Source organism: Salvia hispanica, chromosome 1 (genome assembly GCF_023119035.1).
Source record: "Salvia hispanica cultivar TCC Black 2014 chromosome 1, UniMelb_Shisp_WGS_1.0, whole genome shotgun sequence".
NCBI lineage: Eukaryota > Viridiplantae > Streptophyta > Magnoliopsida > Lamiales > Lamiaceae > Salvia > Salvia hispanica.
In genome coordinates this window covers 9,082,270-9,223,956 of record NC_062965.1, presented here as the reverse complement: position 1 = coordinate 9,223,956, position 141,687 = coordinate 9,082,270, and the positions used below count along the sequence as shown (strand labels likewise).

At 35.4% G+C, this 141,687-nt stretch overlaps 13 protein-coding genes and 2 long non-coding RNA genes across 25 annotated transcripts in view; 8 read left to right on the top strand and 7 right to left on the bottom strand.

Moving 5' to 3' along the window:
- Positions 1–17,262: 17,262 nt before the first annotated feature.
- LOC125186676 lies at positions 17,263–19,562 on the bottom strand. The gene is made up of 3 exons (XM_048083094.1): positions 19,521–19,562; positions 17,746–19,416; positions 17,263–17,691 (listed from the first exon to the last, which is right to left on the bottom strand). The coding sequence occupies exons 1-3, from the start codon at positions 19,560–19,562 to the stop codon at positions 17,263–17,265; spliced, it is 2,142 nt and encodes a 713-aa protein (XP_047939051.1).
- A 1,482-nt stretch (positions 19,563–21,044) lies between these two features.
- On the top strand, positions 21,045–22,046 carry LOC125215955. The gene is made up of 2 exons (XR_007175328.1): positions 21,045–21,301; positions 21,369–22,046. It is a non-coding gene; the product is annotated as an uncharacterized LOC125215955 (long non-coding RNA).
- Positions 22,047–24,806: 2,760 nt separating this feature from the next.
- Positions 24,807–37,726, top strand: LOC125217873 (ubiquitin carboxyl-terminal hydrolase 26). Its single transcript, XM_048119447.1, has 14 exons — positions 24,807–25,140; positions 25,569–26,165; positions 26,678–26,933; positions 27,561–28,312; positions 28,702–28,810; positions 30,524–30,705; positions 31,108–31,392; positions 31,467–31,671; positions 31,985–32,056; positions 32,321–32,548; positions 33,886–34,149; positions 35,203–35,344; positions 35,771–35,953; positions 37,441–37,726. Exons 1-13 carry the CDS (start codon positions 25,055–25,057, stop codon positions 35,884–35,886), a joined length of 3,294 nt encoding a protein of 1,097 aa, XP_047975404.1. The 5' UTR covers positions 24,807–25,054; the 3' UTR covers positions 35,887–35,953; positions 37,441–37,726.
- Positions 37,727–42,995: 5,269 nt separating this feature from the next.
- LOC125205593 (protein AE7-like 1) lies at positions 42,996–45,203 on the bottom strand. Its single transcript, XM_048104635.1, has 5 exons — positions 45,013–45,203; positions 44,825–44,930; positions 44,636–44,735; positions 43,968–44,013; positions 42,996–43,367 (listed from the first exon to the last, which is right to left on the bottom strand). Exons 1-5 carry the CDS (start codon positions 45,122–45,124, stop codon positions 43,267–43,269), a joined length of 465 nt encoding a protein of 154 aa, XP_047960592.1. The 5' UTR covers positions 45,125–45,203; the 3' UTR covers positions 42,996–43,266.
- Positions 45,204–50,172: 4,969 nt separating this feature from the next.
- Positions 50,173–53,108, bottom strand: LOC125186665 (dTTP/UTP pyrophosphatase-like). Its single transcript, XM_048083084.1, is given in 9 exon segments — positions 50,173–50,360; positions 50,478–50,558; positions 50,628–50,669; positions 51,157–51,248; positions 51,330–51,399; positions 52,181–52,210; positions 52,212–52,265; positions 52,920–52,971; positions 53,086–53,108. Coding segments are annotated over 9 exon segments (531 nt in total). The 3' UTR covers positions 50,173–50,273.
- A 3,538-nt stretch (positions 53,109–56,646) lies between these two features.
- LOC125186655 (pyridine nucleotide-disulfide oxidoreductase domain-containing protein 2-like) lies at positions 56,647–63,978 on the bottom strand. Its single transcript, XM_048083073.1, has 12 exons — positions 63,620–63,978; positions 63,378–63,539; positions 62,444–62,623; positions 62,246–62,303; positions 61,482–61,532; positions 60,891–60,973; positions 60,527–60,614; positions 59,943–59,984; positions 59,782–59,856; positions 59,599–59,667; positions 58,730–58,845; positions 56,647–56,683 (listed from the first exon to the last, which is right to left on the bottom strand). The coding sequence occupies exons 1-12, from the start codon at positions 63,871–63,873 to the stop codon at positions 56,647–56,649; spliced, it is 1,215 nt and encodes a 404-aa protein (XP_047939030.1). The 5' UTR covers positions 63,874–63,978.
- Positions 63,979–65,876: 1,898 nt separating this feature from the next.
- Positions 65,877–68,108, top strand: LOC125219756. The gene is made up of 4 exons (XR_007176206.1): positions 65,877–66,159; positions 66,239–66,306; positions 66,670–66,792; positions 67,832–68,108. It is a non-coding gene; the product is annotated as an uncharacterized LOC125219756 (long non-coding RNA).
- A 12,292-nt stretch (positions 68,109–80,400) lies between these two features.
- Positions 80,401–91,701, bottom strand: LOC125222145 (lysine-specific demethylase JMJ25-like). 9 transcript variants are annotated; one of them, XM_048124632.1, is made up of 13 exons: positions 91,111–91,697; positions 90,915–91,030; positions 90,415–90,514; positions 90,171–90,312; positions 88,486–88,549; positions 87,636–88,404; positions 86,577–86,906; positions 85,858–86,424; positions 85,410–85,482; positions 85,241–85,326; positions 83,499–83,618; positions 82,950–83,025; positions 80,401–80,612 (listed from the first exon to the last, which is right to left on the bottom strand). In XM_048124632.1, exons 1-12 carry the CDS (start codon positions 91,612–91,614, stop codon positions 82,954–82,956), a joined length of 2,943 nt encoding a protein of 980 aa, XP_047980589.1. In that variant the 5' UTR covers positions 91,615–91,697; the 3' UTR covers positions 80,401–80,612; positions 82,950–82,953. The 9 variants fall into 9 exon arrangements, 7 of the variants coding, with proteins under 7 accessions (XP_047980589.1, XP_047980581.1, XP_047980620.1 ...); XM_048124624.1 differs by having other exon boundaries at positions 80,401–80,609; XM_048124663.1 differs by lacking the exon at positions 91,111–91,697 and having other exon boundaries at positions 80,401–80,609; positions 90,415–90,549.
- Positions 91,702–97,747: 6,046 nt separating this feature from the next.
- LOC125200801 (phospholipase SGR2-like) lies at positions 97,748–105,320 on the top strand. 3 transcript variants are annotated; one of them, XM_048098573.1, is made up of 22 exons: positions 97,750–98,032; positions 98,156–98,377; positions 99,117–99,217; positions 99,330–99,503; positions 99,942–100,097; positions 100,381–100,452; positions 100,533–100,685; positions 101,248–101,298; positions 101,672–101,842; positions 101,980–102,129; positions 102,269–102,334; positions 102,440–103,114; positions 103,189–103,243; positions 103,351–103,514; positions 103,592–103,664; positions 103,816–103,918; positions 104,031–104,124; positions 104,209–104,271; positions 104,365–104,413; positions 104,508–104,611; positions 104,739–104,785; positions 104,857–105,320. In XM_048098573.1, exons 2-22 carry the CDS (start codon positions 98,170–98,172, stop codon positions 105,059–105,061), a joined length of 2,934 nt encoding a protein of 977 aa, XP_047954530.1. In that variant the 5' UTR covers positions 97,750–98,032; positions 98,156–98,169; the 3' UTR covers positions 105,062–105,320. The 3 variants fall into 3 exon arrangements, 2 of the variants coding, with proteins under 2 accessions (XP_047954530.1, XP_047954529.1); XM_048098572.1 differs by having other exon boundaries at positions 98,152–98,377; XR_007172784.1 differs by lacking the exons at positions 104,365–104,413; positions 104,508–104,611; positions 104,739–104,785; positions 104,857–105,320 and having other exon boundaries at positions 97,748–98,032; positions 98,152–98,377; positions 103,592–103,648; positions 104,209–104,256.
- Positions 105,321–106,503: 1,183 nt separating this feature from the next.
- On the top strand, positions 106,504–109,966 carry LOC125215576 (transmembrane protein 53). Its single transcript, XM_048117067.1, has 4 exons — positions 106,504–107,145; positions 107,229–107,331; positions 109,254–109,426; positions 109,620–109,966. Exons 1-4 carry the CDS (start codon positions 106,565–106,567, stop codon positions 109,885–109,887), a joined length of 1,125 nt encoding a protein of 374 aa, XP_047973024.1. The 5' UTR covers positions 106,504–106,564; the 3' UTR covers positions 109,888–109,966.
- Positions 109,967–112,859: 2,893 nt separating this feature from the next.
- Positions 112,860–116,153, bottom strand: LOC125208333 (putative glucose-6-phosphate 1-epimerase). Its single transcript, XM_048107922.1, has 10 exons — positions 115,994–116,153; positions 115,773–115,880; positions 115,201–115,311; positions 114,889–114,940; positions 114,532–114,669; positions 114,313–114,411; positions 113,890–113,987; positions 113,367–113,474; positions 113,204–113,285; positions 112,860–113,129 (listed from the first exon to the last, which is right to left on the bottom strand). Exons 1-10 carry the CDS (start codon positions 116,050–116,052, stop codon positions 113,064–113,066), a joined length of 921 nt encoding a protein of 306 aa, XP_047963879.1. The 5' UTR covers positions 116,053–116,153; the 3' UTR covers positions 112,860–113,063.
- A 2,425-nt stretch (positions 116,154–118,578) lies between these two features.
- LOC125202860 (protein LPA3) lies at positions 118,579–120,533 on the bottom strand. Its single transcript, XM_048101336.1, has 9 exons — positions 120,395–120,533; positions 120,195–120,302; positions 119,837–119,884; positions 119,723–119,762; positions 119,543–119,643; positions 119,270–119,462; positions 119,081–119,179; positions 118,883–119,000; positions 118,579–118,800 (listed from the first exon to the last, which is right to left on the bottom strand). Exons 1-9 carry the CDS (start codon positions 120,482–120,484, stop codon positions 118,680–118,682), a joined length of 918 nt encoding a protein of 305 aa, XP_047957293.1. The 5' UTR covers positions 120,485–120,533; the 3' UTR covers positions 118,579–118,679.
- A 5,659-nt stretch (positions 120,534–126,192) lies between these two features.
- On the top strand, positions 126,193–128,162 carry LOC125200836 (late embryogenesis abundant protein D-29-like). The gene is made up of 3 exons (XM_048098634.1): positions 126,193–126,341; positions 126,467–126,570; positions 127,522–128,162. The coding sequence occupies exons 1-3, from the start codon at positions 126,205–126,207 to the stop codon at positions 127,986–127,988; spliced, it is 708 nt and encodes a 235-aa protein (XP_047954591.1). The 5' UTR covers positions 126,193–126,204; the 3' UTR covers positions 127,989–128,162.
- A 3,022-nt stretch (positions 128,163–131,184) lies between these two features.
- Positions 131,185–134,379, top strand: LOC125200831 (sugar transporter ERD6-like 6). Its single transcript, XM_048098622.1, has 18 exons — positions 131,185–131,413; positions 131,485–131,547; positions 131,631–131,720; positions 131,790–131,849; positions 131,926–131,991; positions 132,072–132,137; positions 132,220–132,295; positions 132,569–132,633; positions 132,715–132,807; positions 132,901–132,981; positions 133,077–133,161; positions 133,252–133,298; positions 133,375–133,437; positions 133,507–133,566; positions 133,642–133,701; positions 133,790–133,849; positions 133,958–134,072; positions 134,157–134,379. The coding sequence occupies exons 1-18, from the start codon at positions 131,225–131,227 to the stop codon at positions 134,267–134,269; spliced, it is 1,452 nt and encodes a 483-aa protein (XP_047954579.1). The 5' UTR covers positions 131,185–131,224; the 3' UTR covers positions 134,270–134,379.
- Positions 134,380–136,261: 1,882 nt separating this feature from the next.
- The window catches only part of LOC125202279 (kinesin-like protein KIN-4C), a 7,951-nt gene continuing 2,525 nt past the window's right edge, over positions 136,262–141,687 (top strand). The window contains exons 1-21 of the mRNA XM_048100650.1: positions 136,262–136,637; positions 137,072–137,218; positions 137,293–137,445; positions 137,543–137,754; positions 137,929–138,098; positions 138,207–138,331; positions 138,532–138,568; positions 138,699–138,790; positions 138,870–138,986; positions 139,169–139,282; positions 139,394–139,477; positions 139,582–139,765; positions 139,936–140,036; positions 140,154–140,252; positions 140,338–140,451; positions 140,557–140,673; positions 140,754–140,834; positions 141,043–141,114; positions 141,192–141,285; positions 141,378–141,409; positions 141,554–141,639. Coding sequence (XP_047956607.1) covers positions 136,518–136,637; positions 137,072–137,218; positions 137,293–137,445; positions 137,543–137,754; positions 137,929–138,098; positions 138,207–138,331; positions 138,532–138,568; positions 138,699–138,790; positions 138,870–138,986; positions 139,169–139,282; positions 139,394–139,477; positions 139,582–139,765; positions 139,936–140,036; positions 140,154–140,252; positions 140,338–140,451; positions 140,557–140,673; positions 140,754–140,834; positions 141,043–141,114; positions 141,192–141,285; positions 141,378–141,409; positions 141,554–141,639 — 2,351 coding nt within the window. The 5' untranslated portion in view covers positions 136,262–136,517. The remainder of the gene's footprint in view (positions 136,638–137,071; positions 137,219–137,292; positions 137,446–137,542; positions 137,755–137,928; positions 138,099–138,206; positions 138,332–138,531; positions 138,569–138,698; positions 138,791–138,869; positions 138,987–139,168; positions 139,283–139,393; positions 139,478–139,581; positions 139,766–139,935; positions 140,037–140,153; positions 140,253–140,337; positions 140,452–140,556; positions 140,674–140,753; positions 140,835–141,042; positions 141,115–141,191; positions 141,286–141,377; positions 141,410–141,553; positions 141,640–141,687) is intronic.

Sequence of the window (141,687 nt, the reverse complement as noted above, 5' to 3'; positions counted from 1 at the left end):
TTGTATTATCACATAAGCATTTTATGAGGTCGTGACAATCCAAAATCACATGAAATGGCAAACTATATTTGTATTAAAATGAGCCACATGGTTTTGTCTCCATGTACTAACAACCTTGATATAGTAAACTATAACATCTTTTGGAGATAACCACAAACATGAAAGTAGGGAGCCCTACCAAATCTTTGTATTTAAATGATGTTGCGATCTTTGCCTAATATTGAAAATAATATTTTGGGAAATAAAGTGCTTCATAAAGTAAATATAGATGCTGCTTCGAGTGACTAACTTGTTATTTATGGTCATGTTAGTTATGGCCTTTTTCTCTGTAATTTATTCCATTAAAGTCTCCAACGTTTAATTTTTGTGTATATCAAGTAATTTCATATTTTATGGTCATGTTTGTTTGGAGAGATTTTAATCTAAAAATGTAACTTGATTCTTGAAGTATAAATCGTGTCTTAGAAACGTAATTTGCCTATCAAATGAGTACATTATATATTTGAAAAATTGCAAATGATGGGTTAGGTCTGCAGAAGCATAAGAGAGATTCAAATCTACAACTTTTTAATATTAAGAAATTATGTTAAAAAGTGGGAGGGATAATGAGAGTAATGTATATGATGAAATAAAGTAAGAGTAATTGAATGTTTTGTTTTTTGTCAAAAAAGTAAATGACTCAACTTAGTTGAGACATCCCAAAAATGATTACGACTGAACTTAGTTGGGACGGAGGGTGTATGATACTCCCTCCGTCCCGCTTTAGCAGTCCCATTGACTTTCTGTCATCTTTTTGTAAAAATGATAAAAAATAGTTAAAGTGGAGAAATGGTAAAATAATAGAGACAATAATGTAGATAAGACTCTTCTCTATATTATTCTTTTTCTTAATTTACCATTTCTCATCTTTAACTATTTTTTATAATTTTTACAAAAATAGGGCAGAAAAGTCAATGAGACTGCTAGTGGCGAATTCACTGGTGGAACATAACCGTGACAAAGTACACGCCACTAAAGGCGGAAAAGTTTCCGCCACTGAAATTTTACTAGCAGATTACCCATGGAATATAGTACGCCAGTAGAAATTTAAAATAGTGGCTGATTTAGAGAGCCATTATTAGTGGTGGATTTGTTTCCGCCACTACATATAATGTTGTTTAGAGGCAGAATGAATCAGCCACTATATTTTATACTAATTTTGATTTTATTTATTTCATTATTTACCCACCCTGTTATGATAATTTTTTAAACAAATCAATACAATTTTCATAGTAAAACTAACAAAAGATATACAAATACTCGTTAATTACTCATGACACCAAAGTTTAATAATATTGAGCATTAGTGCAAGTTCTAAAACATAGTTAATAACAAAATAGCTATTCATGTTCCTTCTGAGTGATGTCTGCAAATTCTAAATCTTTGTTAATAACAAAATAGCAATTCATGTTCCTTCTGAGTCTCATGTTTGGCGAGACTATTGTTGGAAAATTTATCATCTACACATATCTTGTTCCTTCCTAAGGCTCATGAACCTCGTCTATTTCCTTTCGAAATCTTTGAGCCACCTCCTGAAGCCACACACATATACATTAGCATTAAAACTAGTGATAAAATAAACCTTTTACAAGTAAAAACAAGTAAAATTTTATTACCATGCATTTGAAAAAGAAAGAGAGAGAAAAAAAAAAGAAGTTGGGAATTACATGGAGCCCATATAAATGCTCTTTGTTAGTCCTAAATGCTACTGTTACTATACAACTAGTGAAGACAAGGGAAGCAAAATGTGTATGAAAAACAAGTCATAGGATGTGCATTTTTTTGTTACTCTATCTTCCAAATGATTGTTACTCTATCTTTCAAATGCTCTCTATTATGTTCTACTCTCTCCGTTCTATAGTAGTTCTATAGTAGTGGAGTAATTTTGTCATTTTGGTACGTTCCATAGTAGATGAGTCATTTTTCTTTTCGGTAAAAGTTAACTCATTTCTTCTCACTTACTTTATTCTCTCTTCATCTCTCTACTTTTTCCATTTCCTACTTTATTCTTCCTTTACTTAATCTCCGTGCCGAAAAGAAATGCCTCTACTGCTATGGTATGGAGGGAGTAATCATTCTCTTCCATTACAATCATAACTCTATCTTCCAAATGCTCTCTATTATGTTCTACCATTCTCTTCCAATACAATCTCCCTTCCTATTTCACATCATTTAACTGTTACTCAATGTACATAGAGATCAGCCTATAACCTGGTGCATTGGCTTTACCAATATTGAGCCAAATGAACATAATGAAATTAGTTTTCTCCAACTCATTTTACTTTGATGCTCCTCAAATACCACAACACTTAAATATATGTCATGTGAACATACAAACATATCAAATTCTAGGTATAAAATGGAGTATGTGTAAATCAAGTCTTATTCATTTTAATAGCCACTAAAAGCATTTTAATATTTGTAAGGAGTCTTCTTGATGTCCTTAGAATTCAAAAATTCTTTTATCGATTCCTGACTGATCCTAAATATAGCACCAGCAAACTCGAATTTGCAAAACAATAGCAATAAAAAAGATATTGTTCCACAAGTAGCAAAATCACAACTAACCTCCGCTTCTAGCATCAGGTAGAATAATCATCAATAGGTCGGGCAGCAGAGTAACTGTTGTTGGCTCACCAACAGATCCACCACCTTCTGCATCCTGTTCACATCCTTTTCCATCTTCATTCTACGCTCACGCTCTTTGTTGAGATTTTGTTGCATCTCACTTTTCCACTTGGCATCATGTTGTTGATTGGTAGTCGATGCAGTCGTAGACTTCCTCCCCAAGAGCATTGGTCCAAGTACTCCCATTCCAAGCATCCACTTCTTCTTGTCAAGGCGGCCTCCTATGACTTTCTTGACAAATATATCATTTAGATTGGCTCTATCACCTTGTGTAGCCGCAATCTCTTTTACCTTGGCCTATTAAGTGAAAATACCAAAAAATATTGTATGAATAATCATTTAAATGAGTATAAACTTGTAAATAAACTTATATCTATCTCTTCGGCCTCCTTAGTTGTATATTTTCCATTCTTGAAGTGTAGTGACAGGTAGGCGTCATACATACAATCTCCAATAAGGATTCCCTTTTCCTTCGCATGTTTGTCAAATTATGATAAAACAAATATTAATATGAATAATGAATTTGATATATCACATGCATATGTCTCTTACCATTTTCTAAGCTTTAACAGAAACACACGATGTGCCCCCATTGTCGGGTCCACCTTTCTCTTAAAATCTTGCCCTCTGTGCAATTTCAGACTTGGTTTTAGCATCATCTCTTTCCCAATACTCGAGTAGCCCATTCCACATTTCTTCTGACACATATGCCGACCTGTCTTTCAATTTCCTATTGGTTGATATAAGCTGGAGTATCTCTCTGATGCCCTCGTCATCCAAAGTGTGTGCACATCGTGTTCCCATGAATCTTATCTTTACCAAACAAAACTTCTATGTACTATATACAATACTTACTCTTAATTCTTCAAAGTATCAACCCTTGACGTCTTGTGGTGTCGCCTTCCGATTGAATCCCCAAACCCTTAAATCCAGTGTCATTTCGAATGCACTTGTATATTGTGGTTATCACTCGCGACATTTGAGGATGGATAAGCAATACTCTATAACATTCAAATAATATCGATTAGTTAAAATATCAAGGAGAAAATGGAGACACATTGGACCACCAACCCCAAATACTCTTGGTGAAGGTTGCTTCATGTACTATCTGGATCTCTTTCTAATAATATCCTATAATACAAAGGTTATTTAATAATCAGTAACCAATACAAAGGATGAAAAAGTAATATCCTAACATTCAAATAATATCGATTAGTTAATAAACAAAGGTTATTTAATAATCTGTATCCAATAATTAACCCAGTATATGGATCCCTTTCTAAATGATTCCTCACATCAACTAATAAGGTTCCATCATCATCGAGTTCATCCTCACCCGGGATCCACATGATCGGAAGATAGAGACTGCACATCTTCTGCTGGAATTGCTCCTACTGTGCGAGAGGACTCGCTAGCATGACTATGGCCACCATGCCGACAATGCTTATCTAAAATACGTACAAACAAGTGGTTCAATTAGAATCAATCTATGATATTTAATTAATATAAATACATAGCATAAGTATAGGATGAAGTATAATATTTTCATCATCTTCTACATCAATATTTTCATTATCAGAAAATATAATATCTTCATCTAAAGGAAAACCATCATCACCAACATTGATTAGCCCACCATTTGGATGAAACTATTGCCAAGTTCATATCCATCCGAGTTAGACACATTTCATCCACTTGAAATGGTGGTTCTATAGTTAATATAGACGTTGTCTAGATTGGGAGTTCAACCTTAAATCTTGCTTTAACCTTACACACTTCCCACCAATCCTTATTTGTTTGATTCATGCTAGGATAGGAGCAATTATACACTTAAATGACTTGATTCATTATACTTACGCTTATGATTTATAGATATCAATTTGAAGTTTTTATGAACCAATGTCCCAGAATTTGATGGATCAAACCACTCACATTTGAATAGTGTAATCTTCTTAATTGGCATAGCAGGATATTCAAGCACACATACTTCAACCAATCGCCCATAAAAGTCCATCTTATCAGTGGAAAATATTTCACCTTTAATACAAACTCCACTATTCATAGTGGCGCGACGTGACTGATGTGATACTATGTGAAATCTATATCCATTAACAACATATCTTTGATATGTTTTAACCTCTAATAGCCCTTCTGCAAGATCTCGGATATATTTGTTCACGTTTGGAACCAATCAACAAAATTGTGTGTCGACAAGATTTCCTAAGTTGGACTTTGATAGCCTTGGATTTGAACATCTCATTTGATTGTCAAACAATCTATCAAAATTAAAGGAATGCAATTTAGATGGATACAAATATGTATTTGAAGGTAAACATTTTAAGATATTATTACTTACTCAAGATAAGTGGTTGTGACCTCAGGACAATTAAGTAAGATGTATGTGTGCGCAGCATTTATACAATTAAGTAAGATGTATGTGTGCGCAGCATTGTATTCTTTAGTATCCATGTATGTCATAGACATTTTTGCCAACGGGCGTCCTATTTATTTGAAAATCAAAATAACATTCGGATCTTCGGGAAACTACTACTACTCTCTCCACCACAATTGTGAGGTTCATTCCCGATCTTTGTGCTCACGTGATCCTCAAAATAATACGAACAAAATGTAGAAATTTCTTCTACTAGATAAACATTGCATATGGATCCTTCAACTCAAGCTTTGTTCTTCACATTGTTTTTCAACCTTTTAAGATATCCTATATAAGTAAAAAAATAAAAATTAATTATATCATATTTATCTAAATAATACCAATATATATCTTTCAAATGGATACATCCATCGAAATTGAATAGGCCCAGCAAGGAGAGCTTTATCGGCCAAGTGAACTGGCAAGTGCTTCATTGAGTCAAAGAAACTAGGTAGGAAGATACGCTCAAGATTACTGATGTACTATTTTTTAGCACTATAAATACGTGCAAGTATACAGAGTAACAGATATCGAACACGGGGAATATAATTGCAACTAACTATTATGTACTAAGCGTCAAATACTATCTAGAGAAACAAGAGAATTTTGGATTTTTGAAAATATAAACAATTAAAAGCAAGTAAACAACTAAATAAAATTAAATCACAAAGATAAAGTATGAGAGATAAGAGAATTCTAGGGATGTGTGTTCACAATTATGGTTATACAAATTCCAACTACAATACCCTAGCACAGTTTATACTTTGAAAAGACGAGTCACCTAGCTTATGCTCATGCGATGCAAACGTTGATTACTAACATTAGGGTTGTCAATCCTAACACGTAACCTTAAAATGTCCTCACTCTCAATTAACAGTGTCGTTTTAAAGGAAGCTAATTGTAGTGTCTACTAAGTGGACCTAACTCGCTAGAACTCTCTCACAGTTATGAAGCAATGTATATTAGATCAGCACAGAATGTGTCACTCAAACGTGAAGCGTCAAGATTAACTTAGGGAAGAGAAACAAAGTAAAAACAAAACAGATATTAAATAGAAAATAGGAAATTGTATAAACCAATAAAAGTTACTAACACATCCAAAGAATCCTATGAATTTAGTTAGACATAATTGAATAAGCTAAAAACAAAGTTGAAGTGAAGACAAAATAAACATAAGTGCTAAAGCAAATAAAACCCAAAGGTTGAATCCTTATAGCTCTTTGATGATCTCATGTGTCTTGCTTCAACCCCTTGCACAATAAAGAACTCTTAAATTTATGCTATGGAAGTAATTGGCAAAAAGATGACGAAGAATTAGGGTTGAAGGAGGAGCTATGAAAGCTCACCTTTTGGGGGCTTTGGAAGGGTGAATTCTATGAATTAGATTATGGGGTATATATAGGCTTGAGAAGGATTTAATATCTTCTTTCCTTCTTTAAATTTCTGCCACCACTCTGCACTTGACAGTTTTGCATGACTTTGGTAGAATGGCTATAACATTCTCCACAGAACCTACCCCGATTGAGATGATCTTGGTACCAACGCGAAGCTCTTTCGAAGACAAAGAGAATGACATGTAGAACGTCCTCATTGGACTTCAGGATCGCCGGAAAATTGAGTTTAAACATAGCTGTCGTGCACCGCGTTTCTGTGGCGGACCGCCACACCTTGGCCGGCGGTCACTGCGCGTTAATCAGAAGCTTCTAACTCCTTGTGGCGGTGGCCGGGGCCGGAAGTGTTGCGGTGGTCGCTGGACGCTACTTGAAGCTCCAGATTTCCTACTTTCGCGTTTTGACACTCTTTTTAGGCTCAAATATGCACATTTCTCACAAAACATGTCAAAATACTAAAATAGATAAAATATGCAAATAATGGACATGTAATGAAACTTTGACATTAAAAACGGACCAAAGAATGGCCTTAAAACAGTGCAAAACCCGAGCGTATCAATTACACATAATTATCGGAATAGTATCACTTATTAGCCTGCACATATCTTCAATTCTTTTCCCCTGGGAGATCAAGTCCTTGAAAAATAGACTTAACTCTGTGATAAACTTCCAAACATGTTGAGAAAGAAGTTCACGAAATGCAACAGGTAGTATGCATTGTGTTAAAACATGACAATTGTGACTTTTCATTCCAAACACCTTGAGCTTCCTCAAATCAACACATCTACCCCTATTTGACACATATCCGTTTGGAAACTTAAGACCTTTGATCCATTCACATAAAACCCTTTTTTTCATAATTATCAAGGGTGTATGAAACTTTTGGAAACTTGCCAGTCATCTCGTTACGCTTTAATTCAGGTCTTGCACAATACTGATTCAACTCTTCTCTTGACTTTATTGTATCTTTTTGTCTTCCCTTGAATATTAAGAACGATATTGAATACATTATCATACACATTCTTTTCAATATGCATCATATCCAAAATTATGTCGAATCAGTAGTTCCTGTTCCTTCCAGTATTGGAGATCCCAAAAGATGTTTCTTTTCCTCCATCCAGATTTAGCATGATTTGCGACAATCTTATTCATGGCATTGTAGTCATCCATCACTCTTACCAGTCTCAATGTATCTATCTCATTCAAGATTTCTACACCTAACTTGGGTACTGGCGGGTCAACTAAGACCATCTTGTTTTTTCGAAATGCTTTTTTATTTTTTCAAAATGGATTATTAGTAGGTAGAAACTTTCGATGGTTGTCAAACCATGATTTTTGCCACTCTTCTCAAGTGTAAATGCATATGTGTTTTCCATGCAACGTGGACAATCCAATCTTCCAGCTGTACTCCATCCAGACAACATGTAATGTGCTGGAAAATCGCTTATGGTCCACATTAAGATTGCTCGCATTTGAAAATTCTGCTTTAACGAAATGTCACAGATAGGCACACCCACTATCCCACGAAAAATATCCAATTTATTTTTCGGATTATGTGGTCCAGGAACTAACACCGTGAGAAACATGAAATGTTCCTTCATACATAGCCAAGCCGGAAGATCGTAAGGTGTTATAATAACTGGCCATATGGAGATTAAGAAATTATGTTGAAAAGTGGGAGAGATAAAGAGAGTAATGTATTTGATGAAATGAAGTAAGAGTAATGGAATGTTTAGTTTTTGTCAAAAAAGTAAATGACTCAACTTAGTGGGTACATCCGAAAAAGGATTACGATTCAACTTAGTTTGGATGAAAGGAGTATGGTAAAGGATCCAATCAGTATAGAGTTGGTTTCCGATGAGCAACAAGTGCAGGGGAAGAGGACGACCTAAAATGGACGGTGGTTTGTAGGGTTTTGAAACAAAGAAGTGCGTGACATCATTTTGGAAGCACGAGTCTGGAATTTTAGATATTGTGAGCTTAAAATAAGGAAGAGATCAAAAATAGTTTCAAGAAGAAAATTGAGAATACTTGGAAGTTCAGAACACAAATTACTTTTAAACTTGAAATTAAAATGACACCTACATAGATAGCATAACACTAGAAAAGAAATAAAAGACTCCGTAAAACTTTTTCGAACCTGAGCTAGAATAACTAAATTAAAAACATAATAATCTAGTTCAAAATGGAAAACAACAAATGCCACAAGCCCACAAGCTACGACGACTTAAACAAACTAACTAAATAAACTGAAGCGCCTACCTTAATCAACTAACCCATAACTAATTTATGGAAGCAACAAAAAAAAACAAATATCAACATGGAACTAAACTTATTATGAAGATTAATTTGAAAATGAACTATCCTAACTCCAAAAGTTAAAGGCACAACACTAACTAGTTGTCAAGTATCAATAAAGAAATTAAACTCGAGTATTTGAGAAAATGAAACTTGCATTAAATTAACATCCATTCAACTACTTATTTGAATTGACTAGGTAATTTAACACTAACACCAATTGTAAGCTACTAATATACTTACATTTTGCAAGGTTTTAGACATGTAGTCTTGCATGATTTTGATCGTATTTTGTCCATTATTAGGCGTAATTGTGGCTACAACTATATTATATTGGTATTTGACCATATTGTGAATAATGTGTGAAAAAGGTTCAAAATAGGTACTAAAAGGTGAAAGGGAGGCTCTGGCGTCGAAAATGAGGTAAACATCGTACACAAGTTAGTGAGTCACCGAGTTCGCACCATAAGCAAACCCAATGATCAGCTTGAATTGTCTAGGAAAACACAAAACAAAGTTGGTGATTCTCTGACTTCGCATGAAAGACCGCCCCCGACAATTCGCCGGAAATGCAGGGAAATGTCAAACAAGACCGGCGAGTTGCCAAAATTGACTGCCTCTACGCACTAAATTTCATCCCTAAGTATAATAAGGCCCTGACACATTTCTCAACACACATTCTGAAGCCTACACCCCCCAAAATGCACTTTTTCACCTTGGAAAGAAATGACGAACGAACACAAAACAAGTATTCATCGCAAGATTGATGACATTTATTTAAAACAATGTCTTTGAATATGTCTATGGATTTTGTTATGAATATGATTAGCTAATTTCCTTTTGTGGAATTATTGGTGAAGATGCTCTAATTTCATAGTACCTCCGTCCACCAATACAAGGACAAATTTGACCGGACAAGAATTCTAAGAAATGTGATAGAAAGTGGGTGGAAAAGGTTTAGTGGAAGGTGGATCCTACTCTTATATACTCCCTCTGTCCCAATTAAGATGACCACTTTCCAATTTTGGAAATAACCTCCTCTCTCCTCATTTAAATATTCAACTACATTTTTCCTCTCTACTTTATTCCACTTAACAACACATCATAAAATCTCATGCCACTCAATAATGTGGTCATTTTGAGTGGGATGGAGGGAGTATTAGTTTTATAGTGAAATGTAACTATAATAAAGTTAGTGGAATGTGGAGTGAAAATGGTAAAATGGGACTATTATTGGTAGAGGAAGAGAGTAATTTTCTTGCAGTGAATTCTTTTGTGCTTTGCTCTTACATTTGTTTGAATTATTTCTTGTTCGTTCAACTGATTAATGATAAGGCTCGTTTCATGCATATGTTCTGTGATAAAACAACACTCAATTCTGTAATCTAACGTCTAATTGTGAGCCAGGTGTGTGTGAAAGTCTGCCATATTCAGAAATAGAGTGGATCAGTTGGGCGGACGAACGGATCAAGGAAAAGGAGTCAACTTGTTGCGCAACCGGTTCAAGTCAGACTACATTACACGGGGCAGGAGCACCCAATTAGAATGACTTTTTGAAAGGTAGTTTCCCTTGGGATCAAGACCTCATGTCTTCCTATAAATGAAAATATAGAAAGAGGAAGAAGGCAACTTCCGGCTCTTAACACTTAGTAGACTTCGTAGAACACATTGTCTCTGTAGGATCGATCCTTACTTCCCTATACTAGTTAACAGTATTGTGGGTTAAGGTTTTGAAACGCGCTGAGTTCCTCCATTTAGATCACTCAAGTCGGATTAAGTCAAGTTGATCAGTTTGAATTTCCATTGGATCTACTCACCGGCATTCCTAGGTAGAAGGCATACATTTGGCCAGCTAGATCAGTTTGACAATCCAACTTGAGCAGTCCACAACGACCAGAGAACATAAAGAGCAAAAGAGCACTTTCAAATAACTACCTCTAGAATGTGCTAGGATTAACTAAATTAATCAGGAGATGAAATAATTAATTTGAACTAAGAATAATTCTTTCTTTATTCAATAGCACTCTGGAGAGTTGAGATTTCATGAGACCTCTTTGATTTTAATGTTTTTAGGAATTAGATGTTAGGCATTTAAAGAAGAAGACTTTGTCCTAACTTCCTCGGTATGGTGTTTAATCTAATTTAGTGACCATTCTAACAACTCTAGTGACATGAAAAGGCAAGTGGAATTGGTTGGCTTGAAGTTGTTCATAGATCCTAAGATTCTACATTATTTTATATCATTTTTTTAAAGCATATATACTTGTTAATTGGCTACCCTTGATACGCTTGGATTCTTCACTATTTTAGGGCCCTTATTTGGTCTGTTTTTAATGTCTAAATCGCAATTCATGTCCGCATTTTACATGTTTTATCTATTTTGGTATTTTGACATGTTTTGTCAAAATTTTGCATATTTGAGCTAAAAAGATAGGAAAAAGTCGAAGATGGAATTCTGGAGCATTCAAGACGCCCAGCGGCCCGCTGCGTGTGTCGCAGCGACCGCTGGCCCATAGCAACCACTACGTCTGAAGCGGTCCGCTCCGGAGAAAGTTGTGCTAAAAATCTGAAGACGCCCAGCGACCACTCGAGAAGGTCCCGAAGCCACTGGACTAATTTGCAGCGACCGCTACAACTCATGCAGCGACCGCTACACAAATGGGCAGAAGCTACGGGCAACGCACAGCGACCGCCGGCCAAGGTGCAGCGGTTCGCTGCGAAAACGTGGCACATGTTTTTACCTAGATTTTCTCTAGATTTTACCAAAATTATCCAACCTTTTCCTTATATCCATAGGATTCGAATTTCTCCCTTTATATACCCCCTCAAACCTCTTCATTCAGACACACTTTTATACACTTTTTGCCTCACAATTCTAGAGCATAATATTTGAGAGATCTTCATTGTGCAAGAGGTTGAAGAAGGATTCAAGTGAAGATCAAGGCTACATGATTCTACCCTTGGGTTTTATCGCTTTAGTTCTTGTTTTACATTGTTTTCCATTCAAACTATGTTTTTAGATTATTCTATCATGTGTAACTAAATTCATAGGATTCTAACTCTTAATGGTTTATACAACTCCTTTTTATATTTAATATACGTTTTGTTTTTACTTTGTTTCTTCCTTAAATTGTTCTGTAATACTGCATGTTTGAGTGACACGTTCGATGCTGATTTAATATAACTTGCTACATAATCGTGAGAGGAGGTTGGCGAGTTAGATCCACTTAATAGGCACTGTTAATTGAGAGTGGGGACTTTTCAATGGTCTTAGGAGCTCTCAGGAGTTACGAATCTAGGATTGACAACCCTAGTGTTAGTAATCTACGCTTGTACCGCATGGGCATAACTAGTGTGACTCGTTCTATCGAAGTATAAACTGTGCTAGGGTATTGTAGTTGAAATTTGTATAACCATAATTGTGAACGCGCATCCCTGGAATTCTTTTATCTCATCTATTTTATCTCTAGGTTGTGTTGCAATTTGCTATTTACCACTTTTAGTAATCTTGTTTTTCAAAAAATTTTCAAAACCCATTGTTTCTCCAAATAGTAAAAGAAGCTTAGTAGAAGGTAGTCAATCGGTATTGATCTTTAGCTATACCAGATCTACTCTGTATACTTGCAGGTATTTTTAGTGCTAATAAATAGTGCATCAACCCTCTATTAGGCTTCTTCATATTATACTAGAACGAGTCGCATAAATATTGTCCATGCTGCACAAAGTAGATCACATACACTAGAGGCGTCAATCCTAGATTTGTACTCCCTCCGTCCCACTTTAGGAGTCCCGGTTGAGTTCGGCACGGGTTTTAAGAAATGTAAAAGAAAGTTGGTGAAAAAAAATAGTGGAATGTGGGTCCTACTTTTTTATACTCCCTCCGTCCCAAGGAAGATGACCACTTCCTTGGGCGGCACAGGATTTTATGCAGTTATATTTTGTGTGGTAAGAGGAGAGAGTAAAGTAAGAGAGAGGGAATAAAGTAGAGATAAAAGTATTTCCATTTTAAGTAATGGGTCATCTTGATTGGGACAAACTAAAAAGGAAAGTGGGTCATCTACAATGGGACGGAGGGAGTATTAGTTTTTTAATAAAATGTGAGTGAGAAAAGGTTAGTGTAATGTGGGTCCTACTTTTTTATATTAGTTTTATAATAAAATGCGAGTGAAAAAAAGTTAGTGGAATGTGGGACCTAATACCATTTATGGAATATTCCAACCGGGACTCCTAAAGTGGGACACCCAAAAATGGTAAACCGGGACTCCTAAAGTGGGACAGAGGGAATAACTCCTAAAAGCTCCTAAGACTCCTAATGTTCTCGCTCACAATTAACAGTACCATTTTAAGGAGAGCTAATTGTAATGTCAACTAAGCTCTTCTAACTCGCTCTCAATTACCGCATGCTAAGATCGTCGAAGGCACAATTAAATAGGCGATGTCGCGACTCATTCGGCAACTATCCTTTGGAGCTTGGCTATTTGTTGATGTTGTTGCACATCTTGAAGCCTTTGACTCTCCCAAAATTGTTGCTATGTCGTCCTCCAATCCCCTTGTGTCGTCCAACCTCGACGGTTGAATTCATTCTCTTGTTGTTCCACCCAATGAATGTCCCAAGTATGGGACATGTTTTTCATATAAGAGAACATTTCTCCTAAGCGGGTGGAAGTGTCGACTTGGAATTCATCATTGGGATTGAGCCTCCCGTGACGGTGCTTTGCTCTATTGCAGCGGCGGTGGCCCTCTACTTCCCTTCCTCTTCCCTTCTTCTTGATGGACCCCACCTCCTTGAGCATTGATTGCTCATCCCCCTAGTTAGAGATGTCAAATGGGCCGGGCCGACCCAGCCCAGGCCGGGCCGACCAATGAAATGGAGCGGGCTTGGGCTGGGTCGTTAGATTAATCGGGCTCCTATTGGGCCTTTTCACAAATCCAAGACCGGCCCGAGCCCGGCTTAGGCCCGACAGAATCTCAATTATGTACTTAGTATTACTATATTCTTAATTCTTTTAATAAATTAATTTTATGCATGTATATATATTATCAATATTCTTGTGGATAGGGATTTCAGTACAGCCCGCAATCCGTGGGCTGGCCCGAATAGTTCACCAAGTTTATAGGGTTAGGGTTGAAAATTTATAGCTCGATAAAATTATAATCCGATTAGCCCGTACATGATTAATCCGCAACCCGTTAGGGCTAGACCCGAAAATCCGATAAAATTTCTATTGTTCTATTTATTTGACTCATAATTCGTCACTTCATTGATTATTTTTATAATATATATAACTACAAAAATAAATTTCAATTTTATATTAAATATACAAATTACTCCCTCTGTCTGCAAATAGGAATCTTGTTTATCCATTTTGGTCCATCCGCGAATAGGAGTCCCGATTCATAAGTACCATAAATGGTAAAGAGACCCCACATTCCACTAACTCATTCCACTCATATATCATTTAAAACTAATATATTCAAGTGGGACCTCTATTCCACTAACTTTCTTCCACCCACTTTTCTTAACATTTCTTAAAACCCGTGTCGAAAATAAATGGGACTCCTATACGCAGACGGATGGACTATATATTAAATTTTATTAATATAATAATAGATAAATAAATGAGAGACTTCAAATTCACTAAAAAATATATAAATTTCTAAAACATGCTTTAAATTTTCTCGAAATATGTTTATACTTCCTTTTGAACAAATCTCAAATATTAATATTTATTCTTGTTTATGTTTGAATTTAGGCATATATCTCAAATTATCAAATTTATCATAATTTAATATTTTACATTTAATAAATATAACTAATTTTCATCATTATATATTGGATTGATCGCATGCTAATTTTATCGGTAACAACCCAATTAACCCGTTGGGCTAGCCTGAAACCTGAGCTTTTAGGGGTAGGATTGAACTATTATAACCCGAAAAAATCACAACCTGATTGACCCGCACCCGATTAACCCGAAACCCGATAGGGTTAGCCCGAAACTCGCTGGACTGGCCCGATTGATATCCCTACTTGTGGAATTATACTATGTGTGAATAATTTAATGATACACAAATTTGTAAATATTTGGATATGAAATTATATAAATGTCATTTGTTTTATTTGTACATATAGTACCATCTCCTATGATTTTTTTTTTAATTTGGGCCGGCCCAGCCTAATTAGCAACTGGGCTCGGGCTCGGGCTAGGCTCATTATATAAACCAAACCCCAGGCCCAGCCCGACCCGGCACCGACGTGGTCCTGGCCTGGCCTGGCCCAGCCCACTTGACACCTCTACCCCTAGTGATAATTCCCAATAGCATCTGCCCGCCCTTAGAAGATAGAAAGAACGGTTTATCGCGACTGGGAAGGGATATAAGAAGCGGGGAATAATGGAGAAGACAAAGGAATAATTGGACTTGGCTCAAAATAACGGAAATAACTTGAATAAAATCAGAGTATCATCTCGAAAAGTACATAACTCGATCAATAATACTTGGTTTCAATTAAAAAAATTTATTTTAGCAGAAGCTTTCAAGAGCGAATGATATCATGTATGGAGACACGATGCATCCACTCATCATTCTATCAAAGAACATTAGGTTATTTAGAGACCAAGATTTAGAACCAAGTTAGGGAAAATATTGATTTCTTTTCGGTCTACTCAATCAAGTAGGATAAAGCTTAACCCACTATTTAAGTGTGGCAGCAGTCATCCCAAGTCTCCACAACACATGTTGAAACACCTTCATCTATGTGGGATTCGACCCTTACTTCCATTTACTAGTTAATAGTACTGTGAGTTAAGGCTTTGAAGGTTCCTCGTTCTGCTTCGTGCGCCTAACGGCACGTAGATAGATTTTTAGGATCTGTCAGATTTCTGCCACTTGATCTGTCTGCGAGTCATTGCATTCAGTTTAAAGTGTGTCTCTGGATCAGTTGGTCGATGTCCTATTGATCAGTCTGCTTTAATTTTGATTATTAATGACGTTCAGAATTGCGAATGTAGGAGCAACTTCCTGTCCCCTCATTGGGTGATGATGGAGTCAACAGTCATTATGTGTGTCATGATGGCTTGACTGTAACCGTCGGAGGTTACAAGCCGTAACGGAAGCTGAAGAGACATCATGCATCATCTTGGACCTTTTGGCACGCGATTCGTCGGGGTCATTCGGGGACCTTTTGGCACACGACTATGAGTCAGGGTCCTAGACCGATTTTGACCCGATATGCGTCGGGGTCCGCCGTGGACCTTTTAGCACCCGTTGTGCATCTGGGTCTAATGTGGACCTTTTGGCACCTGCTACGCGTTAGGTCCTTCGTGGACCTTTTGATACATGGCATGTGGCACACGACACACGGGGTGCAGGTCACGGATCATGGGTCACGGAACTCGGTGAACTGAGCACGGGTCAAGGGACATGGTGCACAACGCGACTCGCGGCGAGGCAGCGTACGCATGTGCCCATCTTAGTCCACGATAATTATTACACGTAATAATCAATACATGTTTAATAAGGTTCTCCCCACGAATGTGGGATAGTTAATACTTTTAACTAATCCCTTAGTTTGATCTCATAGCTCCTTTATAACTCATAATTATGACAAACTTTAATTCATAAATTCTCACTCGCCGGAAATCGGTTTAGAGAAAATGAATATATCACGCTCATCTATTCCGAAAGTAGAATCACTATTGCATTTAATTTTTGCAAAATTAAATGTGTCATCACATTTTTAAAACATATACAGGGCTGAGTACTTGATTGGACTCATGCCGAAAATATTTTATAAAAAGTATTTATCATTCCACATTGAGTGCCCTCAGGGTTTCAACTTTGGAAATGCCTGAGACACTAAAATCATTTCCATCGTAAATTTGACTAATCGGTCATTTTCCCATAGATGTCTACCATATCTAAAGTCTGAACCATTGATGACAAGGAATGTGGCCACATTCCAATTCACTAGACCCGCCAACTCGAAAGATGGCGCACGATCTCCCATAGTTGTACACTAGCCTGATTAGGGATCTCACTCCCTAGTCATACCCGAATTCGATTAACCATAAATGACAAAAGCCACATCAGATAGGTTCCATAGAAAACAAAACACGACAAGACAAATATGCACAACATCATTTTTTACGCCAAAAAATACTTAGGACATAGTCCTTATTTAAAAAGAAAGCTCACGTTTGCTTAGTTCCTTAACTTGGAGTTTTCTTTTTCGATATTACTTCACTCGCGGAGATAACCCTTTCGCATTAAAATAAATAACATGCTAATTAGACTTTGAGATAAACATTAACTTAAAATAATGCACGCACCCTATATGCGTGTTTATTTTATCCTTCGTCTTTTCCTTGAAAAATTTCCATAGTCTTCGTATACTAAAAACTTGGCCGAGCATAATTTCACGAATTAATTAAATACACTGGCCCCAACAATTAAATCAGGGCCCGAAAACTTATTTCAATGAAACCCAAAACTAATATGAAGAGTGAGCAACGAAAAATCCCCCAATGTGGACTCAATTGCTTGTGTCTTTTGGACCTCTACAACATGCACCGCTTTGCACTCCATCTTCATAATATGTTCCTCATCTTCACGAGTCTTCATAGCATTATAGATAGACAAAATGTGTCGTTTGTTGCCCATATGAAGAGTGAGCTCTCCCTTTGCTATATCTATCAATGCTTTTCCCGTTGCTAGGAATGGGCGCCCTAGGATAAGCGGCACATTCATGTCTTCCTCCATATCTAACACTACAAAATCGACGGGAAATATGAATTCATGTACCTTCACCAGAACATCCTCAACAATTCCTTTAGGATAGGTGATTGATCTATCTGCCATCTGCAGTGTGATTGTAGTCGGCTTGAGAGTGCCGATCTTATCTTTCTGAAAAATGATAATGGCATCAAATTTATGCTCGCCCCCAGATCACAACAGTGCCTTTGTCTGTCTGTCATTTCCAATGACGCATGAGATATTGAAACTCCCAGGATCTTTAAGCTTGGCAGGTAGCTTCTTTTGAATTATCGCACTATAATTTTCAGATATGTTCACCGTCTCATAATCAATCCACTTCTTCTTCTTGGAGAGCACATCTTTTAGGAACTTTGCATACGTAGGCATCTCTTGCAGAGCTTCCACCAATGGTATATTAATGTGCACCTTCCTAAAAATATCGAGAAATTTGGAGAATTGCTCATCCAACTTCTTCTTCTTCACCGCAAATGGGAAGGGCACTCTAACTGTCGTAGGAATGGAGGGAGGGGGCAGCTTTTCTGGCATTGCGTCTTTCTTGGTCTGAATGTCCACCTTATTCTTTCCCTTGGAATTCTCTTCTGCTCTAACATCTTCCTCTGGAGTACTCTTCTTTTCCTCTACAGGCATGGAAGGTCCTTCATAGCTTTTACCACCTCTCAAGTGTATGGCCTTGCAGTCTTTGGGATTGTTTATGGTCTGTGCTGGAAATTGCCCTGGCTGATGTTGGACACCTACAGCTTGAGAAATTTGACTAATCTGAGTATCAATGCTCTTCATATGCACATTCAAGCTTTGCACGTCGTTTTCAACCTTCCCCAACCTTTGACTAGTGCTCTCCATGTACTTGTCAGTTTTCTCCATGTACTTGGTAGTCTGATTCATGAATGCTGCCAAGATATCTTCAGTAGTAGGCTTTTTCTGCTGTTCTACCAACCCATTAGACACTGTGAATCCTGGCGGTGGTTGCAGAGCATTGTTTGGATTCCCATAGGAGAGATTGGGATGCACCTTGTTACCATAGTGGTTATAGTTACCACCCCCTTGGTTGGGGCGATAGTTGTTGAAGTTCATGTTATTCCCTCCTTGGTGCACATAGTTGACACCTTCAACTCCTCCTTGGATCTCTGGCCCTGACTGTCTCATCTCCATAATTCCCAATTGTGTGGTCAAGAGATCAAGCTGCTTTGGCATTCTATCTATTCTATCATCTTCTGTAGCAGAGGACACCCTGTATGACTTGTTTCTTTCATTATTCCATCCTTCATCAGTGGAAGCTACTCTCTCAATCACTTGCATGGCATCATTCTCTCCTAATTGAAGGAGTGCTCCTCCTGCGCTCCAATTCAGTTCACGCATTGCATCTGGAGTACACCCCCTATAAAAAGTTATGACTTGGTGTCCCGGACTTAGACCATGTTTGGGGCATCTTTTCAGCAGTGTCTTGAATCTAGCCCATGCTTCTCGGATTGTCTCATGAGGCTTCATCTGGAACTGAATTATCTCTGCTTGCCTCTTTAGAACTTCACTGGGTGGGAAATACTTCTCCAAAAATAAGTCTACCATGGCATCCCACGTTTTAACAGATCCTGACCCCATGCTGTCGTACCAGTCTCTAGCATCATCTCTCAAGGAAAATGGGAATAGCCTTAGTCTGATTTGTTCATCTCTCACCCCATTAAGATTCACCGTGTTACTGATCTGAATAAACTTAGTAAGATGCTTGTTGGGATCTTCATTGGCCTTCCCCGCAAAAGCATTAGCCTCAGCCATATTTAGCAATCCTGGCTTGAGCTCAAAATGATTGGCATCAATCCCATCGTTTCCAATTGGTGGGTCCTCTACCTCTCTACCTCTCTGTAAGCGTACATGTTTTGCACTGGCACTATGGCTTGTTGTTCCTCTTTTTGTTTCAGCTGTTTCACCACATCTGCAAGTTGTAATTGGAGTTGTTGGACTACCGGATCTGGATGTGGTACATTGTTCTCTTCGTTGTCCGCCATTGTTACTGCAACAGGAGCAGGCGGTTCTCCCTTAAGAGGCGAAAGTGATCGCCTTTGGTTGAGCCTTCTCTGAGCGTTTCTCCTTCGGTTGGATGCTTCGATCTCAGGATCAATAACACTAATGGTTGCCCCTTAGAGCGAGTGAGCATACATCCTGAAAAGAAAAACACAAAAGTGAGAATAACTCAAAAAGAAAAAAAGAAAAATAAAGCAAGTAAAATCTAGATTAGTAATCTTAATTTTTATCACGATATTAGGCTATAGTAACACAAAATTGTCCCCGACAACGGCGCCAAAAACTTGACTCAACTTATTTTTAACACAAGTATACCCGCAAGTGTACGGGGCTAATGTAGCAAATAGTAAGCAAAGAGTATCGTATCCACAGAGACAATGAGTGTCAACCTAATTACCACGAACCAACCTCAACTACTATCTAAATGAATCGGAATTTTGGTTTTTCTAAATCTATTTAAAAGCAAGGTAAAAACAATTAAAAATAACTAGAGAACTAAAAGCAAATAAGAAAACGGATGTAGATCAAGGATGAGAAGGTAGAATCCTACGGGATCGATAACAACTATCCTATGCTCAACTAACTTCCTAACTATGCCAACAAAGGGTCTCAAGGGTTATTAAGCTATCACTAAGGTAAAACTATATCTTTTCTCAAAGCATATAATTTGTAGATTGCTACCTAGAACCGAAGTCTCCTTCCTAGAACTAAGGCAACAACTCCTAATAGCTCCTAAGATACTTAGCTTCATTCAAAGGCTCAAATCTCTCATTATATTGGCAAAGACGTCAATTTCTTCTCTTTCAAATTAAACTACTCACTTCTCAGTTCTTGTAGTAAAATCCACATGCATTTATAAGGTGATCAGTCAAATAAACGTATAAGCACATAAGAAATCAAAATAACCACATGAGCCAAGGCATAGAAAAAGGAAATCAATTAAACATAAGAATCATTGTATCTCCCCCGTAGAACTCTACGAAGGATTTAGCTACTCATGTTCAACACAAAAGACAAAGAAATATTCAAAGAAATATTCAAAAACATTGTTTAAACAAGAATAAAACTAAAAGTAGAAACTCCTAGAATTGGATTGGGCGGATTGGAGGCGTCGTCTTCAATCTTGCAATGAATACTCGTCCTCTGCTCGTTCTTCTCTTCTTTTTAGGTGAAAAAGTAGTATTTTTGGGGTAGGAGGCGTGTAAGTTGTGTTTGGAGGCGTTTCCTAGGCATATATATACCTAGGGTTGACTTTGGGCCCGAAATAAACTGTCGGACGAAGCTGGCGGGTCGCCAGTTGGGTATGCGTCGAAGCTGGCGAGTCGCCAGCCGCTTACGGCGTTTTTTTCGTGTTTTGCTGGTGGGTCGCCAGGTTCGTTTGCATGCGAACCTGGCGGGTCGCCAGCTATGTCACTGCTCTGCGCAGTCTTGGTAAAACGGTCATAACTTCTTCTACCGAACTTCGATTGAGTACTATTTATTTAAAAGGCCCAAATCCTAAAACTAAAAGTAGCACAAGACTTTCCAACAATTAAATCAAAAAAAGAGAAAACAAACCAACTAAAATAAAATACTCCTAGATCACTAATATGTCTTCTTCTTCCATCCCCAATTACAACTCCCTCTTGCTTGCAGCTCCACCGTGAGTCGTCGGCGTGCAGCGATTCCTCACCACCGCCGTTTCTGCCTCCGGTCGTCTAGCCATCGCGCTCCAACACAACAGGTACGTGCCCCACCCCTTTCTAATCTTTAATTCAAACTTGTATTCATCAATTTTATTCAAATTCAAGGCTGTTAGAAAGGATTGAGAGTCGATTTTGTTCAAAGGGGCTAAAGCACTTCAACAACAGGAATTAAAGATTGGGACTTTGCCACTCATGTGTTATCTAAAGGATTTCCAAACGTGTGAACTATTGAATGGTATGCTGTGAAATTTAGAAAATAGAGAGTTCAGAATTTGGGGAATTATACTTTCGGAGAAAAGGATTTGCCAACAAATAGGGAAATTGAAATCACGATCCTCTCGGTTTCAAACTTGTTGGAAGGAAGAAATTGCAGTGGCTTCTAATACGAGTATATCTATTCCTTTTTCGGATTTTCTAGAAGGATTTTGAAAGAATGATGTAAATTGTGAAGCTTGTGGAATATCTCTACGTAGGCCATCTCTAACCATTTACGCCAAACTCAAACTCATTTTTGAGTATGTGTCACACTAAAAAGTAGTTTTACTCCAACCATTATCTTTAAGTTTACACCATTTTTGAGTATTTCTCTCACAAAATTTTGGAGTAAACACCATATTTGGTGTTATTCCATTGAAAAACCCAAAAATGGGTTTGAGTTTGGTGTATGGTTGGAGAAATTATCTACACCAAAAATGAGTTTTGGTGTATGGTTGGAGATGATCGTAGAACAGATTTGGCTGATTATATTCCTCTTTTTCAAGGTGGTGGAGAGATTTGAGGTAACTACCATGGATTTGAAAAGTGAGAGATATATTTGGACTGAAAAAAATAAATAAGACTGATTTTTGGCTCAAAGTGGTTTCAACTAAATAAAAGAATTGGGCTTGCAAAAAGAATTACTCCCTCCGTCCTAGATTTATAGTCACATTTTGCCATAAAAATTTGTCTCATATTTATAGTCACATTTAGAATTTTTCATATTTGGACATAAAATTTTACCCCATTATTCACTAAAATTGCACTCAAATGTCATTATGTACATTAAAATAAATCAAAACAAAAATAAAAAAAAATAAAAAGTCATAAAGGGATGCACCTTCAACCAACTCACTTCATTTATTACACACTCCATCATCTCACTTCACCATCTCATTTCATTTATTACACACTCCACCTCTCACTTCATTAATTACACTTCACATCTCACTTCATTAATTACACACTCCACCAATTCCTTAAAACCTGTGTCATAACTAAATGTGACTATAAATTTGGGACGGGGGGAGTATTTCCTAGGCACATATGTAAATTCCTTTTCCATTGTCGACATCACATGTCTCGTTCTTTGGTTTTCCATTTGCATCTTTCTCATTGGTCGTAAGTCGGGCCCTTTAAACGTATAAAGAACTTGGGCTTTAAAAAAAATTGGTTGTACAAATGACGTCTTTGAGAACAAATAAAAAGGTAGAAAAAGTCGTGGTGCTACAATAATGATTTCATATATTCTACGAATAGGATTGCGAGTCTAGCTTCTTACATGAAAAATAAAGCACAACTTCTAAATAGAGAAGCTCACAAACTCTGCTAGACGATTTGGTTGAGCATATATGGGCAAAATTTGGCAATTGCAATTGAATGTGTAGTTTTCATCTTATGTAAGAGCACCAATTACATATTTTCTATTTCGTATTTCAATTATTGTAATTTATGTGTTTTATTTGTTCGTCTTTATAATTTTTAGTTTGTCATTTATTATTTTTTTTATTATATTTTATTATGCAATAATAAATACTCATGTAATAATATTATTATTAATATAAAAATAAATATAATAGTGTGATTGGGTGATCATTGATAAACCATGAAAATTGATACGAACATGGAAGCCGTGCAACTGCAGCTGGCTTCAATCAATATTCGTCCTATCGAGATGATATCTGAAAGCTATGAAACTGCCACCATTGTCTTCGTCTTGGAAACAGCTTAGCGTGGGTATCTTGCACACCCCAATCAGAGTCCGGATGAGGGAGTTATGGTTGTTTTACAGAAGTCGTGCAGAAAAAGGCGGGGAGCTCCAGAAGGAACACCCGGGTGGGTGTTTTGCACCATGCAATTCACCCGACCGGGTGAATCACCCGAACATAGATTTTGTGGGCCATTTTTCTAGAATTTTGGGCCTTTGCTATAAATAGTATTTTTCCTCTTTTTGCAAGGATGAAATTAGATGCTTGAGAGCTTTGTTTCCTCTTGGAGAGGGTTTCTATCCAATTCCTAGATTTAGGTTGCTTGAATCCATCAATTGCTAGTTCAAGCATGTGAGTTCCATCAATTACTAGTTCAAGCATGGATCAAGTAGAGGTATGCTTTGAGGTTTGTGGTTCCCTTGAAGATCTATCCATGGATGCATGTTAGTTATGTTGTAAGTGTCTTAGCTTGCTTCATCAATGACTATGTATCCCAATTTCCACCCTATCCAATATTATTTATTTTTTTGCTCATCTTAGTTGCCTTATTTCTTGTTGGATTGCCTTTTATTGATTAATAGAAAATCTACTTCACAAAAATATTAGATCAATCACCTACAATTTGGGTTTTCCTTGGGAAATGGATCTTGTAATACTTGGATCCATATCAAAAATAGTTATGGTTGGGTTGAATGAATATTTATAATGTGGAAGAGGAGATAGAAATGAATTAAATATTGAAAAAATGGATGGTTGGGTTGGATGGTTGTTGATAAACATGGTATTAGCTGCTTGTTCTTGATATTTATCTTGTGAAAAACTGTTACGACTTTACTACGTGACTTCCCAATCTTAGCTCGTAACACACAAACCACCAACAATTCAATGAATCACACGATAATATGCAACATGATAAATGATTAAAGTAAGAGGAATTATATTGATCGGTAATCCACGGAAACAACAACAACAATGCGTAGGAAAATATAGAGAACAATGCCCTAGATCCACGATCTAACACAACACAACACAACACACGCATAAGGAATGACCGTGATCTCTTTTATACTCTGCTCTTCACACGCTTTGCGCTCCTTTTCCACGTCACTTCTACCTCAGCTCTACTTCGCGCCTTTTCCAACTTCACTGCCACCTCAGCATGTTAGTTAAGATGTAGCATGCACCATTTATTGATCTATTATGGTTTATTGAATCGTCTACTACTTCTACGTTGCATGCATGTATGGTAAAGTATGGATATAAACATGCATGCAACAAAAACATATACTCCCTCCGTCCACGAGAATATGCATTCTTTCTTTTTTATTTTCAACGTAGTTCACATTAATTTCAAAGTCGAAATTATTGTTTCGATTCTGGACATGAGTCATAATCAATTTAAGACCAAGCATAATGAAATTGTGATTAAGATTAAAATTGTGGCTCCATTGAAAAAAAAAGGCAAATAAGAAGCAGAGAATTCCAAAAACGCATGGCACGTATGCTTAGACTAGCTGAGCTGGCGGCACCTGATCCAGTCTTTCTTTTTTCTCGAGTGAAAATGGAAAGCAAAATCGACAAAAGAGAATCAATTATAAAAAAAAAAAAAAGAAAAAGGAAAAAAAGAAAAAGGAGAAGTCTACTCCCAAAACCTCTCTCGCTTCAAACCGATTCTCCGTATCCCGATCGCTACGAATTGTTTCACCTCGTTCAATCGTGGCTGCATCTTTTCTGATCGGTTTCAATATCAAAAGTACTGTTATGTAAATTTTGGGGGGTTTTTTTGGCTTTCAATTTTGAGTGATTGTGGGAAAAAATAGGTCGAAGATGGGGAAACAACGACCAACGACTAGGAGTAAAAATAAGAGGAGTAGAGTAGACGACAATGCGGTCACCACCTCCGAAATTTTCAGGTTTTGTGTTGCATTTGTTTCGTAATTGTTATTCATTTCGTGTTTTGTGGTCTTTGATATTAACTTTCTCGTGCAATTAGTAATTTTGCTGTTCCTTTTAGTTGCAATGTAGGGTTTGTTTGAATGCTTACGCCTACTTGAAGGAATGTTATGATGGAAAAATTATCTAGCATCGATTTTGTTTTGTGTGATGTGGAAGATGGTCTTGTTTAGGTTTTAATTGAGCTTTTCTTGCTTCCTGTAGTTCTGGATAGCTGCTGTATTTGAAGTTAACTTATTGAAACTGTCGTATATAATGAATATAATTGAGAAATAATTTACTATATACTAATGCTATAAATGTGCTGATGCGGGTCAGTTGACACCACTGCTTAAATATTGTTAGTAACAAGTCTTCTGTTCTTGATCTTTTGATGTGGAATATATAGGAAGATACTTGCAAATGGGGAAGTCACAGAAGATGACATTAACCAGCTATACATGATATGGAAGCCAGTGTGTCATGGATGCCGAGTTAACTCCAAGGACAACCCTAATTGCTTCTGTGGCCTGATCCCACCTCCTAATGGAAGTCGAAAATCTGGATTGTGGCAGAAAACATCAGAAATTATATATTCCCTTGGCCCTAACCCATCCATTGACCTTCGTGCATCCCCTGGAACGCCAGCAGGACTCACAAATCTTGGTGCTACGTGCTATGCCAACAGCATCCTGCAATGCCTGTACATGAATAAATCATTCAGACAAGGTGTTTTATCTCTTGATCCTGAAGTTTTAGAAGGGGAGCCTGTCCTCAATAACCTTGCAAGGCTTTTTGCCCAGCTACATTCAAGTAAGATGGCCTTCGTGGATTCAGCACCATTTATTGAAACACTGGAACTAGATAACGGTGTTCAGCAAGATAGCCATGAGTTTTTGACGTTGCTGTTTTCTTTACTCGAGCGCTGTTTGAGCCGATCCAAAACCCCCAAGGCCATAACAATTGTACATAACCTTTTCCGTGGAGGTGTCTCACATGTGACCAGGTAAGAGGTTTTTCGGTATATGTGCGCACATTGTGTACTATCTCTCTTCTTCTCCTGATAGTTTCATGTGTCTTCGGCTTGAAGGCTGAAGTTCTTATAAAGAGTTTAAACCTGAAATGAAAAAGATAATTTGGTAGCCATAGTACTATAGGTTTTAAATAGTCTTAATTTTAAAAGGCACCATTGACTTAGATTTATTGGTTAGAATGATAATCTCTACAAGCATTTGTTGTTAACTGCCACAAACCACTCATCATCTTTACCCAAGGGCTGGTTTTTTATTCTCTTGATCACTATTCCTCAATTTTGTTGAGTATCTGTGTGCTATTATTAAGTGTTATTAATTTATTCTAATGAACTTTGAAATTTCCATTGAGTAATGGTTTGTTGGAACCTACTTAACCATCTACACTGTTAATCTGAAATTTTAGTCATGTTTATTATATCAGATTTCTAACTTTTCCTGTATATATGAAACAAATGATCTTGCTTTCTTTTTTACTTGGAGGTAGGTGCTCAAAATGTGGAAATGAGTCTGAAGCTTCGTCAAAAATTGAAGACTTCTATGAACTGGAGTTAAATGTCAAAGGTTTGAAAAGCCTGGATGAGAGTCTGGATGACTACCTTAGCATAGAGAAGCTTCAAGGAGACAATCAGTATTTCTGTCAAGCATGTGCCATGCGAGCTGATGCTACCCGTCGCATTAAGCTGCGGTCACTGCCTGCTGTTCTAAATTTTCAGCTCAAGCGTTGTGTTTTCCTTCCAAATGTAATTTACTTACTACTGTGTAATGATTTCATAAAACTGTCTTGCTAACATGATTCATTTCTACCTTTAGCCATTCATTCCTCATATTCAAATTGGTCTGCCTTCTGTTCATTTCTTCTCTACCTTTATACTGTTCATGGAGCACCCAGGAATTCTGAGAATGTTTCCTTGTTATTTTTAAGATGTGTTTTGCCATAAAAAACATTTCCTCGCAGTTATCTTGTTCACATCTCCAAGTTCATTCTTATCATCTTGCTGGAACAGCTTTTTGTCCTTCATTGTCCTTTTAACTGCTGAAGATTCCTTGCCGCAAGTCATTCGACTGTGTTAAATTTTACATTTCTCATTTCACACTCCTGAGTATTCCTTGTTTTAATATTCCTCAGAGTATTCCCTTCTTGATACTGCAGCTCGAGTCGTTGAGTTTTTCTTTAATTGAGTTGACTTGAGGTGCAGGTGCTGATACTCTTATGTGTATGTGGTTCATTAGTGTCTATCTTCTGTATAATATTGAAGTTGTCATACCTGGCAACCATTCAATTGTGAAGTTTCTCCAGCTAATAGCTTTACATTGACTTGGCTTCTTCAGTCAACTGTACTTACCGTTTATTGTGGTTCTATTTGCAGACAACCACAAAGAAAAAGATAACTTCAGCATTTTGCTTCCCTCAAGAGCTTAACATGGCACCAAGGTTATCAGGATGTCAACAAACAGATTTGATATATGATTTGGCTGCTGTCTTGATACACAAGGGCTCTGCTGTTAATAGTGGCCATTATACAGCCCATATAAAGGATGACAACACTGGTTTGTGGTGGGAATTTGATGATGAACATGTGTCCAACCTAGGAAGACAGCCATTTGGATCCTCTCCATCGACTTCAGGGGCTAAAGCTGGGCAAAATGAGCCAGCTGACTGCTCTGTATTATCAAAAGAGGTGGATGTCCCTGTGAACGGAAATCATGTATGCGCTAGTGAGACACATATATCAGAATTAAAAGGTGCTAATCACTTACAAACGTTTTCATCAAATGATGCATATATGCTGATGTACGTCCTTAGGCACTCAAGTTTTGGTGGAGAAAAGTCTAAGGATGATAAGTGCAAGATGGAAATAGAAAGTTCTACAATTTCGCAAACACTTGATAGTGCTCTTCCAACCCATCTTCTGAAGGAGGTAGAATTATCGAATGCAGTATATCTTACTTCTTGTGAAGAATACGAATCAAAGAAGGAGGCTGAGATGAGCTGTATTATGAAGCGGAGACAGGAGGTGCGCTCAGTCCTTTCTGAGGCTCCTGTCCTATCTATTGAGAAGCACTACTACTGGGTTTCGACCGAGTGGCTTCGCCAATGGGCAGACAATGTTACTTCATCGTAAGTGAAAATAATCCTGTCATGTGTCTCATTTTTGTAAAGCATCCTCTTGATTTAAAAACACTCTTTCTGGCTGGTACATCCTTCTCGACTCTATTATTTTCAATTGATTGTTACATCCTTATCTGTTAAGTTGGCCTGTCTCTTGAGATCTGCTTCTAATATCCTTGGTTGGTTGGTAATTTACTCTTGTTTCATTGTGGAGAGCTAATCCTTTAAGTCACAGTGAAAATGTAACTCAGATATTAAGAGTTTTTTTATTTGAAGGCTGGAATTGCTTGCTTTTTTGTTCTTTTTATACCGTAATACTAAAGCTTTACTCAGGAAGCATATAAAGAATTTTTAAATTACAGTTGGATATACATAGTAAAAGATAATATTTTTTGCAGGGCTATCGACAACACATCTATACAATGCTTGCACGGAAAGGTGCCAGTTTCAAGGATTAATAATATGAAGCGTTTGTCAACTGAAGCTTGGACTGATTTATTTTCTAAGGTATAATTTTATGCTCCTCCTTATGCATGAGCAAGATATCTGATCAAATGCAGGATGCCCTTTTTACAGCTAGCTAAAATGAATATCTGCAATGAATATCTATATGTTACCTGCACAGTTTTTTCATTCTTCCAAAGTATTGCCTATGGCACATTTATTCTTATGAAGTTTCATCTACTACAAAAATTCCATTTCAACGATTTGTATTGAAATTTAGGATTTCATTAAATTTGGGGATTGGAGGGAATACATTTTTTGTTTTAGTGAATCATGTATTTCTAGTGTAGAGGCACATCTACATGTCAAACCGACTTATTAATAAATATGTAAACTAGATACTGTTACTGGTAAAATCATTCGATATTTACTTTTCTTGGATCATGTATATTCATACAATGGTTTATTTTTGATATCATGTAAGATTCCAAATGAATATTTAGTGGTTGCTTAAGCTTCTTGTAACGTGATTAACATAATATTAAAGTCTGCTTAATGTTTTGGGGTATCTTATGTCTCAAAAGAAATTTTTATTTAAGTGTTTAATAATCACTGAACAAGTAAAGGTCTGATCTTGATTTTCAAGATCTAGTCAGTCTGTTATTTGTCCAGCAAATTAAAAGCCGTTTCTTTCTTTACTTTGTAAAAACTAAAAACATAACAAACAAGAAGATAGATTATTTTCAAACAATGGTTGGGAAGCTCATGGAACTTCATAAGATGCTGTGTCTAGCTCTTCCGAGTTCCGACAAACTTCCATAGTTATTCTACCATTTATCATAACTCAATTTTGAAGATACTTACAGAAGACATTTAGGCTGAATATGAATAACTTATGTGGACTCATGTACTTGATCTCTATTTTAAATTTTATGAATAAAGAATATGAAAATCTCATTGTAGATAACTTATTTGGTGGATGAATTAGCTAGTTGTACATCTTATGTAGAGTTATAAACATTAATAATCGGGAAAAACTGACTTATAGTATAATTATGTATTGTACAATAGTGTCGAAAACTTAATAGTTAAAAAATTGAGTGCAATATTTGTTCCTATTATTTGATTAACGAATGAATTTATTTTACAGTGTTCTGTGAAAAACTGCAAGTTGAACAATACATAGCTATGACAAATGCATTATTAAGCATGTTTACCTTTTTGGTGGAATGGGAAGTAGGTTCCTCGATTGGGAGGACCTAAATCTCAAAGGCAACTTCATGGCCTTTTATTGCCCAATCATAAATTTTAAAAGTTACAACTACTAAAAAGTACAAACCATCTTCAATAGAGCCTTTGATTATCACCAACCAGATTAATATCAATGTCACCGCTTTGAACCTTAAGCATTCCCTATTATCCTACAATATCGTTTCTTGACATCATTAACACCATCCCTCTAAATGTGGCAGTACAAGGACCATCTAGTGTGACCTCTCAATTGGATTTAGTGAAACCATATATTTTACATGAATGTCACATGTAATTGAGGGTGATTGTGCAGATTCCGACAATTACATGCTTTCCTTACTATAATTGACTTAGCTAACTGGCTCCAACAAGGTAGCAAACAATTTTGTAATTACGAGATAGTTGGCCATTTCTGAATTTCTATGCTATATTACCCATGGAGATGTATGACCATTTTGTTTAGGCTTTCTGTTAGTTGTTAACACGAGTTTGTTCTTATATTGTTGATCTGATTCTTATGGCAAGTATGGTGGGGGTCCAACATTATCCAAGGGAGACCACTGCAATGACTGCATCTTTGAGATGGGTAGTAAAATGAGGCGTGCAAATATTTACCGGGATCAAAGATTATTAATGAAAGAACTTGCAGAGGCAGCACTTTCTGGGGAGCCTTTGGATGGCGAGTTGTTCTTTATATCTAAGTCATGGTATGAGATATTTACTGAGAATTTGTTCCTCTACTTTAAATCTATTTTTCAACGCTATACATTGAGTTTAATTAGACTTATCTTTATTTCTATTGACTTGTTCTGCGTAATCTGTTATGATTAAAAAGAAAATTTTGTGGGAATTTCTGGATTAAGCTAGAAATTAAGTATTTTGCCTTGATAAAAAAATTGCACTTCAATGTTGCGACGTAAAACATGAGCAACAAAAAAATATGGAATACATGAATTTATGATGGGGCCTATCACCTGTGGCACTGCTCTTAAACATACTGGATTGCTTTCCCAAATACTTGTTGCAATTATCCAGAAGTATTATTAAATCCTTGACTATATTCCCTATGTCATAATTTGAGGCAAAACTTAGGACAATTTACTTTGCAGGCTGCAGCAGTGGCACCGGAGGAAAAATATAGACCTACCATGCGATGCTGATTCTGGACCTACTGCTTCCATTAGGTGTATCCATGGTGAACTTTTGCCTGAAGATGCTCCTGGTGCTAAACGTTTACTAGTGCCTAAGAGTCTCTGGGATTTTATTCATCAAACTGCAATAACAGTGAAGCCAGATGACCATGTAGGCTGCTCATCTTTCCCATCAGACTCTGAACAATGTGCTTTATGCAGTGTTGCATTTAAAGAAGCTGCATTCTCTGAAGGAAATTTGAGGTTGTCTAGTAAGAAAATTTACTCAGTTGGAATCTAGAAGTACTGTGTGTGGCTTACTTGTTTGTATGTTGCAGAGATCTCAGGTTGAAGCAGAAGCAGAATCATGAAAAATTAGCTATGAATAAAGCCATAGCTCTTCATCCAGATACCAAATACTATATTTTGCCCTCATATTGGCTTTCAAAGTGGAGAAGCTACATTAATGCTAGTGGAAAGAGTGCTTGCTCTGTGGAACTTGATATTTTGAACACCGTTATTGACAAGCTTCTGTGTGAGAAGGTCCTCAGAATCTTTTCTAGTGCATCTGATTCAATTCACTTACCGCATTTTGGACAATATTTACCCTAGAGTTGTAGTATGATAGTATCTACTTTCGTCCACCGCCCCCGTCAATTCAAGAAAAATGTTATTGGCAATGAATGGAATAACCTTGGGGACATTGATTGGTGGTGTGAAATGGTGGCTTAGGCTGGTAGATTGTGAATAGTATAGATCTTTAAAAGTGGGCTGTTGGTGATTTCATTCTATTTTTGTGTACTGTAGTATATAGTCCATCTAATAGATCTGTATCCTGACTCTTTATGTGAATCAGCATTGCAAGCTAGTTGAGAGGCCACCAGAGCTCTTATGGAAGCGTGAACTTGTTTTCCAAAAGTCAGTTGCTGTAAGACTCTTCTGTAATCCCTCAAAATTATCCCCATCAACTTTACTCAGCTTCTATTCTGCTTTATATTTATTTCGTTGACAATGGATGGCCATGTGGATACCCATACTTAAGGAATTGGATAACTAGATTATATTATGTCTCGCAGAGTCTTGGTGCATGACTGATATCCTCTGACCATCAAATTATATGTTTAATGATTCCTGCTTGAATATCTAATACCACATGTCTTACTTCGCTTTTTTTTCAATTTTTTTTCTTTAGACAGATGGACTAACACTCATTTTAGAGGATGACTGGAGATTACTTTGTGAAGAATGGGGTGGCACAGTGTCCAAATGTATTTCAGCAGAAATTGAGATTGGTAATTGTATGGGAGATAACATGAAAGGTTCTTATGAGGAGATGCAATTGTCCGAGGACCATATGAGTACGCCCGATGATGTTAATATGAGTCTTTCTAGGAGGCCAATCATTAAGACTTCTCCTCAGGTGAATTTGGGCTGTCGATGTTTGGTATCTTATGATTTTGATTACAAAGATGCATTATTTAGGGAAATGCCAGATATTTTACCCTATTGATTACTAATTTCTCGAAAATATCCCTCTTAACAAATCACAAACTGATTCCTCACTTTTCTGGATTCTCGCAAATCTAACATGATCAATTTCTGGGCATGACAATGCTGGTGTGCATCGATGTAAATGCAATTCAAATATGCACAAGGAGCATAAGGAAGAAAACCATGTCGTTATGTGCGAGAAATAAAATTTAAACCAACTCTTCTGCTTTCATGTACCAGCCATGCTATTGTTTGTTATCTGCCCTGGAATTTCATGACATTTTTCCACACTTTCTCCACTGGTACTTGTTTATTTTTTCAAGAAAGTTCTTTGAACCCTAGAATTTTTCAGTCAACTATGAATTATATTTTATAGTGCTTAAATGAAGAACATCATAGGGAAACTGCTGGATTTTTTGTCTCTGTTATTCTTTTGTTTTTATGCAAAAGATGGCAGCTGTCTTTTCACTGTTCTCTATGGCTCTGCCCAATTTTTCAATATTGCAATGAATTCAGTTTTCATGTGAACCTGGCAACAGCGCAGCACGGTGCTGGAAATTCTATCTAGTGCTAGATTAGAAAAACACACTAGAAAGATCAGGTTTTCATCAACAAAGTGACTAGTATTTATGATGTTTTCTACCTCAATTTTCAAATTTGGGATCAATTCACTCACACGAATCCGATGTAAACTCAAATGGCAATGCTGGATTGTTGACCAGGTGTTGAAAAACTCTAGAAAGGTTAGGTAACAATTTAATAGTGTTGAAAGTTGGGATGTTTTCACTAAAGTTGTTAAATGTGGGGCTCAGTTACCCTTTTACATACTCTACCTGGCTGATTTATCGTGTGCTGTTTGATGCATAAAATGGTATTATGAAGTGTATAAGTATTATATTTTGTTGGTTCTTGGTTTCTGGTTCTACTTTCTGCTGAATCTAATGGAGTACTTAATATGCCATGTCCAAGTCTGCTCTTGGATTTTGTATTATATGTCCAGCTTCAATACATATTTTCTCTAATGACTGCATAAGCCTGGGATCCTACTTTGTGACTAGATTAATATAAGTACAAAAAATAAGATGTAGGAAATATGGTTTATGTTTCCTGTTAGCAAAACAGAAACTACCTTTTTGTGTTAGTAATTATTGAATCAAGTTGTACACATGAAAATGTTCCGTTTAGTGTTAGAATTTCAAGGATCTGGCCTTTGTCAGTTATCATGCTTGCGCATTCATTCATGTATACATGTTTCTGCTCTTTTAGGTCTGTGAAGAATGCATTGGTGAAAGAGAAAGCACTGAGTTGATGAAGAAACTTAATTATTTCAATGAGGACATATGTGTTTGTTTAGTTCGTGGAAAAGAACCCCCAAAATCAATCTTGGAAGCTTCATGCAGCATTTCAGATCCAAGCCGCCGAACTTCTAAGCGGTCAAGAAAAGCATCATATGGAAACTCTGCAAACATGAAAGTTTCTGCATCCACGTCTATATATCAGCTGAAGATGATGATATGGGAATCCTTTGGGGTATGATATTTAACGAGTTTATTCCTCATGTTTCTTCTCTTTTATGACTTACTCCCTCCATCCACCATTTAAAGAGCCATTTTGACTCGTCACGGGTTTTAAGAAATTATTTGACTCTGTGAAGAAAAGTAAAGGGAGAAAGTGAGTGGAATGTGGGACCCATTTAGAGTATTAGTTTTATATTGGATTGTGAGTGTAAAAAGTTGGTGGGATGTGGGATCCGCATACTAAAAGTGGAATAAAGTAAATGGTTCTATAAATCGTGGACAAACCAAAATGGCAAAAGGGTTCTTTAAATCGTGGACGGAGGGAGTATAATTATGATGATGATTAAATTGGTAATATATTGAAATATAGCTTGTACTAATTGCTACTACTCTGATGAAAGAGGTATGTAACTACTGATTTCTAGAAGATGGGGAAGTTGAACTGAAAATTTTCTAATTATAATTCCACAATGATGGTATCAAATGACTTGTATCGTTTGTAAGAAAATTTTCAGTAATGTTGGTTTGACTGAAACAAATTTGGGTCAGTTCCGTAAAGCTACTTGTATATATCTTCTGTTGGAAAATCTAGAACACAGTTCCCCAAATCATTTCAAGCATGTTAGGGGACTTTTGATTTCTAAGACTACATAAAATTCTGCTTCCTCAGTGCTCTCTAAGTGTGTCAATAGAGGAGCTGGATTCAGGAAGTGAGAGGCAAACACTGTATTTCCACCCTCATAAATATACAGTTCTATATGCCACCCATTATCTTGATATATATTTGCTGATATGATGATACTAAATTGAAAAAAGAGCCAAAGATTAGTATGTGCCCAAATTATGAATAACTTGTACATATATACCGCTTCTGTTTCTTGTGTTCATTATTATATGGTAAGGTTTCAGTTGTAATCTAATTTTTTTAGAAACTCGAATGGCATGGAAGTTTTAGTTGCATTTGTTCCTTGTGAACGGCTGCTCCTAGTGTTACTAAATCAGCCCAACAAGTAGCTTATGGCTGTCAAGTTGCACCACATCTTTTATGTGATTTGTTGTTTTGTAGGTTGTTAAGGAAAACCAGATACTCCACAAAGGCTCCAAAATACTTGATGGAGAAACAGCTTGTCTTGCTGACCTGAATATTTTTCCTGGAGACATTCTGTGGGTGACTGATTCAATGATTCATGAAAATCGTGACATTGCTGGTAAGTGACATTCAGCCATTTCACTTGATAAGCACCTTTATGGTAGTTCCTTGCTGTTACTAATTGAGTATGGTTAATCTCCATTCCTGCTGAACTGATCTTTAATTTAAAGGTTTTGTCCAAGTAGTCAATAGAGCTTTTCGAATCATATTTAGTGTCTAACTTGGCCACCAGTTGGGCCTCCCTAGTTGCTATTAGCACTATAACTCCTCTTCTCTTGTGTAAAGTAAACCCAACAAAAGTAAATTACTTTCTGCTGTATTGAAGAGTTGTCCTGAAATGCAGACTCTTGATTTTGACAATGCTAGTACCAGATGATGTTCTTTTGCGACATCGTAGTTCATTTAATCTTATCCTTCCTGAGTTGTAAGTGTATGCTCTCAAACAATGGTTTATTGTGAACCTCTTCAATTTTCTAATGTGTAGATGAGCTGTCGGATCCAAATCTCGATATACAAAAGGAAGAAGGGGGATTTCGTGGTACACTTCTCACATCAACTATTCCACATCAGGCAGCTGTCTCTGAAGCATGTTTAAATTAGGAAAGATTTCGGTCCGCTTTGTCTTTGGATTTTGAAGCTGAAAGAAAATCTTACCACTGTTTTGAAGGTGAGACCCTCCAACGTGTACTTGATTTTTGTTTTCTCTATCTTGCTTTCCACTTGTTAATTGTCATTTGCGAGAATTTTTACACATAACAAAAACCTTCATGAGAAACTAGGAATAATATATCTTCATGCCTACTACTTGATTAAATAAACAAAAAGTAAATACAAACGTAACACTACCTCCGCAGAGGGCCACACCCCGCAGAGGGCCTTAACAGCTATTGCTGAATTTCCTAATATTCTGGACGCCTTCTCTCTAATCTTAAGAAGGTATTTATATAAAAACAGAGACTCTTATTCTTACTTTAATTCTTAAAAGATAAATCTAATTGTAAAGATATAATACTTCAAAAATAAGACTAATGCTAAAGATAAACCTGACTCATCAAGGAATAAAAGATAAATACTCCCTCAGTCCCATTGAAGGTGACCCACTTTTCTTTTTGGTTTGTCCCAACCAAGATGACCCATTACTAAAAGTGGAAACACCTTTATCTCTACTTTATTCTCTCTCTTGTACTTTACTCTCTCTCTTTTACTTTACCCTCTTCACTTCACACACAAAATAAAGTTGCATAAATTCACGTGCCGCCCAAGGAAGGGGTCATCTTCCTTGGGACGGAGGGAGTACTTACTAAAGATACATATATTTTGATATGAAGAAGATAAACATACTACAATTCCTTTAGATTTGATTGATATCACTTTTTCTTTGGTTGAGTTGTACAGCTGAACCCTAATACTGTGTTCTTAGTGAATGTGTTGCCCAGTATTGGGAACCATATTTCCCTTTTAAATTGGCCATTGTAGTTTATAAGTTTAACATAGTAGCCATCAATGTTCAGTAAGAACAGACTTAACATGGATTTTTTTTTGTCATGCAAATTGCATTTGTAATCTGGCAAGTTATGTCTGAGCCCTTCATAAATCCTTATGATCTAGCAGCTTTTTAAATGCTACATGCATTGTAAATTCTACACTATTGATAATATTAGGATGCTATTTCATTTCTTCATTAAATTTATCGATCTTCTTAATGGCAAGCTTTAGGGTGCTGGGTTCTATCAAGTTTCTGGAAGCTTGTTTGATAATACCAATATGTTTAGTGTGCTAAAATTCCCACCAAAGCTTAATGCATCGGGTACTCGTAGGATTGCATAGAGCCTTAAACAATACCATAGAGAAGGTCAATTGTTTCTAGTTGAAATAGTAGAAACCCATTTCCAAATTAAACATCTGGATTCAAGATTCTGGCAGCCAGAATTCCATATGCTGTGCGAATGTTGTTTTGCACCATTTACAGTTTGAAACATAGTCATTGTACATAGGTTGGAATTCAGCTTATAATAGATTATTAGACCCCAGTTTTCAATAGATTATTAGGCCTATTGACATTGTAACAGGAAAGAGAGTGCTTAATATAACATCACACTGTTCCGTAGCTCTTATTTGCGTCCCTTATTTGTTTGTTCTGTCAAATATCTTCAGCTGCCGTTTTCAACTTGAATGAGACAAGAAGGAAGCAGAACACTGGAGTAGCTTGTTTTAATGTATGTACCAAGATTCTGGAGATGGCTTTGTTCGTTTCGTCAGAAATTACCAGACTATAACCACATATTAGGCGGTTGAGGGCAAGGTTTTGATCAGTGGACTGATACATAATATGAATACAATCACAGGGATTGGCCATTGTATTACATATTTAAATCTATTTTGTATTACTACCGTCTTTTGGATATTGAATGATATATTATGCTCGTCTTGCTTCCTTTTATCTATTGGTAGAGATGCCAATTTAACTCGAATCACATGGATTGACCCAATTAGCCCAACGATTTTATAGGGGTGGGTTTGCAAAATTGATAATCCAAAAGAATTGCAACCTGAATGACCTTAAATTGAACAGCTCGCAATCCAATAGGGTTGGCCTGAAATGAGATAATCCTCATTATTTAATTCAGTTTTTATTACATTTTTAAAAATTTAAAATATTAGTCTAGTAATTCTTTAACAAATTCACTTAAAAATGTACTCCTTCCGTCCCAGCTAAGATTAGTTAAAATGTTTGACACGGAGATTGTGAAATTGTGCTGAAAAGTAGGAGAAAAGAATAAATAAGAATGATAGGGTATAAAGTAAGTGATTAAATAAAGTAAAACTGATTAGATGTTTTGTTTTTTGTCAAGAAAAGAAATGACTCAACTTAGTTGGGACGATGGACGACGGAGGAACTATTTAAATTTATTATTTAAAAGTTATATTGATTATTTTATTTTTATTCTTATACTTATTATAAAAAAAATTATTATATATTTAAATTAAAAAAAGTACTACTCTGTCTTAGGAGTTTACAACATCCCACCAATATAAGCCATTTGATATTAGTAATAGTCGGCCCAGATTTTCATACGTCGCCACTCAAATTGAGGTTAAATATTTAGACTTTCACGCACGAAGGGTATAATTGGTATGCATATTAGGTTCGTTTATGGAAACTGCTAAATTGAAGATGGATAATTATCTTCTACATTGCAGCAAGATATTATACATGGTAGGTTACAGTTTCCTAATTTTTTGGGTTGAAATAATACATTCCACAGTTGGATAAGATATTATACAATCGTTGTAAAAGTGTAAATGAAATCTCAATTTTAATCAATACCAATTTATGTGTTACAATCAAATTATAAGTCTTATTCGATTAATTTTGAATCGTGAAAAAGGTGTTTACCATATCTCCAATTGTATAGTAATTTATGTTTCACGGTATTTTTTCACATTAGTGAATGACAAATATTATTTTCAGTTAATGCAACTTTTGAAGGACCAATGCAATATATTACCAACATAGATGCAATTTTGTGCAAATGTACAATGTGTTATGATTCCAATATCGATGCATTATTTTGTAGTTGTATAGCATATTTTCATTTGTCGAAATAATTAACTACCAATTATATTTCCTGAATCAGTCCGGTGCATATACGTGATTGTCCTCTTGAGCTAAAGCCCGTCATTTAAATTTCGTGGTCGACTTTATTATTTCTCAATTTTTATTTTCCATTGTTATAATATTAGGGATCTTTTCATGTTTAAATTTGTGTCAAACGACTCAAATATCATTACATTTTTTGTTTCGTTAACTTTGTTTTGCATTCCAAACAATCATAAAATGAATTGCAAGAAGCAAAAGTTGCTTTTTTTATAAGCTTGTGACTTGGAGATCGAGTCGTTGAATTATTATTTTAATACGTAGTCTTGAGCCACACGTTACTGCGTTGCATTCTATTATTCGCATGGTGCATATGCATGTATTTATTGAATGCACAGAGAATTGCATTCTAATCCAAAAATAACTGCATTGTATGATCAAAGTCTTGTATCTTAAATTCTACATATACATAATTTTGCACAATAACCCGTCACAAATTGTATCAATGTTAACGTACTTTCGTTGCAAACAAAAAAAGGAATCATTATGCAACTAATAACCAAGTGTAGTCAACAGTAACATATCTATCCATCACTCAAAAACAATTTCAGCTAGCTTACAATATCGAAGTAGTCTAGTCAAACAAAATTGTATCCATCATAAACCGGCTAGCTCAAAAAAACAGCATAAATCTGGTGCATCACTACTTTTTGCAAGTTATTAATTTCTCAACATCAATTGGCCATTTCTTCTTCCCTTCCTCGTGGCACCCATGGGTACAACGCATGATGTCCACTCTCGAATAGAATAAGCATTGTACGAACATATAAGATAAACCAATCACAGCTATCACCGATCAGAGATTGATAATATTCAAGGTAACAACCAATTAGTCGAACAAAAGCTAAGGAATAATCAAGTGCAACAAGTTCTGAACATTAAACATAAAAAGAACTACTCCCTCCGTCCCGCTTAAGATGACACGTTTTCCTTTTTAGTTTGTCCCAACTAAGATGACACATTTCCGTTTTTGGTAACTTTCTCTCTCCAATTAATACACTCAACCACTTTTTCTCACTCCTATTAAAATATCCATCTTTCTTCATCTTTCTAATTTAATACCTACACTCATCTTCTCTCTCTCCAATTAAACACTTTAACCAATAACTCCTAAAATTCCGTATCGGCTAAGCAATGTGTCATCTAAGCCGGGACGGAGGGAGTAGTACATAAAAGAAAATTACTATCAATCCTCAAAATTCTATTATTTAGCAATCCGCAGATGAACTAAAGAGCAATAATTAAAGTACAAGACATGAAATAAAAAAACAAAACCCAAGGTTGAAGTATCCATGCTCCTCTTTTGCTTCAATGTCTAAGAATAATGGAAGAATTAAAATATAGAGTAGAGAGGGTCCTCAAAGGGAGGCTTTGAATTGTTGAATATTATGAATGGGGTTATGGGATATATATAGACTTGAAAAAGATTTAAACTTGGTAAAAAGTGTCCTCCACGTAATAGGAGGGATGGAAGTTCCGTGCTCTATAGGTCAAGGAAAATATTTGGCTTCACAGAGTAATATCTTCTTTCATTCCTTGAATTTAGGATTTCCGCCTAAATTCAACACTTGACAGCATTGCTCGACGTTCGCAGAATGGCCATAACTTTTTCCACAAATTTCCGATTGAGATGTTCTACGTACGCCGGCAAAATGAGTTTGAACTGAGGTTGTTGTGCGCGACAGGGCCCAGCGGGCCGCTAGAAAGTGTCAGACCTCTTAGGAGACTCGTTTCAGCGACCGCTGGCTTGGATCCAGCGGGCCACTGGGTTGCACTTCTTCTCCAGCTTCCAGATTTTGACATTTTTAATGTCCTTTTTCAGCTATATAGTGCACATTTCTCGCAAAACACGTCAAAATAACAAAATAGTATTTTTAATTTTTTTTCGAGTTCAGGAACCTAAAACGTGCGCACCTCATTTTCTTGGGACCAATTTTAAAGTTCACTAGACTGATTATGAGATTAACCAAATCACTTTCTAAACAGATAACATTACATATTAGAACACAAATAATTTATAAACAAAGGAATTAAATCATATATCATGAATTAAACATACAGTTGAAGATTCTCCAAAGAATCGAAGATGCCTCGCGTAATGTCTTTGTACTCTATCGTCAAACTCTCCCACCTAACCTAAAAGCAGGTTGAGGCTCATGATGCATCGAACCACTACCTAGTCTAGTCCTTTTCTTTTTGATAAGCTTTACCCATGCAAATATTAAAATAGCATAGACTAAAAACAAAATAACAAAAATTACTGAAGGCCGGATTATTTTGGGAGTTACAATAATGCCGGAAATCGCAGTGCCTTATTGTGAATGGGAATTTTGCTTTGTTTTATGGGTGGTTTTGCAAGAATTTGTACTTGATTTTTAATTGATTTTTGGAGTAGCCGTCTCTTAAGTTGATTACTTGCATGCTATTAATCTAATACAACCCTAATCATTCATGACTGATCAAAATTGATTAATAAATTTCACATAATCTAAATTACTCACCAATTAATTGCAAAATTATTGTACCAACAATTGTTAAATTACTGTTTAAAAAAATTGTTTTAAATGAGTTAAGACTTAAGAGCATCCGCACGCCCCGGTGTCCGTCCGTGTCAGCGGCGGGGACACCGTTCATCCGCCGATGGGAGGCGTCCGTCCGTGCCAGCGACCCGGCGCTGCTCTTAAATAAGAGCACGTATGTGCCGCTGAGCAGCATACGTGGCAGCTTCTAATTCGCCAACAGCATAGCCGTTGGCATATTCACTTTTATTTAAAATTCGAAATTAATTAAAAAAAAACGTTTTTAAAAATTTATATCAGTTTTCTACCCATTTTTAGTTTATTTTTCAATTTTTTTCCCAAAATTCACATTTTCATCTATAAATATCCCACTTCAACACAAAAAATCACATTCTCATCTATTCTATCATCTACATTCTCTCATCTTTTTTCTCATATTCTCTCATCTAAATTCCCACCACACTACACAATGTCCGGCTCCGGCAATCACCCCTCCGGCTCCCGCGGTTGGAACCACGAATGGTTCGGCTCCGAGCCATTCTCTAGTCCGGAAACGCAATTTTCGGCCCCTCCTCAAACCCAAGGTTCTCAACTTCCGGGTGGCTACCGGCCTTACCCGGTGGACGACCAAGATGCCATCGGGTTCGGGTGGACCCGAATCCGGTTCGGGAGGGAGCGGCAGCTCTGCTCGTACTTCTACTTCTATTCCTACACCTACTCCTCCTACTCGGGGTACCCGCACTCCGTACACTCCGGATGAGATGATGCATATGTTCAAAACCTACTTGGCAGTTTCCGAAGACCCGGATGTTGGCACGAACTGAACCGGGGAAACGTATTGGTGGCGCATCACTCGTCTTTACAATGAAATTCGGTCGGAGGGAACCAACTATCGCAATGATAGTATGGTGCGCAATTGCATCTTCAGATGCAACGAGGCAATAAATGGAAAACTGGGATTATCTGGGACGGAGGGAGTAATTTTTAATTTGTAGAATTTTAATTATGTAATTTTTAATTAGTAGGATTTTAATTATGAATTTTTTTTATTTTCTAGGATGTTAATTATGTATTTTTATTTTTTAAAATTTTAATTATGTAATTTTTATTTTTTAATGTATTTTTATAATGTAGAAATGTTTTTAGTAATTGAAGTATTTAAATTGAATAATAGAATGGTGGGATCCTTGAGCTTGTCCTTAGCTAAGAGCACGGATGTGGGTGTTGTGCTCTTGCCTAAAGATAAGGAGTAAAAGTGGGTTCGGGCCCACTTCAGTGCTCTTAGCTAAGAGCACAGATGGGGATGATCTAAGTAAAAGAAGAATAAAGTAGAAAAGAAAAAGGTAGAGAGATGAAGAAAGAGTAAAGTAAGAAAGTAAAGTACTTTTTGTCAAAAAAAAAGAGAAATGACTCAACTACAGTGGGACAACAAACAATATCCCAAAAATTCACATAATAAAACTAAACGAATACTAAGAGTAAAACTGGAGAATTAAGATCCAAAACATAAACTTCCATTATAGCATAGTGCATAAACTAAATCCTGAGGCCAATATTAACCTCAAGAAAATATATATAACCTTGGCCTGAGTTGGCCACATTTGCAGTGGAGAACACCATCTCATTATCGAGTATAATTTTTTGGACAAAACAACACCTCGAACACAACACAACACAACACAACACAGCATGAAGCTCAGTACCACAGACAAGATACAAATTAGCTACTACTACTATACAACTTACTCGGAGAAGAGGATTGCCCACCTCTCAAAGTTAATCAGAATACAAACATTCTTCCTCTCAAAGTTCACTAGAATACAAACATTCTTCCACAAGTTGGCGAAGGTTTGGATTCTCTAAAGCTGCTGCTACTCTTTCTTTATCATTTAACTGCTTATTCACTGCAGAAGACAGAAATGACAACCGTTCTGATATGTTTGGAGCATTTTAGGCAACAAAATCAATAAAAACAGATGCCCTCATAGAATCCAAACTTATAAGAACACAATTTATATATTTCAACCATCATATGTCTGCATTTCCCCGCCACTAACTTCATGCCCCCTCTACCTATAGATATTCTAAATCTCCCGTTTCCAAATCCCATTATGAATATCCCCTTTCAAATACCATTATGAATATCTGATGTCAATGCACGACTCCATCAATTTTGCACATCAAGGAGGATGTTGATAATGTAATATGCTTGCTTGGAGGAACTTTTTAGCAATACAGAAGGAAACAAAAAACTTCATAGCAAGGATATTTGCAAATTACAAATGTAAACGCATATATGATGCCAATTTACAGTACAGCCAGAGACTTATAGCAACAGAAATATTCATAATTACTACATATGACCATTTTCACGTTATAGATAAAGTTCACATACTGATTACAGATTACACGCATGGAGTCACACGGGAGTAGGCATGCCAATACAAAGACCTTAAGGAAGACTAAACAGTTCCATAAAGGAATAGGATGTAGAAGACTTTCACCTGATTCCTCATTGGCATGTGATCCAGGAGCAACTTTTATGTCTACCTGTGTTGGAGCAAATGAGAATACAAGTCAAGAAGATAATCAAAATTTAATAAACACAAGCTAACGAAACAATCAGAACATAAGCCTTTTGTGCAAAGTAAATCATAGACAAGTCTTTCTTGTAAGAAGAAAGACTCCTTTAATTCCGCAAAGCCCACATAAGGAGCCAGCGGACTTGTTCTTTCCAGAGTAACTACCTCAAATGCATAACCTACAAAAATTTAAGCAAAAGGGCCTTGCTTAACCCATATGAAAGTGCCTTGTTCTTTTTAGAGTAAACTTGAGTTGTAACAACCTGAAAATTTAATTGATTCACATATAAACTAGTAGTACTATATCAGATAGTTGTATCTCCAAAAAATGCAAATTTCCGAATGAAACACCAACAAGCTATAGATACTAAAACATAAAGATTTAAAATAAATTAAAGAAGTGTGTCTGACAGGTTTTTCCTAGTGTCTGAATTTGTATACAAGGGTAGCTTGTTCGATTTTGTTAATACCTTATTGAGAATAGCAGATGAATCAGCAAATAAATGGAGTTGGCAGTGACTTTTATGGGAGTAGATGTTGTAGTTGATTAGAAATTGAATAACCCTAGCAAAGAGGGATTAATGAAAGACCTTGAAATGAGGAGGAAAACAATCCTTCAATTTCTCCCTCAAGCACAAACCGATGAGTGTGGCCATGCTGCAATGCTGGATGGTTGGGGTAAAAGTTATCCTACAAATTCAAATTGATAACAATCAGGAGAGGATCACATAAATAAATAAAAAAACTAGTGGTATTGTATTCCATCTATGATTACTAACAAAATGCGGGCGAGCTTCTCATCAACAGAAATAGATTCCTCGGAGAGCACACTGAGCTGCTCCAGAGAGTAGGGATGCTCCGGATCCCTAATATCTCTTACATACTGTGCGAATTTGCAAGTCAAAGACCACAAATATAAGAAAAATGGAAATAAAAGCATAGATTTATATACAAAATTAAAGGATATCGTATATTTCGAGAGGATCAACGGCGTCGTCGGTGTGAGGATCGTCGAGACGGGGGAACCTCTCCCTCTTCGCGTGAACTACGGGATTCGCGTTGATCAGACCTAGAGTCATTCTTCTCTCCTTTTTTTTTCTCTCTCTCAAGAGAAGTCTAGCAGTCAAGCTTCACAATTTTGTGGACTGCTACAGTCACGCTATAGTGAAAAGAGTGAACACATTTGATCTTTCACTTTCCTAAACTTTATTCTGTACTCCCTCCGTCCCGCTTAAGATGACACGTTTTCTTTTTTAGTTTATCCCAACTAAGATGACACATTTCCTTTTTTGGTAACTTTCTCTCTCCAATTAATACACTCAACCACTCTTTCTCACTCCTATTAAAATATCTATCTTTCTTTATCTCTCTACTTTAATACTTACACCCACCTTCTCTCTACAATTAAACACTTTAACCAATAACTCCTAAAACCCCGTGCCGGCTAAACAATGTGTCATCTTAGCCGGGACGGAGGGAGTAGTATATTTTTTTTATGTGGTGGCAAAAATAACTCTATATATTAAATATGTGATTTGTTTTAAGAAGGTTATTTTTGAAAATTTCAACTAAATATGTGATTTTTATGGAGGGGATCCTTTAAAACCACAGCCCCCCATGTTGTGGTGTAAAACGCCTAAATTTTCTGATCAAACGACAGCAAACTATTTAATACTTATTCAATTCATCCCACCACCCCCACCCCCACCCCCCCACCCCCCAACCCCCACTACCCTGTACCCTTACCCCACGTTTTCTTTTAAGAGTGAACTACAAAATTAGTTCTTACGTATGACTGATCGAACGCTGGAGGTACCTATGTTTCAAAAAATGCACCACACCTCTACGTATTAGTATAATACCATTTGAAGTCCTTTTTCACTTTTTATGGTCTTTCATGTCCTTTCAACCCTCATTTTTTTTTCAAAATACCACTCCAAGGGCATTTCAGTCTTTCCATATTTCATAGTTCACAAAAATATTGATATATCTAAACATCATCTTCTTCTTTTCTGAAATTCACATCTCATTTCTCTCTTTGTCGACCTTCTCTCTGTTTTTCTTATTTGTTTGCAAGTAATTAGTGTTGTGTTTGTCGTTCCTCTTCTTTAATGTCAACCCAGTCGGTGAACTTGTCAAATGTCTGCAAAACTAGTTGCAGGTGGCCCAGATTTAACTACGAAAAGTGTTGGTGTGGCAACAAAGCTGATTTAGAATTTGTCTCTAATTCAAGAAAGTGGTGAGAGTGAGAGTGAGGGGCGAGAGAGTGAGAGTGAGAGTGAGAGACAAGGAATGTTGAAGAAGGATGGAAGCTTAGTCTTATTTTAGGAAGGTACGAAAACCTCTTTACATAGTGACTGTGAATTCTACACCAAAACATATCAAATTATCTCCCTGGACACACTATCTTAAAGCATGCAGTCAATATCCCAATTTGAAAAGTAATGATGAAATATTGTAAAGACTGAAATGCCCTTAGTGGCATTTCGAAAAAAAAGGAGGATGGGAAGGGCATAAAAGATCGTAAAAAGTGAAAAAAGGACTTCAAACGATATTATACCCATACGTAAAGGTGTCTGGTGCATTTTTTAAAACATAGATACCTCCAGCATTCGATCAGCCATATATAGAGGCTAAATATGTAGTTCACTCTTCTTTTAATTCATTGTTTGGATATATACTGTGTACGGCTAAATTCTTTAATTCTTTATTAGGATTTCTTTATTATATATTATGTTAAATATAATTTTTTTTTTCTATATCTTTTAATTATGAGTCATTTTGATAGTTAAACTAGATTTTTTATTAAAAATATAAAAGAGGTTCCATAAAAAATATTAAAAGAAAACATAAAAGTGTATGTTGTGGTTTAACATAAATTTACTTCTTTTCCTTAATATTTTTATTCTTTTCTTTTATGGTATACTTTAATTTGTTTATGTAGTAAAAACCACCTTAAATTTAATTATCAAAATGAGAATATTAAAATAGCTGGCCAAAAAATTACTTACTTTTAAATCAAATGCATATTATTGAAACTCAATCAATAAACAGTCAATTTACAAAAAGAATTATAAAATACGAAATATAGTGTTACTAAATATAACTAAAAATATTACAATAATAAAAAGAATTCTCAATAGAATTTGTTACCTAAAAAATAAATGAATTAAAAGAAAACGTGGGGTAGGGGTATGGAGGGTGGGGGTGGTGGGATGAATTGAATAAGTATTAAATAGTTTGTTGTCGTTTGATTACAAAATTTATGTGTTTTACGCCACAGCATGGCCCCTTCCGTTTTATTCTTTCTCTTTTTTTTCTTCATTTTCTTCTTTCTTTTTATTATTTTATCTTCCTTTTTTCTTCTTTTTTTCTCCCTAGTTTATGTTTTCTCTTTTTTTCTCTTCTTTCTCTTCTTTCTTTTTAGTGTTTTATACATACATCTAATTACATTCATAATATAAATCAGTAACAAAACACCTAATTAAATTAATTATTGAAAGTAATAAATTAACTGAATATTTTTAATTAAATTAATTATACTCATTTTAGGGTTAAAACACCTACTAAAAATATCCAACTCTTTATCATTATGAATACAATTCACAATTTTAAATTTTGATTAAGACAATATTGATTAGTTATTAATTTAATGTAAAATAATAATTGTTATTTATTAATTACTACTAGCTTTTACTATTATAATAATAATAATATTACTATAATAATTAAATATATATAACTATAATTTATGATTATGTATATTTAAATGATATTAAAAAATAAATTAATTATTAATTTTATAACATCAAAATAATAATATTAATATTGATTAATAATAATAGTATAAAGAGTGAGGAGAATGAGAGAAGATATTATAATATCAATTTTGGTACTAGTTTTGTCAATGCCCAAAATATTCTTTGTGACACAAATGGAAGAATGAATTTGTTTAGAGGTATTTTGGGGTGAAAATTGCATCAGGTACCAAAAATGTGATTTATAGGTACAAAAAAAACATAAAATAAAGATCAGGTGTGCGAAAGTGAAAGATCGGTACCATTTATATAGTTCACTTCAGTGAAAATTACATAATCTGGATTCCTAATAAATTCCTAAATAAATAAATGGATACTGGATAAGTTAAAATAGAATACGTGGTATTTATATTTTATATTTTAATAAGTGTGTTATTATAAATAAATTATAATCTAAATTTCTAATTTTTGAAATTTATCAAACCATAAAATTTCGAAAAAAGAAAATATCAAAGCTTGGGAACTTCTCTGACTGATGACTTTTTGAGAAATTGGATCCCCATTCCCTATTTATACGGAGTGGGTCGATGATTCCTTCTTCTGATTGGAGATGGATTAATCATTTGAAATGTTATGGTAATTAATACCATATTGATAAAATAAGAAAGATGAAAAGAATGGTAATTAAAATAATGTTAGTGGATAGATTATTAGTGTTTGAGGAGTTACAATGGTGTGGTGTGTTATAGTAGTGTAAGTTATAAATAAAATTGATGTACTATATGGGTAATGAGTTGGGAACAAATTTTCATATATGAAAATGCTCATATTTTTATGGAACAGAGGAAGTATATCTAATGTGAACTGATTGTCCTTCCATATGCTATAAACACGAAATTTGGATGCTTTTAATGTCTAGATTTGACTCTATTTTTATCGCATAGCATGTGAATTATGATAATTATTGCATATTTTACACATTTTGATAATTTGACACATTTGTTGAGTATTGCTCAAAAAAAACAAAAAAAAAAAAAGATGCAAGATGGTCAAAATCAACATTCAGACCCACTAAGCAAACTCAACGGTAACCTTGCTCGCCACAGGCCCGTTGTGGAAAGCACCGGGATCTGAATAATCGATTTATCTACTTTATGGATAGTAATTTTTCTTCTTTCTTAATGAAAAACATTGAAGAAGAAAACTTAATTCAATAAAAGGTGATTCGTTATATATACTTCACTAGTTGCGTGCTACTGTGTAGATATTTAGTGATGTTACAAATAATTTTATATGATACGAAGATGGATATTCAAACCACATTTCTTAATAATGCAAGCATAATAAAATATGAAATTGATTATCCTAAAGGAAGTTTAATAACAAATACCCTCTCTGTCCCACTAGAAATGAAACGTTTTTCTTTTTGGATTGTCCCATTAAAAATAAAACGTTTCTTAAAATAGAAATAATTTTATCTCTACTTTTCTCTCTCTCTTCTTTAACTCACAAAACAACACTACATAAAATCTTGTGGCGAAAAGCAAACGTTTCATATTTATTGGGACGACTAATTTTCTTATAAGCAAAACATGGTATCAATAAAACAAAGTGCTACTCCACTAAACATCAAAATGAATAAGTTAAAAAAAAAAACTGGTCTTCTTGCAAGTAATGTGACTTGCGCAGCAATGGCCGAGTTTGAGTTGATGTGGTTTCCTTTCCTCATCATTTCCCACAATTAGAGCATCATCTCCCACTTTGCTTCCTCAAATTTATTATTTATCCGAGTTTGGGAAGAATAAACTACTCAATTCAATAGGATTTCGAATCACTGAGAGCAAAACTACGATAATAGTGTTTGGACTATCATCCCAATGATTGCCTTTCGTCAGATCCAAAGAATTCATTCTGGATGGCAAACATATACTGAAACTGAACCAATCTCTCAAAATAAAATTATTTAATAAGTTTAGATAATTAGCTGAGATTTTAATATCCATTTATAATGAAAGTAATTTTAAAAAGTGAATGATACTCCACTACTTAGTACTAGTATAAAGTAGGAGTGTAAAGTTTAGCATTTGTTTTGAAAGAAATGTAATTTAGTAACCAATATGATGCAAGTTTCATATTTTACTAACCAATTATGAAATTAATCTGACTATACTCATTATTGCTCTAATACAACTAGTCTAAAGTCTTGCTTAGGAAAATCATTAACCCAACTGAAAATATTCCAAGGCCACCCAAAATTAAATGGTTAGCTCAAATTAACATCCGGAGTAGTGTGCTTTTCATTTCGCATTTCAAATTATGTTTAATTTTGAGAATGTAGTCATTATTAGATTAGAGCCCATTGCAGAATATACACAATGCAAAATATTTAGCAAATGAGTTGTTTATGCGGAGAGCAATTGGTTGAAACAATAGTAACTATGTGAATCTTTCCATGTTTGTTTTGTGTTAACTAAACCATGGTTTCAACAAGGGCCTCCTGCATAAGTTTCTCTGTCAAAGTTTTTGAGAGTCCCATCACACAATCAGCAGTTCCTACCTGCAAAAACTCATTCAGTTGGACAATGTGATGGATAAATTTATTATAACAACATATATATTTGAGCATTGTTCGTACATTTGGACTACAGAGAGAGAGAGAGAGAGAGAGTCTGACCACAGTGTCTACCAAAGGCAAAATCAGTGGATGTTCAAGCATCAAACCTCCAGCAACATTAAAAGTTATTCCCTCCTCAATCTGAGAGAACTTACTATAGTTAATTAAGCAAAGATACAATTACTTCAAACATTTTCTCAAACAATTTACCAGGCTATCAATAACTTCATCAGGTATTTCTAGGAAATAAACCTGCATTAGAAATCAAAATCTAAGTTAGTCCAGAAATTAGTTTCACCTCATGCTCATACATGTCAAAATATGATCCACAAAAAACTTTTTACATGCAAAGATTTTCACAAATGCAACTTATTTCACTAATGTCCAAGTTACTCAAATTACAGATAAAATACCAGCATGATACATACATGCTCAACTCGGTTTTCTTGCCTATGAGCTATTGCATGTTTCAAGCACAAGGAAAAGAAAACTTATGCAAAACCTGACACAGGCCCAGCACAATCCCAATACAGAAAATAAGAGTGAGAATAGCAATGTTCAGTAGAAGTAGTAGGTCTTGATTTCTAGCATAAAATCAAGATACCAAAAACTGAATCTTGATTCTTAACTTGTTAATATTTGATAATGCATCCCATTTAATGAGAAAAAAAGCTCCACACGAAGAAACTAGTGGTACTACCAAAAAAAAAGAGTAAATGGAATGGTATCTGAGAAGTACCTCTGCACTCTCCCATCCTCCTTTTCTACTACCTGTCACCAAGTTAGTTACAACTACTGATCCCACAACTTCGCCTGAACCACCAGAATAGTCTGTAAAGCAATATGACAAAGAAGAATTAACTAATATATAGGATAAATCCCATAAGTTTTTTATAAAGTTAATCAAGCAACCTCTAATAAACTGCCGTGCTTCTTCTGCAGATGTTGGCTTTTCTCTAATAGTCCCTTGATACACCACCACCTTAATACCAATTAGATGCAAATAAAGACTTAACTTCAAATAGCTGGTCCTGACCATGGCAATACCATTACAATCATGCCCCTATTCAGTGTTTGTGATGATGTTTGACAAAAATGAACCAAAAAAGGCAGGTAACGATAGATTACAGACAATGCACCCCATAACTATGCGCAAAATTCAATATAAACTTAGAAAGGAAAAATATTGCATGAAGAGACCTTCCAAGACTTTATGTAACCAACAGATTAAAAGAAATAGGTTTGTGAAATACTGAAAACGAAGACAAAATCAAACCTAAAATTGGTTAACTTTCACATGTTAATGTTAACTTAGTGATTACTTGAATGAGTGAAATATTTTCTATCTAACTGAATACTCCGTAATAGTTATTTTAGGCAGGTTTAGGTCAACTGAATTATTTAGTCACACTGTATTCTCTTGCTTTATACTTTAGAGAACTTCAGAAATTTGGATTGAACTGTTGACATAAATTGCCACTTAGATATGTGGATTATATTACTTTCCTATTATATTTGAAACAATCAGCATGGCAATTTTACAATTCTTTAAGCAAAATAGAGTCAAAATAGAATTAAAATTAATTTGTGAACCTCGTCTGTATTCTAGAATCAAGAGCGTCATTCTACAAAAAATAAAACCCCTATACAACAGCTTACAAGTTAGCATTGATCTGCTCAAGAAAAAATGAAAAAAAAAAAGTAGTATAGAGAAATAGAAGTAGAATAGAATCAATTGATATTAAAAGGAAATATCAACATACTGTATCAGCAGTTATCAGCAGGGTAGAGGCGTGATATGTCCTCCACTTGAGCAGTTCTGTCGAGCTTCATCATAATAGCATCAGCCTAAGAAGTTAAAACGATAGAAACATCATTGAGCTGTATGCATCAAAAACATAGATAAAATTTGTTTAAGGTCAGCTTCGGATCCTTGAAATGGAAAAACTTGAAAGACATCCTTTGCACTATCCTATTACCAATTATTTTTGTTTCCCTTCAAAAAAAGTATTTCTGATGCCTAAAATCAGATTAGTAAAGGATAAAAAGCAACACCCTTTTGAAAGTAAATTTTGCTAGAATATCCAATAATGAGATCACAGTTTTAGTAAATGATGAGTTCAAAGGTAGTGCTATTGATCCACAAGAAGCTTCAAAAAAATATGTAATGTGAAATGAAGTGCATTTTCTCTGTATACATACATATATGTATTTTTTGTGGGGTTAAAATCATTTAATAAGAATATTTAAGAAAACAAGATTCAAAATTTCAAAACTCATACTATAATACTATGCAAGTTTGACATCAATGGAACAAAAGGGAGCAAAGGGATTTTCATGAAGTTAGCTGCATACTTATAAAAATAAGTAAATATTTTAGTTTCACAAAATTTATTAAAATTATATTACTGTTGAAAGCACATTATCTTAGTGAGTAATTAAAAAGAGAAAATAAAATCAAATAGTAGTATTTGAGAAGAAGATTGAAAAAGCAAAACGCGCCTTTGCTTCAGCTAGGGCCATCACAAGGTCTTCGGTTTTTTCCTTCCTGATACTTTCTCATCTATATCTGCACTCAAATGCCAAAAGAGTAAAGTCAAGTAAGCGTCAGCTGTACAATTCCATTCCCCTATCTGGTTTCAAATTCTAATATATTAGAAGAAATTACCAGGATGGTGAAATCATACCCATCTCCGCCAGAATCTCGCGACGGCCTTGGACGAAGAACCCAATATTATCTAAGCAACATGAGAATAAATGTGTTACTCCTACTATACTATTTGATTAAAACAAATAATCAAAGCAGAAAAACCTCGAAATTTTGGTTTTGGGAGGGATTCTGATGTCCATTAGCGTAGAGGATAAGCTATGCCGCCAACGCAACTATGAATTCCATTTGCATATCTACTTTACTCATGTTTTATCTATACTTACATTTTACTACAGCTATCATTATCACAAATTAGTATTAAATATTCCATGATTACTCTTTTTTTTTGGGATGATGAATTATAATTTCTTTACCTTTCCTTTATTTTAAATTCTTTCTCAATTTATACCTAAACATTTATAATCAGAACTAAGATTAATTAAGTTTTGATTTCATCGTGAAGAATAGCATAAACGAAAAAGCGAATATTAAAATAAAATACTCTTTTAATAGTAATAGGAGCGTTTTCTTATTTTTGGTCGTTTAAAGTATAGAGTCTTTTTAGTAAAGTCAATAGCTTTTAACATCTACTTTCTCTATACACTTTTTTACTTATTTTCCCACTATTTCTTTTAACTTTATTCTCCTTTTACTTGCTCCACAACACAATTTCTTAATACTGTCTCCAAAAAGTCATTCTTTATGGCGGTGTGTAATGCTCATCCATAGCCTTCCCCTCCAGTATAAGTAGTCATATTCAAAAAATATTCAATTTCAAAATGAACGAGATAACAATAAACAATGATGAAAAATTTTATAACCATTATCCTCCATGCTGATGTGAGTACAAAACACGGTGGATGAATCCCTACTAAAACAGTTAATAACATAATTGAAAAGGCTTTTCTAAGTAATATAGGAATTCCTAAAGAGTTAAAGAATAATAAGTACTACCCCTTTTGGTTCCAAGGGATGGGGCAGGCTAGGTTAGCTGTTCAATTGAAAACCCCTTGTTGGTTCAAGGGATGGGGCAGGCTAGGTTAGCTGAAAGATGGTTATGGTTCAATTGAAAAGTATGAATGACAAAATTTCTCTAGACTAATAACCAAAAACCTTGCATATAAATAAGTTCATACATTCCTAAACAGTAGCACAAAATCGGATGATTTACTTTAATATTCTGGTCTCAAAATTTATGCACAAATATCATCACATAATGTTGAAAATGTTATCAAAGCATAATATTACACCACAGTAGTTAATTGAAAATAAAATTAACACCCAAATTCTGTAGGTGTGAAAAACTCATTAGAAGACTAACAATGTAAATGTCAGTGCAAAAGGGTGAAGCACATCACAGTGAGCTTGCGACGAGCATAAGTCATATCGAGCCTTGATATCTTGAATAGCAACAAGTGCAGCATTGGGCCCGGTGCACCATTACGCCACCCCGGGATGAGCCCCACTCCACATAGATACAAACCTTTTACTGGAGTTCTGTAGTTTGAACTGCATCAACCACCCAAAATTTTACATCATTTTTCCAATAATAAAACTAGATGTACAGATTCATAGTATCTTTCCTGAGAAATGAAATGCATACAATCCTGAAATTCTGAATACATATACCACATGAACAACTACATTAGTTGAATATGGTTGTATATGTTTTTTTTTGTTCATCTAGCGTTCATAGATTTTGTGTTTATCCATGTGTTTTTCTATATTAATATGTATGCCGATTATGGTTCAAATAAAAAAAATTATTGTGAGAACTCCTGTACTGAAACTAGGAGTAATTCATGATATTTGTAGAGTGCAATAGTTCTTACAGTTCTCTATTTAAGAAGTTTCATTTGAGCTATATTGACCAAGCAGAATATGAAAGTTACGAACATTACCATCCTTTCACAGGCCGCATGAGGAACAAGGAATCTGGTCCCATAGCACCATGAAAGATATTTCCACCTGCCAAAGTCACAAACCCCGGATGATCAAGCAAAGAATACATGGTGAACAGTTTTTTTCTCTGAAAAGAATGTGATTATCATCTAAATGGACCTTTATTATGCAAAAGGACCACTGATCCTATATCTTACATCTAATATCCTTTGATTGTAGCTATAAATGAACTATGAAAAAAACCTATTCCAGCTTGGCCTATTTTAGGATCGAAGGTTTATGGTAGCCCGTCATGAGTATAAACTTTCCATTCAAACAGTTTTTTGACAAAATATAAAGGTGCTTTCCAAAAAAGCACTTAACATCATATCATATGCTAACCTGAGTGCCATTTCAACCTCATCTTACTAATGACTACTAACAAACTCCGTAAGGTAAGGACTATTAGATTGTGTTGAGTAAAAGACAGAAATGTGAAATGATGAGCATGACTTAAATCTTAATAATAGAATACTAGGAGTAAAACGCATTTTACAAGCATATGAAACAACATTTCACTATTAAACTTCACAAGCATAGTACTGAAGTTTGACAGCCAAGTGAAGAAAAATTGTGAATCGATAGGTTAGGTTTTTTATCTAGATCCCCAGTTTCGGTCTTGCTTTATTTTTTGAGTTCTAGGCTCATGGTCACTAGGAAGGATAAAAGTTATCTTAGTTAGACTTTATGCTTCGATACTGAAGCTTGGCTTAGGGAAAATTGGCCTGCAAGTTTCTGTTTTCTTTTGCAGTTATTTGAAAATACTCGTTCTTGTTTTCGTTGCAGTTCTTCAGCAAGTACTTGTTCTTCTGTTTTAATTTATTCCTTTCAACAAACAGGTTGTATTTTTTCTTTCATCTAAAAAACCCTTCTTTATCTTATTCTACCAATAAATCAGTCTGCAGTATTGTCTTTTCTAAAATTTTAAAAAAAGCCCATCATGTTTATCCAAATTCAATTCATGTAATAACCCGTATTGTCTTTGTATGAAGGTATTACCCACCCTTTTTCCCTGAAATGAAAGAAGGGGTACCTGTCAAACCCTTTTCTGTTCAAGGTCGGGGGAGTCAACATGTCATAGCCTATGATTGATGAATTAAAGCCGGGGGTACTCCTCAATTTAAAATCTTTGACAAATAGCTCCACAAAACTTCACAAAAAAAGGGATATTTATACCAAATAGAGGTGTGGAGGACACTTTATTATGGGCCCGAATAAATAAAATAGATGATGCAAAACTCAAAATCTTATACAAACCACAGAACTGACTTACTCTGTATTCAGAATCTTCCCAGCTGCCATCGCTGGGCTTATGGTTTTACTGAAAAAAGGGTTGATCATCTTTCCTTACAAATTTGGGGATCTTTTACTATAATGTTATGGCCAGAAGATTCAAGAAAGATGGTAGCAGCATTGGGAAATAAATCAAACTTTTTACAAAAAACGGAAAATTACAAACCATGCTATTCTAGTTGAAATTTAAAAAATCTCTGGTTAAAAAAAAATATCTTTAGAAATGAAGATTGCATATAAAATTTCGCCCAAATTTCCCCCGAGACTTTTTAAAGACCGGGTGGAAAAGGGTTTTCCCAGTGCAGAAGGAATTGTCATCTCAATTATAGGTCTTGAAGATCCCTTTTAGAAACCCAAACATGCAGATTCAATCTCCTCCATCCTATTTTAGCCAAAAGAACATGACATCAACATCATCCATAGAAAATAAGTTAGAAGAACTATTAAAAAAAACCCTTTTCTGACATAGTTTGGAAAGGGGGGGAAAAGTTACTTTCCGTCGTGAATGTTTGAAAAATCTTTTATAATTATTAACAATGTCTTGTAACAAGAACAAAGGGAAAATTTTTTTTTTCTTTTTTTTTGTTGTTAGGGTAAATTAAAGGGAATTTCACTTTCAAATAAAAAGGGAAAATTTGTATTTTAATTTTTTGTATAGTGTGGAGAACTCCAGCACAAAAAAATGGAAAATAAATTATGGAAAGTGAAATTAAACAAAAAAGAGTTCTCATCTCTACCTAAGTGTGATGTGCACTTTTGATCAAAAAAAAAATCTTAGATGTTCTTTTGTAAGAAGAACCCTTTTTTTTCCCGGAATAGCTGGCCAGAGGAGTCTCAAACCAAAAACTAAAACAAACTATAAATTAAATTTAAATTTTCAACTGAGTTTGGGAAAAGTGTTGTTAGGGGGTGGGGGGGCAATAGGCCGATTATGAAAAAAACCCGAGCGCGGGGGAAGGGCACAACAGAACAAAAATTTTTCTTTTCTTGCTATTCCAAGAATTTGGTAGAAACAGGAAGAATCAAATGGGGAAAAGGATAATAAAAAAAATTAATTTTTGAGAAAGAAGAGCTGGAACAATTTCAATTTTTTTTAGATTTGAAAAATTACTCTCCCCTTTGGTTCCCTCATAGTTGAGGGAGAAAAAAAAAAAATGGGAAAATGCTTTTTATAGAAATCCCAAACTATGAGAGAACTTCCCAAAATGGAAAAAAGACTCAACTATAAAGGGAAGGAGGGGTATTATTTTGGGTGATATTTTTGGGTTTAAAGGAAAAATTTCAATATTAATATGATTGAGTTATTTTAGGAAAATACGATTTAGCATTTTTTATTTAAAAATTTTCCCATTTTCCCCCGACACCTTGGGGGGTTTGATTCAGCTGGGGGCCTTCAAATCTTATTTTCCTTTGACACGGTCGAAACTCTCAACAAAAAATAATGGCTCCTTGATACGAGCCTAAACTATCAATGAAATTGATGAAGAATAAAATTTTGGCATAAACACAATGAAAATTAAAGAACTTCTGAATATGAAATAAAATTTTATCAAACATATCGTTGCAAGTTAAGCATTGAAAAAATTGCTATTGAACTTGAGGGGAGTGTTGGTATGAAAAGAATATGTGTGATTGAAGGAAATACACCCTGCGTCCGGCATTAGGAGTACCGGAGTCCCAAATTCACTTTTACTATATATAGTAAGTAAGCATCACATTGTACTAACTCATCCCTCATGTTTTATTATAAAACTAATACTCCCTCAATCCCCTAAAAATAGAAACTTGCAACGGCATGGGTTTTAATGCAAAATTGTGAAAGAGAGATAGAAAGAAAAGTGTGTTAGTGGAACATGGGTATCACCTCATTAGAGAGAAATTTTCTTAAATAGAAAGTTTCTATTTTTGGGATAGATTAAAAGGAAAGAGTTTCTATTTTTAGGGGATGTGGGAGTATATAATTATGGGTCTCACACTCCACTATTTTTATTCCACCCACTTTCCTTTGTATTTCTTAAAACCGTGCGAACTTGACCACTACTCCTAATGCCGGACCCGAGGAGTAATACAATTAGAACGATTCACGAAAGGAAGAAATCAATTTGGCTCAATCTATATAAAGAGTTGGATGTATTGTTAATTAACAAGAGCATAATACAGTGTAGTTTTTATTATGAAGAGAGTTACTCTGGAACATACAAAAGCAAACTGGCATCAACATTCAACAGGTCCAAAAATGTCAAGGGATGTTAGCTTTTAAGTTGCCTTCATTTAGGCTCGTCAATGAGTTGATATATAGAATCGCATGGAATATAATTCTTTGGGTAAATTCGAAATTTGATGACCTTTTTTGTGCTAATGACTTCCCCTAGAAAAAGCAAGCATGCGAAACTGTGTAGCATCTTCAATAAGAAAATTTAGGAAATACCTCTCCGCACCAATGTGGATTGTGCCCATATGCTGCGGGCCAGCATCTGGACTGTTCAATTTACAGCAATGAAACTGCGGTAACTTCTCAACAGCCAGATTAATTTTGGTGGTCGCCTGTCCAAGATGAAAGTATTATCACTCATTCACTTGAATTTCAGTTGCGAAAATATACAAGGAGAAACAATTTCCAGAAACTCAAATAAAGCTTTATGAATGCAACCTATGTTTCCTTTTTTCTTAATCTTTTTTTAGTTCGGGGAGGGGATATCAGCAGTAGTGACTGAAGCTGAGACGTCTCACATTTACATAGGGAGGTCTACTGCGTGGGTGTCACTTATAGGGTAACAAATGCAACACATTAAAAACATAACAAGTCATGAAAATATGCTTATTTGTGTATGCAACTGATACGATCCCTAATCGGTTTCACACGAAAGTGTGGAATAGCATATAAGAGGGTCAACCCTTTACATTTGACCATGGTTTTGGGTTAAGAAGGCTTCCTATCTTATATGCTTATCAATTTGGTGCGGTGACGTGGATCCGAATGTCCTACGAAAGGGGCTACCCGTAGGTGTGACCAAAGGGTGCCACGAAAACTGTGGCGGGGAAAAAGGCAGCAAAGGGAATGGTGGGCCCATGGCTTTGGGTTTGCCAGCGGCGTGTTCCATCCGTGGCCGTGCGGTTAAAAAGAGGGATGGATTGATACACTTTCACACGAAAGTGTGGAATAGCATATAAGAGGGAGTCAACCCTTTACCTTTGACCATGGTTTTGGGTTAAGTTAGGGCTTCCTATCTTATATGCTTATCAGCAACATATTTTGTTTTAACAAATTACCATCAATTATTTGAAAAGAAGACTTACAGAGCTATAGTCAGCGTTCTTGATTGCGTCAAGAAATTCATAAGGAAGTACATTTTGTGGCAAAAATTCCTGTGTCAGTAAAAGCTATTGAAATTTGTGGTCCACGATCACAAATCTTTTACCTTAATAAAATCCTTTAGTCAAAATGGAATATAAGCAGAAGAAGAGAATTAAAAACTTCACCACAAATGTCCTGTATGGCGTTGCATTTGATAAAACAACAGAAGAGTGCAGTTCTGTACCATCAGCAAGTAAAACCTGATCACAGTCCACATACCAATTATATAAATTGGTGTGTCCAAAGTTTGTAATAGTCAACCATAAAATTCAATTCACATGCTTACTCCAGATACTCTGCCGGAATCATCAATTATCAATTTTGATACCTAAGAGCATAACAGAAACGGTTTTAGACTTCTTAAAAGAAAATTATTTGCACAGCAAAACAACGCAAAATGATGTTAGTAAAATGAACATCCACCAGACTTGCTAACTAAAAAAAGCTTGAGACTTTGTCAAAAGCAAAGATTAGTTAGACTGAACATACAAAAACTGCTTCAGTTCGCTAACTACACAAACAGAACTGTGTGCTATCTTTAATGTGTATTTTACAATAGCAGAAAAGATTCAAATTATAACTTCTTTCTCTTCTAGGTTAATGAACAAGACTGGATGACAACACTCTCTTACAATGCTGTACGGCAATATAAAGCTTTCAATTTGCACGCATTGATAAAAACTATGTTTCTGGTCAGATAATTGGAACATTATTGAAAGTGATAACAGCATAATAAGTTAAGACTTTTCAAAAAGATGTAATGGCAGCACTCTGAGATACTAGTACATTTTGAAGCAAATAACAATAGTTTGCAAACATGGTATCTGATCAGGAGGCACAAGCTAACATAATTAATTTTCACAAACTCACTTCAGTCTCTGTCATTATGGTAACACCAGCTTCTTTAGCAGCTCTTGAGATTGCCAAGGACACAGAACCCATCCCACCTTCAACAAACCTGATAATTTGTCGTATGAGAACTTACAGGAACTAAATGAACGATATCCACATGCTAAGAAAAATGAGGGACCATGTCAAAGATAGGTTTTAGTCATTAGGTATCTTACTTGCATATATCTTTTATACAGCATCAATTGGAAGTCACGGAAAAACTGAAGATGGGATATAAAACATCCTTGAAAACATTGGATACAAGCAGGTATATGTTTGATATTATTAACTACGAAAAAATAACAATGCAGTGACATTTTACCATGTTTACATAGATACTCACGACCAAATGCCGCGATCGCCGTCAGTTTCTCCCATCACATGGTGTAGCAGAACATATCCACTACCTGGTGTACTGACAGATCCCTAGGATATAACAAAAAAAGAGACAGGAGCTCAAAACGAAATTGTAACACATTGAATTTGGCTCTGTATCTAACACATACACAGAGCACAAAGTCACAAACACAATGGATGAGTGATTAACTGCTCCAAGAAAAGTTAACAAGCATTGTATAAGAACCAGGTATCTTGTAGTGGGTGAGGAAGGAGTAGAGGAATAATAAAAAATAAAGTTAAAAAAATAAAAGGCAAAAAGAAAATACAAAATAAAGTTAAAAAAATGTAAGGCAAAAAGCAAACAACACACAAACATACCAGAGAGCAGAAGGAAGAAGGAACTTAAACAATGCAATATTGATAAGACATACACAGTGCCATGAACTGTATCAATCAAGGAAAGGAAATAAATTCTCTCTGAAAGATTTGTTATAGCAATTGAGTCACTGACACTACCATTAAAAATATTATTGATACTGAGCCACCACATATGAATTGCCAGTGTACTGAAAATAAGAGTTGAGACAATTCTTACTGTTGTCCCTATAACTGCATCAGTTGCAAGTGTTGCCTTGAGGACATCAGCCTGTATTACCAATACAATAATGAAAACATAAGATGGAATAATAAGTAAATAGAAGTTCAAACTGCAGGATTTTCTCATTTACCAAATGAAAGCTGTACAAATTTTCCAAGACACTAGACACAGACCAAATGTTATTAGTCGGAGTTAAATAGATCCTTTTTCCATTCTTTCTTTTGATTAAAGAAACCTGCAACTGCTACAGCCTACCAGACAGCCAAACCCGGGTTTGTGCTATTCGCGTACAAGCCATACAAAAAAAATGGCTATGGAAACTCAGTGCGGAGGGGGTCAACCTAAAATGCATTAATGGGATCCAATCCTGTGAAGTTTGGCCACATGCTCACCTACTCCAGTAACTCCACCAATTGGCCACCCCCAAGGGAGTGGTAGGTTGTTACTAATGTGTTATTTGGTTATCTTAGGCCTCAAGGGTAGATGAATTTAAAAACAGCTCCTATGATTGCTACGAGGGAAACAAGCATATCGAATATTGATTTACAAGCAAAACCAGAAGCCCATTATCTCATCATCAACCCACCAAAAACCTTGATCATTACTCCAAGATAAATTAAGTTCTGACTAAATTCTTCCATCTGATAAAATGCTTTTTCACCTTGGCCGTGACAGAAATTATAAGGTATGAGGTGTTTTCACAAATGCATAGCTCCAAAGAGGGTTGCTAGATCCTTCTAGTACAAACATTTTTCAAGTACCTCAAACCAATTGTTTAAGACCTTTGATGCAGGAGACAGCAACAGATCCATAAAATCCCTACAAGCTCAACGAATAAAAGTAAAGAAAGGTAAGATGCTGTACTTAACTGCGTATTAACTAAATTCTACTTGAACAGAAGCAAAGCAGATGCAAAGATCTCGCTATTGAACAAGTTAGAAACTGATATGAACTCTTACAGAAGCTCCTTATTCCCCATGGCAACTGCCCGTTGCATCAACTGAGCCCAAAAGACTGACTTCTGTAGGTTATCCTTCATACGAAAATTAAAGGATGCAGCCTCTTGTAGTTTCTCCGGAGGAGATGAATCCAAAAGGGGATCCATGAATTTGCAGAAGTTCTCTAGTTCCCTCTCGTACCTACACAAAGGTGCCATATATAAAATAAAACAAGAGCCATAAACATGACTTCTACTTCTTTAAAAATGTGAGAAATATGGAATTTTAAAGTAATTGAACCAAACATACGGAAACCTAATGACTGAATCAATTATTATAGTGGTAGTTCTAGATGAATGAACATTCAGCACCCTTCCAGGAGGATACACTGAATAGCTGCTGCAACCAACTAGTACTTCGCAAGTATAGTCAAACGCATTCCTAAAGAAGTTCGCACTCTGCAGTCTAATACATCTTGTAGAAGTTGATAAGCACTGTGGGCTAATTTACTAAGATGGAGATAACTTTCAAATAGTTTCCTATCAGCTGTGCACCGAAGGTATTTTCAGTATCATAACGAGTTCGATCACCTCAAGAGTGTCACGCTAAAATTTGATGAAAATGAAAATAATATGCATAATGCATGCTAATCAAAACTTACTAATTTTCACAACCAAGTAATAATGGGAAAGCAGATAAATTTCCTCAAGCCCTTTTGACTCATCAAAGGAGATAAAAGTTCAAAAGCTGCTTATTTCCATAATCAAGTGAAAGCAGGTAATTTCCTCAAAACAGATCAAAATATGGCAATTTCCAAAACCATGCAAGTAATGGAAGCATAAAAAAAACCTTTCAACTGAGATAATATTGACGCATTTGTTCACATTTGATACTATAAATTTATAATCAAGCACCCTACTCCCTTATCAACTTCAAAACATTTAGGCTAGTATACCGGGGATAAGCCTCAGCATCACGCTTGGAGAATTTAGAAATCTGAGAGTGGTTAAGCGTCTTATCAGTGCCCAGCAAAAGGTAACGCCCATCCACACACGGAGTGAAGGACGCTGGATTCCTCTTCAGCAACTTCAATCCATGCCTCCCTAACTCCAGCTCCCTGATTTCACAATTGACAACAGCAATCAACAAATTGAAGCGGAATCAGTAGGAATAGGGTTACGAATTACGATTATGTACTTAATAACGGTGGGGCGGAGAAGGCTCTGGAGGTAGCTGCAGCGAGAGAACTTGAAGCCAGGAACGAGTTCCTCAGTGACGGCGGCGCCGCCGATGACGTGGCGGCGCTCAAGGACGGCGACAGAGAGACCGGAGCGGGCGAGGTAGGCGGCTGCGGTGAGTCCATTGTGGCCGGCGCCGATTACAAGAGCGTCCCATTTTTGGTTGATCAATGCTTGGGCGGAGATGGAAGTGGTATGGTGCCTTGGCCACATCTCTGCTCAGGCTCAGCTCTCTCAAAAAGATGTTAGGTGGTCATGCACAAAAATACACTATAAAACATTTTTTCATTTCAGGTTAGCAGTCCTCTGCAGTGCAGGCCAAAAAAGCACACATCTCAATATTGTGTCGTTTTGGGCATTGTTTACTGATATCTATTACACCACTTGATCTTCTATAGTAGTAGTAGAAGATAAAAATTACTGATTTTGATTTTGATTTTGTTTTTTTAAGAAATTGGGTGTCGAAGACTCAATTATTCAAGACTTACTCAAAAAGGAAATCGGGTTTGGGTATAGGATATGGAAAATTTGTATTTTCATGTTCACATACCCGAAGAGATTTCAGAGGTGAAATCTGTAGATATCTAAATTGACATTCATATTCTCGGCGGATAATTATGTTGGGGTTATGTTGAAACATGCATAATAGAAGACTTGAATAATATTCACTATTACCGTACACTATGGGCTGTGACTATTTACAGACCTGCTCAAAGTTTATCGAACCGGCGGTTAAAACTGAAACCGTGAGAATTTATCCGAACCGAAACCATCGATTTTTGAATCGTGGTTCGGTTCAGGTTCAAAAAATTTTGAATCGAAACCGTGCCGGAACCGCCGGTTCCGGAGCGGTTCCAAACCATAACTGCAAGAAATCACCGGAAAACCGTGAAACCAAGTCGGAACCGCAAAAAACCGGCGGTTCAAAACCGTGGAAAATCATAAAAAACCACCGGAAAACTGTCGGTTCGGAACCGAAACCGAAACCGGCGGTTTTGGAACCGGAACCGTAACCGCGAAACACCCTCGCGGTTCGGTTTCATTTAAAGAATTTCCAAAACCGGAACCGGCGGTTCCGAACCGTAAACGTCGGGTCCTGAACCGTGGGCACCTCTAACAGTACTTAAATTGAGTAAAATGGTAATTGAGTATCATTTTTGCTTTAGACATATCATTTTTGGATAACCTTCGCCCAGGCGTTGTATCAGATATAATCAAGGTGTTTTTCACCTTAATTCTCATTGTCTCAAGACTTTTGGTGCCCTTTGCTGGCCACAGCTCCATTCCTTCTCCTTGGATTCAAAGAACGTCTCCCATGTGCCTCATCGAGTAAATGTCGTCGTGTATTTAGTTATCATTGTTTCTCTAAGACATTTCCACGACATTTATTGCACACCGTTTGACAGTGGCTCCTAGTTTTGGCTGTCGACATGTCAACAACATTTCAGAGAAACCATGTCTCTGTAAAATAATATAAAACACATTATCAAGCCATTTATTCAAATGCTCAATTTGAATATAATTAATGAATACAATTAGGATTTAGGACATACCAACTTCAATGGTGTTGCTCCATATTTGGCATTGATGAGGTATGCGTGTTAGCAAGGGAGCTATCTATCACATGCATTTTCGCAGCATCGTTATCAATGCATATTAAGTAGTACGATCGGTTTCACAAACTGGGAAGAAAATCTGCATAAAAAGTGATAGATATGTTTTTGACATATAAGACTTACGATAATGTAATCATTTATTTATATCACCAACTGAATAGTGTATGTACACAACATAAAGACGTATCTCGTAAGCATTATTGCAATTATTAGCATACATTAGTGTATAAAATTTTTGTTATAATGTAGTACGAAATAGGGGTTAATAACTAAACTTATAGCACAAACACTTTTCCTAATAGAGCTCATACGCCTGTCTTTTTAGTACCTTTTCACGATGAGTTTTGTTTTGGGAACGAGCGAGTGATAGACCTTGATTAAAATACCGTCTTCGTTTTGTTTAGTTGCGAATGGAATTTTCGAATGCTTGTTTTATTGTTGATTAATTGTGTGGTGAAAATAGTCGACGAGATTATTGTGAGAATCGTCGATGGAAAAGTTGGGCGTTCGTCTAAGTACTTGGAATAACACCAAAGTACTAAAATAATAAAACACCACAATTTAATCTAAGCACTAAATTTCATATATTTTTGGGCCTATCACTTTTGTCTATTTTTATTCTTTTCTAGCTCATTTATCCTTATTCAATTAGGCTATTTTTAATATAGCCATTTATTCCTAATTCTTATTAAATTACCGCTCAAACTAAATTTCTTCTCCTAAATCCTTTCTACACGTTTTCTTCTCTTCATCAATATCTCCACTCCCTAAAATCTCTCCAACCACCAAATCCATGAATATTTCTATCAATTTTGCCTATAAGATCCCACATTCACGTCCTTTTCAAACTCTACTGCAGTTCTTTCTTCAATTTCACACGAAGGTAAATTCTCCTCAATCTCTTGAATAATAAACCTTCGCATAATCATATTAATTTTGTAGTCAATTCCATCGTATTGCAGTTCTGAATCGAGAGAGAGCTGTGATCTCAATTCCCCCAGTTTTCTAACAAGTTTGATTCTTCCTAAAGGTATCTCCTTTGATCTGAAATCATCTCCTCATCATTCCATGACGTAGATCACATATTCGCACACGAGAATAAATTCTTTTGAAATCCTTGAAATTTTTGAATGACGCTCCCTCCTAAAGCTTCGGTATTTAATGCTTAGAATGTCATTTTGTGTTTCTCTTAAATTCCAAATTTCTGAATTCATCTGCCTGCCCATAAATATTTGAAACGAACAACTATGAATTTTTAATGAAAGATTTAGATTTGGGAAAAGGATGAGAGACGTGAGTTTTGGTAGAGAAAGATGGGTACCTCCTATTTATGATTTTGGACGAAAATTTTGGAGAACTGGAGAGAGAGTTATAGCCGAGATATGTGTTTCAGATATGGGAGTTGGATTTCGTTTCTGTTTTGTAAGTGGTGGACGATGACTGAGAGGGAGAGGGAAGGCGTGAGTTACAGTAGAGAGAAAAGAAGTTTTCGACAGTCAGAGAAGGGAATACATAGGTATTTTTCTTTCCATCCTTTTTATTAAAAATGTGTTAGAGTCGAGAATGTACTAATACATACATATATGTGGTGGCTGGGCATTATACACACAAAACTAATTTTACTTCTTTTACCTTGTTTTGCAATGTGTTGGAATGGGGAGTATATACGTGTGCAGATGTGGGAGTATTCTGCATTAAATTCTTTTTATAATAAGCTTTCTGATGTTCTTTTGTGATAGAGAGTTTGACGTGTAGTGTTGAGGGAGTTGTTAAATAAAGTGGTGTTGAGGGAGTATATACGTGTAGTGAAAGTTAGAGCTAGTAAATTGATAATGCTTGGTTTATTATTATTTTTTTTTGGTTTGCAACTTTGGCCAAAGTAATGCTTTAGAAATGGGCCACTTTAATTCTTTTGTTGGGCCTATTTGGTTTTAGTTGGGCTTAGTTGATTGGTGTTGGGCAAATTTTTGAGTAATGGATTGAAGCTGAAAAGTACGAGGTTTTCATATATATGCATACGATATTATTTTAAAAAGGGTGAGCTTGTGCACGTTGTTGGCAGTTGGAATAAGAAGTGATTGAGGAGTAAGCTTGTGAGGTGGGCTTTCGTTTTAAATAAGGACTATGTCCTAAATACTATTTTATGTGAAAGGAGGTGAAAATTGTTTGTCTTGCCATGTTTTGTGTTTGAATGAACCTATCTGAAGTGGCTATGCCATGTATGTTTAATCGAATTCGGGTCCCAGTAGGGCCGCAAACCCTGCTCGGACTAGTGTACACCCAGTAGATCGTGCGCTATCTCTTTGGAGTTGACCGGTCTAGTGACTTGGTTCGTGGCCACGTTCCTTGTCATGTATGTTCAGATATGGTGGTGATGGTGATGTGGATGGAAAATGGTTGCAACCGAAATTTATGTGAAAATGCTTTTAGTGACTTGGGTTCTTTTCATTTAAAACCCCCAAGATCACTCGGTATGGCTTGTCAAATTGATTTGGCATGTGTCCACTGAGTGCATCAAGTACTCAGCCCTGCATATTTGTTTTCTAAATGTGCAGATTGAGCGACGACGGACGGGGAGGATGTTGAGCAGAATTCATGGATTATTTATGGCTTGCTTAGTATCGTTGGATATGTCGTGTCTTCATACTCGGCATTTTCCGTGTCTTGAACGCTTCCGCAGTGTGTCTTTTCTTTAAAATTCTTTTAGCATTGAGGGTCAACCACTTTTAAATTGTTTACGTTCCAGTCTTTATTTCCTTAGAGTTGGTACTTTGTTGAAATGATAGTACTTTGTTTTTCTAAGTTTTCAGTTATTAAAATATTTTGGACCAATACGTTTGTTTCTCATTTTCTTTCCCGCTTCTTAAACCCTCCCCTAGTCGCGATAAACCGTATTTTCTATCCTTAGAAAATACGGCCGTGACAATAAGACTTACGGTAATGCAATCATTTATTTATATCACCAACTGAATAATGTATGTACACAACATAAAGACGTATCTCGTAAGCATTATTGCAATTATTAGCATACATTAGTGTATAAAATCTTTGTTACTAACGTAGTACGAAATAGGGGTTAATAACTAAACTTATAGCACAAACACTTTTCCTAATAGAGCTCATACGCTCTACATTGTTAACAAACATGCAATACATTATTATTCATTACCATGTTATTCACATTGTCACACCCCAATCCTTTCTGATGTATAAACTTATAATAAATAAATTCAAAATTTATTTATAAATAATCCACTCGTCATGTAAATAAAACACACATATTATATCATTTCAAAAACAAACATTTATCAAGTACATATTTTAAAACATTCTAAACCTAGTGGGACCCTCTCACCACTCTATATACTATACATTTATGTAGATGCTATGATGAGGAGGAGAAGGTTGCCAAAATGCGTCAGCCGCCGACCCTGATAACATGTGGAGTTCCTATGACCCACGTCAACGAATAATTTCACTGATATCTTATTCCTGAAAAATATTAGTGGTTTATATGAGCCACAACTCAGTGTATATAAACCTTACCTTTAATTCCACATCTCAAGATCAAACATATTCTTTAATCAATACATATAACAATAACCAACAAATATTAGAAACAATTCCATATACATATGCATATGCCACTCTGTTCGATTTATTATTATGTGACACATCAAGCCTGGTATCTGCCCGGGATTTCCATTGTATACGACCCGTAGGTCCCTTATATTTATTTGACCTTTCCACGAAGGTCCCTCTTTGATTTGACCTTTCCACGAAGGCCCCTCTTTGCATATTTTGACCTTTCCACGAAGGCCCCTCTTTGATTTGACCTTTCCACGAAGGTCCCTCTTTGCTCTTTGTATTGACCCGTAGGTCTATTATCATTGTATATGACCCATAGGTCTTTTGCCATTGTATATCAGATCCATAGCAAGAGTGTCACATATTCTCTTTAATGCCATGATTCAAATGATTCCAATATGATACATCAAACATATCCATTGCACCAATTACATAACCATATATTCCATCAATTAATTCCAATACTATAGGTAAACATATATTTTGCACAAACCACATATCCACATCACATTTGACCATCAATATCAAATAACACATAACCATTTCAAGCTCACATCATATAATTCAAATATTCACTCCAATTTAACACATAGCAATTAATCACATAAACCATGTAAAATTAAAAGTGTGATTGATACACACCTGATTAAGATAGGTAAATTTATTGAGCTCCTGATTCCGACTCTAATTTCTTTTCTTCTTCTAATATTTCTCTCATCTTCCTCTACTAACTATTATCCTTCTCCTCTTTTCCTTTCTTTTCCTTTTTTCCTTCTTCCTTTTTTCCAAGCTCACTGACTCTACGTGTGTGTGTATATAAACATGATATATAAATATGCAAAGACGGTTACAGAAAGAATAATAACTCTAATGGTAAATGATAAAATAAATATCAACATGCATGTTGTATAGTTTATTTCTTCGACATTTGTCATGCAAGATTAGTGGCACTGTTAACACTGAACACGTACATACTAACACATTTTTATATTTGAAGCTATGTTACTACCATTATTTATATTATATTGATTTAAGATTACTATCATTTCCTATGTAGTAATATATATATATATATATAGGGGTGCGTTAGGCTCCTTTGCACCCTAAGTGTCTATTTCCTTCTTAATCTCAGCCCTTGGATCCTTGAATTGGATGGTTGTGATCAATGCATTATTAGTCTATAATGTTGCATTATTAGCCGCTGTGCATTATTAGAATGAAAATGTGCATTATTAGTCTATAATGTTGCATTATTAGCCGCTGTGCATTATTAGAATGAAAATGTGCATTATTAAATGACACGTGGCATTAATCTAACCGTCAGATGACAAAATCGTGGGGCTAGGATTAAGAAGGAAAAAGGACAAAAGATATGAAAAGTATTTGAATACATCCCCATATATATATATACATATATATATATATATATATATATATATATATACATACGTACATAATTAGTAGTACAATATGGTACACATCCACACACATTTACATAATTATTGTGTATATATATGTACTAATTTATACTATAATAAAATATATATACATCTATTTAGTAATTTCCGTAAATTAAAATTATCTATATATTCGATTATAGTGAGTCGATCATAACCATAAATATATTCTCTCTGACATATCTCTTAGTATAAACGGCAATAAAATATGTCATGACAATATAATATGGTAATATGCAAAATAATGCAGGTTTTGGGTTAGGGATGTCACACACATGACTTACCAATTTGTAGCTATCTCATTCGAACTCTGGTATGGCTGCGGTTTATGTGAGAACCCTACTCTTGAATACTTCAAAGATAGTTTGGTCATCCGACTCTTCTGCTGGATCGACAACACCCTCAATCTGTATTGTAGTATACGGAGGTTCAAATGTTAAACTTCGTAAGAAATAAAGTTTAGTTGAGAATAGTTTGTGAAGAAACTAACACATGGGCATGTAGTGAAAAACAACCTCGTAGCTGTTTTTGGAGCCTTTTTTTATTCCATGATGTTCAAATAGGAACACCATGCGTCTACTACTCCGGCTGCCAGTGGTGGACGGAGAAATTTGTCATGGCAGGGGCTATATATTCAAATTTTGTATGGGATAATAATTTCCTTATACTTTTTTATTTTGGTAAGGGCTTTTGCATATTAATTCACACAAATTACTAACAAAATTATAATATTATACTACTAGAAATTTTTTTTAAAAAATGGGAAGGGCTTAAGCCCTTCCTCATGGCTATGTGTGTCCGCCAGTGCCGGCTGCCACTACCTCAAACAGTGCCAGCGAAATAAAATTTTCCTTCGTTGCTTGTGCGAAGCGATCTTTGTAAACAATAACACTCCTACATAAATTTATTGCAACATCACAACACGATCGATGCATACATTATATAGAACAGGTCATGACATTATTAGTTGCTACTTACGAATTGTTGTTCTTTGTATCTAGGATCCAATAGTACATCTCCTTGTCCACCTGATTTGGTTTTGTGTTATTTTCACAGCCCTATCAATGTAAGGAGAGAGTAGGCTTTGCGCGGTCAATTTTTTCTTCTTCGTTCTTAACGTTGCTTTTCTTGCCTAATTCACCCGAACACAAATGGCCGCAATCAACGGTGATGTAATACCAACAATGAAGGATAATTCATAATTACATTTGTACACAATATTGACTAACCTCATATTTTGAGGGCTTGTTTATCACTTTTGAGACTGCTTTTACCTTGTCTTTTTTTGCAATCGTCTTTTTTTAAAAGAAAATAAAACTTATGTATATTAAATTATACATAATATAATTGACAAACTACTCTACTATAATGTAACCAGGGAACACATTTACCAGAACATTGTCCGGTTGTTAGACGCATTTTCCTTTGTCAACCTTGATTGTTTTGGGATCTTTTATTAATTGGGGAAGACTTTACATTTATGCAAGCAAATAATGTACAATGCAGGTGACATTAATGTAAAATGTGTTGCATAGTAATGTAACAACTTAGTTAACATAAATGTAATATATGCAATCGACTTTACATTTATGCAAGCAAATCCGATGTTTTTAATTTCATGGTATAGAAAATAAAATGAACAGTTACCTTCACTAAATAATAAAAATGTAATCAGACCTGAACATTGCTAGTTTTGTTACCGCATTTCCCTTTGGCAGCATTATTGTTCTGTTATGTCCATTCAGTCTCACATATGTTCCCTTTGTCAGAGGCCTCACTCGTTTTCGTATTCTCATGTTCCAGTGGGTCGTTGACGGTTTCATTGTTGTCAGCATCTTTAAGAGTGGCATCATGCTGCTCTGGTGCGGCACCCTTAGGTGATGATGGACCTTCTTATGTGCTAATGTTCGGTCGAACATCTCTCTGTGCCCCACTACTCCCAACGCCGCTGTCGTTACGAAAATGGTCCTCCAAATGCACAGTTGGCTTCTCATCTATCGTTTTTACCACATCGTATGCTTGCATCATTTTTTCGAAATCAGCGATTCATGGCGGACTATACTCCTCTTCGTGCTCTTTCGTCTGGGTTAATGTGGCGCAAACCAAACTTATTTACTAACGCTTTGTTCAACCACCCCTAGCATTTTCTTCCCTATTTGAGCACCCAATCTGAAACGGTCTTTTTCCATTACATCGGCTGGTAATTGCATCAGTCGATGAATCCAATCCTATATAGAATTTGTCATGCGAGCACCTGAAGCCAACCACTCCTCTCCTAACTTACTTGAATCTTTTCGACTACCCTCACCACATTGCCGATTTGCATCCTTTTGCCGTTTGCGACATTCCTCGCCTCGGGGTACTCTTCTTTATTCAAAGGATCCTCCAGACTGCCAATCCCAAACTTTTTCGTCTCCATCTCTAGTTTTTGTCTGTCTCGAAGCTTCTGCATGGTCCACCCTTTAATCATAGGCCATGCCCAAATGACGGTCCTTCGACAATGCACAACCTTGTCTACATACAAAGACTAACAAAGATTTTGTTAGGTTGTTGTTACATTATTACAAGCTGACATGTACATTACATAGAATTTGTAAAAGATTGCTTACCACGACGAATCCAAGTGGACGAGTAAACGACGAGTAAACGACGCACTAGCACCGAGTTTCCCTTCACATGCGTATAATCAAGAACATCAATCAGGTAGCCACACCAATTGTAATTCTATGTCTCGTCCGCATGATCAGTGTGTCGTAATATATTTGGCTTGACCATTCCGTCACCGGGCGTCTCTATCACCGCATTTTCCATCATGAAAATAAAGAGCTTCTTGAATACATCCCCGCCGACCTCGTCGTTCAGCATCTCAGCCGCAATCTCCTTTGGTGTACACTTAAACTTGCCCTTATTTAGCCGTCTCACTATTTCTTCCTAGAATGTGAAGTCTTTCTGTTTCGTTCAGTATATCTTCCCTCTTTTTTGGCCGAACCCCGTCCCTTGCATCATCTTCCTCCATCTCCATATCCTCCTCTTCCATCTCCTTTCGGTAATGTCTAGCTAGCTACTATGGGAATGAAATTATCCCAAGAATCATCAGCACCATCAACTACTCGCCCTCTTGGACCCTATATATAAGTATGTAAAATAGGGACGATTATAAATCAACTACATAATATTTTATTTCAACATGTATTAAAATATAATTCTGCTGAAAGCGCATAATGTTGCATCACCAATTGACTAATATATATATACACAACAACATGAAGATGCATCTCGTTTACATTATTTCCATTATTAGCATACATTAGTTATAAAACTGTTATAATGTACTTATTGGGCTTAATAATGTAACGTATAGCACAAACACTTTGCATACCAGAGCTTATTCGCATGACTACAATGTTAACAAACATGCAATACATTATTCTCGGTTGCCTATTGGATAATGTATCAGGCAGTGGCTTAATAATGAAACAGATGGCATGCAAAAAATGTCAACACACAACTTAATCTAGGGCGCATTTATTGATACATCAAGAATACATTGTTTCATTTTACATTTGATTACATTGTTTCATCAATAATGTAAAAAAAAAGAGCCAAAGCTTATCATCTATGGGTTTCGAAATGGTCTTGAACGGTCGCCTTCTTTTGACCACATTCTTACCTTTTTCATCGGATAGTACTGAATGACCACAACATTACAACTGAGATTAGTAAAATTCAAAATAACCAAAATCAAACAAACAAACAAGCAACCTATCCGCAGTAATGTAATCAATGTTCAAAGACGAAACGTGTGCTGCAAATAGAAGCTTTAATAATAGAATTCATACTTGGGCAGAAGTAGACCGAATAATAATTTATTTAATCATCAAAAGGATGTATCAGAGTGATCGAGTTTAAAGTATCTCGGTGAACAACGCATTATTCAAAAAGATAAATAGTTTTAGCGGAAGCAATCAAGAGTAAAATAATGACGTCACGTATGAAGACACGACCCATTCTATACAGATAACACATAGACTTTAGAGGCTTCACTCAACACCCACCACGACTCTTCATTGCTCAACCTACACATAGGGAAAACACATGCAGGGCTGAGTACTTGAAAAGATACTCAGTTGCCGAAAATATTTGCATAAAAATAATTTTCAAGCCAATTTCGAGCGATCTTGGGGTTTAGCTTTCAAAAAAAACCCAAGTACACAAAATATTTCCAATTTCATCACAGTCGTCTGATCAGACATTTTTCCATCACCCATACTCTATCTGAAAGTATCCACGGTACCGGGAATGTGACCACATACCACGACGGTTACTGGACCGGCCAAATGCGCGACAAATGGCTCACGGTCCCCACATGGTGATCACTAGTCTAAGTGGGGTTTGCAGCCCACACTTAAACTCGAATTCGATTAAACCTCTGGCAAAGTCAGGCATCCGACACAAAGTCAGGGCAAATAGATAATCCACAAAATCCAAAACACGGCATGTCAATCATTCAATTCACGTCAAAGTATTTATCATCATTGGGAACAAAGCCCAAATTATTTCATGAATGGTACTTAAAAGAAAGCTCACTTCGTTCGCTTAAAACGATATTGCACTTAAGTAATTCCTCGTTCTGAATTTAAGGTTCATGGAACAGTTCCCTTTAAATAACAGGGTAGTAACACAACAATTAGCGCGAGAAAACTACTCCCTCCATCCTGCTACAAGTGAGGCACTCCAAATCGGACGTTGTTTTGCAAAAATGGTAATAAATAGTTAGAGTAGAGATAAAATAAAGTAAGTTAAATAATAATGTATATACGACCCTCTTCTATATTATTCTCTCTCTTACTTTATTTTCTCTCCACTTCAACTATTTTTTATCATCTTCGCAAAACAAACGACCAAAAAGAAAAGTCTCACTTGTAGTGGGACAGATGGAGTACTAATTAGAATGCACGCACCCTAATTAAAGTCTTTTATCTTGTTTCTTGGTTTTTGCATAGTTTCGATTATTCGGCGGCCGCCCAAGGATTTCAACTTAACAAAGGCCCAAGACTCCATGTTTTGGTTCTTATCTATGTCTTTATTTCAACCCGTGTTGGGTTTTTCTAGGAAACTTAATCAGGTAATGGCGTTAACTTCAATGTCTCTTTAATTTGGAGTAGGAAGCTAACATAGATAAGGAACCCTAGACTAAAACTGATTAGGTGATAGTCCGGGGTGGATGTTCTATGTTGAACATTCTTAGAAGCCAAACTCGAGCTTACTATGCGACAGTAAGAGTGAGAGGTTGGTGAGTAGAGCCTAGGAGACGTGATCAGCTTATCCTAGGTGTAAAATTCCACGATCAGTGATCAACTACTGAGAGCGTAAAATCAACACGATCCCGATAAATAATGGAAAGTAATTAGACTTTACGATTCATGTGAACTAGTGACCCGAAACAAGCTAGGATTAGGCCTGTAAATTCGGGTAAAAATATCATACACAATACCCGACCCGTATGTGAATTTGGGTACCCTAATACCCGGTGCGGGTACCCAAACCTAACTAATCGGGTACCCATAAACCCGAAATTAGTATTTCAAATTTATTCTTTTATATAAATTATATTGTGATAAGAATATAAATTATTAAAAATAACACAATAATACTATTTATTGACTATTATTATTAGTCTAAACTTCAATTCTAATACTTTAGCATTCTCTAAATTATGATTCTATGACTATATATATAAATATATATACTCCATATTATAGCATTTAACTTTCTCGATTCGTCCTTCACTTGCCTCTTGATCAAAAATCCAAAATTAAACTATTTTACTGCTTTTTAGTTTAGATTTACTAGTTTTAGCAATTAATCTCCTCCATCTGGGTTCGACACCATTTATACTGCATTGCACGTTTGTATACTTTCAAAAGTAGTATTTTTAGGGAATTATTACTTGTTTGTGTACTTAAATTGCACCCTAGAGATCACAACAATAGGTATTCCACAAAATCCAAAGCACGGCGTGGCAATCATTCAATTCACGTCAAAGTATTTTATCATCATTGGGAACAAAGCCCAAAATATTTCATGAACGTAGAAAGCCCACCTTGTTCGCTTAAAATGGTATCGCACTTGAGTAATTCCTCGTTCCGAATTTAAGGTCTCACGGAGCAATTCTCTTTAAATAACAAGGTAGTAACACAACATATAGCGTGAGAAAACTAGTAATTAGAATGCATGCACCCTAATTAAAGTCTTTTCTCTCGTTTCTCAATTTTTGCGTAGTTTCAATTGGGTAGCCAGCCAAGGATTTCAATTTAAAAGAGGCCCAAGACTCCAAATAAAGAAAAGAGCCCAACAAGTGACCCAAAAATACTCCCTCTTCACTATCGATCACTCCCTCTCTCCACATTCATCCGCCCAGAAATTCGACGAACCCGACATCTCGCCACCTCCACTCCGTCTCACTCCACTCCCCCTGACAGTGTACTCTCTTCCACCGCTAGCAGTACTCCGGCGACCTAGAGGTGTCGTCCGATTCCCGCCGTTTGCCGCCTCAATTTACTCTCCCCAAATCATAGATCTCCAAATGAAGGAACCAATTCTCGTCGGTACCCTTCCGCCTTTCTCACATCGGCGACTACACTCCATCACCAGTCCAATTTCTCCCCAAACAACTCGACGCAGCCTCCGTCCAGTCGCTCCGAACCCAACCGGCCAGCCTGACCACGACCGCCCACCGCTCTACCGCTACTGTCGTCGGTCAATAGCGGTCGGCACCGACTCTCCTTTGCACACACACTCCCGACGTTCGCTGCCTACGACTTGTCTCCGCCGCCTCGCTGGACTCGCTTGCAGACAGCGGCCTTCGTCGCTTCGGAGTCGCCGCTGTTCACAGCTTGCTCCCTCCGTACAAGTTGCACTCTCCTCGGTCTGGAATCGCTGACGTCGCACACACCAGCCGCCGCGTCGCAAGGCTGTCACGCCGTCAGTCCATCCATCGGATATCTCTCCCACCACTACTTGTCGTCATTCGAAAGCCTCTAGTCACCACTCAACAGCCCGAAACAACCCCGGACAATTCTGCCACCAACCCAAACAACCCTGATTCACCCGAAAAGATAAGTTCCCTTTGTAAATTATGCTCTTTTTGCATTTTCGTGTAATTACAGCGGTTGTTCGATTAGGTTGATGTTCAATTGATGTTATTGTTCATTTAGTTTCGAGTTTCAATTGTTGATTGAGTCATGTGTGAGAGTGATGTATGATGATCATGATATGAATTGATGATTGAGGACTTGGAATTAGGAGGGAGGGTATACCTTGTCGAAGACAAAATTGGTGGTACTACAGGTTGGAGAGTTTCTCTTAATTGAATTCGGCCATCACGTTGGTGTAAATTTCATTAGCAAACATGAAAATCTGAGAATTTGAGAGTGACGGTGTGAAAACATTACCTTGGTTTGGTTGTAGGGATGTGATCCACTCGGGTTGTCGGGCTATTTGGGTGCGGGTTATTCGGGTTGTGAATTTTTTTGGTTATAAATTTTTGGTCCTAGCCCAAATCTTCGGGTTTCGAGCTAACTCACAGGCTATTTGGGTCAAAAATGTATGTGTTACTTTCTATCCAATCCAATATTCTAACTTATAATTAAACAGATTGTCGCAAATAGTAAAGTATTATCAAAGTGATCGAGAGAAAGAAAATAATAGCAATTGAAAATTGAAACAAAATGCATAAACAACGCTAATTAGTAGCACACGTTAATCTGACTACAACTAAATGGAAATCATGCATTTCAAAGGAGTTGAATGACATTCTTAATTGTATACCTAAAAAAAAATTCTAAGCAGTTAAAAAAGATAGTATAGCTAGTAGTATGTCAAAAAATAAACTCTATGGAGTTGAATGACATTCTTCTACGTCAATAACTTTTGAAACTTCAACCGGATCATTGTCTTCGAGAGGAAAGACGTACTGCGGCTTTAAGTATGAGTACATATTAATAACATCTATAATTACCATATATACTTCATATCAATGTTGCTTTTAATATTGTAATTATCATATGTACTTAATATAAGTATATAACCTAAAATTTTAATTATATTTTTATTTTAAATGTTCAACCCATGGGCTAACCCGCAATCCACCCGGGCCAGCCCGCATAACCCAGCCCGTGTACCCGCTGACCCTATGATTTTACCGGGTTATTCGGGTCGACCCGCGGGTTTCGGGCTAGATTACCCTCCCTGCTGTGATTGAAAAACAATAGTCTACTTGCCTTTTGAGCAGCAATGCTCGAAATTGGGGATTGAACAATTTGTGATTTGGCATTTGACTATTTTCTTTCTTTATAGTTGGCAGCTTGTGTGAACTTGGGATTGTGAGAAAGAAAGTATAGCATAACGTATAGTGTAGGTGGGGGAGTATGAGAATTGATTGTGAGAGTTAAGTCCCAATCAATTGGGTGATTAATTTGTATTGATTGGGGTTAATGGGGATTTAATTGGTGAATGATTGCAGGTTTAAATTCTGCAAAGTAACGGCTATGGAGTGGAGTAGAAGATGAAGCATTTTCCTGAAGAAGACAACTCACGTTGGGAGCAGATTGTGAAAATCTGCTTGAAGAATAACAAGAGATTGGGCTCAAGATTTTTTATTTTTTTTTTAAATCATCTTCCACATAATTATTTAATTGTTTTAGTTCATAAGCCCAAGGCCAATTTGTACTAAACGTTGGACTCTATTTATATTTGAGAAGCCCAAATGTTTTATTTTATATTTCGCACTCTCACTCACGGAAAACATTAATTAATTCGTCGTCAACAAAATTCGCCCAACGGAAGGCAATTAACAGTTGGTGTTGTTCCAAATATTAATTCTACAATCGATCTTTATTCAAAAACACGCTGCGTACTTCATATACGGTACTTTAAATAAATTCCACGAAGATCGAAGATATTCCTCTTCACCACAACAATTCGCACTGCACAAATATGAATATTAAATCACCATACGCACTCCCCTTTGCGCAATCCAACCATCATACATAGTCCCTTGGTGTTATGCCAAGTACTATCACAATCCCTCAATGTTCTTACTTCCCAAGGTTCACAAAGGAACTAAAAGAATTCATCACTCCAAAGAATATTATTCGTGCAAACTCCAAAAGATTTAATTCCTCGTTCCGTGAGAAATTAAATATTATTTTTCAGAAATTCCATTTTAAATCACCATATCACATTCAATAGGAAAAATTTTATTATCCGAAAATCGCTGGTGCTACACACGCATATATATATTACACATTTATAATTCAAGATTGATAATGATTAAAAGATTTCATCTTACTCAGAAATGATTATTAATTTTGTCTTAATTTTCGTGTCATATCATATGCTCATATTTTTATGGGACGAATGGAGTATTTAAAATTCTCATTTTACATATAAATAATTATAAAAATTAAACTGTACGTTAAATGATACTCTGGCCGTCCCAAAGTAGTTGGGGCAATTCTTTTGGGAAAGGGAATTAGGAAATTGATGTGATAAAAGTTAAAATGGAGAGAGTAAAATATACAAGGAATAAAGTAAGGAAGAGTAATGTTTGAAACTAGATAAAAATTTTGCCAAAAAAAGATAATGACTAAACTACTTGGGACGGAGGATGTACAAAATATAAAATTTAGTCATCATTTTGAAATAATTAAAGTTTAGTGACTAATTTGATACAAGTACTATAAATTGGTAAACATTTATGAAATTAGCCCCGATATCCTTACATTATCATTCAAATATACATTCATATATGTTCCTCAAAAATAAACATGACGTTATTGGGTATTACAATACCATTTGTCTTGTGTGTGTGTTAGTTGCTGTTCTTGAAAACGTGTTCAGCAACATATTCAAAATAAAGATTGGTCCCTTTGCGATTTAGTGCGTAATTTATATATTATTAAATTCATTATTTGCTCAAAACCTAAAAAATAATACTATAATTTTTCAAGAATCACAGTACTTGGGTAAGACAACAAACGATTCAGAGTCGACTATTCTCATATTACATCATGTGGTGACAGAAAGCAGAAGATGGTAAATAACATATAACCAAATCCAAGTCGAAAATATTTAGAGTTGCAACAAATTATGTTTGAAATTACAAGTAGTTCCAACTACTGACGGAATGATAGTGGAGTAATAATTAGTACTATCATCATTCAGTATGTAAAGATACATACCAAAAAATTGGTGAGCTCCATGAGGCCAGCCAAAATGCTTTGTCCTGCTAAAGAAATTCGATTCAAAATTTCAGGTAGAATGACCATAAAAGGAAGCAAATGCCACGCACACCAGAACAGATTCCAGTTTACTTTCAAATTATTTGGGAAATAGATTCGACTGGCAATTCATATTGAGTAATATGAAAAAAACTAGTACATGATTCAATAAGCTCGAAACTGGATAATATTTCAATTTAGTCAGTGCATTAGCTTTTAGAGTATTTTTATCTATCTAAGCTAACACTCAAAGTAAAAATCCACTAAAATGATCTGCAACTGAATGAGGAAATAATGTCAAGCATAATATTGCCAAATCACCAATGCTGCAGACACTTCAACAAGAAATAACCTTTACCCTAAAAGTCCTCTCAGATCCACTAAACTACACACATCTTTAATTATTGTTCCCATTCTATAATAGATTCACCACTTTTCTAGAAACTAGCACCAGCAATCATTACAAAGAGACTGTACAATAGAGATAAAAGGGTTTGGGCTGACTCATAGTTTCACATTTGAAGATTGAAATATTTGTGTAACAAACTTGTGGGATCATGATAGGGATAAAGAGATAGAAGCAATAATACTTGAACCAAATGGCTTCTCAATTAACTCGAATGAAATAGAATCAAATAATAGAGTTCTCTGAGAAATACTCCTCGCCAATGATGGAAACTCAAATGTCTATGGTCCAAGACAAGTCCTCACTTGACCCTTCATTGTGAACTAGGATACTGCTGTCCATGCCGTGTAGAACTGCATAAAACCCAAAAGAGCAAGGTATGGAAACACCACTGTGAAAACTAGTGTTTGGACAGGTATGGGGGTTGAGAAAGTAGTAACAGGGGCAGGAAAGAACCAGGGGGCTGATGCAGACTGCTGGGTGTAGACCACCTGCGCGAAACACTATTATGGAGGGGGCAAGGGGGTCGTGGCAGAGTGCTAGATGGAAGCATGATAGGGGCGGAACGACAGGATCAGCTACTGCCAATTGTGGACGATCCACTGGTTGTGGGCTGAATAAGGGGCCAGCCGGCGAAATAGATAAAAGAGTGGTCGGAGACGCCACTGTGGATGGAGTGGGAGCCTCTGGTTTGGTTCTAGAGCTGGGTTGGGAATAGTATGCTGAGGCCCTTTTAGATCGGGCCCGGGCTAGCGACCCTCCTGTAGCTCCCTTAGCTCCTGCAGAATGGAATCGAACTTGGCATCCTGGGCATCGAACCTTGCTGCCAGAGCGTTGAACTTGGCACAGATGTTGTCGAACTTGGAGTTGATCAACTCAACGGCCTTCTCCAATCCATCAAGTCGAGCGTCCGTGATACGATTGGTAGCCATCGTTCACCACACCAATTGATAGGAGTAAAGGCGGAGGTATTGGGAAGAAACATGAAATAAATTAGATATTTAGAAACTTAACGAAAAAACGAATTTCTCTTACAAGGCCCTACAGCTAACCTACCATCCTAAAACTATAAATTTTCGAGATTGGTAGCTCATCCAATGAGGAACTAGTATAGAATAATAAAGTACAAACTCTTACTTGAATAGAATTCCTATTTCCTAATTAAATAAAGACTCCTAAAACAACTCTAACTTTATCCTTAGCACTCTACTAATATCAAGACTCTTTAATGAAATAAATACAAATAAAGAACAATAATTAACTAATTCGCATATGCAAGGACATGGAACAATCCATATCATAACAAGCCTAATGTACAGGAGGACGATTGATATCATCATCTTTGGTGGTGTCATTGTACCGGAAACGTCCAACCAATACCAGAGGTGCTTGAGTTGCAGTTCCAACATGATAATCCACTAGCCATCTTTGAGGAGCACAACAATTTCGGTCATAAATGCTCAAACAATAAGGCTCCTCATGTGATGGGTTGTGAAATTGTATGACCAGAGCTCCATTCTATCTATCTACGTGCCACCTTAGAGCTTAGACACCCATATTTTCTCCACCCGGAAGTTGGTACGCAAACATCTTAGTGGAAACAAATCATATATTGATGACAGATTTCGTGATTATGCAACCACGATCATACCTTACCCACCTCAAACCTACTAATTCGAACTATTTTCCTAGAGTTTTCCACTGATACAATGAATACTATTTATTCAGATGTGGCATGTTCATTGCGCCTATAACTCCATGTAAGTGGCGCCAATTAATACTGCTGAACTAAGCAAATGGCTTCAAGAAAAATAATGTATTAGAGTACAACACATTACACTATCTAGTCCTTGGGACAGGAATATATGAATGGATAAAAAGTACATTCTTCTGCAAATGAAATTGAAATAAATTTTAAGGATAGAGTGAAAAAGCAAACCTTTCTAGCTGGGCCTTGACAAATCCTCCAAATCCCTAACAGCTCCTTCAACTGCGTGAAGAATGATCTTCTTCACCTGTACGTAGATTAACATTTCCAAAGCTTTTAAATCTTCTCACAATGACTTGTGCAAGTACACACGTTTATAAGATTATGAAGATCTTATGATAAAATCAATATTCAATAGCAAGCAGACCTCGATACACATTCCAGTTGGGTATAGACATAGATGCAACAAATATCTCCATGCATGTGTATAGGCATAGGTTTTAAACTTTTACGAAATAGTATATTTTTTAAGAATTGGAAGAATTAACTAATAAAATTGAGTGAGTATTGTGTGGCCGACACTGAAATTAGATGCATTATAAAAAAGAACCATCTCTTCTTCTTGTAATGCAACATAACTAAAATACAAATACATTACCTCTCCACTTAAATAATGTTGCCCCTACATGAGTGAACAAGTTCATACTCGCACATGTGCTCATGAATACACACACATACAAGAAAACAACATAAGTGAAAGATAAGATTAAGAAGGTATACCTCTAACTTGTCTTCTTTAGCCCTATGATTTTGTGGTAGAATACGAAATTCCTCCGTCAATCTAACACACTCTTTGATATTTTCTGGTGAAACGAAGTCAAGTGCAACCTTTATACATGACTACGAAAAGAAAGATAATAACTTTTAGCCTTACTGGAAGCAGATTAAATGCAAATTGTCGATTACATATTATAAGCAAAATAATACAATTATTGCATCATCAACCTATCCAACATAACAAATAAATTCTAATTAATGGACAAATTACATATGTATCCGTGCTAGACATGAGAAAATGACTCAGAAAGTAGTTTCATATGCATTCGACTTGGTACAAAGTTCAACTGTTCATTTTTTCCATTCTGTCCTACAATTGGCTCTATTATTTTCTTAATAAGAAACAAAATAACTTTATTAAATAACTAATGTGAAGTTGCAATATACGGGAGACGTATCTACTCCAAAATTTAACAGAGAAAACAACCTAAGGCCCCAAACAAGATCTGAACCAAACAAATGCTTAAGTCATATGCTTTTGGCCCCATATCAATGTTTTTCCAATAATCTACACTATACAACCCTAAACAACATTGATGTTTGTCTTTGAGACACTTATAATTGAGAAAAAGAATAAGTTTGATTCAAGTAGAACTTCAAGATAAGACTTAATTAATTAAATAATACAAACTACCTTCTGTGGAACTCCTTTGCAAATGTTCTATTAAACTGCACCTAGATCCTATTATATTCTTAAATTTAGCCTTCAAAATATTCAATTGCTCTGTTTTGTCTTTTGCATGCTAAAACGGTGTTTCGTGCTTTATCATTCTTTGAGAAGAATGATAAAAACTCGTAAAGTATCATAGGAAGTTAGGAACAAAGCTATAAGTACCACTGCACTGGTGATCCTATGAAACAATACAGCTTTGCTAACAAGTAACAACCGCATGCAGCCTGCTAGAACCAAACATATGGAAAATGCTAGAAATTGATTGTTGTGTATCTTGTGTATACAAACAAATAATCTGTACCTGATGGAATCATTTACAGTAGGATTTTGTAGATATATATGACCGAACTTGAAATGGAGTGTCAATTTAGATATAATACGAATATTTTGTAAATAGCAAGTAGATACGACAACAAATAGTAGAATATATAGTTGAAATCACCGATGGGTTTTTCTCAAGTTCAAGGTTTCAACCTCTAACAAATGCTCTACACAAAATAATTAACCCAATAATTAGTATCACACCACAAGTAACTAGTATCACATAGCAGGTGCATTAAATTATCCAACCCATTTCAAAAGTAAAATCTATTTGAAGCACTTCATCAAATTTAATCACCAAGTCCTGGGGAAACTAAGTAATTTGAGCAATGAAGCATTATGTTAAACTCCCCTCCGTCCCATAAAAATATGGGCAATGCATATGACACGGGAATTAAGACAAAATTAGTAAAGTAAGAAAGAGGAGGAGCATGGTATGGTGAAGTAGGAGAGAAGAGGAGAATGATAGATAAAGTAATGTTAGTGGATAGTGGGACCTGCATTATTAAATTGATATAACTTTCCAAAAATAGAATGCGCATATTTTTGTTGGACGGGCGAAAATGGGAAGTGCACATATTTATATGGGACGGAGGGATAAAGCGTGACCTACTTGAAATCAACATTTAAACATTCAATAAAATGCTTTCACAAGATCTCTACATAACAGCAGTTGAAAAAACACATCTACCTTTAAGTTTCTAACTTGATGAGGACATCCAGCAGGTATGAAAACAGCATCACCTACTTTCTGAATAAATGTCCATGGTTCAATTCCTATGCAAACGTGAATAATAAATAAGATGAGCCCCAAGAGTGTACTACTCATGCTACTTAGCAATATGAAGGGAAATACAAACCATATTCTTCTTTAAGTTTCCTTTTATGCTCCACTGTCAAGTATACTGTTTGATCGTGAATAGGGTGGACAACCTGTAGGACAACAGTTCGTAAATAGGAAATATATGGTTATGCATCAAGAAAATACTGGACAGTATAAGTAAAAAGTTATCAAAAAGACAAAAGATCTGTAGAATTATTACAGTAAGTCCGTAACAGATAACCAGAAAACACAAGAAAATGTGGCTCAGCCTGGTAAATCATACTATTGCATCCATAAAATAAACTATGGACAGATGTCACTGATAAAGGTACATGAAAATTGGAATACAAGTGCTAGCATACTTGTCTAAGTAGCTTCTGGTAAAGTTGTGAAGGATCAAGAACTATTTTCTTCCTTTAACCCTTAAATATCAAAACCATATAGGTGCAGGACAAACATATTAACATTAACATATGAATGATTACCTGAGACAAGTATTTACCGAAAATGTGTCTAAATTCCTTGAAGTGTTTTCTCGTGTACTCCTCCAGTTTTGGAATGTCTTCTCTCCTAAAAATATCCCACAAAGCAGCACCCTCAGGGTCTTGAAAACTTTCTGATACAGTTCCATGCATGCAAGTATTTTTATATCCCTGCTCCTCTTTTACATATTCTTCATTTTGGCCACTTTCACCTGCTTCAGAAGCTTCCAACAAATCATCCATAGCACTATCCTTCTGTTCAAACATCAGAGTTTCCCTGTTAGCTGATTGCGCATCCAGTGTATTTCCATTTCCAATAACACAAGCCTTTAGTTCCTTAGTTTCACTCCTCAGATTAGTTTCATCCACATCATGTGAACAAGTTCTTCTGTTCAACCTGGATATTCCATTTTCACTGTTTAGTAGCTCTCCTTCCCATCCATCTAATATCTTAGCATTGCCATCCATTTCCCTTTTATCTTGTTTGGCATGGTCCTCTTGCAGTTTCTTTATATCGAGAAGCTGCTCAGGATTAAGCGCCACTGCTTCTGCATGTGTCAACACATTCACCTGAATGACAGAACCAAAAGGTTAAAATTTAATACATATACAAAAGTAACATCTCAGAAACATGGCCAACAACAAATAAACTAGTCCACAATCATCTGCTGGACAACATTTAAATGGTAGCAAGCATCACAAATTCAAACAAGGGGACATACTGCGTCAGACATGTCACAGTGCAAGCTTGTTACAGAATCTCCCCGTCCCAACTCCTGCGCCACTCCATAAGCAATATATGTTTTTGGCCCCATATCCGGTTTTAGAGACAACTCGGGCAGTTTAGTAGCAAGATTTAAGTACCCACTGCGAGGATGAGTATAGTCTTTGAAAGGCAAGCAGCTAATAAACTCAGCCCCGTGACGAGGCAACAGCTCCTCAAACAAGTTACCAGGAGGCCAGTCTTTCAGTTTGAGTATCTGAGGCCATTTATAATCATCAAAACGACCTTCTGAATATCCTTTGAAGAACTTGTGAATGTTTATGTCAACCTGCTTGTCAATTAAAATAATGAACATAAAAACCTGAAAGTCCTGAATAAAGATTGCAAATCTGCAGATAACATGGACAAGAAAAACATGAACAGCCTCCAACATAATAGTAGTAAAGAGGAAATGGCATTTTACATCTCATTACTAATTTTAGGTCAATAGAACACCTTACATGAACCACCAATAGGAACACCGAGCATTTCAAATGTAAATTCAGATAGTAATAACAATACTACATCAAAGGGATTTTGCCAAAATCATTCTGCCTTGGTGAATGAGTCATGAGAACACCAAAAGCCCAGGAGCACCAAGTTGCAAGCCTGACTGAACTAGTACTGCTACATGTTCATAGGTAATATATATGACTGACTGGGGACCGATACAAAAGCAGTTAATGTTAATTGACTGACTCATTTTTACAATAATATCTACTGCTGTTCTGAAGCACATAAGATATTTCATTCATATACAAAACTGAGGGATCAATATATTATCCAACTCAAACTATATCTTCTATTAGCTTCCGAAAATGGGTTACCTTTTTTTTTGCTTCTGAATTTGGGTGCTACACATTTTGAGAATGTGTAACTAAACTAGTGGTGCATTCTCAAAATGCATAACCAAGTAAAGTAAAGTAATTTTTATTTTATCCCAGTGTTGTTAGGGGCGCAGGGGGCAATTAACATGTAGTAAAACTGAAGGTATAAAAGGATTAACAAGTTAACATACCTCACACCAATCCAAGCAATTTAGTGCAGTTACATCAAACAGAGTTCCACGTTTATCACCCGTTTTTTGTCTAATGGCACGCCACATAACCATGGGTTCCCAGCTCAAACCAAATGTGGTGTCAAGTACATTACTAACAATCACAGGTTCACCTTTTGACCAATGCCATTGAAAATGCTTTAAATCATCATGCTGAAGAAGATCTTTAGCTGTTGGACAGTACAAAAAATTGTCACTTGAGTCTTGTCGAGAAGCTGCTTTCCGCAATGTATCACTTGATACACTTCCATCCACATTCTCACTTAAGAATTTTGCACAAGAGCACTTCTGAAAGTTTACATTCAAGCCTCCAGTTACTTGTGCCAAGTTGAATTCTTCTGCTCTCAGCAACAAGTTAGAGACCCAATCATTTGGAAATATGCCTTTCAATTCAAGAATTCCTTCACCACAGCCTCCTAGCACTGGTGGTGGGCATGGAATAATACCCCTTTCTGCAGATCTCCACTCAGAATTTGTCTCCTCAAGATCTGTTGTGATGATAGCTTCAACCATTCCATCAGGAGGTTCTGTCTTAATCACAATATCTGCATTACTACCATCATCACCATGCAAGTAACCTAGACTGTGGCCAGAATATTGTGGGGACACTCCCTTATCACAACCTTGTAAACGTCCCTCCCGAAGCTCTTGACAACAAGTCAGACAAAGATCATAGGAACACTTTAGGCAGCTTCGATGTAAATCAAAAATAGATGTTTTACAGTTGTCGCTGCGTAGATACATACATAAATGATAATTCATAAACTGAGATGGATAGTAGTAAGGAGACAATAGTTGTACAAAGAGCTACCAGTATATCCGTTCATTCTTCTCAAAGTTCAATTGTTGTGGTCTTATCTCTGAAATTGGTAATCCTGCCCACACAAACTGTCTGATCAAAAATTTGAACAATTTGATAGTATAATATATATTAATTCTGAAGGTCTTTGATGCCAAATAGATGACCAACATCAGTGTAACTAGATGTGCCACAATCCTTCTAACTATGAATGATATCATTGCTTGATGGTTAAATTAATGAGGAGTTCATTGGTGGTTACATCCAGTAGTTATTGTAATTCTTATCTTTATTTCCTTAGTAGTATATATACCCTTGAGGTTTGAGACGGATGTGAACTATTGAGTTTATTTTAAGGATGGTAATTTTACCGTAGGGCCTCGTTAGAGGATTGGTCTAGTAAGAGGATTATCATTGTTCATTTTAGTTCATAATTTTATTTCTTGCAATATACTCCCTCCGTTCCATAGTAGTAGAGGCATTTCTTTCCGGCACAGAGATTAAGTAAAAGGTGTGCAATGTATTAAATAAAACGATAATAAAGTAGGAGCGAGGGAAAAGTAGAGATAATCAAGTAAGAGTGGGAAAATGTGTTGCTTTTTACTAAAAGGAAATGACTCTATTACTATGGAACGCCCAAAATGGAAAAATGACTACTACTACTATGGAACGATGGGAGTATGATGTATCAGTTCGTGCGTTCTCCCTTTTTATGGTTGTGTATTATGCTTCTTATGCGGACATTTTACATTGGTGCCGCATTTCACTCTGTATCAATGAATGTTGCATCACTATTTGGTATTTGCATGTAACATGTAATTAATTACATTGAACTAGTGTTTCCAGCTCATTTTTCTTCTTGGCAATCGTGAAAGGACATGTGTTTAAATTTTTATTGTTCCATAGAAATTCTTTGTTAATAAATTCTACAGTCTTAACAGCATTCACCTGTATAACTTTTAGTAAAGCCAAATTGGTCCAACCAGTGTGGAAGAACTTATTCGATTTTTATTGCCTCCAACTTGCACCCCTGCCTAAATTCATTTTATGCTGACACTGGTTCATGGACAAAAAACCATACAAACAGAGAAACCAAAGTGCCAAAGACCAGTCTTTAACGGATTGAAAATTGAATGAAGAACCAAACGAAACCGGTTTATGACTTTATTCAGTTCAGTTTTTATTTTAATGGTTTAACCAAAAAACATGTAAAAATTATGTCTATTCTTTTGAATTAAATTTTATTAAAAGAATCTAAAATGAAATTACCCATAAAATAAAAAACAAACCGAGCAATACCCAACTACTTGGTTCAGTTTGGTCTCCTCACCCTTACGCTTCATTTCACCTTTCCATGTCTGTTCTCTCAAAATAGTGCATGCCTCTTAACTATGTTGAGTTACTCATTTCTACTTTTCAAAGAGTTCCACAAAATCTCCTTCTCCACTATGGATTTAAACAGAGTATGAACATTTAAAGCTTAAAAAATTTCATGTATGTATATTATTTTGTATTTGGGTAATATGTAAACATATCTAACTTGCTACAGACTGGTGGTTCATTATCAAAGCCTAAGTGTTAACCAAACGCATAACATAATCTCACAAAGAGGTGAATACTAATAAATCCCAGAGTAACCCAGCAATTGCATTATAAAAAATTGCCCACCATACGTATAAGTTTCTTGGAAAAAATACCATGTATCTTAGCCTCCGTTTCCTTCTCAGCTAATTGTTCTTCATGGAATCGTTTTAAGAAGGGCAGAAGCATTTGCAGCATGTATTCAGAGTACTGTATCTTTGTTTCATCATTAAATTTCAATGTCAAATCCTTCAAGTGCTGCAAGCAAATTACAAAAGATAAATCATAGAGAAAGAGAGCAGCAGCAGCAGCAGCCGCCAACAGCATAAAATAGAGCTGGTTGGAAATACATAAACCAACCTTGGTTGGTCCAAATAGCCGCAAGCAATCCTTGCAATTGCAGTTGTTACGACAAACTGGGCAAGCTTCAGCAAAATCCTCTTTCTGCATTTTAGGATACCTGAGATAAGTTCGGTTCACATAATGTTGAGAGTCCTGGATATAAAATAAAGAAGCAAGTATGAAACCTCCATCTCGTACACTGAAAGTCCCAAATTAGCATCTCAGATAAGAACAAACTAATACTAATTTTTGTCATGGTAAGATCCATATAAACTGTGCAAGTGTGGTATGTTGCAAAACTGGTTGAAATCAAACTTCCGATTTGATGGTGATTCTATGTAGTCATTGAATAGAGATATCAATATAAAAAAACTCTTTTAATAAATTATGATGTTTATACATGTTTTGGAAATCAAGTCAGATGACCTTTAGCCACACAACAACCAATTAGAAGATCATATAATCAAATAATAAAAGCCAGAAGATAAAGTTTCAGTTCAAATTGATAAGTCACCCACCATCTACTTATGCAAATGAGACAATATCGCTTACGCCAACACTTGGTGCACCAAACAACTTCCCCTTTATCATTCCTCTTGCACTGGTGACAAGTGTTGCGATCATTCTTCTTCCCCTGCAAATCATCAAGAGTAGACAGAGAGTTAAATAGGCAGATTAGATTAGTTGAGGAAAAGATAACTAAGAATCAAGTACATTTTGGTCATGTGTTTGATGAACGAACAAATCTCTCCCATCTCCACCACCGCTTTGGCCCTCAACATTCACATTCTTCTTCTCCCCACTCTTCTTCCTCTCTGACCTACGCAGATCCTCAACATTCTTCTCGTTCCCTTCTAATCCAGTGCTCACAACCTTCCTCTTTCTTCCCCGCTTTGTTTTACTTTCAGCCTCGACATTCTTCTTCTCCCCCTCAATCGCTGGACATTTTCTCCCCCGCCTTTTTTTAGGGCTTTGACCTTGGACATTCTCATCAGAATCAATTTTGTTAGTCCTCCGCTTCCTATCATATTCCCAGTCGTAAACCTCGTCATTCAGTTTCGTAATCTTCTCCGTGGCCAGCAAAGACCACGTCCGCGTCGATGCTCTCTTCCTAACCACGGCTTCTTCTTTATTCATCTCCTTCTCGTCAGTATCATTTTTGACCTCCACTACTTCACCGCCACTTGCTGTTTCCGGAAAATTCAAATTCAAATCCATCTCAATGCAGGCCAGGAGGGATCCCTAGCTCCACTACTTAACCTTCTACCCCGCCTGCACTCTATTTAAACCTACTAAATCACAGATACCAATGGCAATATATATCTATACAGAAAATTTTGAAATTATTTATCCCCTCTGCTCTATCGACCCCTTCCTTGCGCGCATGATGAATTTATGCAGTTATTTTATCATTTTAGTACATTATTATTATTATTATTAGTAAATAAAAACATATTTTTTTTAATTACTTTTATCTCTTTTATTTTCTTTATGCTTTTTTCTCTTTAATAGTTCTTTATTATCTTTATATTTAATACATTGCATACTATTTTTTAAAAATTTTATGTCAAAAGAGATGTCTCTACTATTATTGAACGGAAAAAATAGATTGAACAAAAAAAAAAATTATATTCTTTCTTTTTTTTCAAAAAATATGCAGTTTCTAGTTTTTTAGAAATTCTTTTTTCTCTAATGGAACAAAGGAAATCCTACAGTACTAAATTTTTATTTTTGAAAGAAATTTAATCATTTGACAAAAATTATTGATCAACACTATTATCCAATACTCCATCTATAGAAGAACAATATATTAATTATTCGCCATTTATTTTTAAACATCTTTTTAATTTCAGTAAATAAACTTCTGACAATTAAATACAATATCAATTATTATAATATAAATTAAATAGTTCTATAAATTCTTCTAATTATACTTCTATAATTTAAATTTTCAACATTATTATTCAAAATTTAGGATTGAGTAAATATAGGATGAAAATTGTAAACATTACATATTTGTGTTGTCGTTTAGCTTGTGAATTAATTCGGAGAAACAATATTGCAATAAAGGATTAAATTTCAATTTTAACCCAAATAAATGGAAGGCAAACTAAACTCTCTAGCACAATTCCAATTTTAACCCAAATATAAGGGGTATTAATATATAAATTTAATAACTTAATTATAAAAAAAATTAATGGTAGTTTCTTTATTAAATGTGTTTAAAACTTCTTCAAGAAGCTAGCATTTTATTGGACCATTATTTATCCAATTTTTTTTGCTTTCAAAAATTGTTTTTGTGATAGAAGACACTCCATCTTTCCATTTCCCTCCAAAAAGGACATCAAGGTCTTTTTACTCAACTTGCACTTTAGATTATGGTAGATGATAGGTGATAGATGATAGATAAACTAATAATAATGCAAATCATGGAAATACATATGGACCTCACTGGGTCAAAGGGTAAACACGGGCTAGATGGTGGTATTACTTTACGAACCAAACAGGTAATAATACCATGTTAAATTATTTTATCTTGGCAAAACATGACTATCGAGCGGGCCTTAGGGTAATTCAAGTGACACACCATGTCTTCTTCTGCCACGGAACATCAATGCATATACTCCCGCCATCCTACTTTTAAGGCCATGTTTGGTTGCTAGGATTCTGTCTAGAAAAGTAATCTGATTCCTTAAATTTTAAATTCCTGTTAGGGGTGAGCATTTGGGTTTCGGTTCGATTTTTTGCCCAAACCGAACCGAACCCGAAAAACCGAATTTATTGGAAATTTGAAACCGAACTGAATCGAAAAACCGAAAATCGAACTAAAAAAACCGAATTAAACCGAAAAACCAAAATTGTAGGAATTTCAACCAAAAACCGAATAACCGAATAACCAGAATTTTTAAAAAAATAACAAAACTATAACATGATTAACATCACAAAACCGAAATAAGCATAATCACACAAAAAAATTACAAAACTATAACCAGAATTAAAAAAATCACAAAACTTTGGAGGTGGATCTGGAGAGGAGGCGACGGGGTGGAGAAGAGATGGGCGACGTTGTGGAGAAGAGATGGGTGGAGGGCGGAGGCGATGGGACGGAGGCGACGAGGTGGAGGATGGAGAAGAGATGGCGACAGAGTGAACTTTGGAGGTAGATCTGGAGAGGAGGCGGAACACGCTGAAGAAGGAGAATATTAGGGTTTGGAGTATTTTAAGTAGTATTTATATAATATATAATATATGTATTAAAATATAATTTCGTTTTTCGATTTTTTTTTCCTCCAAACCGAACCGAATCGAAAAACCGAAATTTTCAAAATCTTAAAACCGAATCGAATTTCAAATTTTCGGTTTGGATATTCGGTTTTCGGTTTTTTTGCTCACCCCTAATTCATGTGTTTGTTTCGGTTTTTAATCAAACTGGGAAAATAATCAGAATCCGAGAACAGAGAAATTTAGTACAACTTTCAAGGATTCTGAATCCTAACTTTTCTTAGGTATTTTTTTTTCCAATTCTAGGATTCTTACATGTTTAAGCAATATAGTATATTATTATAATAATAATAATAATTATTATTATTAATGACAATGTTTTTAAAATAAATTAAAATTATAAATCATACTTAATTTTAATATAATAAATAACTATAATTAAAATTATCATAATTATAACTATATTTTATAATAATTCATAATAGAAATTAATATTTTATTAAATAATTAAAATATAATTATATAATATAAATCATATAATAAATAATAATTATTATATTTTATAAATTAATAATTAATCAGTAAAGTCATAGTGCAAGTTTATTTATTATTATTATAAACGAGTATAATACACCATGTAACTATAATAATAATTATTATTATATTATTATATATTAAGATGGATAATCCATATTTAAACTATCCGTCGTAGTAATTCATATAATAATATAATAATTATTATTATTTATAATTAATAATTTATTAAAAATTGTACAATATTATATTTTATAAATAAAAAAATAATAAGTATATTTTTAGTTTGGTGTTTAAATTAAGTATAAATTTAAAATCTTGATATTTTCCAAACACAGGAAAGTAAAGTTACTAAGAATCATATTCCCGAGATTCATTTTCCCAGTAATCATTTTCTTACCAACTTTACTTTACCGCCAACCAAACATGGCCTAAGTGGAATATATTTTATTCAAAACGGGATTTTATTCACCGTTGTTTTGTAAATTAAGTGGAAAAAAGAATAAAGTAGAGATAGTGGTGTTTTTATATTTAAAAATTAGTTTTCCATCTGCGCGTACCATATATATAAAATTCTATATATATATAAGTATTTTTGATATAGGGTTGCGCTAGCGTGCTAACTAATTTACAGTAATAACTAATAACTTTCAACTTAGTGTGTTAAGATTATCAACACAAAGACATAATTATATCACTACAACATGTAAATTTAAATATCAACACTAAGTCATAAGTTTATCAGCACAAGAACATTGATAAATTTATGTCTTTGTGTTGATATTTTTAACATACAAAATTGATACTCCCTCCGTCCCATATTTGCAGTAACATTTAGTTATGGCACGGGTTTTAAGGAATTGGTGGAGTGTGTAATTAATGAAGTGAGAGGTAGAGTGTGTAATAAATGAAATGAGATAGTGGAGTGAGATGATGGAGTGTGTAATAAATGAAGTGAGATGATGTAGTGTGTAATAAATGAAGTGAGTTGGTTGAAGGTGGGTCCCTCTTTGACTTTTTTGTTTTTTTATTTTTGTTTTGATTTAATTTAATATAGATAATGACATTTGGGTGTAATTTTAGTGAATAATGAGGTAAAATTTTATGTGTAAATATGTTAAATTCTAAATGTTACTCCAAATGTGGGACGGACTTTTATGGCAAAATGTTACTACAAATCTGGGACGGAGGGAGTATTAGTTATTAGTTATTACTATAACTTAGTTAGAAGTTCCGGTTGAGATCGGCACGGATTTTAAGAAATGTAAAGGAAAGTTGGTGAAGAAAGATAGTGGAATATGAGTCCTACTTTTGTATATTAGTTTTATAATAACATGTGAGTGGAAAAAGGTTAGTGGAATGTGAGGCCTAATACCATTTATGGAATATTCCAACTAGGACTACTAAAGTGAAAAATGGTAAATCGAGACTCCTAAAATGGGACGGAGAGAGTATTTTTTAAGGACGGATAAATTATATATTGTTGCTACTAAAGAAACCTTTTCTTAACCATTGTCTCGAAGAGCTGAATCTTTGGAATCTAATTTCCTATTGAAGTTGTCTAATCCTCCCTCCGTTCGTTATCAGGAGTCCCAGTCACTTTTGTGCACTCGTTTTATAAAAATAATAATAAATAGTTAAAGTGGAGAAATGGTAAAGTTAGAGAGAAAATAATGTTATGAAGAGTTATGTCTACATTATTCTCTCTCTTATTTTACCATTTATTCACTTTAACTATTTCTATCATTTTTATAAAACGGGTGCGCAAAAGCGACCGGGACTTCTAATGGCGGTCGAAGGGAGTAACTGAATAGAGATATAACTAAATTTGAATTGAGAGATACTAGATACTCTCTCCGTCTCACAATAATATGTAACTTTTTTTATAATTCATCCCATAAAAATATGCATTTTCTATTTTCATAAACTCTTTTCTTTCTAATGAGGTGAGACCTATTATTCACAAACAATACTCTAATTACTTTTTCTTTCTATATCTCTTTATTGTATATTAAAATCAGTGTCAAACTCAAAGTGCATAGTCTTCTGGGACGGAGAGAGTTATAGACAAACTTAAATGAAGGAAATTTATGTATTTTCAAATTAAATTTAACAATATTTTAATTTTGTTTAGTTTTTGAGCTATTTCGACCGAGACATTTACTATCTTCGTCTACTACTAATAGCTCAACAGTCCCTTTGCATTCTAAAAAATAGTATAAAATGTTTATTAAAGATAGAAACTTTTTATTTAAGGTTTTTTTTTTCTCTCTAGTGAGGTGTGACTCATTTTTCATAACGCATTTTTCTTTTTATCTATTTCTTATCTTATCAATTTTGATTACAATTTGTGCCGCTTTAAAAGTTTCTATTTTTAAGAAACGAAGAGTGTAATAAAGAAAGGTAATGTCTAAGGTTAAATGTATTGGGTTCAAAATTCCGTGTAATGCAGCTTTTAAATTTATATATTAGTTTATTTATAAAAAGTGCTCCCTCCGTCCAATAATAAGAATTCTGTTTTATTTATTGTTCGTCTCACAATAAGAATCATATTTCACTTTTACCATAGATGATAAGTAGGCATCACATTCCACCAACTTATTCCACTCTATTTTTATTACGAAACTAATATTCCCTCTATTCCAACTAAGTTGAGTCAAAACTTTTGGATACGAAGATTAAAAAATTGTGTTGAAAAGTAAGAGAGATGAATAAGGTAGGAAAGATAAAGAGAGACTAAAGTTGGTGATGGAATAAGGTAAGAGCGATTGGATTTTTTGTTTTTTATTCAAAAAGGAAGCGATTTCAACTTAGTTGGGATGTGTCAAAAAAGAATACGACTCAACTTAGTTGGGATGGAGGAAGTAAATAAAAGTAAGCCCCGTATTCCACTAACTTATTCAACTCACTTTTCTTTACATTTTTCTGAAATTCGTGCCATAACTAAATATGACTCCTATTGCGTAACGAGGAGAGTAGTACTCAGTAAGCAATACTCCCTCCATCTCTAAAAAAGTAGTAACATTTGTTTCGATACGAATTTTAATGCATTATTAGAAAAGTATAAGAGAGATCTAAAGAAATATTTTTAAAATATTATTAGTGAAAAATGCATTCCATCTTATTAGAAAAAAATAAATTTTAAAATTTATAAAATTTATACTTTTCAGGGGATGGACGTAACAAGAAGTAATTCATACTTTTTAAGGACTAAAAAAGTACTAATAAAGTATAATGATAGAAGATACTTAAAATATTATTAGCATAAAATAGAGCGAGTACTATTTCGTTTGAGAGAAGATTCACCGAATTGGAAATACATAAATTTTTATAAACGAAGTGAAAAAAATAAGACTACCGGTCGGATTATTGGTATTTGTTGAGAGGTTGTAAATAATTAAGATTTTCAAATTAACAATTTGATAATTTTAATTAATTTAATTTGCCAAAAATAGCATTGAGCTCTCTGGAATTTGGTGGCGGCGGCCGCCCCAACTCTGTGCTCCATATTTCATAATTATTTAATAATCAAAATGTCTGTTTATTAAACTATAATTGGAATTTCAATTTAAGCTCTTTTAATTCGTCAAAATCAAGTTGGATTATAACAGAAGATGCCTTTCAATTCGATTCTTCACTGTTCAACATCTTGGAGTTTAGCTGAAGCAACTCCAAAACCTATTAGTAGATTTTTTACTGCTGAGGAAATTTATGCCTAAACTAAATTTTGATATCGAGATTGGATGTTTTATCCTTCAAATTGCTAGGTTTATAGTTGTATGAAGTTAGGCGCTGGGTTACGGAATCAGTTGACTCCGTTTAGCCATCTCAATTTCGCTGAATTGCGGCAGGAAAACACAGAAAGGGGGAAACGCAGTTGGTAAACTTCTTCAACTCATTCAATATTGTTTAAATTTGATGTATTGGTGGAATCAGTTGATGATCAGTAGGAGGACTCTGTAACTCGTCGTTTAATCCGAGCTAATTGATTGTTTCTAGCTAGAATAGAGTGGTGTAATGCCGTCGGAAATGAGGGGCAATGTTGCTGACGAGGTGGGGCAGACCTCACTAGACATGTTAAAGAATACGCCGTCGAATATAAGGAGGTTGGCTCATGAGATTGAGCAGTGTGAGGGAAGGCAGAAGTACCTTGCCCGCACTAGGAGCCCCTCAGATGGCGGCGACCTTAGGTGGTACTTCTGTAAGGTTCCGTTGGCGGAAAATGGTTAGTTCTTGCTATTTTGCTTGTTCAATATGTATGCCTTCTTATTGCAGTAATTTCTGTGTTTAGTTGTGGAATGTTTAAAATGCTGGTTTATGCTCGTCTTTTATCTCGTGTAGTTAGAATTGGAGTTGATGTTTTTGCCTCTGCTATTCTATACTTGACCGTGTTAAGTGGATCGATAAATTGCATCATTTTTTAGTTTGCTTGGAGTGTTTGAGGTGCTGGTTTTGGTTATCTTTTATTTTAGAATGGAAGTTTTGGCCATTGCTTTTCCATAACTCACCATGTTAAGTAGATTGATCAAATTATGAGTGTAATTTTTTATATTCTTTCTATTTTGTGTTCTAATTATGGCTGGGATATGGGATATTTATTCAGCTCCTGCCCTGGTGAAATTTGATTGCTGATAAATAGGGAAAGTCTTGGGGAGTTGGGGTTAGTCTATGACGTTACTGATTTGATTGGCTAACACATGAAGGAATTGTATCTACAGCGTATGATATTATAGTTATTGCTGATAAGCAATAGTTGTTAGTATAATAGATTTGGAATTTGGATTGTAACACCCAAGTCAAACTTATGCGAAGTGGCTTTTGCTGGATGGTTGATTTCTGTATGGTCCTAATGTGACAATCTTTATTGGATGGGTTGAAGGGGTCTTCAAGTGTGTTTTACAGAGAGATACTTGGCCTTGCCATCATGCCAGAGCTTGTTATTTTGTACTTTTCTTTTTTGTCAGAACTTGCCGCATCAGTCCCTCGAACTGAAGTTGTAGGGAAAGGTGATTATTTCAGATTTGGTGTGCGTGATTCGCTGGCAATAGAGGCTTCTTTCTTGCAGGTCAGAAAAGTTCCGTACTCTGAATGTGGTTCTCTTGATTTCTTTAGCTGATCACTGTAGAATTAGTTTATTTATGGAGTATTGTACTCACTGATATCTGCTATATTCACAGAGAGAGGAAGAGTTACTTTCTGCTTGGTGGAAGGAGTATGCGGAATGTAGTGAAGGTCCTAGAGGGAAGCATGGTATTGATTCCATGAAACTTTCTTCAGACTGTCCTGATTGCCAACTATCCACAGCTGAAGAAGAGAGAGTTGGTGTACCAGTAAAGGGAGGGTTGTATGAGGTAGTCCTTTCATCTGTTGACTTCTCATAAATTTATAGTTCATTTTCAAATGAGTTTTCTTGACAATCTCTTGTTTGTTGCAATTAATTCCTTTTGTCATGTAGTTTTTTTATGCTTATTCGCTAGTTGTTTTAGATATTTGATATGAAACTGATGTTTGATAATTTGTTTTTTCTTTTACCTGTTTTTGGGGTAATGAGATGAAATGTTGACTAAGCTCGCAAGAGTCTTTCCTCTCCTCCCCCATGTGTGTGCTTGGGTTTGGAAGTGAAATTGGGTAAACATAAAAATTTTGAATATCAAGCATTCACTATATTTTAGTAATTGTTTATGTTTTTATTCTATATTCCTTTCATCTGTATCCAGTTCAACCTAATGGTTGACAAATGTTCTTTACAAATAGGAAAGTCTAGATGTTGACAAATTGCATCTGTGCAGGTAGATTTAGTCAGACGACATTGTTTTCCTGTTTATTGGTACGGAGAGAATCGAAGGGTGCTACGAGGCCATTGGTTTGCTCGTAAAGGTGGTCTTGATTGGCATCCAATCCGTGAGGATGTATCTGAGCAGTTGGAGTATGCATATCGAAGCCAGGTGCTCGTGAACTCTCTGTATTGTTCTCTTTTGTCAGTTAACTGCACTGTTGCAGATAAATCTTATATAATTACTTTGTTTATTTCTGAAAGTTAGTTACCTATGCCTATTTTATATAATTATTTCTCCTGTGATTCAGTTTGAGTAAGCTTTCAAAACTATTAACTTTATCAGCATATTTTTCGTTATGAGTTTTGCTTCCTTTCCCAGTCTGTCAGAATTTTTTAGGGCAATTTAGTCTCAGAAGAGTAACTGATGAAGCTGGAGATGCTTTCTTTTCCAGGTTTGGCACCGAAGAACTTTCCAACCATCGGGTCTTTTTGCTGCTCGAGTTGATTTACAAGGCTCAACCTCAGTACGCCTATCTATTTTGGCATTAGCTTTCTCTGAACTTGTTATTAGGGAATTCATAACTTATAACTCTTTTGGTTGCAGGGGCTGCATGCCCTTTTTACAGGGGAAGATGATACATGGGAAGCTTGGCTTAGTGTTGATTCTTCTGGATTTTCTAACATTGTAAATATTGGATATAATGGCATTAAATTAAGACGTGGGTATGCTCCATCTGAGTCAAAGAAACCAACGCAGGTATCCATAATTGTAACATTTGTATTTTCTGTACAAATACTTCAGGTCATCTTTTTTCTCCTTGCTTTAGACGACTTTCTTAATATTTGTAGATTGATGGCATTGTTTAACACCAAGCACATTGGACCCATCAGTTTTAGATGAATTTTATATCTAAAAGGGGAATTAAGTACTTAGTTGCTTCAAAGTAAATGACAAAATATTAGTTCTGATACAGATACCTTGTCTCTCCCAAAAGATTCTATCACTGAGAACTATTCACTGCATCATTACAGTTAGTTCAGGATTAAAATTTTAAATGATGATAACCTAACAAGATGAGTTGCTGGGAGGGGTTTATTCTACTCAGCACCTTTCCTCATAGCCTCACACCAAATTCCACATTCTTCATTTAACACCATTGCTCATATGCTTGAGGTATTCAATTGTTCTAATGATCATTTGTAAAACCATAGTTTTACTGTGTACAAGCATATTGCTTTATGAATTTATGTGAAAGCCTTCCCTAACCATCTTAGCTAAATTAACAATATTTCATCACATAATTTGCAATTTGGTTCAGGATGAATTACGTCAACAAAAGGAGGAGGAAATGGATGATTATTGTTCACAGGTATATTGCATGAATTGATAATAATCCTGTATTTTTCATTTATATAATTACAGTTGTCAATCCAACTTTCGCTATTGAAAGTCCTTGCATTTTTTCAACAAGCATGATTAGCACCACTATCTCTATCTGCGATGGTTCACTTTCTTTTGATCATTACATTTAGCTTCAGCATACTGATGAAACAGATCTTAGAAACATATGCATAAATAATATATGCTTCAATACAAGAACACTTGGAAATGAATGTAGGGGTTTAAAGAGGTTTTATGGGTTCCTCATCAACAACACTTTCTTTCTGTTTATTGACTTCAAAATTGTTTCTCAAACTGATACCGTTTAAGGGTTCCTCTGTGGCACATGCTTTTATATGCAGGTTCCTGTGCAACATTTAGTTTTCATGGTTCATGGTATTGGTCAAAGGTTGGAGAAATCAAATTTGGTGGATGATGTTGGAGGTTTTCGCCACCTTACAGCAAGCCTTGCGGAAAGGCATCTGACTTGGCACCAACGTGGCACTCAAAGAGTCCTTTATATTCCATGCCAGGTACTTTAGTGCACTTATTGGATTCGTTACGCAATGCTTGCTAGTTTGGATTTACTGTCAGTTATGCATCCATTGTGCTAACCTGAAGCTATTAGCCCCTTGATTATGATTGATTGTTATTTCTTTTCTTTGACTAGTGGAGAAAGGGCTTGACTCTCAGTGGTGAAGCAGCGGTTGAGAAAATCACTTTAGATGGTGTGCGAGGGCTACGAACAATGCTGAGTGCAACAGTTCATGATGTCTTATACTATATGAGCCCTATCTATTGTCAGGACATTATTAACTCGGTACCCTCTGATTTATTACTTCTTCTCACCTCTGTTGTCAAATTTCTGCGTGTGTTGTGTGTTATATTAGCTGGAATGAATTTCTCACAAATTTTTAAATGTTCTTAAATCAATTTTCCCGTGGTCATGTCTTGTTCAGGTATCTAACCAACTTAACAGATTATATCTAAAGTTTCTTAAGAGGAACCCTGGATATGATGGAAAGGTATATTGCAAGATGAAAACAGAAACCTTCTCTATATCAACGCCAAATTAAATGTTTGAGCTTATTGTTTAGACTCGGCCGCTCATCAATGTATTGACTCTTCAGGTTTCAATATATGGCCACTCTTTGGGAAGTGTTCTATCTTACGACATCCTTTGTCATCAAGATACTCTTTGTTCACCATTCCCAATGGAGTGGATGTACAAGGAACAAGAACAAAGCAAGACACACTGTTCTATGAGGACTGACTTACCACATAACTGCAAGGCCACCTTCGATGTTGGGGAAGACCTCAACTCAGACATGGATCACGAGAGTGTTGCGAACTTTGGAGGTGAAATAGTAGTTGGTATTACAGATATGGAACGAGAAAAAAGTGAGGGACGTCGTTCCGTGGGGAATGACTTATCACCTGACAGCAAACACGAGAGGGTTGAGGACTCTGGAGGTGAAGGAATTGTCAGTGATACAGATAATTCCAACCTTGTGGAAGAACATGTGGATGGAGTTTGTAATCAGTTGGGTCCTCCTGCATTGTCAGAGTCGGATGAATCAACTACCAATGATACTAGCTACCAGCAGAAAAATGATGCCTTCACTTTAGATGAAAATCATAATCAAACTCTCGACTCTTTGAATTACAGAGGATGCTCTGACCCTGAGATGATAAACGACCCAAGAAGCATGAAAAGTGAGATTGAAACATGTGACGACGAACCAAGTGGTGAGAATATCAAAGATAATTGCGAAGGCGAAGTGATCAAATCACTTAGGGAAGAGGTGGTTGCGCTACTTTTCTTTCCATTTCTCGCCCTCTTATGTTAATTCTTTCTCACACTACCCTTGTCTCTCAGATTGAATTGCTTAAATCAAAAATCAAACAATTTGAAGCAGGAATTGATGATATAGGTATGCGTTGTGTGATTTCAATGCGTCATACGACTTATTTAAGCATGTTAAATCTTGAATGGTTTTACTAAGTTGGATTTCCTGCATTTGATGTGAACTAATGCCAGTGGATGCACATGACGGTAAAAGTGCTGTGAACGAACCTGATAAAAGTGTTGTGGACGAATCTGATAAAAGTGTTGTAAACGAACCTGATAGTGTTCAAGATGGGTGTAGAGATACTGTGAAGAGTTACACCCCACAAATAAGATACACAAAATTAGAATTTAAGGTGACTTTCTGTTATTTCTTATGCTTTAGTTAATTGGGCTAAAGAGTACTGATGAATACACTTGCTTTTGATGTCAGGTTGATACATTCTTTGCAGTGGGCTCGCCCCTTGGAGTGTTCCTCTCCCTCCGTAATGTTCGTATTGGCATTGGTATTTACTGGCTTTGAGCTTTAGATACCTTTATCTAATTCCTATATTTTCATCCACCTCTTGTTGAATTGTTATGTTTCTTTTGAATGCCAGATTTGTTGGCTGGAATCGAATTTTTGTCTAAAATATTTTCTGCTGTCTTGGTTGGTAGGCAAAGGGAAACACTATTGGGAAGAGGAAAATATTAATGAAGAAATGCCAGCATGCCGTCAGATGTTTAACATTTTTCATCCTTTCGATCCTGTCGCGTATAGGTGATGTTTTACTCTTTTACTTTAATTAGAAGTATATCACATGATTTTTATTTATAGTAGTAGTATTTTATTTTAAACAAACTTCATTAAGATAAAACTTTTGTTTACACAGAGTAGAGCCGCTAATCTGTAAAGATTATGACAACAAACGTCCTGTTATTATTCCATACCATCGAGGTGGCAAACGACTATATGTGGGGTATCAGGTAATCCAGTACACTAAAAGCTAGTTTCTTAGACCATAGATGCTGCAGGTGTGTGCCTCTTTGTGCTCATGCAACGTCATACAGGAATTTAAAGAAGGAGTAGCCGCCCGTTCTCAAGCCTTCGTGGATCAACTGACAACTATTAGGGTGGGTATTTTTGACGTATTGCTTTAGTTTAAGAGATCTTATCTCTCGCTTAATATATAATCTATCAATCTTACTGGAAGCTCCTTTGGTCAGGTTAAAATGCTCACAATGTGTGAGCCTAGAAGCAATGATGGCAGTGACGGTAAACGTATCTTCCTCCTGCTTTTCATTTGCTTCTTTGTAGATTATGACAATCCTGAGGCTTTTTTTCTTTGTTGTCGAAATTTTGGTTGCAGATGAATGTGAGAATTCGCAAGAAAATGGAGAAAGATGCTATGGGTCTGTTATGATGGAAAGACTAACAGGATCCGTGGATGGGCGTGTCGATCATGTATTGCAAGTACGTACTTTTCGCCTTCTCTCTTGAGCGGGTCACCTGTGTAACTCAACTTTTCAGTGAGCTCTATAAGATAGAGCAGATCGTGGGTTTGGTCTTTTATCTCTTTAATATTGGTTTGGTGTTTCAGGATAAAACTTTTCGACACCCTTACATATCAGCCATTGGGTCGCACACGTAAGTAGTGAAGCGATTATTCTGCCCACTGGAGATGTGGAGTGCGTTTTTGATGGTATATTTGTGTGCAGAAACTACTGGAGAGATCCAGATACAGCTCTTTTCATGTTGAGATACTTGTATCGTGATATACCGGAGGAACCGGACGAGCAACGAGAGAGTAGATGGTCCGATCCAAGGGAGGTGGAGGATGAGGAAGCTCCCTTGACCTTTGCTGACAACATGTCAATCAAACATTTCTCCTACAAAGCCAAGAACATTATCAAGACCAGATGATACTCAGCTTCACCTATGACGTCGGGGCGACGACTACGTTGAGTGATTGCTGTGTGTTGTTGACTGTTGAAGAAGGTGAAAGTGATATATCATGAATTTGGGAGAATAAAACTGTACATACAGACGTGTATAGAGTAGATAAAACTAGCTTCTCTTTCACTTAAATGGATGTAATTTCTTGTATGTGTTGATAGTTGATACGATCAAATTTTGCTTTGGACAGTATATATGATGAATTTAACAGAAGAGGATTTATGCCCGTCAGTGGTCAAGACATACTACTTGGTGGTTAAGACATACTACTTGGCAATATGACGTGGATGTCTACTAAATGAATTTATGACAAGTGGAGAGCGTTATATGGAAATTATCAAATGTAAATTTAAATCTACTCATAATTCTAAAATATTCTATAATATTAAAATTTCCAAAATTTGTTAGCGTATGATTAAGTAATTAACATTTTTTTTAATAAACAATTTTTTTCTTAATAGAGCATGTGAGAAATTTCAGATTTTTTTAAAAAAAATTATGAAATACTATTAAATATTCTTTAAAAAATAATAGTTAGAATAACAATTTATGAATAGAACTGTGTAATAGGGTAAATATCTTCATTATAGGATATACGTAATCAATATTAATTAAATTATATCCACTACAATCAATATATGAATATACTGTTAGGTATAGAGTATAATATTGATGTACGTGTAGACGTCCATAAATAGGAAAATTTCCATATTTTTTAGAATTAGTAGTATTAAACTAATAATATAAACGATTATATAGTGTATAAAGTTAATAAACTCTATAGATAATTCTATTCATAAATTATTATTCTAACTATTATGTTATAAATAATGTTATTTCAATTTTTTTAAAAAAACCTGAATTTCTTACATTTTATTAAGAAAAAATAATATTAAAAAATGTTAATTATACACTAACAAATTTTCAGGAAATTTTATTGAGTGGACATACCACTGAATATTTTCTTGGGCACGCAAAATGTAGCACTATTCTTTTTTCCCTTGTATATGTTGCTTTTTAGCACAATGATTTGAGACTACAAATAATGTTTCACCAATTCGCATTAACAAGACTCAGTTCCTAAAAAGTTTAGGGAATCTTGTAACCATTTCATCCATCAATTCAATCAAGTAAAGAATCTAATTCAAATCTAGCTCTGTTGCATTTTAACTCTTTCAAATTTCTAGTTTCAATAAGTATTTAAATTTTATAAATATTTATCTAGTATTTTATCTTTATTAGTGTATTTTGAAAACTAATTCACTAAACAAAGCTCATCACTTAACATTGGATGGGATTGAATCAATACTTTGTATTTTTTGTTATTTTGGATTATCAGGAAAACTAGTACCTGTAGGACGGAGGGAGTATTAAAGAATCTCTCATTTATATCTCTAATCAAACAAATTAAGTTTGAAATATATTTTGGGGGTTGGGTCTCCAAGCAAGGCAAGGTCCCCATTCCAATCAATGGCGACTTCCGCCTACATTCTCCACTCCTCCTACCGCCGTTCTCCCACTTCACTCCCCCTTTACCACCTCCCTCGTCTTTCACGTCAATCCGTCTCTTCCCCACACCGATTCCCTTCTCTCTCCCTCCTTTCCAACAATCACCACTCCTCCAAATTCCCCTCTTTCAATCCATTTCCCTTTTCCGCGCCTCCCAATTTCTCCATCTCCGCCGATCGCCTCCTATTCGGGAACCAAAACTCCTCATTCCGCTGGAATTTCGCCCATGGGGCAACACCTATCGATCAGCGAAACAGTATCGGCGCTAGCCATACCGATTCCGAGGTCGCGGTGGTGATACTTGGGTGGTTGGGGGCAAAGCCGAAGCACCTGAGGCGGTACGTCGAGATGTACAACGCAAGGGGGATTCATGCCGTTACGTTTGTTGCTTCCGTAATGGATGTGCTTTCCTTCGATTTGGGGAGGAAGTTGGAGGAGAGGGTGCGGAGCCTTGCCGATGAGCTTGCGGCGTGGCTGTCCGATCACGGTGGCCGCGATCGCATCTTGATCTTCCATACCTTCAGCAACACTGGCTGGCTAGCGTAGGTCGAGTCCTATAGTTGATGTTGGTGTTTCATGGTTTGGGATTTTGTTGTTATTAATTTAGGGTTTGGTTTGATCGCAGGTATGGTGCCATTCTTGATAATTTGAAGGATAGGCAGGATTTGTTGGAGAAGATTAAAGGATGTGTAGTGGATTCAGGAGGAGACCCTGATATCGATCCCAAGGTTTGTTTTGGTGCACCCATTTTGTTGTGTTACTGTTGGATGACATATAACTGATAGTTTTTGCCTAGTTTTGATGTTTTAGAGTTTTAGTTTTTCAACATGTGTAAGATGATAGGTGTTTGGTTTGGGTTGATTAGACATGGCTTTAGTCTTATGATATCTTTTCTGTTTGGGTGGACTCGGCCTCGTACTTAAATCTCAATTCTCCACATACAAAGACTTAGTCTTGTCTTGTGAGTCTAGGCCTCGGTTTCGGACCAGAAACCATTGGGAAAAAAAAAATCTAATTTCGACCGGTTGGTGCGACAGCGGTCCACGATTCCTCTGGTGATCGACTACTCATCACCTCCCCAGATTTCCCCATTTGTTTTCCTAGCCAAAATAACGAATTGAGCTGAAGAAGCCACTGCCACCCCTAGTGCGCAAGCATTGAAAGTTATATGCGGTGTCTGGTCAGACTTTCGGCAGTGGCTTTTAGAGGATTAGAGTTGACTGCTAAGGAAGATGAAGGGGCTCACCTTCTTAATATGTTGTTCATATTTGAAAATTTTAAACGTGTATTCACTATTAGTGTACAACTGGTATAGATCTATTAAATGCATTTATTACAATTGGCGTAGGTCTCACTAATCGGTGTACAACTGCTGTTGTAAGTCTTTACTACTCTAATAAATTGTTAAGTACCAATATGTGCAAATGTTCTGTAATTTATGATAAGCATTTTCAGATACAGGATTGAGATAAGTGTTTTTGTTGATTATAGTCTTAAACTAGTTTTTTAACTGTAAATTTAGTAACAAACTTAAATCAGTTGTAATTATCTGGAATTGTGGTAATTCTAACTTCTGTTTGTTTTGAATTATTCAATTTTTAGACTGTTATTGTACCATGTTGTCCCGCGCCCAAGGTTTTTACCTATTTGCCCCGGTGCACCCCCCATTCTTGATAATTGGGGGTGGTGGTACAACAAAATTAATTGAACCAGTGGCACTATCTCCCCAGCCAGTGGATCTTCACTTGCCAGAGATATCAGAGTCACCGAAATAAGAAGTAGAACCTTGGGGTGAGGGGTGATGTAGGGTGGTACATGAAGCGAAGATGGTGGGTGTTGTAACATATGGGTCAACTGTTGTCTCTACACAGCTAACAGGGTAATCAATGCAATTGACTGGAACGTTGTAGGTGCCGATGTCGTGGGCATTGAGGATGAGTTCTTTAATGTATGGATTGGATGATATTTTGAAACTAGTTCTCATCTAGGTCTAGTATGCGTCCATTGCCTTGTCTAATCATTGTTGCCTCTTCCCTGTATGATATGAATAGAGCCTGCTCCGTCTGCTAGTGTAATCCAATACCTGAGGTAAGAACCTAACTAAGGCAGTATGGCATCTATAAAGCAAGGACTATATGGAAGTGGGTTCTAACTTGCTTTGCGGCATGCACAAAAACCATTAGGAAGGATCCACTCTTGGCTAAGCTCTTTGGGCAGACTTTCTTTATTATACTATACACCCCAACTCCATCCCTCATAAAAAAAGGGCAGCACCGAAGAAAGGAAAGATCGTGATGGTGGTTTTTGAATTGCTGATTGAGCTTTCTACAAACAAAGCAAGCTATAACATATTATCTTATCCAACCTTCTTGCCTGTGCATAGCTCCCCTTTATAACTTGACACAGGCTCTGAATTTTGAGATTCACACGTTGCTGATTATTTTGTAAACTGTAGTGCTTAAGTAATGGTGATTGTGGTGTAGTGGGTTAGAAATAAGTCAAGGATAAAATTTAAAGCATGATTGTTTATGTAAAGATCCCTTTGTAGGTATGTGAATTGTGATGTTTACTTGACCTTGGTTTATGGATACCTTATTGATTGGTTTTGCTAAGAAGTGTGGCTGGCAGAAAATGATTTGGATTGTTTCAGGTTTGGGCTGCTGGCTTTACCACTGCTTTGCTAAAGAAAAGCAGCTCAGCTACTTATTCATCCACAGAAACAGCTCAATCGAACAAATCACATCCCTTTTGTGTTGAAACCTTGATGTTGGGTGCATTTGAGAAGCTGTTCTCCTTTCTTCTTAACTTGCCTGATGTAAACAGGTAAAAGCTCATTCAGTATGAATAGGAATTGAGTTTGTGTTTGAGGTAGCTCAATTCTAAACATGGGTAAGGTAGCCTGTAGTTTTTTGGGTTTCATTATGATAAATCTCTCTATCTGCATTGCATCATAACGTGAGTAGTGAAGCGACTGAAAAAGGTCTCCCATGAAGAGTTATATTGCTTTGTGTAACAGGAGACTGCGAAAGATCATATCCATCCTCTCGACGGGTCAGCCTCCTTGTCCTCAACTGTATCTGTATAGTACTGGAGATAAGGTTATCCCATTTCGAAGAGTCGAGACATTCATAGATGAGCAGAGGAAAAATGGGAAACAACACGTCTTCTCTTTTGATTTTGGCTCATCTCCTCACGTGGATCATTATCGAACATTTCCTGATGTGTATGCTTCTCAACTCGACAATTTTTTGAAAGAATGTTTGAGCTTTGTAGGGAAGTTGTAGAGCCAATAGTAGTACTAATTTTTATTAAGAACAACTCATATTTGGAACAATTAATTTTAACCACAAGCGTCATTTTATATTTGTAACACTATTATTTCACGTGTAAGAATATTATTTATAAATGGATCTATTTAATTATTTATAAAGAGATATCATGGAACTTTTTAAAAGTTGGACATTTCCACGAATTTTGAAATTGAAAAATAATATCATGAACTGTACACCGAGTTTATTATTTTCCATCAATGAATAAATTTCAGCAAATAATATCATGATACGGATTTTTTTTGTAATTTCTTGACAAAAATTTCGAGAGTTTCAAGATTTTCAATCTTTGAGAGTAGTTTTTCTTTAAACACACCCTCCAAATTTGTTCTTCAACCTATTAATATAGCCGGAATTTTTTCACTAGTGGGAAATAACAAAACCCAAGATAAAGTTCGTGATATTATTTGCCAATATCAATATTCGTGGTAAAACTCAACTTTTTAAAAGTTCCATGATATTAGGTGCCTATATCTCATTTATAAATATGCATAACTCGTTGTACAGAGCATATTTGGGCTTTCTTGGTAGTACTCCATCCGGTGGTATCCCGTATTTGATTATTGTGAGTTTTAAGAAATTATTTGATTTTGTGAAAGAAAGTGAATTAAAAAAATTAATGGAAGGTGAACTTTATTTTTATACATTAATTTATAATAATGGTGAGTAAAATATTTCAGTGAAAAATGTGTAGTCTACTTATTAAAAATAAAATAAAAGAGAACCGTCGTGAAAAAATGAGATATATAAAGGAGACTATTGTGAGTATACTGTTTCGACATGTTACTTTGTCTTCTTAGATAAGTTTTTTTTTTTGTCCATATAAAAACTAGCAATTTCAATTTTGGTATAATACCCTACGTCCATTCATTACTCCCTCCGTCCACCAATATAACACCGCGTCGCTGCGGTCTCTCTCCGTCTCTGTGTTCATCGTCGTCTTGCTGGGGGGCTGCTGTGCGACTCATGCTGGTCGCCGCCCTCTTATCTCTACGCCTCTGCTCACTCTCTCGTCTCCTTGCTTGAAGTTTGTTTGCGTATTTAGGTGTGAAAAAGGAAATTTAGAAAGGAGTATATGGAGATTATAGATTGTTGTGACGGTTGGAATAACATGCGATCTTAGATTCTTAATTGTGGTTTCAATTTGTGACTCTTGACTGGATAATGAGATATCAAAAAGTCACGCAGGTTATGGAGTGAGACAATCTAGTTTGAGCCCTAAATGAAACACTCTTGGGCTTAAAAGATTTAGTTTTCAAGCTTTAAAAAGAACTATTCACTTGGGCTCGAAAAGAATTAATTTGGGTGGAAAAGACTTCTTAGGTAAAGTAGCTCAAAAAACGAATTAGAATTCTTCTTGATTGACCGTGAAGGTCCAAAACTCTCTTAAGCCTTGAAAATAAACAAAGATTAACGGATCGGCTTGAAAATAAATGTTGTTTCAAGCTCAACTAAAAAGGGTACTCCATCTATCACTGAAAATTTGTCACTTATTTTCATTTCCGTCCGTCCCTAAAATTTTATCACTTTTCAATTTTACTATTTTTGACAGTGGATCTCATATTTCACTAACTCAATCCCACTCACATTTTATTATAAAATTAATATATAAAAGTGGGACCTACTTGCCACTAACTTTTTCAATCCACTTTCTATTACATTTCTTAAAATCCATGTCAGATCAAATGGTGACAAATTATGAGAGACAGAGAGAGTAAGAAAAAATTGGGGTGTTACACTTTCACTAACATTCTATTATAAAACTAATAATATAAAAGTATGACCAACTTCCACTAACCTTTTCAACTAACTGATGATTATATATTTCTTAAAACCCAAAATTCTCCTTCTATTGTGGATTGAGGGATTAATATTTTACAATTTTAATATTTGAAATAAATTTGTGCTCACCCCATCCTTTCCATTCAATATTTTTTAGAATCTTATTTTCAAATAAATTTATTAATAAATTCTCAAAAAAAAGTTCTACTTCTATTTATATACTTCACAATTATTACTAAATAAATAGATTAATAAATAAATATTTATATAATTTATCAAAATATACTGATAAATATTACAAAGTAAATGTTGTTGTGGGAAATTACAAATGCAATATATTATTAAAAAATATAGAAAACAAATATTTTTTTAAACAATTCTATCAATTAGTCTATTGATCTATGTCCCATCAAAAGCGTATTAGGTGAACTTAATACTACATTAAATTAACCTATTGATCACTGGACAAATATGGGGATCGATATATTGGACAATTATTTTACTAATTTACATATTTTTGCTATTTGCTTATGAGAATAAGTTTACTCGGTAAGTTTTAGTATAATTTAAATAATTTTCTAATATTTTGAGAAATAATTTACTCAAAAAATTAATACTCCCTCTGTCCATTGAGTCATTTTTCCATTTTGAGAAATTATTTCCCTAAATGACAATAATGACCATCTCCAACCATACACCAAAATTCATTTTTTGTGTAGACAATTTCTCCAACCATACACCAAACTCAAACCAATTTTTGGGGTTTTCAATGGAATAACACCAAATATGGTGTTTACTCTAAAATTTTGTTAGCTAAATACTCAAAAATGGTGTAAACTTAAATATGGTGTAAATGGTTAGAGTAAAACTACTTTTTGGTGTGACATATACTCAAAAATAAGTTTAAGTTTGGCATAAATAGTTGAAGATGGCCTCACTTTTCCTTTCCTACTTTATTCTATGTCTTAGTCTATCCACTTCTCTAATATTCTCTTTACTTTTTCCTCTTTCTTACTTTTTCTCTACATTTTATTGAGCAGATTAAATTTGTGAGATAAATAATCCTCTACTCGGTTGTAAGCAATGAGTCAATTACCGGGTACATCTCAGTACGCCCTTTACTTGGTAAATACTCTTGAAGCAAGTGAAAGAAAATTATTAACATTGGCAGGCACTTAAGTATACATTTTTGATTGATTTGGTGTCACGAGTTTGATTCAACAACACCCAAAAACGTGAAATTTTGTAGATGAGATAAATTATACTCACAAGTTAAAAACAGAGATACATCTGCTTTTCACATGACTTTATTGACTGTACGGCTCGAACGGTCCGATCTTATCAGCAGTTCAAACGATGCTTAAATGCTGCGACGCAGTCCAAGACTCATTTGGCTCTAGCTTAACCTCTCCAATCTGAGTCATGAAAAGTAGAAATGATCAGAAATTTGTATTTTTACTGCAAACAATAATCTGATGATCTCCCGTACCTTGGCATTTTCAACACATACAAAATCTTTATAGCACGATTCCATTGTTAGGTGCGGGTTCCACAAAACAGCATCCGACCAACTGTGAACAGAAGTTGACAATCAAGACCGTGCAAGCGTTAAGATGGAATAAAGAAAGAATGAGACAAAGCATCTCACTTACTTTGTATTCTTTATGGTGATAACACCCCCCAAACCATTGTCAAGCTGCAGCTCCGTAGGTGCTTCGAGATAAACGCAATCTACAAATCCGGGAAATGTGACTAGAGCCCTATGAAAACAAAGTGAAGGTCAGGAAGTAATCTGTATATATATTGCTTCTGCTTGATTAATGTAGAAAGTGATGCACTGATGAGAGAAAATGTTGCTCTAGCAACTAAGACCATAAATTACTATCCTAAGAACCGGCTATATGGAAAAGGAAAGCACTAGCAAAATTAACATTGGAAGAACCAAAATTGAGAAATCACAAAGTTTACATGGTGCTAAATTTAGTGATGTTTATTTAGTATTAGCAGGATTCAAATGAACGAACAAAAAGATGTAAAAGTCCATTCCTACAGGTGCTATATGTTTGTTTAGTGGCATTTATATTTTCATCCAGATATACTTTGTCCCCAATATGTATTTTTGCTAACTCTAAGTTCGCTACAGTAAATTACTGATAGATTATATTAGGTGAATACCTTTCCTCCTTGCCCTCCACTGGGTTTTTTGGATCGGGATCTTTGTTCAGCGTTTTGCAGCCCTTCAAACCTTTTACAGATGCCCCAGTTACTGAAGCCTATATATAGGAGATGCCCCAGTTACCGAAGCCTATATATAAGAAATTTAACCCTGACAATTTCATAATTTACTTACAGATCTTAACTAGTGATAAAATTGTGGTGTAAAGTTATAGATAAGAAATATTTCTATATATCCAAAACTAACCAATACTATATATATTATTGACAAAGTCACCCACAATTTTAGTTAATCAATAATCATTGCTATTTTAGTTAATGAAATCCCAACACAATTTTAACTGGTACTTCTACTTTCTTAAAGTAATCATGGAACATCGATAACCAATCTCTAAAAAGAAAGAAAATATAGAAAATACTTACCCGGAAGTATGTATGCAGGGCAGTAGTAAATGAAAAAGGCTTTGCATCAGTATTTGTTACTTTTAACTCGGTTGAGAGGGCATTGCTATCAAGAGTAACCTGCAAGTGAGAGAGCATATGAGTAAAGCTGAGCTGAAGCATATTGAATGTTGTTTAGAAAGTTAACAGATGAAAAAAATGAAATCTAGTACCAGAAACAACATAGTAAATTTTTTTAACCTTATATAGAGCCTGGAAACTGTAATCCCACATAGCACGGCTATATGGACCATCTTTCAGCTCCAGAGTAATAGAAGGATTTCCATTCACAGTTTCAGAACTAACAATGGACCAACTCATATTTCTCGCAAATCCATGCTGCAATCATGTATTAAAAGTAGTTCTGTTCAGCATTGAAGATACACCAAGTGAAAGTCTTATAAATAAAGCAGGACTAAGTTCCGTGTTTCAAATGTTAATAGCTCTCAGCTCAGTAACCAAGATGTTGGAGCCTCAGCAAATTCTTTAATTATACACAGTTAAGATAACAACAGAAAAGAACTTTTGTTTAGGGGTGAAGGAGAAAGAATGAATTACCTGCTGAATTGCTCCAGGTCCAAACTGTGGAAAGCAGTGCGGTATTCCTCCACTGTTTCCAAAGAAAGTAAGAAAGCATACTTTAACTAGTTATTCTCAAATTTATGGTTGAAAGGAGAACAAGTATTATCAACCCTCAACAATGAAAGAAAACCGTCCTGTTGGACAAAATGCAAGATCACATAGCTTGATTAGGGCTTAGGCAAAAGGAAATATCTAGTAGCAATGAAACTAATACTATCAGATAAGGAATTTGCTTTTTACATATTTTAAAATTTTCGAGTAATCATTATTTAACATCACATTCCATACCTGATGGGCTTCTGCCCAGTAAACACAGCATCTGGCCGAACAAAGAGGAGGTCCTTATTTGCTACTTTCCATGATGTCACACAACCTCCATAGAGGTACAACTCCGCCTCACTGAAAAAGAATGGACACAGATAATCAAAGTTAGCAAATTCTAGAATACTGAATGAACATATTCAAGATGGCCTCAGGAGTTGGTCAAACATCAAGCATTACTATACATTTTGAAAGAACAAGGTAAGTACTAGTAATGTAGGTTGAGTAAAACTGTGGGGTAACTGGTAAGCAACCATAACAGCTTGTAAAAAGCTGACACCAAAAAACCCAAAATTATTCATTTTTATACAATGCTTACTACTTTGACACTCTAAGGCGCTTGATTATTTTGGTTTTGGATGATTAAATGAAGTGAATATATCCCAATCAGGATTAAGGAAAATCTTTTCAGATAGTATTAAACTTTAAAATAGAGCTCAATTCCGAGTTTCAACCAACAGCATATAGCATGGCCAAACTTTAGTAGCATTTGCAAAAGCAATAAAATTTTGAATGAAGAAATGTATAAATTAAAATACCTTCCATGAACAGAAGTCAAAACGACCTTGGGCAAATCGCCCAAACCCTGCCCAACTTTAACATTTTCGACCTTGGCGCCGGCGGAAGCCATTGCTACACCAGAAAATCTGTGAATCAAGACAAAATTTAGGGGTTTTTGTGTGGCTCTTTTTCTCTCTAAAGCAAAGAAAAGACAATCAAATTGTAGACGTCAATATCCGAGGATGCGGGATGAACTCACCGGCTGACTCGGCGAGGTGTCGCGGCGGAGAAAGAGCATGTCATCGGCAGCGCCACCATCTTCGCTAAGACTGATTCAGATTCTTTTGTTCAAGTGATGCACAAATTTCTACTACTTATATTTCTCTTTTCTTATTTGTAGAGGATTTTTTTATTTGTCCATCACACAATCGCAACTAAAAACAAACGAAAAAAAATAAAAAATGGGACGATGATAGTATTGAAAAATAACGTGTGTTTGGTTTGGCCTAAAGGCCTTTACAACATCTCCGAGAGACGCGGTAAATGAAAAGGTAAAAGAAAATAACTATCACATTTATTTATTTTTTGAAAAAAATTCATATTCCAATAGAAAGGGTGTACGGGGAGGTATAATACCTTTTTTCATTTTGAGAAAATATATTTACCTCTTTTTGGTAGATAGAGTAAAATATTAGTTATTTTTATTTCTCTTTTTAATTTACCTTCTTTTCTTGGAGTACAATACTTTCTAAGAAAGTATAATTACCTTTTTGAGAAGGTAAATAAGAAATATACCTTCTCAATTTCCCTTTCTCCCTTGGTGCCTTTATAATCCATTTTTCACCATTTTTTAACAGCATGGCCAGAGTCTCAAAATCTACCCTAAAATCTATGGAGTAACTTATAGCATCTTCAATCATTTACATTAAACTCAAACTTAAAAGAATATTATCTATATTATTTTATACTCACAAAATTTGAAAAAGATTTTGGTTTAGGTTTGTGTAAACCTTAAGATAGATATTTTTCACTCAAATACAAAAAAAGATATTGATTTTGGAGTACTATTAGACCTAATTACCTATCCTATTTTAGGTTTAGTGTACTATTGGAGATAGTCTTATTTCATCATTTTCACTCTTTTTTGAGTTTTTAAGTTAAAAAATAAAATAAAATAACAAATAACATAGATATAGAAACACATTATTAAAACATGCATGATATAAAATGCTGAAAAAAGTACAGCGAGAAACAAACTAAAAAAAGGTTCAAGATTTGTGGGGAGCATGCATACATGATATCACCGAAACAAGATTTGTAGAAGAAACATGCCGGGCCTTTCGCTACTGCCCAACGCGATTGCAGCACACCAAATGCTCGCTTAACATCCTTGCGGGCTGCCTCTTGCCTTTGAGCAAATAAAGTTATCCTCTCATCCGTTGGGGAAGTGATCGACTTGAAAAATACGGGCTACCTCGGGTATATGTCTTTAGCCAAGTAGTACCCTAAACAATACGGTCGGCCGTTGGCTGTGAATTCGAAGGTCGGGCCTCTACCACGACATACTTCATTGAATAGAGGCGACTGGTTCAAGACGTCGATGTCATTGTTTGACCCAACCACACGGAAGTAAGCATATCACATCTAAAGTCGTTGGTCAGCAATGACTTCGAGAATCATCGTGGGGTGTGTGCCTTTGTACCCACTCGTGAACTGACCTCTCCACGCGGTCGGACAATTCTTCCTATACCAGTGCATATAATTAATGCTTCCTATCTTACTCGAAAATTTGTGAGTCAATCTCGTGCAAATTCAACAGAGATTGGCAATCGTTGGTGTTTGCCCTTTGTAAATAAGTGTTGCCAAAAGCCTCAACAACTCCACGACAAAAGTTCTTCAAACATTTGCGCATCAAATAGATCTTCTTTCGCGCCTCCATAACCCAACCGATAAATGCAATCGTGCACTTCTGTAGCGTCGAGATTCCGAGTACCGCTGGCATTGGGACATTGCTAGAAGTATTCATCACCCCCTCCAACGTGTTTTCAGTGCTTAAGAAAAGACCTCGCCCTATTCTAAAATGCCGGTGAAAAACAGTTGGGCCCCACCGTGGTTCGTCAGCAAAGTAGTCTGCGACTAGCCGTTCGGGGGCTAAGGCATGCTCTCAAAGACCGGCTCCAGATGGAGGATTGGCCTAGGTGCATTTTCTTCATGTTGTTGTTGTCGTCGCTGCATTACCCTCTTGTAATATCGCTAACCATAGGCCAACATGTACTGCTCTAAGGTGCCTGCAAGATTAACGTCGCTGGGATTCATTTCGAGCAGGGAGTGGGAAAAATAAAAAAGAGACAGTGTCATTGGAGTGAAAAGATGATGAAATGAGATGAGAAGTAGGGTATTTATAATGTACAAATCATGAAAAAATAGTGCATCAACTGCATATTCCTTGTATTCCTGGAGACTAATATAGAGGCTTTGACATCCATTTAAGAGATAGGGAAAAGAACATACAATTACTATTAAGGTTTAACTTGCAGTCATACAAGTATGGCATGATTGGAGATTGGGTGCTGCTAAAGCTTCAAGCTTATACACAAAATTCAATAAGAGCAGACATGATAAGATTGGAGAAGTAGCATACCGGTTCAATCCCAGCTAAGTACAAATTCATGATGTGATCCATCCATATATCACAGCTGCACCACAAGCTGTTTTGGAGCGAAGAATGGTTGAAAGGCATATAATCAAACTGCCTCTTAACAATTTTCCCTAAAGCTCAATTATTATTTGTTTCTCGGTTCAATTGTGTTGTGTGTTCTTAACATGCATATTCAAAAAAACATATACAAAAAACACAAGAAGAGAGCATTAATCTAAATAAATAAAATGTTGTGATTATCAACAAGAAAGGGTGGGAAAAGAATGATGAAATATGAAGTCAGAGATCATGCGGAAGGAAGAATTTCCAAGGCAACTTCCTTGAGTGATGGCATCATTTCCTGTTGATGCACACATATGTATTCGTTTCTCATTTTCCTTAGAACCCTCCATGGTCCAGGATAGCACCTGGGGACACAGACACAGAGAGAGTATAAAACTAAAACTAAATCTATCCAAGAGGATGTAAAATAGTAGCAAGAGACCAAACCTGAAGAGCACACCCCCGTTGCGTCCTTTAAAGTTGTGAATATAATAGACGGTCTCCATCTTGGGGAAAAATGAGAGGGTGAGGGCAGCTAGTTTTGGATAGAAGAATGCTGGATAATCTTTTAGCTTGTCATGGGAAAAAACTGATTTTCTTTTACATAACAACAATTTTGCAGTGAGTTACTGGTACAAAGGATACAGCCTGATCTTATTCTATCCAGCTCCCCATTGAAAATAATCAGATTTCGAGACGTCTCAACTACAGCCTCTTTGTACAGTTCTTCCACCACCAGCATCTCTGCTTATGTACATACATATACATATATATATATAAGGAAACTCATTTTATTTACGACGAAAAGATGAACCAAATGTGCAGTACCAATACCATTAACATTGAAATATGGATAGCCAACTAGGAAGAGTTCGTCTTCTGGCTTTACTCGGTCTGCCATTTTAACCTTGGACACGAAACCAAAATCTTCAAAGAATGATGGTTTTGTTAAGTAGTCTAATTTGAGAGAAGAACCTCCAAAAACTGATTTTCTTGCAAACTCGACTTCATTGGCCTCGGGCAAGAACTGCAAATAGTTGTTCAGATATAGTAGTAGTATAAAGTTATATATGATGTGTAATTTTGTACTTGTAGAGACATACTTACAACTCTAGTCCGGGTGGTTTTCTCAGGACTAACAAGAAGGTCACAGTATTCACGGATCAGTTGCAAGCTCCCCGTCATTTCTATGCCGCCTTCACCATCGCCTAGCAAAGAAGAAACTGTGTCTGTAACAAAACTTGAGTTGTGAATACTAATTGCAAGGCAAAAAGGAGACTTGGTTACCTGGCACAGAGTCCAGACCCGAGGTAGGAAATTCTATTTCCTGAGGATTGTGAATATGATAGTAGTAATATTTTTCTACTTGAAAACAAAATGAACAGACCAAGATTGACTGACCATCAGCTGTTTCTTGTTCTTTAATGCAAATTCAGTGGCTTCTTTAGCCTGTTAAAGGTTAGAAAAGTTGTTAAGAGGAGGGATTCAAGCAAGATATGCATATTACTACAATAAGAGTTCACTTCTGTCATCTTAGTCCGTCCTAGTGAGCATAAATGGTAAACAATTTTCATATTCCAGTAATTCATTTCACTCACATTTTATACAAAACATTAATATAAAAGTGAGACTCATATCCCGTTAACTTTTTTTGACATTTTTTAAAATTTGTGAATGTGAACTTCTATTGAGGTAATAGTATGTTATAGGCGCAACACTTGATAAAATAAAAAACTTGTATTGGATAAACAATGCTTACTTGCTTAAGTAGTTCATCATAATCACGCGGAAACTGGGTTTCGAATTCCGTGGAAGAGCCGCTCTTCCCAGCTCCAAATTTGAAAACCGCAAGATTTCGTGAATTTAACTATTAACACAACAATAAATAAAAACAAGACGTGAATTTGTGATATTTATCTTGAAATTAATCCTAAAAGTTTCAAGAATTTCTAACCCCACCTGTGGTATTGAAGGATACGAGTGTACAACGGGAAACCATGAAACGGTTGGGAAACTCAACAATGCCATTGTATTTCTATTTCTCTCCATTCTTTCATTTTATTTTATTCAGGATAAATATTTCGCTTGTGGACATGGATACGCCGTACTATCTAGATGGACTATTTCTTTTTTCTCATTTAATCAACTCCATAAAACAAGAATATAACATAGTGCTATTCTTAATATTTATTTTTATAAGTTACTGTATTAGAATTTTATTTGATTAGTTTATATTCAGATTTAATTTATAAGAGATATTTTTATCATACATATACATATTATAAATATGTGAACGGTTCATTATAATTAATACTAATAAATAAATATTTTATCATTTTCTTTTACAATTTCTTAGATTTTTTCTCATTTTCTTCATAAAAGTAGGCACTCCTTTTCCAAACTCTTCTACTCTCTTTAAATAATTTTTTTTGGTTGAATCATTTTTTTCATTTTGAAAAGTTCCTTCATAATTGATTCATTTCCTCACACTTTATTCTATCTACTTTATTCATTTTTTTACTTTATTATTTTTTCTCTTACTTTAATACAATAAATATATTTTTCTTAAACTTCGTACCGAAAAGAAACGCTTCAACTATAGTGGAATGGAGGGAGTATTAATTAGGCTCCTCCGCTCTCTTTTAAAATTTCTTTAATATACTCACTAATTAGGAATTACTAATATTTTTATAATACCAAATCTACTGACCCCAACATTTATCATATTTTATGATGTTTTGATATGAGGAATATAAAACTTATTCTAAGTGAAGAAAGTGAAAGGTTTGGGTTAAGTTTTATAGTAATTTTTTAGATTATAAATATGACATTTTGTAATTTATTATCCACACATATCTAGGTTTTTTTTAGTATAATCTTCATTGAATATTGAATTTTCTGCAGTAATTTGACTCACTTTTTGAGGTAATCTTTTGAACATCATCAACATTGTCATAATATGACTTCTCTATTTCTATTTCATGACGTTCGTGTATTAATAATGTTTGTTTTGCTATTTATTTGATCTCTCAACTGTTTTGCGATTGAGGATGATTATTTTGTTTGAATATATTAATATATTTTTTGCTACCCCAAATTATTTCATCATGTTTTATTGCCAATCACTTTATGCACTCTTTTTTTTAACTATTACTTTAACGTATTTATTGTTGTAGATGATTTTGATATTTTTTATATCCACAATTTATGTTTGAACATTATAATTTATGATCAATTATTTTATGTTTATTATGTTTCAATTTTAAACCGAATATATTTTTTATTTTTCATATAACCAAAATTTTGTTACTTATTTTGTTCATTTTTATTATATACATTTTTTTGCTTACGATTTTTTTATAGTGATATTTTTCTATATTTTTTTAATTAATTTACAATCTAAAATTAATGAATTGAAAATATCTTATTTCGTACATGGCACACGTGTTATACTAATGGAAGAAGTGGAAGTAAAAAGGTTTTTGAATATAAATTGAAAACTCATTATAAAAACATCCCAATGAAATATTTTCAAGTATTATTATTGTAATAATAAAGGAAGAGGAAAATGTTTTTTAACATAAATTAAATATTCATTTAAAAAAATATCTATAAATAAGGAGTTAGAGGATTATCTCAGTTTAAGAATTCCTGAGCAGCGGCTTCTTTCTTTGTTATTAATCTTGATGGCTTCTATCTTTGTAATTTATGTTTTATTAAATATACTCTTTCCATTTTAGTCCGTACAACTCATACGCAACTAAAGATTGCACAACAATTAATCATTAGGCTTTGTTTGCTTTTTCTTTATTTTGTACTTTATTTTATAATTTTTTTCTATTTCTCTATGAGTAGCTATTTATAAGAATTCTTGGGATGTGTTAGTAACTTTTATTAGTTTATATAATTTTACTTTTTCGTATCCGTTTTGTTTATTACTTGCTTCGATTCTAAGTGTTGGATAATGCTTCATGTTTGAGTGATAGTACATTTTATAATGATCTATTGACTTGCAACATAATCGTGAGAAGATGTTTGTTTATTAGAAGAGCTTAGTTGACGCTACAATTAATTCCTTAAAATGATACTTTTAATTGAGAGCGAGAACAATATATAGGAGCCTAAATGCTTTTGACTTTTGAGAGTTGCAAATCTAGAATTGACGACTTTAGTGTATGTGATCTACTTTGTGCCACATAGGCAATATTTATTTGACTCGTTCTAGCTAAGTATGATATGTGCTAGGGTATCATAACTGTTGTTTGTGTAACTATAATTGTGAAAGATCTATCCTTTGAATTTCACTCTTTGCCTGGTTTAACTTCTTTATTTACATGTTTTTTTTTTCTAGTAACTCTTGTTTCTCTAGGTGGTATATGACGCTTAGTACATAATAGTCAATTGCAATTATATTGTTTGTGTTCGATATCCCGGTACTGAGGTGGGACCCATTCTCCACTAACAATACTTTAATTATTTTTTCTTTCTAATCCTCTCTTGCTTCATCAATTGTACATTAAAACCAATATTCAACCAAAAGTGCATATTCTTGTGGGACGGATGGAGTTAAAAAAAGCATACAAGCAAAACAGACCGGACTCAGACAATTTCGTACTTCTCTAGGTAACAATTAAAACAGAGCAAGTGAATACCATGGATGAGGTTTAAATCCCAAAAACTGAGCTCAACGTAACTCAACAAAATAAAGAAAAATACTTGATAAATTCGCTAGATTTATGTAAACCTGACCAAAATAGACGGCCTTATGTTGGAACTTGTGTGCCAATACTCTCTTCCATAGGAGAGTTCAAGTCGAAGGCATCATCCCCGTTGCTGCTGGTGTAGCTATCGCTAGCATTGACTAGGAGAGTTCAAGTCGAAGGCATCATCCTCGTTGCTGCTGGTGTAGCTATCGCTAGCATTAACCTTGGTCCTTTTCGGATCACTAGGATCATACCCCGGTTGGAACTTATGTAAATCCTTCACGAGAAGAAAGATGTTGTAGTACATATATTAGGGTTAATACCGTTGTTCGAGTGCGTCTTCATGGCTTTCTTGCGGATATCTTCCAAACTTTTGTTGTTGCCCCACATCCTTGTAGTGTTTTGGTAGACGGCGCCAAATTTGGAGACATTCGTTTTGACTCGAGCTCAATGCTTGTGGAGGTGGTTCGGGCTACATTCCTTTTCCCAGGCCGGCTTCAGCGAAAGGTACATCCCAGAGATCCGCGATTAGAATTTGTTGATCTTCTAGTTGTTCGTGAAGATCGGATCCTCGGAGATGTCGACCCAACACCTAGTTGAAACCATCATCTCCACGGCGCTGTAGAGCTTGCGACCGACAGGGTGAAGATCTTTTGTTGCCCCCTTCCCCTACCCCTTGTGTGTGCTTGGGGAGCCTGCTCAGGAGGGGATCCTAATGACTCCATGTCCGAGAGCTCGTACTTGTCGGTGTTGGCATGGAAATTAGAGTTGGGGTTTGTGTTGGAGCCATGCATTCCTAGGGTACCAAGATCTTGAGTTCCCATCACCTGTCGATACATATCGCCATAGTTCCCCGCATTGGCAAAGTTGAGATCTCATCCTGCAACTTGACATAGGCTGTTGAAGGCTCCGTGGGGGAAGGCTGAGGTAGATTGGGGAAACGTCGTGGTACATCGGAGATTCGTCAGGATTTTTTGGGGGACCACCAGAAATTTTTTTAAGAGATATGAACAACATGAGAAGAGATTGGAGTAAATGAGTGATAAAATAAGATGCGAAATGAGTTATTTATAAAATAAAAAATTCAAATTATTTTTTTTTGAAAGTTAAAATTCAGGGCCAGATTCTGCGGCGGAACCGCCCCACAATAGCGCCTCTGCAAAATCTGTCGCACCAAAGGTTGTTTGCCGCGACAACCTCCTCAGTAGGGGTGTCGAAACGGGTAGCAGGTATTGGGTACCCGCACACCTGACCTGATGCCCGTCGGGTATCGGGTACACACTACCCGACGGAAACGGGTAACGAGTCGAGATCGGGTAGTCATACTTTTGGTTTTGTGGGTATCGGGTATACCCGATACCCACTTGGAATACCCAATAATCCCAAAAATTATCTGATTTTAGTTTAATATTTTGTAACTTTTAATATTAATATTATTATTTTTAATCTTTTCTCCTCAATTATGAGTAAAACGTGTTTGTTTGCATACAAATACCAATATTAGCATATGTATTTTTTTAATATATACAGTGGCAGGGGAGTGTTATATTGTTAACTCATAACTTAATTGCTAACTATAACTAAATAATAGCCATTAGATATTCAAAAATTAAGGGCTTAGATTATCAATCCCTAAATGTCAATACGAACAAGGACAAACGTCAATAAGGCCATATGATTAATTCCAAAAAATATCAATAGGGGTATTAATGTCAATTAACTACATGTTTAGTAATAACTAACTTTTAAAAGAAATCCCAAAACTTTAAATTTATATAACATACTCCATCCGTCCCACTTTAGGAGTCCCGGTTGAGTTCAGCATGAGTTTTAAGAAATATAAAGGAAAGTTGGTGAAAAAAGATAGTGGAATGTAGGTCCTACTTTTATATATTAGTTTTATAATAAAATGTGAGTGGAAAAAGGTGAGTGGAATGTGGGGCCTATTACCAATTAGGGAATATTCCAACCGGGACTCCTAAAGTGAGAGACCCAAAAGTAGTAAATCGGGGCTCCTAAAATGGGACGGAGGGAGTATATCAAATTAAATATAATTTCATAAGGATTCCAACGATATCTTACATGCATATGTTCCGACGTCAAAATTTTAAAAAAAAATTAAAAATTTTTAATTTTTTTGTACAAGTAGAAATGTAAACATACTACATAAAATATGTCCATATAATATATGTAGAATGTCAATATAAGCAATGTGTTAACATTCTTAAAGCATTGTATTGACATTCTCAAAGCATTGTGTTGATATTTTCGAAACACTATATTGACATTTTCATCCAAAACCCTAATTTTGAGTTTTTTTTTTTTTTTATCTTTTTTTAGTTTATTAATAAAAATGAAAATTACACGTGACAAATTGTAGACCACACGTTTTCTAAAATTCTATGGCCTTAAATTAGTTGTAGTTAGTAATTAAATGATGAGTTAGCAATTGATACTCCCCTACAGTGGCATATGCTAAACACACATGCATTATACATACAGTAGCATATACTTATACTTATTAAATTGTGGATGTTCAATGTCTAATGATTTGTGGACTTTTTTATCATCAAAATGTTAAATTATATCAACAGGTTTTAAGATAATGCAATCAAAAATTAAAAAAAAAAATTATTTTCAAAACAACAAAAATTTTGGATCGAGTCGAATATCTGTCATGTCGGATGCAGGTATTGCAGGATACCTAACACAGTATAGAGCGGATATCGAGACAATAATTTTAGTTAAAATCGGGTGCAGGTATCTACGGGCATCAGTTTCGACACCCCTTCCTTGGCCTTCCACCTGCAATGGGCCCCAAAAACCGGTCGCCCGAGGCCAATCGGTTTTGGGGCCCTGTCTATTAGAGGGTTGTATTTTCTTCAGCGTGGACGTTTAAAATATAGTACCAGCTGTCTAAATGGCAAGAGAAGATGACTGGCGATATTACGTGGCGACGTTCCACAAATCCTGGTCATCATGCAACCCGCCACGTTTCAACCTAACCGCCTTCTTATTTATCCATCAATTTTTGGAAATTGAATACTTACATCATCTCTATTTTTGATGAAAGATTCAATGACGTGTATGAGGCTATTTTTGTTGTTGTTGGTTTGTCTGGCAAGTGTGGAGCGGTTGAAGGCTTCTAATGCCAAGGATCAGGATTGCTCTTGGACTGCTTGGGCTCTCAACAAATTATCCGAGTAAACAAACCCCCTATCTCTTTTCTTCTTCTCCCTCATTTTCTTTGTGAAAAAACAATACTAGTATTAAGTTTTGCGCTTTACATTCATGTGTTTTGTAATTAAAAAAAACACCTTTTGTGAAGAGGGATCGGGCTGGTGAAGACCAAGAATGTGGCTCAAATTGTCGTGGAGAAAACAACGGATGCTGCATCAAGGTCCACCGACGCACTCAGCTCCGCAGCATACGGTATCCCCTTTTCCTTTGTTAGACCGTCTCCAGTAGCACATTAAAACCTAAAATGGGACATGTAAATAGCGCCAATAATACTCTAAAATTAATTACATTTTTGTTTTGTTGAGTAAAAAGTACTCTATAGATGACATACTTAGAGAATGACACTGAATTTTAGGAGATACTCCCTCCGTCCCCTATTAGGAGTCACTCTTTGACCGGACACGGGTTTTAAGAAATGTAAAGAAAAGTTGGTTGAAAAAGTTAGTGGAACGTGAGACCCATTTTTTTATATTGGTTTATAATAAAATGTGAGTGAATTGAATTAGTGGAATGTGAGACCTATTTACTATTTATGGTAAAAATGAAGTGTGACTCTTAATTGGGGACGGACCGAGATGGAAAAGAGTGACTCTTAATGGGGGACGGAGGGAGTATTAATGTGATAGTCATTATTTATATTAATGTGCTAGAGAGTTTTTTCTAAAAATTGAAATGTAACATCTTTTGTGAGACAAACTAAAAGGGAAAGTGTGACCTATCTATTTTGAAAGTAAATATAAAAAAACTAAAATCAAAAACTTTGTTATTGAAATGTGATATCTTTTGTGAGACAAACTAAAAGGGAAAGTGTGACCATCTATTTTGAGAGTAAATATAAAAAAACTAAAATCAAAAACTTTGTTATTGAAATGTGATATCTTTTGTGAGACAAACTAAAAAGGAAAGTGTGACCATCTATTTTAAGAGTAAAAATAAAAAAAAAAGAACTAAAATCAAAAACTTTGTTAAATGTTGTGGGTAAAAAATGCATAATATAGGGAATATTTTTTAAAATGAGTTTAGTGTAAAATCATAGTATTTTGATATAACATTTATACTAAAATGGATTTGAGTTTAGTTTAATGTAAATAATCGGAGATGCTCTTACTTTTCATAGCTACCAATATTTTTATTGGTGGGCAGAGACGTCCAAGTATGCTTCCGACGTAGCGGGCAGCACCTCAGATACAGTCGGCAGTGCCAAGGAATGGGGTTTGCCTTCTGGTGCAAATGAGGAGCAGAACAACAATGCCTATGAATCTGCTTCAGGGCAAGCACACAGATTATTGAAAACAGCAAGTGATAAAGATGCATATAACAAAGTTGCCTGCGATTCGGCTTTAGATTTGGCCGGGGATGCAAAACATAAGACGTACAAAGCCTACGCATCAGGCTCAGATAAGGCCAAAGAGAGAGCTTCTGATGCGTATAACAAAGCTTCCCAGAGTTATGGAGATGCCAAGTCGAAGCTCGAAGACGCATACACATCGGCTAAGGCTTCGATGTCCGAGCAGGATAAGAAGAGGTACGAGGAAGCTAAAGAAAAGGCTTCGCAAGCTGCTGGCGATTTCGGAGATAAGATGAGAGGAGTAAGCACCGCAGATATGTGAACTGTCATGATTTCCGCAAGTTGATATATACAGAGTAGTATTTGGTTTAGGTAGCTACGCATATACGCATATACGCCTAATTCTACGGCTTTAGTAGAATTATCAAAGGTTTATAGTTCAATTTTGTCTACTTTGACACTATAACTAATACGTAGTATCAGTTTTACATCCTTACATCTACATCTCATGTTACTCTGTATTTTTTAGTATAATTAAATTAGATTTTAGTATAAAACGGAGCACGTTCAGTGCTAGCATCAAGAATTGATTTTATAGTCCCGTAATTCATAAAGTAATTCATAAAATAGAGTTGGATATTATCACCGTTTTACCCGTGAATGGTTGGAGTAACAATTTCTTCTCTTAATTCGTCTTGCTTATTTTATTTCTTTTAATTTTTTTACATGATCTTGAAATTAAAATCTTCGTTTTATTTCTTTTAATTATCTTCGTTTTATTTCTTTTAATTATTTTTGCATGAGCTTGAAATTAAAATCTTCAAACCAAAGTACTACTTTTTTTTTATATGTTTTATCTTCTATAGAGTTAAATAATCTTTACTTTCACTGTGGATCGACACTCGAAGTACTATATTCGACGTTGTATTCTTGCAGTATCGTTATAATATTAGAGTTATTTTTATTGAACTTCGTTATAATATTAGAGTTATTTTTATTGAACTTGCCTGATCTTACACTTGATATTTGAACTTATTTGAACTCAAAAATTGCGCATCAATACTGATACCTTATTTCAGCAAAAAAGAACTAAATAAGGTGAAAAAAAATCATTCTATTGACCTAATAAAAACAACATCGTTTTGCAATTTTAAAAATTAATGGTGAATAATGAAAGTTATGAACAATTCCTAATTTTCTATCTCTCGTCTGAAAAATTCCCCATATCCAAGTTTCTTAACTCTAAAGTTAGAAGTACAAATTCTAAACACGTTATTGTTGTAACGTGAATGAATGTACAACTGTACAAGAAATTTATGACTTTGAAGTCATGTGAATGAATAGGATAGCCAAGAGAGTGTTGTGCAAAAATTTTCTAAATGCTAAATTCCCCATATTTTAATTCATTAAAATATGTTTTATTTATCTAATTAAATGCTATTACACATTTTTTAATTTTAAAGATCACGCAATGATATTGATCCTTATTTCCATTAATTTATTGAGATTGTGTAATTTTTACATGATAACTATATGGTTTGTGCATAGCACGGATGCTGATACTAGTGTTTCATTATAAAACACTCCAACACCAAGAATTTATCCAATATGTTATAGAGATTCTCGATCATAAATTCATAAAATGAAATTATATGTGCTAAAACTCACATTAGCAAGCAAAATAAAGGAAGAACAAGATCATAATATGCTTTCTAATGGATCATGAGGTCATACTTTGAAGATCATGATGATGGCTTGCTCTCTCTTTTTGAGTTAATTCATTCAATTCAACTTTAAGTTACGACTTTCAATTTATTCTCGACTTAACACTTGAATATTGTCTAGGAGTTTGATCTCTTAGAGTAATTATGTTGGACCGCTGACTTGGTTGTGTTGCAAAGTCAACGGTCTATTGTCTAGGTCATAGCAATTTTGGCGGACTACTAAATTGGTAATTTTTATTTGGATGAAATTTGAGTTGGTAGAATTTTAGAAATGATTATATTATATTTATTTATTTTCACCAACTTCATAGTTTATGAGAAGAATTTGAACCATAGATTTTTCCATCAATTAGCCACTTAATACGTAAATTTTAAAATATTACATTCCAAGTGTCAAATCTTTATGGGTTATAAATATAGAGAAAGAAAGGGAAATAAGATGAATAATGAAGATGAGGAGTAAAAATCTTGAGAGAAGAGCGGCATGTGGCGCAGTTCTTACTATGATTGTAAGAATTATTTATAATTTGATTATTACTTCGTTATGTCTTACATATTTCAATACGAGTGAAATATTTTTCATTTTGACCATAGTTAAATTCGTTCTCTCGTACCTCATACGTCTCACTTTGACCCGACAAAAGTTTTAAGAAATATAAAAAAAAGTTAGTTGAAAAGATAAGTGATACATGGGTCCTATTTATATACTTCCTTTGTCCCATAATAGACGTCACACTTTCCTTTTTAGTTTGTCTCACAAAAGATGTCTTATTTCTTTTTTTGAAAAAAAATTCTCTCTCACATTAATATAAGTATACTATTTTCTCTCTCCATCTAACACATAAAATAACATCTCCTAAAATCTCATGTCATTCTCCAAGTTATACTCCTTCCGTCCCCGATTAAGAGTCTCATTTTTTCATTTTTGTCCGTCTCTAATTAAGAGTCACATTTCATTTTTACTATAAATAGTAAATAGGTCCCACATTCCACTAACTCAATTCACTCATATTTTATTATAAAACTAATATAAAAAAATGGATCCTACATTCCACTAATTTTTTCAATCAATTTTTCTTTACATTTTTTAAAACCCGTGCCCGGTCAAAGTGTGACTCTTAATCAGGGACGGAGGGAGTAATATAATATGTGAGGAAATGAGTTAGTGGAATGTATTGTTCAGTACCAAAGCTAGTAAAAATGAAATTAGACGATTAATAAGGGACATACCAAAATGAAAATAGAAGTGATAGAAAACTGGGATACATAAGTATTACTCCCTCCGTCCACGAAAATTCGTCCCGGTTTGACCGGGCACGGGTTTTAAGAAATGTAATAGAAAGTGAGTTGAAAAGGTTAGTGGATTGTGGGTCCTACTTTTAAAGTATTAGTTTTATAATAAAATGTGAGTAGGAATGAGTTAGTGGAATATGAGGCCCACTACCAAAAATGGTAAAAGTGAAGTGGGACAAATTTTGGGGGACGGACGGAAATGGAAAACTGGGACAAATTTTCGTGGACGGAGGGAGTATTTTTTTTATTTAATCTTATTTTATTTTCTTTTCGCTTTGATACAATTTTAGTTTAAATTCGGTTGGTTATTGATATAATTGTGTATGATATGAATATTAGAGTTGAAAAATTGATAAGCTAAGTGTTTACTTACGTGTATGGAGGAAAAAAGAAATCGAAAAAAGCGAGAAGTGGCAGCACAATTGGCGCTCAACCTAGCATGGCAAAGCATTGCATGAAAAAGAGTAGCACTTGCCAATCTCGTGTCCATACCACCAAAAATCAAGAGAGAAAATCAAAATAATCGAAAAAGTGATCGCGAATGAGCAACGAGGTGGGCGAGGATGGGCTGCGGAAGCCCCTATTGCACACTGGCAGCTGGTACCGAATGGCCGGTCTCCGCTCATCATCCAGCATGATGAGCTCCTCCGCCCAGATCCTCCGTGAATCCATCTCTGTCTATCTCTGCGTTCTAATCGTCGCCCTCGGCCCCATCCAATTTGGTTTCACCGTTAGTCATCTATCTATCTGCCTCTCTATTCTCCATTTTTTTTTTCCATTCTCATGTTTTCTCTTTTCTAGTGCGGATATTCCAATCCTACTCAATCCGATATCATTTCTGATCTTCGCCTCACTATTCCTGAGGTATTATACTACTCCATATGATTGTTTCTCATTTTTAAAAAAAATATAGAGTACTAATATTAACCTTTTTTCATGTTTCAAAGTTTTCCGCATTTGGTTCTTTAGCAAATGTTGGGGCAATGGTTGGTGCAATAGCAAGTGGCCAAATCGCGGAATATATCGGAAGAAAAGGGGTATGTATGTATGTATAATGTAATTTGATTCTCTATTGTTATCCTTATCCTTTAATTGTTTTGTGGCAGTCACTGATGATTGCTTCCATTCCAAACATCCTTGGTTGGCTTGCTATTTCCTTCGCAAAAGTGAGTTTCAGTTTTTGATTTTGGCATTTTGTGATGGAGCTTGAAATTGAATGTTAGTCGACGTTTGCTGATACAGGACTCATCGTTCTTGTTTATGGGAAGACTGCTGGCAGGGTTTGGAGTGGGCATAATCTCCTACACGGTAATTTATGATCAGTCGTACGGTTAAGATGATTCGAATATTGTACAAGTCGATGACAGTCTCCTGTTTGAATGTGCAAGGTGCCAGTATATATAGCAGAGATATCACCCCAAAACCTGAGAGGAAGGCTCGGATGTGTAAACCAGGTTAACTTACTCCTGCATTGCTTTTACCTTTTGCATTTCATTTGGAATGGATTCTTGAATCGAATTTCCTACTCTCATTTAGCTTTCAGTTACAATCGGAATAATGCTGGTGTATGTTTTGGGCCTTTTTTTACCATGGAGAGTTCTTGCAGTTTTAGGTGAGTATTATGTGTAATTGTTTTAGTATCCAACTTCAGTTGTATCTTGAAACTTAAGAGAATCAATTGTTTTGTATCAAAATTAGCACACTATATTATTGGAAAGCATCTCCTATGATCTACCTTGTTCTCATTCCTTAATATGACTCTATTGAGTGGATCCTGTGAGAATGATACCACATTTAGCTGCAGTATGTGCTATGCTTTATCTGCTCGAGCCTTGGAAATGATATCACTTCTAGATATGTATTAATTTGATTATTTCATGTCCAGGAATTTTGCCATGCACATTCTTGATACCTGGTCTGTTTTTCATTCCCGAGTCACCTCGTTGGTTGGTATGAGATATACAAGCTTCAAACAGACCCTTGTCATGCTTCAGATTCATGTCATCTCATTCAACTGTGTTTAAAATCTAGGCCAAAATGGGCCTACACGAAGATGCTGAAACTTCTCTACAAGTTTTACGAGGATTTGAAACAGATATCACAAATGAGTTAAATGAAATTAAGGTATGCTACTCTTTTTTCTTTTTCTCGCATTTGTTTATAAGAGAGTTGTACTTCATTTCATGTGATTCTGTTAACTCACTTTGTTTTGTCAAGAAATCTGTGGCTTCGTCAACCAAAAGAACTGCCATTCGGTTTTCAGAGCTCAAGAGAAGACGCTATTGGTATCCCTTGATGGTACTCTGCATTATCTTTAAAGATTTCTCTCCATACACACAAAGATATTTGTTTCTTCTTGCTCATGCCATGTCGATTCATTGGCTTTCCTGTAGGTGGGAATTGGACTTCTTGTACTCCAGCAATTAAGTGGTATTAATGGCGTTCTTTTCTATTCGAGTAGCATATTTCAATCTGCAGGTCAGGCCTCAAGATATAAATCCATTCAATCCTGAGTTATATGTTTGTAAATCACCAAAGCTGAAATCTTCTTATGACAATTATAAACAGGGATTTCATCAGGTAAAGCAGCAACATGTGGGATTGGGGCAATTCAGGTAAATGGAATAATAAGATAGTCTTCATAATATAAGTAAGCAAGCAAGCTGAGTTTAGATCCTATAATTTTTGAAGGTCATTGTTACTGGGATATCCGCAGCTTTGGTAGATAAAGCGGGTCGCAGGATTCTTCTTATAGTACGCTCACTACTATTACGTTGTTTTGGTTTCTGCGATATGATACGCTAACTATACTCTTTTGTGCAGGTGTCCTCCTCATTAATGACTGCCAGCAGCCTCCTTGTTGCAACTATGTTCTATTTACATGTCTCTACTAATTCTTTATTTTGTATCCAATTCTTAGTATCCTCACCTTTTGATATACTAGTAATTTTCAAACAGGATATTTTACCTGAAAAGTCTCATTCTATCTTGCAAGTATTGGCATTGGTTGGACTTGTGGTATTCTCTACTACTCATATCAGACACACATTCTAATCTATTAACTAGTATACTCCACTTCATTAACCATTTTGTTTCCATATTTCAGATTATGGTGATTGGTTTTTCTGTTGGACTTGGAGCTGTGCCATGGGTTATAATGTCTGAGGTATGAAAATGGAAAAAACATCTTCTGAATCAATCTCCTTACACCTTGAATAGAATAAAAAAAAGCAAACATTTTAATTTCTTAGTATTAACTAGGAGTATTTCACAGATTCTTCCAGTAAGCATTAAAAGCCTTGCTGGCAGTGTAGCAACATTAGCAAATTGGTTCTCAGCATCAGTGGTTACAATGACAGCTAACTTGCTGTTAACCTGGAGTAGTGGAGGTTCTGTGTCTCTCTTGTCTCTACTTATATATATCTATACGCATAAGGTTTGTCTAAGCATCGAGTTTTGGTACAATTTGACAGGGACGTTCGTCATTTATGCCTCGGTATCAGCCTTTACTGTAGCATTTGTGGCTTTGTGGGTTCCTGAAACCAAAGGAAAAACACTAGAAGAAATTCAAGGATTCTTTAGGTGATATATAGTGTTACCAATTACTATTGCTCTCCAAATTGTTTTGTTTGTTGGAAGTTCAATTATGACAAGATACACTTCTTTATTTACAGTAGTTATTTCATTAATCTGAAACATGGTAATGATTTTTTAAATACACTTAAATATGTTCATCTTATTGCTCATTCCCGAGAAAATTTTCTGGCATGAAATTAAAAAAATACGTGTTAAAGATTAAAATAGACATAATAAATTATGAGAGAGTAAAGTACAAATGAGAATAAAGTGTTTGCCAAAAAAAATGATTCAACTATCTTCGCACATCCAAAAAAAATACTCCCTCCGTCCCGCTTTAGCAGTCCCATTGACTTTTCTGCACTCGTTTTGTAAAAATGATAATAAATAGTTAAAGTGGAGAAATAATAAAGTAAAAAAGAGAATAATGTAGAGAAGAGTCTTATCTACGTTATTCTCTTTTTTATTTTATTATTTCTTCAATTTAACTATTTATTATCATTTTTACAAAACGAGTACAGAAAAGTCAATGGGACTGCTAAAGCGGGACGGAGGGAGTATGACTCAACGATAGTAAGCGATGGAGCAATGTCTAACTCAAAGGAATTGTGTGCTCGTAAAGTTAGTAAACATAATGAAAAGAAGAGTATTATATAGTGAGATGTGATTACATTGAGGTCACAGAGATTGCGTTATATCTTTCACAAAAAGCCTTCCTGATGTAACGTTTAATGCAGAAACGATGAGTGGTAGATTTTATCAAGGATCTATTTAGAGTAGGAAAAAATTTAGATAGTTTTATATACTTTTAGCATTTTTTTGAATATTAGTGAGATATTGATAAGATATTAACTAAAAAGTGTAGTGAATAAATAGTTTAAGAAAAGGTATATAGATTATTAAACACTCTAAAACATAAATAGTTGGAATTATAGATTATAAAACACTCTAAAACATAAAATATACACCACTTATTATATAGAAAGTTTGTGCACATTCTATGCATAATAAATACACTCTTATTTAATATTTTAAAATTATGTTTTCACTGAGTCATCTTACTCGTAAATTAATAAACAAAATTAATCACATCACTCATTTTAAGAGTTTTAGGAGATTACTTTTTTCTTCTTTATAAATCGAAAAATGTAGACCAATAAAGAGTGCAACTATAACGTCAAATTTGTTGGCATTACTCTATATAAATTAAATTGATAATACAAATGATTATGTGGTACTCCATATAAATTAAATTAAATACGTAATTATATAGCTAGACATTAACTGTATGAATATTATACATTTTTTAAAATTATTAAATATTTAATAATAATAAGATAATCTAAAAAACTAATTCTATTAAGATGATCTAGAAATTAATTTTATTATAATATTTTTAATATAGCATGAAAATTTATGGACGTGACATACCAAATAGATTGCCATCTTGATATTCCTTGACTATGGAATTTTTTCTCATCCCATACTTTATCTACCTTTTGTCCCTTTTTTCTCTTCTTTTCTCTTACTTGATCAATTTCTCATTAAAACTCGTGCTGTTAATAATGAGACTATTTTTTGTTGACGAGTGTAATATTTTATCAAATCAAGTATAATGTTTTTCTAAATAAAATTAAAAGTTTTAAACAAAAACATATAATATTAGTTAGAATCAGGGTGTGTTAAAAGTATTTAATTTATAAATTAAGTTTGACAAAGTATTATTAAATGGAAAACATCCCATAATTAAAATAACCTTATTAAACAAAATAAAGGAAAAGGAAAAGAAAAAGTTAAAGTTGCGTTTCATTTAGAGTTTGGTGCGTTTAATAAGGTTAATTATAGAAATTAATTAAAATAGTATTATTATTTTCCTTGTTAGCAAGAGGCAGAATACCGTTTGAAGACCACGCGGAGTGCACGTGAGTGTGAAATTTGAATTTGCAAACCCCCTTTTTCTACAATTCAATTTTTTTGAAATCCACTATATCCTCTCTGTCTCTCTACCTTCCCCATTTCAAATTGAAATAGCCGCTATCAATCTCGCTCTCTCTCACCGCCGATTCGCCAACATCTAACCAATTTTCCTCACAATCGGATACATGCTTCGGGTCTTCTTTTGTGTTGCCGAGGGAATTTTGTTGTAAAACAAGATTTTTTTTTGTTTGGATTGCAGCAGGCTGAAGAATAATTCTCTCACTCTAGGGCGATTTGGAGGTGGGGAAGCTTAGGGGTTTTGGTAAACTGTGAGAGCGCAGATGGAGAACTCCGAATCGTCGCAGAGTGTGAGGGTTGCGGTCAATGTCAGACCGCTCGTCACCGCCGAGCTTGTTGTAGGCTGCACTGACTGCGTGACTGTTTATCCGGAGCAGAAACAGGTTTTTTGTTCAACTAATATACTCTCTTTTTTGGATTAGCTTGTGTTTTTGATGATTTCTGTTGAATACATGTGTTATGGATTGAGATTGATTAGTGACACTTTATGTTGCGCCTCTCCTTTTAATTTGTGAATTGTATGCCAGAAGTTTAGCTATTAGCTTGTGATTTTGTTAATTTCTGTTGAGTATATGTGTTATAGATTGGGACTGATTAACACATATGACATTTATGTTGTGCCTCTAATAATTTGTGAATTGTATGCCGAAAATTTAGCTATCCTTGTGTTTTTGTTGAGTATATGCGTTGTAGATTAGGACTGATTAACACAGATTGACACCTACACAAATTGATAGGGTTTTATGTTCTCCCTCTTTATAAATTTGTATAAAAAGTTTAGCTATTAGCTTTTAACTCATGGGTTTTGGTGCACCAGGTTCAAATCGGATCCCATGCTTTCACATTTGACAACGTATTTGGTAGTAGGGGATGTCCGAGTTCAACAATATTTGATGAATGTGTTGCTCCGCTTGTTGATGCCTTATTTCATGGATATAATGGAACGGTACTTGCCTATGGCCAGGTAAGCAAAACAACTTATCCTGAGTTTAGAAAATTTGAAAACAAGCTGGCTCATTACTTTTATTTTGATCATAGACCGGCTCGGGGAAGACTTATACTATGGGCACAAATTATAACGGTGAAGAGCATGGAGATGCCATCCTTCCTAAAGTGATGGATACCATTTTCACAAAAGTCGAATCTATGACAGAGTCTACCGAGTTTTTGATTAGAGTATCCTTTATTGAGGTACCTTGTGCAAAATTGCAAACTTCAAGAGTTCTCGTTTAGATTAATTAATATATTTCATTTGAAGTTGGTTATTAATTAATCTTGATATTTGTAGGTTTTCAAGGAAGACGTGTTTGATTTGCTAGATCCAAAAGCTACAGGCCCTTCAAGAGTTCCCATTCAGATTAGAGAAAAGGTGAGCGGAGGAATTACATTGGCTGGGGTCACGGAGTCAGAGGTGAGGACAAAGGAAGAGATGGCTTCATATCTCCTCCAGGGTTCGCTATCTCGGGCCACAGGGAGCACAAAGATGAATAGCCAATCAAGGTATCATTTTCTTTTGTTATTTCTGGTTTGTAAAGTTTGCAGTATGTATTTATCAAAATGCTTACTGCCATTTCAGTGCACTTTTTTAATCAAGCATACTTTACATGTATAGTGAGTATGGATTCAAACCACAATTGATTTGCTTCTCATCTCAATTTTCTTATTTATCTATAGCCGTTCACATGCCATCTTCACAATCTCAATGGAACAAAGAAGAATAAGTAATTCTTCTGATAGAGATGATGTTGGTGATGATGTTTTGACAGCGAAGCTTCACTTGGTAGATTTAGCAGGTTCTGAGCGTGCTAAACGAACAGGTGCCGACGGATCACGTTTGCAGGAAGGTAATTTTTACTATTTGTTGTGTGACTTATAGATTTGTATGTAGATGTAAATTTTTTTATGTTGTTTGAACACTAGATGAATTTTCTAATTTCTGATTCATGTCATAGGTATACACATTAACAAAGGACTATTGGCTCTTGGAAATGTCATAAGTGCTCTAGGAGATGACAAAAAACGCAAAGAAGGAGGTCATGTTCCTTATCGTGATAGCAAGTTAACACGCATACTACAGGCAAGCTATCTTTTATATTTCCATTCGATTATATCTTTGAAGTATATCAACATTAGCTTCATGCCTTGAGCAGATTATCTTAATCTTTGTAATGTATATCAATTTTTGATTATTTAGTGTTTAATGAAATTATCTTCGTTCTGTCTCAAAAATATTTTCTATGTAAAATATTTGATCAACTAGTACATCATCTTTAACAGGATTCACTGGGAGGCAATTGCAAAACGATTATGATTGGTATGCTTTTGCATATATTACTATTATTTCATTGAAGAACACTTTATTTCTGTAATTCATGATTGATGAAAAAATTGGCATATAAACTATTCTCCCAACGTTATCAAATTATTGTTTTGGATTTTAACAGCATGTGTAAGCCCTGCTGACACAAATGCTGAGGAGACGCTTAATACATTGAAGTATGCCAACCGTGCAAGGAATATTCAGAATAAGGCAATTGTAAGTTAGAAGATTAGTAGTCATCTCTACTCATCATCATAGTTTGTAACTTAAAAACCTGATATGTTTAAATTTGTAGATCAACCGTGATCCCGCGACAGCTGAGTTGCAAAGATTGCGAAGTCAAATTGAACAACTCCAGTCAGAGTTACTTTATGTTCGCGGAGACTCAAATGCACCCACTGAAGAACTTAAAGTAAAATATTCACCAATTTAATGCTTTATTTGATCCAAGACTCTTCTGAGTTAAAACATGACATAACGATTTACAAAATCTTCTTTTCACCAATATATGTTATCTCTTTTTTTAATACTACTAATTTACTGCAACTTCTTGGTTTTCCCTTTAATACTCACTTCATAATTTTTTATTGACAGATTCTTAAGCATAAAGTATCCTTACTTGAAGCTAGTAAAACTGAGTTACAGGAGGCACTTCAGGAATGTCGAATCAGTCATGAGCATCTGAAGCAACGAGCTATTGATGCTCAGGTTGGCATTATGTTGATGTCAATTTGAATTTTTGCTCATGCCTACATATTTTTGGAGATGAAAGAAATGCTACTCGTCTTATCCATACTAATCTACTTAATCCTATTACAGGTGGAAAAGGATAGACTGGTTATGCTAGTAGAATCTATTCGAAATGGAAATCCTATTGATGAGATTAATGACAAATCTGATAAGGTTGAGTTCTTAATCATCTTAAACTTTTTATCCGATCAACATTTTCATGGACTACTCAGTCTGGATTGTTCTTTCTTCCTTGTTTGACGAAATTATTTCCTCAGGATTTTGATTTGGTGAAAAGTTATGTCACTAAGATTCAAAAACTAGAATGTGAACTAGTAAGATTACAGAGTTCAAGCCACTTAAGGCATGGAAATTCTGATGATTTTCTTTATTCGGAAGACGATGGAACTCACTCAAGAAATTTGTTAATGGATGTTGATATCAGATCTGAAGAAACTGATGGTATGCTACCACCTACTATTTAAAATTCAATGTTTCTGGCAGATATTGTTTGCAGCTGCTTCATTTTTGTGTCATTATAACAAGTTAACAATGGTTAGATAGTTATGTTGTTTACAAGTAAGCTGAATTATATTGATTACTGCATGATCTCATCTTCTGACATCTTGCAGTTGTGGTGGAAGATGTGGAAAAAGAGCTTGAACATTCTTCTATTCAGGAGCAACTGGATAGAGAACTGCAAGAATTGGACAAAAAACTTGAGCAGAAGGAGGTAAGTATCTTGGCCAGCATTTTAAGTTTGCAGGCCTACTAACTTCATATATAAAATTTCCAGTTTTCTTGGACATGCATACACCGACTCATTGCCTTTCATCTCTTTCTCATTTAGGCTGAAATGAAGCGTTTTGCAAGTGGTGATACATCAGTCCTTAAACAGCATTATGAGAAGAAAGTACACGAACTACAAAATGAGATATTGACTCAACAGGTGTGGTTTCTTCACTGTTTTTTGTTCAATGATGATCTATATTCAGAGGCCTGTATCTAAATTTTGTTGTCTTTCACGTTAATAGAAAGAGATCGAAGAACTTAGGCTCAAGAGTGAAAATATCCCTTCCAATTCTGATAGTAGTGCTCAAAAGTTGAAGGAGGAGTATCTTCAGAAATTGAATGTTCTTGAGAAACAGGTAGATAATAAAGAAACATGACTTTCCAAATCAACATTCTTGTTATAACTCCATCATTTCTTGAGGTTTCCTTGTGCTCTGTTGATGACTCTGTTATCTCTACAGGTGGCTGAGTTGAAGAAAAAACAGGATGCTCAAAATCAATTGCTGAGACAAAAACAAAAGAGTGATGAAGCTGCTAAAAAACTAAATGATGAGATACAGAGGATAAAGACTCATAAGGTTACTTCATCATGTTGTTTGCTGCTTTACATAGAAGTCTTGGTCTCCACTTTCTGACTGATTTTATTGTTTGTGTAAAGGTCCAACTGCAACATAAGATCAAGCAAGAATCTGAGCAATTCAGACAGTGGAAAGCATCAAGGGAAAAGGAAGTGCTTCAGGTAATTTTGTTCTAATAGTTACTTTGAGCAACTCTGAGCTTCTACCTAAAAAACGCATCTCTCTTTTCACTCTAGTTGCTTAATATTGAACAATACATTGTAGAGAAAACAAAATTCCTAAGGAATAAATATGTGAGGTGAATTTGCTTTATTATGCTTTTAATTTGTTATGTAACTAACTGACCATTTGGAAGTGTCTTTTCTATAGCTAAAAAAGGAAGGAAGAAGGAATGAATATGAGATGCATAAGCTATTGGCACTAAACCAGAGGCAAAAGCTGGTAATTATTTTTACACTTGGTCATAATTCTTTTATATTTAGGATATCTGGATTTTATGATGAATTGTTTCATGTCAGGTTTTGCAAAGAAAAACTGAAGAGGCTGCAAATGCTACAAAGCGTCTTAAAGAGTTGCTAGATTCTCGGAAAGCTCCATCACGTGAAACATCTGGTTCAATTCTATTTGATCATATTCATTTTGCATAATAGTAAAAGATTCTTATAATATTGTGATTTTAACTTTCACTGTTGACATTTATGCAGGTGTAGGAAGTAACAAAGGTCCTGGAATCCCGGTATGTGTCTAGGTGTCTCTACCAGCGGGGAAAACATTTCCCCCCTCTCATTTGTGCATGTTGCGACCACATATACATTCTTGTTGTTGGTTATTGTAATTTGTGTAAATCCAATAATTCGCAATATCTTATTTCGTCCTCAAGGTATTAGTGCAGACTATTGAACATGAACTTGAGGTAACTATTGGAGTGCATGAGGTGCGGTCAGAGTATGAGCGGCAAATGAAAGAGTAAGTGCACAATCACTCCCACTAATCATGTCCATTCTACTTTTGCAG

What these genes read in the sequence shown, in the direction of transcription:
- LOC125186676 (XM_048083094.1), bottom strand. Translation starts at nt 19,562, where the DNA reads ATGGCGGACAACGAAGAGAACAATGTACCACATCCAGATCCG. An exon ending in ATGTACCACATCCAGATCCG is followed by an intron (nt 19,417 to 19,520) that starts GTAGTCCAACAA and finishes GTACGCTTACAG; the next exon opens with AGAGGTAGAGAGGTAGAGGA. An exon ending in GAAATGACAGACAGACAAAG is followed by an intron (nt 17,692 to 17,745) that starts GCACTGTTGTGA and finishes ATCATTTTTCAG; the next exon opens with AAAGATAAGATCGGCACTCT.
- LOC125217873 (XM_048119447.1), top strand. Translation starts at nt 25,055, where the DNA reads ATGGGGAAACAACGACCAACGACTAGGAGTAAAAATAAGAGGAGTAGA. An exon ending in ACCACCTCCGAAATTTTCAG is followed by an intron (nt 25,141 to 25,568) that starts GTTTTGTGTTGC and finishes TGGAATATATAG; the next exon opens with GAAGATACTTGCAAATGGGG. An exon ending in TGATATGGGAATCCTTTGGG is followed by an intron (nt 34,150 to 35,202) that starts GTATGATATTTA and finishes GTTGTTTTGTAG; the next exon opens with GTTGTTAAGGAAAACCAGAT.
- LOC125205593 (XM_048104635.1), bottom strand. Translation starts at nt 45,124, where the DNA reads ATGACTCTAGGTCTGATCAACGCGAATCCCGTAGTTCACGCGAAGAGG. An exon ending in TGATCCTCTCGAAATATACG is followed by an intron (nt 44,931 to 45,012) that starts ATATCCTTTAAT and finishes GCAAATTCGCAC; the next exon opens with AGTATGTAAGAGATATTAGG. An exon ending in GTTTTCCTCCTCATTTCAAG is followed by an intron (nt 44,014 to 44,635) that starts GTCTTTCATTAA and finishes GCTCCAACACAG; the next exon opens with GTAGACATAAAAGTTGCTCC.
- LOC125186655 (XM_048083073.1), bottom strand. Translation starts at nt 63,873, where the DNA reads ATGTGGCCAAGGCACCATACCACTTCCATCTCCGCCCAAGCATTGATC. An exon ending in ATGCAGTTATAGGGACAACA is followed by an intron (nt 60,974 to 61,481) that starts GTAAGAATTGTC and finishes GTTATATCCTAG; the next exon opens with GGATCTGTCAGTACACCAGG. An exon ending in GGCGATCGCGGCATTTGGTC is followed by an intron (nt 60,615 to 60,890) that starts GTGAGTATCTAT and finishes ACAAATTATCAG; the next exon opens with GTTTGTTGAAGGTGGGATGG.
- LOC125222145 (XM_048124632.1), bottom strand. Translation starts at nt 91,614, where the DNA reads ATGGATTTGAATTTGAATTTTCCGGAAACAGCAAGTGGCGGTGAAGTA. An exon ending in CTCATTTGCATAAGTAGATG is followed by an intron (nt 90,515 to 90,914) that starts GTGGGTGACTTA and finishes AACTTATCTCAG; the next exon opens with GTATCCTAAAATGCAGAAAG. An exon ending in ATCAAGTTAGAAACTTAAAG is followed by an intron (nt 83,619 to 85,240) that starts GTAGATGTGTTT and finishes TTCTTTTCGTAG; the next exon opens with TCATGTATAAAGGTTGCACT.
- LOC125200801 (XM_048098573.1), top strand. Translation starts at nt 98,170, where the DNA reads ATGCCGTCGGAAATGAGGGGCAATGTTGCTGACGAGGTGGGGCAGACC. An exon ending in TAGAGGCTTCTTTCTTGCAG is followed by an intron (nt 99,218 to 99,329) that starts GTCAGAAAAGTT and finishes CTATATTCACAG; the next exon opens with AGAGAGGAAGAGTTACTTTC. An exon ending in AGCAGGAATTGATGATATAG is followed by an intron (nt 103,244 to 103,350) that starts GTATGCGTTGTG and finishes AACTAATGCCAG; the next exon opens with TGGATGCACATGACGGTAAA.
- LOC125215576 (XM_048117067.1), top strand. Translation starts at nt 106,565, where the DNA reads ATGGCGACTTCCGCCTACATTCTCCACTCCTCCTACCGCCGTTCTCCC. An exon ending in ACCCTGATATCGATCCCAAG is followed by an intron (nt 107,332 to 109,253) that starts GTTTGTTTTGGT and finishes GGATTGTTTCAG; the next exon opens with GTTTGGGCTGCTGGCTTTAC. An exon ending in AACTTGCCTGATGTAAACAG is followed by an intron (nt 109,427 to 109,619) that starts GTAAAAGCTCAT and finishes TTTGTGTAACAG; the next exon opens with GAGACTGCGAAAGATCATAT.
- LOC125208333 (XM_048107922.1), bottom strand. Translation starts at nt 116,052, where the DNA reads ATGGTGGCGCTGCCGATGACATGCTCTTTCTCCGCCGCGACACCTCGC. An exon ending in ACTGGGCAGAAGCCCATCAG is followed by an intron (nt 114,941 to 115,200) that starts GTATGGAATGTG and finishes CTTTGGAAACAG; the next exon opens with TGGAGGAATACCGCACTGCT. An exon ending in CCCTGCATACATACTTCCGG is followed by an intron (nt 113,988 to 114,312) that starts GTAAGTATTTTC and finishes TCCTATATATAG; the next exon opens with GCTTCAGTAACTGGGGCATC.
- LOC125202860 (XM_048101336.1), bottom strand. Translation starts at nt 120,484, where the DNA reads ATGGAGAGAAATAGAAATACAATGGCATTGTTGAGTTTCCCAACCGTT. An exon ending in CGTATCCTTCAATACCACAG is followed by an intron (nt 120,303 to 120,394) that starts GTGGGGTTAGAA and finishes TTGTGTTAATAG; the next exon opens with TTAAATTCACGAAATCTTGC. An exon ending in GGGTCTGGACTCTGTGCCAG is followed by an intron (nt 119,644 to 119,722) that starts GTAACCAAGTCT and finishes CTTCTTTGCTAG; the next exon opens with GCGATGGTGAAGGCGGCATA.
- LOC125200836 (XM_048098634.1), top strand. Translation starts at nt 126,205, where the DNA reads ATGAAAGATTCAATGACGTGTATGAGGCTATTTTTGTTGTTGTTGGTT. An exon ending in GCTCTCAACAAATTATCCGA is followed by an intron (nt 126,342 to 126,466) that starts GTAAACAAACCC and finishes CCTTTTGTGAAG; the next exon opens with AGGGATCGGGCTGGTGAAGA. An exon ending in ACTCAGCTCCGCAGCATACG is followed by an intron (nt 126,571 to 127,521) that starts GTATCCCCTTTT and finishes ATTGGTGGGCAG; the next exon opens with AGACGTCCAAGTATGCTTCC.
- LOC125200831 (XM_048098622.1), top strand. Translation starts at nt 131,225, where the DNA reads ATGAGCAACGAGGTGGGCGAGGATGGGCTGCGGAAGCCCCTATTGCAC. An exon ending in GGCTCGGATGTGTAAACCAG is followed by an intron (nt 132,138 to 132,219) that starts GTTAACTTACTC and finishes ACTCTCATTTAG; the next exon opens with CTTTCAGTTACAATCGGAAT. An exon ending in CCGAGTCACCTCGTTGGTTG is followed by an intron (nt 132,634 to 132,714) that starts GTATGAGATATA and finishes TTTAAAATCTAG; the next exon opens with GCCAAAATGGGCCTACACGA.